Source organism: Amblyraja radiata, chromosome 19 (genome assembly GCF_010909765.2).
Source record: "Amblyraja radiata isolate CabotCenter1 chromosome 19, sAmbRad1.1.pri, whole genome shotgun sequence".
Lineage (NCBI taxonomy): Eukaryota > Metazoa > Chordata > Chondrichthyes > Rajiformes > Rajidae > Amblyraja > Amblyraja radiata.
The window spans coordinates 42,529,252-42,673,430 of record NC_045974.1 but is presented as its reverse complement, the minus strand read 5'-3'; the positions used below and the strand labels follow the sequence as shown (position 1 = coordinate 42,673,430).

At 43.0% G+C, this 144,179-nt stretch overlaps 1 protein-coding gene across 3 annotated transcripts; it reads right to left on the bottom strand.

The window, feature by feature from the left end:
• Positions 1–37,333: 37,333 nt before the first annotated feature.
• Positions 37,334–134,516, bottom strand: tfec (transcription factor EC). Of its 3 annotated transcripts, none has more exons than XM_033038328.1 (8): positions 134,460–134,516; positions 82,047–82,295; positions 79,020–79,118; positions 59,961–60,096; positions 54,934–54,990; positions 54,749–54,824; positions 53,323–53,503; positions 37,334–40,488 (listed from the first exon to the last, which is right to left on the bottom strand). In XM_033038328.1, the coding sequence occupies exons 1-8, from the start codon at positions 134,487–134,489 to the stop codon at positions 40,117–40,119; spliced, it is 1,200 nt and encodes a 399-aa protein (XP_032894219.1). In that variant the 5' UTR covers positions 134,490–134,516; the 3' UTR covers positions 37,334–40,116. The 3 variants fall into 3 exon arrangements, with proteins under 3 accessions (XP_032894219.1, XP_032894220.1, XP_032894221.1); XM_033038329.1 differs by having other exon boundaries at positions 53,323–53,470; XM_033038330.1 differs by lacking the exons at positions 79,020–79,118; positions 82,047–82,295; positions 134,460–134,516 and adding an exon at positions 65,127–65,252 and having other exon boundaries at positions 53,323–53,470.
• Positions 134,517–144,179: the final 9,663 nt, after the last annotated feature.

Below are 144,179 nucleotides of genomic sequence, written 5' to 3'. Positions count from 1 at the left end.
CATTAGCTGCAAAACCAGCAGGATGCTCCTCAGCTTCTTCCCGCAGGCTATAAGACTGATAAACGGACTTTGCCCCCTGCCAAAGTATCGCGCACCAACCACCAACCTGGACACACTGCAGCAGAGCCACTGTCGTGCCGCTGCCGATTGGAACGCCTGTTGATGTTTAGTAGAGAGTAGAGTGTTTAATTTGTTCATGATATATGTATTTTTATTTCTATTTATTATTTACTGCACACTGAATGGACACTGGTTGAGCAATGTTTTTTTGTTTCCTCTGGGTATGTGAGTACTCAGGAAAATGACAATAAAGATATACTATACTATACTATACTACCAGGTAAGCTAAATACAGTGGCAGACACCAGGTCACGCAAGTTCAATTATAACACCGAATGGATGTTAAATCCTAAAGTATTTGCTAAAATTACAAAGCAATATGGCACACCAGATATCGATCTCTTTGCATCCAAACTAAATCACCAGGTACCAATGTATGTCGCTTGGGAACCAGACCCTGAGGCAGCAGCGATAGATGCATTCGCGCTGGATTGGGGAGACTATTTATTTTATGCCTTCCCCCCCTTCTGCCTCATCAGTCGGGTACTACGCAAAATACAGATGGACTCTGCTTCAGGTATTTTGATAGTACCAGACTGGCCTACACAGCCATGGTTCCCAGTGGTCCTCGACATGGTCACTGAAACACCAATGACCATTCCCAGTAGCCCAGACCTATTGCTTCACCCGGTATCAGGCATAAGCCATCCATGCCATGACAGGATTAACCTACTGTGTTGCAGATTCTGAAAAGACCATTGCTGGGCCTGGGATTGTCTGACAGGACCATCAACACGATGACAGCGTCCCACCGTATGTCCACCAGAAAACAATACCTATCGAGCATCAGGAAGTGGGAAACATACTGCTCGAAAACAGGGACAACATATTCATCAACAACCGTAACTAATGTACTGGAGTTCCTGGCCGGCCTTCACCATAATGAAGGACTGAGCTACAGCGCCATCAATAGCACCAGAAGTGCTCTGTCAGCCTACTTAAAACAGGCACCAGGTCAACAGGCCATAGGGTCTCACCCGCTGGTGATCAAACTCATGATAGGGATATTCAATTCCAACCCCCCAAGACCCAGGTACACCAAAATCTGGGATGTCAGTGTTGTCCTGACATACCTAAGGGGATGGTCACCAGCCAGGTCTCTCACCCTGGAACAGCTAACCCTGAAAACGGTCATGCTGATGGCACTAGTCTCAGCACAAAGAGTCCAGTCCCTCCACTTACTTCGACTGGACAACATGGTTATAACACCAGACCGTATCACATTCACTATTCAGGAGCTGGTAAAGCAGAGCAGGCCAGGAACTTCAGGCCTAGTTATGGATTTACGGGCGTACCCACCTGACCCACGGTTATGTGTCATGACTCATTTACTTGTTTACATTAACACAGCAAGACATTCCCGAGGGAGAGAAAAAGCCCTATGGGTCAGCCACAAGAGACCTCATGGTCGGGTGTCGAGCCAAGCCATCTCCAGATGGCTCAAGCAGGTACTGGGAGCTGCTGGAGTGGATACTGATGTTTATACATCTCACTCCACCAGGGCAGCATTCACATCGGCGGCTAAAAGGATGGACGTGCCATTGGACCACATCCTGGCTACAGCAGGGTGGTCCATGGAGAAAACATTCCAAACGTTCTACGATAAGCCGTTAGCAGAACCTGTTTTATTTGCAGAAAGAGTTTTAGAATCTGCAAATATATAATTTAAGCCCAGGGGAGCATTATTTTCTTTTTGTTATTGTTAAATAAATACCATTATTGTTTTACAAACAGATTCATGGTTGATTACGATAACATACTTCCTCCCTTGAATGACTTCGGCAGCGAGTGAAGTATGAACTGTTACACGGTTCGAAATCACAGAGCTTTAAAATCTTCACGTAGTCACTCACGTGACTCCGAAGTAAAATAGTAAGATTAAACGAGAACTTACCAGTGTGAAGTTTGATCTGTATTTTATGAGGAGTTACGTTGAGGGATTACGTGCCCTCCGCTCCCACCCTCAATTATAGAGATCAATTGGTAACTTAGTTCTCCTTGTCTTTACTATGTTTATTTCAATTATTGTGTTGTTTTCTGTGATTCCACACCGCTGCTTTGAAGTATGTCGCGCATGCGTGCTGGACGGGTTCTTCACGTAAATCCCTCATCGTAACTCCTCATAAAATACAGATCAAACTTCAAACTGGTAAGTTCTCGTTTAATCTTACTATTATCTTATATTCCATTCATTCTCCTCAAGGTATCTTATTTCCGGGGTGGAAAGCCCAGATTTCCACTGGGACATGAGTGTCCTGCCCAATGTTTATCATGCAGACACCTCATGGCATAAAGATGTGGTCGTTTATTGTAACCTGTGAAAAACTACCATCCATAAACTAGCTGCCGAGAACATACTTTTGTCTCTGATATCATCGGGGCCTCATAAAAGCAAGAGGATATTTTTCACTCAATTGTGTGAGGGGCATGTTATTTATCAGCCCAGTATTAATTGTACATCCCTATTTGAATCTGTAATTGTGGATTAACGCAGCTACTATGGTTTTAGCCTATCTTTCTGCTGGGTATGACTGTGATTTGTGCCTACAAGGAATTGTACATGGTATAAGGTGATCAAAAATCTTGGATAACTTTATTTTCATCAATATTAATTTTCAAATGAGTCAAATTGGGTACAGCTACAATGTGTAGCATTAATAAATTAAGAAATAGATGAGACCTCGACAGTTTAAAACCTACTGATGAAAGGAGTTGGTCAACTGTGTGAAGTACACTTCAAACACTTCAAAATGTATAGTTTCTAAATTAGAAGTCCTTGATCACAAATAGTCCGCTTGTCAGTATTTAACTGAGACAAATTCATTGCCCAGGGTATGGAATTTAGGAAACATGTTTTAGAACTAGTGTTTGTGGTCCAACAATGAACCAATAGTGTGAAAAATATATTCAAATCGGATACTGATTCCACATAAACCTCATGATAAGGGCCAGTCTGGCTAACAGAATACCGAAGTATGTCATGACACAGATATGAGAGACGTCAGTGGAAATAATCGAATTGAACACAATTGTAGCCTGTAATTTTAGGCTCCGAGCATTTCCTGAGTTGACAACAGGGTAAAAATATAAACAAGCTCCCTAAATAGGTGCATGCAGTTCAGATATTTAATCTACTCTAAATTGCAAACATTTAGAAATTTCAGTTTTGATAATGGTTTTACCATAGTTTACTTTAATCTCTAATTTTTTTTAAAATTACATCTGAAAATGAATTTTGGTTGTCAGGTGGCTGCAGCCCAGTTGTTTGCCTCGCCTTTTTAACAAGTTTGTGTTCACAAAATGAATTTTAGTTGTTAGGTAGCTGCAGCCCAAATGTTTGCCTCGCCTTTTTAAAAAGTTTGTGTTCACAAAATGAATTTTGGTTGTGAGGTGGCTGCAGCCCAATTGTTTGCCTCGCCTTTTTAACAAGTTTGTGTTCACAAAATGAATTTTGGTTGTCAGGTGGCTGCAGCCCTATTGTTTGCCTTGGCTTGACTTTTAAAATCGTTGCAACAGTTGGATGCCAGCCCAAGAATCCATTCAGCCCACAATGTCTATACTAGACCTCTGGAAACCAGTACCTTCGGCCTGCAACACCCATACTTGCGCAACAGACAGCTCCCCACTGGCAAGCAATATTGGAATTGGTGGAGAGGTGTAATATTGTGTTGGCGACCAGACCTCCCATGTGATGTTGGGACCCAGCGGGTCCCACTTAGTCTAGTGTTTCTATAATTTTTGATCCTGCTCCTAGTCATAGTCTCTGAAGGTGGAGAACACTTTCTCCTCATGCATGTTATGTCGTACAACAGTGCCAGTCCCTTTTGTTTTGTTGCTTCTGCTGCCAGTGTGCAGAAGGTGAGAGAGGCGTGCGATTGTTACGGGTTTGGGTGATATGCTTGTCGTAGTTGAATGTGTATGCAGGCTAAATAATATGGATAACACCTACAACACTGCTAAACATTTAAAGGTGTCTTAAACATGATGGTTAGACAATGTGTATGAAGTTATTGATCTTCATGTTGATACTTTATTATTACTTGCACCTTGCAGTGAAATTCTTAGTTTTTGCTTATAGATAGCTGCATTATAGATATCTATGCAACATTGCATCCCACAGATTGACACAAAATACTAGAGTAACTCTGCAGATCAGGCAGCAACTCTGGAGAAAATGGATAGGTGACGTTTCAGGTCTACATTCTTATTCTTATTCTTATTCTGCTTGTGTCCTTAGTGACTGATTTCTAACATTAACTACCACTGTTAAATCTTCCCAGCATCCTTGTAGTGCTTCCTGGTCCACTAGAACAGGACATTTTCATCCCTCCAGAAAATGAAGAAGCAGTTGTTTTCCCATGTTGGACTAATCTTAAGGATGAAGAACAGAAAATCCTGGAAAATGCAGCACATCGGGCAGCATCTATGCAAGAATGAGCAAGCTATATTTTGTTCTGTGATCTTTTGTCAGAACTGTACTGGAGAACATTTTCAAACGTGCCATTCTTCAACGAATGGCGGTCAGGGTGGCGCAAGGGCGGTCACGGTGGCGCAGTGGTAGAGTTTCTGCATTACAGAGAATGCAGCACCGGAGCTCCAGGATCGATCCCAACTTCGGGTGCTGTTTGTACGGAGCTTGTACGTTCTCCCCGTGATCTGCGTGAGTTTTCTCCGAGATCTTCAGTTTCCACCCACACTCCAAAGACGTACAGGTTTATTGGTCAATTGGCTTGGTAAATGCAAAAATTGTGCCTAGTGGGTGTAGGATAGTGTTAATGTGCGGGGATCGCTGTTCGGCGCAGACCTGGTGGGCCAAAAGGCCTGTTTCCGCACTGTATCTCTAAATTAAACTAAACTAAACTAAAGAAGTGGAATTAGAAGGCCCAAAATGTTAACTGTTTCTCATTCCACTGAAGCTGCCTGACCTGCTGATTTTTCCTAAGATTTTCTATTTCAGATTTTTAGCATCTGCATTTTTTTTTCATATAATCATTCCATTTGAAGGAGTTCAGACCAGCTTTATGTTATACGCGATAGACACAAAAAGCTGGTCTGAAGAAGGATATTGACCCGAAACATCACCTATTTGAGGAAGGACATCCTTGTGATTGAGGCAATGCAGCATAGGTTCACGAGATTGATCCCTGGGATGGCCGGACTGTCATATGAGGAAAGATTGAAAAGACTAGGCTTGTATTCACTGGAGTTTAGAAGGATGAGGGGTAATCTTATAAAAACATGTAAAATTATAAAAGGACTGGACAAGCTAGATGCAGGAAAACTGTTCCCAATGTTGGGCGAGTCCAGAACCAGGGACCACAGTCTTAGAATAAAGGGGAGGCCATTTAAGACTGAGGTGAGAAAAAAACATTTTCACCCACAGAGTTGTGAATTTGTGGAATTCCCTGCCACAGAGGGCAGTGGAGGCCAAGTCACTGGATGGATTTAAGAGAAAGTTAGATAGAGCTCTAGGTGCTAGTGGAGTCAGGGGATATGGGGAGAAGGCAGGCACGGGTTATTGATTGGGGATGATCAGCCATGATCACAATGAATGGTGGTGCTGGCTCGAAGGGCCGAATGGCCTCCTCCTGCACCTATTTTCTATGATTCTATGTTTCTATTCCTTTTCTCCAGAGATGCTGCTTGACCAGCTGAATGATTCCAGCTTTTTGCGTCTATCTTTGGTTTAATCCAGCATCTGCAGTTCCTTCTTACACATTTATGTGATGTGGGTTGGTTTGGAGTAATATCACACGGTTTTATATAGGACAGAGCAGCTTTATGTGGTGTTAGATACCCATCTTAGTTGACAGACAGCGCCATTCATGTTGGCTACAATCAGCAATCATGTCAATAAAACGTTGCATTGTACATTTGACAATAATGAACCTGAACCTAAACTTAAACCCAGTTTGATGTGCAATCTGCTTGACAAACATGAGCAACGATTAACTGTGCATTGCAATTCTGTGTCCTTTCTTGGGAACTGACCAGTTTAGCCCCTTTAAGTGCACAAAAGCTAGGAACTATGATTAAACCAGATTAGGACACAGCAATAGCATTATGGACAATACCAAGAAGCATGTCAAAGTGTTTATGTGGTGTTGGGCAGAGGTGATGTAATGAAATGACAATAGAGATGAAAGATTTCCATCAGCTAGAATCTATTCTTAGTGCCAGATGGAATAGAAGAGTCATTGATCAAAGGGTATAGGATTGAGATAACTAGCATAGGAACAGACAATAATTTGACGGGAAAATAGACATTAGTAAGTAATGATCTAGGATGAGTTACCTGTAATGATGGTAGAATCAAATAAATTAGTAATTTTTAAAAGGAAGAGAGAAATGAATGAAGTTACAAGCTACAGCGAAATGAAATCGGATATGTCAAACCAATTAAATACCTGCGTAGGAAGGAACTGCAGATGTTGGTTTAAACCGAAGATAGACACAAAAAGCTGGAGAAACTTAGCGGAACAGGCAGCATCTGTGGAGAGAAGGAATGGGTGATGTTTCGGGTCTGGACCCTTCTTCAATAAGATACCTCTTTGAAAGAGTTGGCACAAGCATGATGGCAAAGATGGCCTCATTCTGCTCTGTAACAATCTATGATTTGAGTATGTGTCTGGACTACAATGCAAGAGTAAAGAAAGGCACCAAATTCATTTCTGCAGAGAGAGATCTTCCATATTGTCAAATCAGTCAAACTGCGTGGGAACATTATAAATGTTCATATGTTTTTGCACACCGCGCTCTCTCATCTTGACAGCCAGAAGGGGGGCTATGTGAGGATGCTGTTCATAGACTTCAGTTCAGCCTTCAACACGATAGTCCCCACCAGACTGGCCGAGAAGCTACTGGAATTAGGGCTCAACACCCCCCTGTGTACCTGGGCCCTGGGCTTTCTCACCTGCAGGCCCCAGGTAGTCAAGATGGGAGGGAATACATCAAAGTCCCTCACCCTGAGCACAGGATCGCCCCAGGGTTGCGTCCTCAGCCCCCTATTGTACTCTCTGTACACACATGACTGTGTGGCTAGGTTCAGCTCCAACTCAATAAGCAAGTTTGCTGATGACACTGTGGTGGTGGGCCTGATCTCAGACAACGATGAGAAGGCCTACCGGGAGGAGGTGGCTAATCTGGTACTCTGGCATCAGGCCAACAGCCTCCTCTTGAACATCAAAAAAACTAAGGAGCTGATCGTGGACTTTAGGAGGGCACATCATCCGAGGACGTACACACCATTGAGGATAAATGGGGTAACTGTGGATAGGGTGAGCGGCTTTAAATACCTGGGAGTCCACATCTCTGAGGATATGACATGGACATCACACGCCGCAGCACTCGTGAGTAAGGCAAGGCAGCGCCTTTACCACCTCAGGCAATTGAGGAAATTCAGATTGTCTCCGAGGATCCTCCAGTGCTTCTACTCAGCAGCTGTGGAAAGCATCTTGTCCGGAAATATTACAATCTGGTTTGGGAATTGCTCGGCCCAGGACAAGAAGGCTCTGCAGAGAGTAGTGCGTTCGGCCGAACGCACTATGGGAACTTCACTCGCCCCCCTGCAGGAACTATACATCAGGAGGTGCAACTCCAGAGCCAATAAAATCATGGGAGACCCCTTCCACCCCTGCAACGGAATGTTCCAGCTGCTACGGTCAGGCAAACGCCTCCGTTGCCAGGCTGTGAGAACGGAGAGGTTGAGAAGAAGCTTCTTCCCAGAGGCCATTAGGACTGTAAACTCCTATCTCACCAGGGACTAACTTTACTGAACCACTCTACTGCTTTTAAAAAAAAATTGCTGTTTTTTCCCCTTTTTCCTTCCGCCCACAATATTTAAGATGAAAAAGAATATGTGATTCTGTTCCATTCTGTTTGTAGTTTGTTTGGTTGTTTGTTTGTTTGTCTTTTTGCACAAAGTCCGCGAGCATTGCCACTTTTCATTTCACTGCACATCTCGTATGTGTATGTGACGATTAAACTTGACTTGACTTGATGCATAAATGTTTAAGACAGAGGCTGGAAATTATCATAAGGCCATGTGGCTTCCATAGGCAGAGGAAAACCAAATATATTTTTCAGGTCAATGACCTTTCATCAGAGCTGTTCCAACCATAGTTCATTTCCAGTATTGATCAGTTTTAATTTTGATTTCCAGGATTCTGCAGTGGCTTTTATACTTCACACAAGTTGTTGTGGTTGCACTATCTCCGACAGGAAGGGAAACTGAAAAGGGGAACAACTTCAGCCACGGAGGCCCTGATGCAATTGTTACCGGACAGAAGCTCAAATTCTTCATCAAATTCTAAAGGATCATTCTGTTACTTCACTTTATTGCTGGAATCCAATGTTGGGACCGACTCACTACCAGAGCTACACTGGAGAATCAGCCCTTGGATCTTGTCCAAAGTTAAAGTTGGATCAGGATCTGGAACACGTTTCATTTTGATGGAAAATGCAGTACAAAATTTTGGGGCAAATAGGAATAGAAACATAGAAAATAGGTGCAGGAGTAGGCCATTCAGCCCTTTGAGCCAGCACCGCCATTCAATATGATCATGGCTGCTCATCCAGAATCTGTACCCCGTTCCTGCTTTTTTAATTCCTTTACCCCTAAGAGCTAACTCTCTCTTGAAAGCATCCAGTGAATTGGCCTCCACTGCGTTCTGTGTCAGAGAATTCCACAGATTCACAACTCTCTGGGTGAAAAAGGTTTTCCTCATCTCAGTCCTAAATGGCCTACCTCTTATTCTTAAACTGTGACACCTGGTTCTTGACTCCCCCAACATCGGGAAAACATTTTCTGCATCCAGCCTGTCTAATCCTTTAAGAATTTTATTTGTAAGTTATATTAGATATAAGAATATAAGAATATAGGAATAGGAATATGTTACTTCTTGTCAACTCCCAAGCTGGGCCACCTACTGGTCCCTGGAACGGTTTCCAGCTCCAGAATGCACTGAAGATAAACACAAAATGCTGGAGTAACTCAGCATGACAGGCAGCATCTCTGGAGAGAAGGAATGGTGACATTTTGGGTTGAGACTCTTCTTCAGACTGGGAGTCAGGGAAGAGAGAAACTGGAGATATGGAAGGGTACAAAGAGAACGTAAGGTGTGAAAACCACAGATCAATGCAGACGATGATCAGGAAATGTAGAATGGTTCATTGTTAGCTGAGGGGAAGGTGACAACGAGGCATACAATCAGTAAAATTAATCAGGAGGGCAGTGAAACTAGTCGGAGAACTAGGGTGGTGAGGGACGGAGAGAGGGGGAAAGCAAGGGTTATTTGTAGATAAACACTTTGCCATTAACTACATATTTCTCCTTACATTCAACCTCCCAAGATGCAACATCTCACACTTGCTCGGATTAAACTCTATCTGCCATTTTTCCATCCATTTCCGTAGTTGCTCTATATCCTGCTCTATACTTCAACAGACTTCCTCACTGTCTGAAACGACACCAACTTTGATGTTGTCTGCAAATTTACTAATAAACACATCTACATCCAAGGTACATCCAAGGTACATCCAAGGTCTGAAGAAGGATTTCGGCCCGAAACGTTGCCTATTTCCTTCGCTCCATAGATGCTGCTGCACCCGCTGAGTTTCTCCAGCATTTTTGTGTACCTTCGATTTTCCAGCATCTGCAGTTCCTTCTTGAATACATTTACATCCGTCATTAATACTGTATGTATCACAAACAACAGAGGTTCCAGCACAGTTCCTGAGGAACTTCATTAGTCACAGCCCTCCAGCCAGAATAATACCCTTACACCACAACACTCTGTCTTCAATGAGCAAGCCAGCTCTGAATCCAAACAACCAAATCAGCATGGATCCCATGCATCTTAATCTTCTACCAGGACGAACTTTGTCAAATGCCTTACTGCATTCCATGCAGGCAGCATGCACTACCTCATTCTCATTGATCACTAGAATAGCTACTGTTTGTCTCCAGTCAAGTTACGACAATATATCAACCAAACTCTGCTCATCTGAGATTGAGGAAGGGATCGACCCAAAAAATCACCTATCCATGTTCTCCAGAGATGCTGCTTGACCCGCTGAGTTACTACAGGTCTTTGTGTCCTCTGGTGTAAACCAGTATCTACAGTTCCTTGTTTCTACGACTTAATTCTGGGGAAGACTGACAAGGCGTTTGTTGATCACAAAACCCAGATCAAATCCATTTATCTAATTATGGCTTAAACAGCCTCCTTTCAATGCTGAGAAATGCAATGGGAGGTCGCAACAACAGTACTTTCCGATGGCACTTGCACAGGTTTCACCAGGAACACATTGTTCTAAATCTCCACAGCTTTTGTTCATGTGGAGATCAAAGAGCTGAATTCCCAAAGCGAGATGAGATTAACTGCCCTAGACAGCCAAGGCAGCAGTTCATGCACTGGTTGTGCATCTAGGAGCACTGATAAAAATTGTAGTCAATGGGCATCATAGGAGAAACACGACATTGAATCGAGTCATACCTTGGACAAGGAATGATAAAGGAGAGGTTTGAGAAGGTCACTCATCCCAACCACCAAGTATTTCTGCAGTGGTTCTTTAGGACAGTGTCTTAGGCCTAAACGTATTCATCTACATCAATGATCATCCTTGTAGTAAAAGGTCAGAAGGTAGAATGTTTGCTGTTTTTGGCACAAAGTTCAATTCCATGTACAATCCCTCTTAAAACAAAGTCATTCTTCCTTGCTGACAGCAAGATCTAAATAACATTCAGGCTGATAAATCGTGGACATCTTGTACTAGTGCCAGGTATTGGCGATCTTCAAAAAAGAGATGTTAACCACCACCTTAGACATTCAGTTATATTACCATCAAAGACCAGGCACGCCGCTGAAAACAAAGAGGGACAATGAGGACTATATTAAATACTCTTGTAACTGTCGGCACCCTATACATGGCGACTTTTTGCATACTTTGTGCATGGCATGCAAAACAAAGAATTTTACCGTGACATGTCACATGTGATAATAAAGTATCAAACCATCAACAGTTAATGAAAATCAAGATTCTGCAAATCATGGGTATCTGACATTGTGGATGTCAGTAGATCAGGTAGCATGCTACCTATACTACTAAAAGTCTGCTCTTGACTACTTCCTGGTGTTCTGTATATTGATTTTAGAAAAAAACGCTACCACTTACGGCTGTGATTTTTGGTCATCTTACTCCCCTTCCCAATCCCAGTCCCCTTCCGCTGCGCAGGACAAGAGGATTTTTCCTATCAATGAAAAATCAAAGAGTTATTAGTGTTTAAAAAATGATTAGATTCTCTCTCCTGAAGGTCACGCCACTTTCTGAGGGACTATAAAACCCGGAAGTGTTGAGTGCCTCAGTCAGTATCTGCATGATGGGGGAGCGAGAGCATCACGTCTCTCAGTCTGAGCTGTGAATAACACTGAACACATGTCTACTAAACTGTGAGTGGTTTTACTGACCTGTCAGTGCCCTTAATGTGGTTTGAAAATATAGTTTTGAAATGCTAAAGTTGTGCTGCCTTTGGTTTGGAAATGCTAAAGCTGTGTTGCCTAATTAAAGTTGCGTTGCCTAATTAAAGTTGCGTTGCCTAATTAAAGTTGCCTTGCCTAATTAAAGTTGCCTTGCCTTCTATATAATTAAAAGTCTAATTTTGCCCACTTCCTGTATGCGGTTTATATTGATTTTAGAAAAAACGCTACCATGTGTGATGCTGGGACCCAACGAGTCCCACTTAGTCTAGTATTTAATATGTCTGTTCTGTTCACAGATGCTGCCTGGGCCCTGATGACTATTTCCATGTGTTTCTGCTTTTAGGAATGCTCCATCAACAAGCTAGGATCAGTATCGACTAAAATTCCAATTTATTCCAGCCAATTTTGAACTTCAGATACAATATTTGTTATCAAGGTCGATTGCTGATAAACAATTTTTTCTTCTCTCCTGAATTATCTTTGGTGTGGTGATGGCTTGACATCATGCATTGTTACATTGGACAAACAGGCAGGCAAACCGTACAAACTAAAGGGGTGGTTGGTCCATCAGATTGTCATAGAGCTGATTTATGTCCATAAGGAAAACGAAACACAGAGAGAGACAGAGACTTGCAAGGACCCTAGGCATAATAACCAGCATGATCATCATTTTTCTGAAATTATCTGGAGTAAAATTGAGAGTTACAGATCCTCCCCCAGATTATAAACACCCAAATTATAGAAACATCCTACATATCAAACATTGATGGGATGAATGACGGCTGTTGCGGTGCTAGAGGGAACTTCTGTCTGGTGGGAATGGGATATTTCTCCATGCCTCCTCTCCCCGCCCCTCTCCAGCTGGGCATTCGTGTAGAGCTAGGAGCTAGAGCTGGGCAGACATTATGAGCAGTTTTGGGCCTCATATCTGAGGAAGGATGTGCTGGCATTGGAGAGGGTTCAGAGGAGGTTTACAAGAATGACTCCAGGAATGATTGGGTTAACATATGATGAGTGTTTGAAGGCACTGGGCATGTACTCGCTGGAGATAAGAAAGATGGGGGGGGACCTCATTGAAACTTACCGAATAGTGGAAGGTCTGGATAGAGTGGATGTGTAGAGGATGTTTCCACTAGTGGGAGAATTTGGGACCAGAGGGAACAGCCTCAGAATAAAAGGACAAAGGGCACAAGGAGAATTTGTTTTAGTCAGAGGGTGGTGAATCTATGGAATTCATTGCCACAGACTGCTGTGGAGGCCAAGTCATTGGGTATATTTAAAGCGGAGATTGACAGATTCTTGATTAGTACAGATGTCAAAGGTTATGGGGAGAAGGAAGGAGAATGGGGTCGAGAGGAAAAGACAGATCAGACATGATTGAATGGCAGAGTAGACATGATGGAGCAAAGAGATCCTTCTACAGTTGTACAGGACCACACCTGGAGTATTGTGTGAAGTTTTGGTCTCCTAATTTGAGGAAGGACATTCTTGCTATTGAGGGAGTGCAGCATAGGTTCACCAGGTTAATTCCCGGGATGGCGAGACTGTCATGTGATGAAACAATGGCACGTATTCACTGGAACTTAGAAGGATGATAGGGTATCTTATAGAAACATATGAAATTATTAATGGATTGGACACGCTAGATGCAGGAAACATGTTCTCGATGTTGGGGGAGTCCAGAACCAGGGGTCACAGTTTAAGAATAAGGGGTCAGCCATTTAGAACTGAGATGAGGGAAAACTGTTTCACACCGAGAGTTGTGAATTTGTGGAATTCTCTGCCTCAGAAAGCAGTGGAGGTCAGTTCACTGGAATTTTGGAATTTAGTCCGGTTTAGTAAAGTTCTGTGAGTCTTAACTTGTTTCCCCACCTGGACAGAATCAAGCTGAATTCAGATAATATTTGTTGGTAAAACAGGGCACAGATCAGAACAAAGTTTAATTCTGTTTTCGTCCTCTAAAGATGAATCAGTGCAGGCCTGTATGGAGCATAATGTAGGCAGGGTTCAAGCACAGACTGATAGCTGGCAGTGAACCTTCATGCCACTCATGTGCCAGGCAATGGGCAATGACTATCTCCAGAGAGACTCTGACCTCGAGGACATATTCTCCACTTGTGGCTTGAGTGCAGCTTCAACATTAAGAAGCTTGATAACAAATGGGCAGGCAAACCGTACAAGCCAAATGGGTGGTCGAGTCCATTAAGTTATCATAGGAATGATTTAGGATAGCAAGTAAAAAGAAACAGAGAGAGAGAGAACCCTAGGTATAATATCCCAAATGATCATCATTAGGAGCTTTTTCTGATATTATCTGGAATAATATTGAGAGTTACACATGAATGGCACCCCGAACGATATCCAAATCCCCACCATCACAAAATACCCTGCTGTTATTCTCTTCAGCTGCATTAGCTTCATATCTCAAATCCATGAATAGGACAACAAGTAACTGTGAATACCACCACATGCATGTTCCTCTCCAAGTTGCACAACAATCTGGACTCATAAATCTATCTCTGGTTCCTCATCCCCGCTGTGTCTCCATCCTGGAAAGTCCTTACCAATAGCACTGAGGAAACTCCTTCACCAGAAAGATTGTAGCAGTTCTGGTCTGTGAATTACCACTGTATTCTCAAAGCGATTAAGAGAAGCCAATAACTGCTGACCTAGCTAATCAGGCACTTAGCCAGAAAAATTGATATAAAATAGTGAGAGAAAACATTCTGTGAGATTAAAATAAAATGGGTTTTATTTCTGCTCTGTGCCTGTCATTATCAGATTTCCCCACCTGCATGGCACCCACTCATCAATTAATAAAATATTATTGGGTAAAGATGGTGAAGATGGAAATAAATCCTACTCCAATCCTACACTATTGACCTGAACTAATTTGGATTCACTTTAAAGTGGATATTGAATTATTGGGAGCACTGTGGATATCCTTGTGTAACTTTAACAAAAGTGCTAATGGGTGGTGCAGCGGTAGAGTTGCTGCCTTACAGCGCCAGAGATGCTGCCTTACAGCGCCAGAGATGCAGGTTCGATCCTGATTACAGGTGCTGTCTGCATGGACTTTGTACGTTCCCCCCCTGACCTGCGTGGGTTTTCTCTGGGATCGCCAGTTTCCTCCCACAATCCATAGATGCACAGGTTTGTAGGTTAATTGGTTTGGTGTAATTGTCAATTGTTCCTGGTGTGTGTATGATAGTGGTAGTGGGTGGGGATCGCTGGTCGGTGGACTCGGTGGGCCGAAGGGCCTGTTTCCGTGCTGAATCTCTAAACTAAACTAAACACCACAGTGGCTTTTAGTGGCAGCAAGTATATTCTGCTATCTTAACAGATTGTTTTGCTTGTAGCAAAAAAATAGGAATTTGTTTGTGTGAATAGTGGGTGAGACTCAGACATACTCATAACATGAACAAAAGTAGTATATATCACACACTAGTTCTCTCTGTGTGTCTTTATGATTTAATATTTTTTTATGCAGATAGATGAATGGATTAATTGACCCAAATCTTGAGAACTGACCAAGGTTTATATCGCCATTAGCCGATCATCACAATCTTCTTCAAGTATCAGTAATTGAAAGAGAGCCATTACAATAACAAGGTAATGACAACGATTCCACCGCTTTCACCGTTGCTGAGTGTGTGACAGGCACCAGAAAGGAGGAAAAGTAAAACACCTGAGGATCTGTTTCATGCCATGTTTAACATGTTCTAAAGAACATCTCATTAAGCTAATAACAGTAGTTTTAAATTGCAAAAATAAAGAAACAAATTAAACTGCAGATTTCTAATTATGTTTTGCCTATAGACATTTTAAAAGATAATGAATGAGTAATTTTTTCAAGAAATTCATGTTCAGACAATTAATGAACTTTAATAATCATGTCCATTAATTATCCTTGATGAGTTCATCCGCAACCACTTTCACTTTGAAACTTCTGCATAGTAAGGGTTTTTTTAATGAAACGGTGTGAAATGACATTATGGGCTGTTTCTTACGATAGAAAGGTTTCCACATTCGATCATTGGACATTGCTGGTGCGTGTTTTACAGGTAATACTTGTCTATATTATGCCACATTTCCAATCATTTTTGTGTCAGTTCCTAACTGAAAAGATTCACAGTTTAGTTACTCACCAAATCCAGCGGAACAAGCCAATATTTCATTTGTCTCATCAATTCTAGACGTTGATGTCTGCAGTTTGGCTGCTCCTGCTCATTTCAACAAATGTAATGTTTGTGAAGCAACATGGCATATCTTGAAGATGTAAACCATAAACAATTTTTCCTTTTGAGCATTAATAACACTAGCTGGAAACTTTGATGTAATGCAAAATCATTTGTGGAACTGTAGGACACTAATTGGTTATTTAATTGCTGATAGATACAATTAACTTTCATAGAACATAGAACAGTACAGCACAAGAACAGGCCCTTCGGCCCACAATGTCTGTTTTAACATCTGCTATCACCACTATCCCCAGAAGCACATTGCATGGACTCACCATCCTCAATGTAAATAACTAGCCACGCATATCCCCTTTAAACTTTGTCCCTCTCACCTTAAACCTATGCCCCCTAGTATTTGATCTCAAATTGAGAGAGAAATTCTGACCATCTCTCCTATCTATGCCTCTCATAATTATATATACCTCGATCAGGTCTCCCTGCAACCCCCGACATTTGAGAGAAACAATCTTAGTCTGTGTAACTGCTCCCTGGAGATAATAACCCCTAATCCAGATATCATTCTGATAAATTTCCTCTGCACCCTATCAAAAGCCTCCACATCCTTCCTGTAATGGGATGACCAGAACTGCACACAATACTGCAAATGTGGCCCAACCAAAGTCCTATAAAGATGCATCTTGACTTCCTGATTCTAGTATTCAATGCTCTAATCGATGAAAGCAAACATACCGAATGCCTTCTTTATCACTCTATCGACTTGTGTTGCCGCTTTCAGGGAATTAGACCACAAGATCCCTCTACACTGTTAAGGATCTGCCATTAGAAACATAGAAACATAGAAAATAGGTGCAGGAGTAGGCCATTCAGCCCTTCGAGCCTGCACCGCCATTCAATGTGATCATGGCTATCCAGTCTTTCTTCATATGAAAGTCCTGACATCCCAGGAATCAGTCTGGTGAACCTTCTCTGCATTCCCTCAATGGCAATAATGTCCTTCCTCAGATTTGGAGACCAAAACTATACGCAATACTCCAGGTGTGGTCTCACCAAGACCCTGTACAACTGCAGTACAATCTCCCTGCTCCTATACTCAAATCCTTTTGCTATGAAAGCTAACATATCATTCGCTTTCTTCACTGCCTGCTGCACCTGCATGCCTACTTTCAATGACTGGTGTACCATGACACCCAGGTCTCGTTGCATCTCCCCTTTTCCTAATCAGCCACCATTTAGATAATAGCCACCATTTAGATAATTTCCCCTTACGTTAGACTTCCCAAATTGCAACGTCACACTTGCTCGGATTAAATTCCATCTGCCATTTCTTCATTCCTTTAGTTTAGTTTAGTTTAGTTTAGAGATACAGCGTGGAAGCAGGCTCTTTGGCCCACCGGGTCAGCGCCAACCAATGATCACACATTCACTAGTTCTATCCTACAAACTGGGGACAATTTGCAGAAGCCAACTAACTTCACTGATCCCTGCCTAAACCACAGAACCCTCTTCTCCACAGTGGGCAACCTCCTCAAGCCTCGAGCCAACACTCTCCCTACCTCTACTCCGGATCTCTGCAACTCATTCCTCCACTTTTTCGCTGATAAAATCAGCACCATCTATCAAACTTTATCCCCTGTACCCGACTCCCCAGCATCTACTCCACCACCTACCAAGGCCCCTCCTTTCAACATCTCCACTGACCTCCTTACCCCTCCTCCACACTGCTTCCTCTCCCAGTTTGACCTGGTCACCCCTATTGAAATCTCCAAACTCATCTGCTCTTCCAAACCCACTACCTGCTCCCTCGACCCTCTCCCCACTCCCCTGCTGAAGTCCTTCCTCCCCGTTCTCTGCCCCTACCTCACTAATCTCTTCAACTCCTCATTGTTCCAAGGAATTGTCTCCTCCGCTTTCAAAACTGCTGCTGTCACACCAATCTTAAAGAAACCTGGTCTTGATCCCTCCTCTCTCATTAACTACCGCCCAATCTCAAACCTCCCCTTTCTTTCAAAAACCCTGGAGCGTATCGTTGCGTCGCAACTTCATTCCCACCTCCTTGCGTATAACCTACTTGAACCCCTCCAATCTGGCTTTCGCCCCCTCCATAGCACAGAAACTGCTCTCCTCAAAGTCCTCAACGACCTCCTCACCTCTACTGACACTGGTTCCCTCAACATCCTCATCATCCTCGACCTGAGCGCAGCCTTCGATACAGTGAACCATAACATCCTGCTCACCAGACTCAAAGACCTCGGCATTGAAGGCTCTGCACTCAGCTGGCTACGTTCCTACCTTTCCAACAGATCCCACTTCATCTCTCTCCACAACCACACCTCTGCTACAGCCACAGTCACTCAAGGCGTTCCCCAAGGCTCCGTACTCAGCCCCCTCCTCTTCATCATCTACATCCTCCTCCTTGGTCAGATACTCCGCCACTTCAACCTGGACTTACACTGTTACGCCGGTGACACCCAGATCTACCTCGGCACCAAATCCCCCCACAACCCCCCCCCTCTCCCATATCAATTCCTGTTTGTCAGCTATAAAAACCTGGATGCAACATAACTTCCTCAAACTCAACAGCGATAAGACAGAATTCCTCCTCATAGGCTCCAATGCCACACTCAGCAAAATCAATAACCCCACTCTCACCATCGACGGCACCACTGTCTCCCCATCTCCCAAGGCCCGCAACCTTGGCGTGATCTTTGATTCCACCCTCTCCCTTGAGCCTCACATCCGCCATGTCATTAAAACCTCCTTCTTTCATCTCCGCAACATCGCCAAACTCAGACCCTCTCTCACACCTCCCGCTGCTGAAAGACTCATCCATGCCTTCATCTCCTCCTGACTGGACTATTGCAACTCACTTCTCCTTGGCATCAGCTCCACCTACATCAACCGATTCCAACTGGTCCAGAACGCAGCCGCCCGACTCATCACCCACACCAAATCCTGGCATCACATCACTCCAGTCCTCAAACAACTCCACTGGCTTCCCATCTCCCACCGGATCACCTACAAAATCCTGATCCTCACCTACAAAGCCCTCCACCATCTGGCCCCCCCCATATCTCACTGACCTCCTCTCCCCCTACCAACCCTCACGGTCCCTCAGATCCACATCAGCCGGTCTCCTCTCCATCCACAAGTCCAACCTCCGCAGTTTTGGGGACAGAGCCTTCTCCAGGGCAGCTCCCAGGCTCTGGAACACCCTCCCCCAACTGATCCGCAATTCCGTGTCCCTCACCATCTTCCAGTCCCGCCTCAAGACCCATCTCTTCACCTCTGCCTATCCTTAGCCCCACGTCCCCCTGCCTTTTCATCTGTGCATTAATTGCCTCATATTGTGTTTTGAATTGTATTCTGTCTTTACTTTGTGTACTAGTCATGTCTCTACTATTTATTTCATTCCCCTTACATGTTTGTAAGGTGTCCTTGAGACTCTTGAAAGGCGCCCATAAATAAAATTTATTATTATTATTATTACACAACTGCACATCTCTGGAGTGTGAGAGGAAACTGGAGCTCCCGGTGAAAACCCATGCGGTCACAGGAAAAACGTACAAATTCCGTATAGTCAGCACCCGTAGTCAAGATCGAACCCAGGTCCCTGCCACTGCAAGGCAGCAACTCTACACTGCGGCACTGTTTCTGGAGTTGATCCATATCCCGCTGAAGATAGCCCTTGCTTTCTCTCTCCAACCCCTTCCCCTTCCCAGTTTTCGCACTAGTCTTACTGTCTCTAACTACATTCTATCTTTGTCCTGCCCCCTCCCCTGACATCATTCTGAAGAAGGGTCTCAACCCGAAACATAGCCCATTCCTTCTCTCCAGAGATGCTGCCTCACCCGTTGAGTTACTCCAGCATTTCGTGTCTACCTCCGCTGTACAACTTGACAGCCTTCCTCACAGTCTGCCACCCCAGCAATCTTGGCACCACCTGCAAACCTACTAACCAACCCATCTACGTTTACGCCCAAGTTATTTATATATATGATAAACAGCAGTGGTCCCAGCACAGATCCCTGTGGAACTCCACTGGTTACAGACATCCAGCCCGAATCCTTCCACCACAAACCTCTGTTCTATCAGTAAGTCAGATCCGAATCCATTTGACCAAGTCAGTATTACTCCAGGTTTGTGTGTCTATCTTCGGTTTAAACCAGCATCTGCAGTTCCTTCCTACACATTAGTCCCATGCATCTTAATCTTCTGGATCAGGTGCGTGGTCAAGGAACTGCAGATTTTAGTTGGTGTTTGTAGTGCTAAATAGCCTGATGTTGCTGATAAGAAGCTGTTCCTGAACCTGGACATTACAATCATCCAGCTCCTATACCTCGACATCATTGGAGTTTGGGAGGAGACCGAAGATCTTGGGGGAAAAAACCCACGCCGGTCACGGGGAGAACGTACAAACTCCACACAGACAGGACCCAAGGTCAGGTACAAACACAGGTCTCTGGTGTTTTGTGGCACCAGCACTACCCGCTGCACCATTATGCCATTTAGAGTGAGAGGGCGGAAGTTTGAAGAGAATCTGAGGGGTAATTTTTTTACCAAAGGAGTAATTGATATCTCAAATGAGTTGACAGAGGAGGTCTTGTAAAAAGGATCATTAAACATTTATGAAGCATCTTGACAGCTACTTGAACAAACAAGGCAAATGGGGATGTGGACATGCACAGGGGCAAACATACTTTCAGGAAGTGGCGGCATCTCCCACCTGCACACATGCCCAATCCCTCCATACCTATTTAAAGGGATCATTGATAAATTAGTAGAAAATTATTTCCTGCGACAATTCTTCTATAAGTGTTGGGAGATTTCTAGTGCTGATCAAGGTTGCAGGAATCTGCAGTGGGTGGTGTGGCAGGTGGTGAAGGATTACTCATTTTGGGTCTCTGCCTTAAATAATGGCTAGATTAGTGGGTGTTTGTCTTGGTGTACTGCATGACTAGAATAAAGCAGAGATGAGCAAGCAGCAAGGAGAGGGTGAAGGGGATAAAGGAGAGCTGGGCTCGGAGCAGAAGGTCATGTCCAACAATCAACTCTCCAACCTGCACCCAAATATGCATGTTTTATTTTATGTGAGATTTGAGCTGAGGGAAATAGGTCAAGGTGCAATTCAAAGGTTCAAAGGTCAGTTTATTGTCACGTATACCAATTAAGGTACAGTGAAACTCGAAGATTAGTTTAACATTGAAAGCCGCTAATCCCAGGGTCCCTTGATCTGCAGTCCAGTGTTTTGAAACAAGGTTTTGGGACTAATGGATACTATGATTTTCACCTTCCAATGTTCTATAGATTCTGCAATATTCCTGGGAATGGAAGGGTGGCGAACATGATCTCATTATGTACGTAATGTCAGATGGAGAAAACAGAGAACTACTGGTCTATTAGCCCAGTGACTGTTGTAGTCGGGAAAATGCTGGATTAATAATAAACACATTATAGTATTAAACACGGATAGCAAAATGGCTCAGCAGTAGAGTTGCTGCATTGCAGCATCGAACACCCGGATTCCATCCTGACAATGGGTGCTGTCTATAAGGAGTTTGTACGTTCTCCCCGGGAGCAGGTGCGATTTCTCTGGCTCCCTCCCACATTCCAAAGATGTGCAGGTTTGCAGGTTAATTGGCTTCTGCAAATTGTCCCTAGTGTGTATTTTAGAACTAATGCACAGGTGATCATTTGTCAGCATGGACTCGGTGGACCGAATGGCCTGTTTCCAAACTAGAATTTTGAAAAGAATAATAGGATTGAGTGGAATCAACATGGATTAGTGAAAAGAAAATCCCATTTGACAAATCTGCTGGAGTTTTTGAGGATGTGACCTGTAGGTGAGAGATCAGTATGGGTCCATTGTCCCATATCTCAACGACACCATTCTACTGACCAAGATACATTTGAACAACCATGGCAACAAACCAAAGACTATCTGTTGATACCATAACTTATAACAAGTCATCGTATCGTATCGTAAGTGAAAGACACACTGCCATACAAACTGAGAGAATAAATCATTGCTGAGTTGAATGGATGCCTCTACTGCTTGGATTGACCTGTAGGAAATCAGCAGAATACTTGAAGATTGATGTGATCTGCCACATGCAAACTTGTTGTCAAGAGTGCTTCTCCCTTGACATCGACTGTATGGCAATCAGCTGAACCACAGGATCAGGACATCCAGATCTCCTCTACAGTGTGCACCTTGTGACTGCTTCACACTCAACATATAAACTAATCCTAATAACTTTGTCTGTCTTTGGGGCGAAGTTAGTCCCTCCCAACACTTTAACTGTTACGGCGCCCTCAATAGTGCGTTCTATGTAATGTTCAACGAATTCTAAGTCTTACTTCCCTAATTCTTTAAATTAACACGTTAAAAATTATTCTAAACGCAGGATAATAGTCAGGGTCTATTCCAGTACTTAGAAGTCAAGGCATTCTGAATGCAATGATTACATTGCTCACTGATTAGTAGAATCATGTGCACTTGATCATTCAATAATAACATGTAAATAAGTCATGGTGTGGCACAGCAGGAAAGTGGCTGCCTTATAGCACCAGAGACCCGGGTTTGATCCTGACTATAGGTGCTGTCTGTACAAGCATTATACGTTCTCGTTGTGACCGCCTGTGCTTTCTCAGGGTGCTCTGGTTTCCTCCCACACTCCAAAGACATACACGTTTGTAGGTTAATTGACTTCAGTAAAATTGTAAATTGACCCTATTGTGTAGGATAGTGTTAGTTTACGGGGTGAAGGCTGGTCAGTGTGGACCCGGTTGGCCGAAGGTCCTGTTTCTGCGCTGTATCTCTAAAGACTAAAGTCTCATGACTAAAAATTAGATGCCAGCACCTCTTTCCAGTGGTAGATTTTGGAACATATTCACTAAAGTGAAAAGATGCAGGCTGGATAGTAAGAAAATCTGTAGCTTTACGGTGAAATTGGTAAACTTCATAGCTTCAAGGTGAGAAGATCAATGTTTAAAGGAGATTAAACTTAAAGGGAGTTGAACGGGGGTTCACCTCCCATTGGAAGCCCTTATCCTTAAGTATCTTGTGTATATTGATCACCAGTGGTCTAGAAGATTTGGAAATACAAATATTCAATAAGCTCTGTTTAAGAAGGAACTGCAAATGCTGCAAAATCGAAGGTAGACAAAAATGCTGGAGAAACTCAGTGGGTGAGGCAGCATCTGTGGAGCGAAGGAAATAGGCAACGTTTCGGGCCAAAACGTTGCCTATTTCCTTCGCTCCATAGATGCTGCCTCACCCGCTGAGTTTGAATAATCTCTGGATTTTTTTAATTCATTTTCAATTAGTGGCATTGTTGATCACTACCCCCTATTTATCTTTAAAATCTGATGGAGAAGGTAGTCTTTGGGAGAAGGTAGTCGGGCAGTCAAACTCATACAATGCATACAATGGTGGGGAAGGGGGTGGGGGGGACTCTAGTTTTTCAATCTTGTGCCCAGGGGATAATCCTGTTTTTGCTTGTTTGTTTGTTCACTCCGGTTAAGTCGCCTGTCTTTTTCTTTTTTTCATTTTTCATTTAATTTTAGTTTCAGGTTTTCGAGTACCTTGTTGTGTGTTGGCAGACCGATTTCCCTCTGGGGATGAATAAAGTTCTATCATATCGTATCGTGTACTACCCACTGTTCAGTGGGACGTTTCAACAGACTCAGGCACAACAATTTATTTCTAAGGACTTTGAGTCGGAGGGGAACATGCTGATAGTGGTGTCCTTGGTGCATTTTGCAGGTTTCAGAGGTGGCAACAGAGTCAAGCAACAGCAAAATATTTTGAAGCTGTTACATACAACAGTTGAACATTTATCAATAAGTGTAATGGATCTGCACATTGTTTCGAATGTGAATTCCGCGAACATTTTACATGTAAGCTCATGGATTTTATACACTTTACATGTTGCCTTACCACTACAAAATGGCAGGAAGTAAGTCCCACTTAGGCAATTTTTCCGGCTACTGCCGGCGACTGTCACAGGTGAAGCAGGTCACCGAAAAAGCAGCAACTGGACCCCCTCTACAACAATGTCTACGACAACCTACCACCTATAGCCGACGTCAAACTACAGCAAGCTACCGACCAACGGCGACCCAATCGTCGCGACTTAGGATGTCCGCCTACGACCACACCTACGACAACCTACAACCACACAGGCACCAACCTACGACAATCGAAGTCAACCTACGTCCACCCGCGACAAGCTATGACAAGCAACGACCCTGTCGGCGACAACTGAAGACAATTCAGTGGCCGGTACCTGTCGCCGGTTGACATTGGTTGATGTAGATAGTTGCCAATGGAATTCAACGGTCAGCACCCAGCGACAACCTGCGTCATCCCGGTGACAACCTACGACAGCACCTACGGCAGAAGACAAGCTACGTCAAGCCCACAGTTGCCGAAAATTTTAAACATTTCAAAATCCAGCGACGACCAGAAAAATGTTACGACTCTTAGGTGACTTGAGGAGACTACTCACAACCATACAAGCGTCACCCCGTGTCAATGTGGCGGCAGCATAGTCGCCTGTAGTTGCCGAAAAAATTGCCTAAGTGAGACAGCCCCTTAAGTCATTTACAATTGTTGCTCAGGTCCAGGAGAGCTTTAACCACAGAAATGATCCCACAAGTGGAAATTAAAAAAGTCTTTGTCCTAAGTATGTGCTAATAATCGCAAGGAATTGCTACAGCTTGCATAGTTAGAGGTGCAGCTCTAGTGCAGTTGAAAGGCAAGGACACAAAATGTTATTTTTGTGGCTCACTGACTTAGTAAACAGTTGACAATATGAACTACTTGTGTTCTCCGTGAATCACTTATAAAAACACATGCTTCTTTCATACCAGATGGCTCAGTCTAAGATTTATCTTTCTTTCTTGTGAAGTAGATAGCAATATTTCAGGGCCAGATGTGCAAAGTGTAGTGTAAGGGTCAGCTGTGGCTGTGCTGGCAGCTCCCTCATCTTGCCCATTAAAGGGCCTGTCCCACGAGCATGCGACTCCATGCGGCAAGCGCGACCTAACATGGTCGCTTGAGCCGTACGGCCTCGCGGGGCCGGTCCCACTTCGATCGCCGGAGCCGTATGGAGTTGTGCTGAGCTGGTCCCGACATCGCGCGGGGCTCCGAAAAACTGACCGTGTTCAAAAATTCCGCGCGGCAACGGCCTGCCGGCCCGCAGCCACCTCGACACCGTACGCAGCGCCTCGACGGGCGTGTGCAGCGTCTCGACGCCGTACGCATGTCTTGACTCCATACGTCACGCGTAAACTTTCCGCGGACTTCGCTCGAACTTCACGTCACTCACACGACCTCCGCGTGGCCCCCGCTTCTGGTTTGGACGCGCTTGCCGCATGCAGGCGCATGCTGGTGGGACCGGCCCTATACGGGGATCACTCAACCTCCGCGCGGCCCCCGCTTCCGGTTTGGTCGCGCTTGCCGCATGCAGGTCGCATGCTTGTGGGACAGGCCCTTTTGCTGTTGCACAATCAACATAAGTAAAAATAGATTGCGTGACCAGTTACAGTTGTTGCCTATAACAGAGACGGCAATGAATAAGTTGCATCTTGCCACGGTGCCAACACTAGAGAAGGTACTTCAACAGCTGTAAGGCACTTTGGAAAATTCTCAAATGAATTTGTGAGGTGCTCAAGAAATGCAAGTCATTACTTTCAAGTCAAAGTGTTTGCTTCTTGTGACTTGTTTCTGCATCTGGATAATTTTCCATGACATTCTGGTTTTTTTAAAATCTAGATAAATTCTGTGGTATTCGTCAATTTTTTACGGTACTTGCTCCTGTTTATTAGTTTAGTTTAGTTTAGTTTAGAGATACAGTCCGGAAACAGGCCCTTCGGCCCACCGAGTCCACACCGACCAGCAATCCCCGCACATTAACACTACCCTGCACACATTAGGGACAATATATATTTATATACCAAGCCAATTAGCCCTCAAACCTGTATGTCTTTGGACTGTGGGAGGAAACCGAAGATCTCGGCGAAAACCCACACAGGTCGCGGGAAGAACATACAAACTCCGTGCAGTCGGGATCGTACCCCGGTCTTGAACTCAACTCTACCACTGTGCCGCCTTTGATATATGATTGCAATTGATATAGTTTGGAAGAAACATTATTAAATAGAATGACTTATTTCATTAAAAAGAGAACAGCTCAACCCCTGCCAGCTCTTTAATTCCACTCTCTAATTTCCATCTAATTTTACTTCTAACATGTTACACCACATTTTTGTGCAGATCAGTACTATCTGCAGTTTCACTGAGGTGTAGATTTAAGCAATTCCCATTTTTGCTTCCAGTGATAAGTGGCATATCGGAATTTGCAATATTTCAGGCTGGTTGATGTGATTAATACCATTTACAACTGCCTCAAGTGATATATTGCCCATCATTTGGGATTTCACTCATGTGAAACCAATGCGCAAACTGTATAAAAGTTGCTTTGTGTAATGGTTAGCTTCTCTTGGAAATAATAGACAAATTTCATATGATTTTTCCTTTTTAATAAACAGCCCAGGAAATTAAGAAAATGAACACAAAAAGCGATGGGTGTATGGCTGAAAATAATTACTGCATAAGCATCCAGTAATATTTTTCTTGCAGTTAAATTGTGCACGATATCATCATCAAACTTCCTTATTAAACCATTCATTTGAAAAATTACCTCAGGTAATGCAAGATTAGTCATTGCAATAATTTAATCTGCATTTTTGACGGTATCTGCAAATTTCACTGGGCACTTACGTAATACTTTTTAAAAAGTCTTTACAAAAGGAAAAGTCGAACTTTAGTCAGATGAAAATGGCAATGCAAGCGCTGGGGTCAAAGAGACAGTCTCAAGGAACAGTTTTGATTAAATCGATGAGTCTGTGGGACAAAATTCACTTGGTGGCGCGACTCACCCGTTGCAGCGTTTGGTGTTTTTTAATACTGGTTTTAAATGTGTATATGTGGGGGGCGGGGGGGGGGGCAGGGGGAAACTGTTTAAATCTCTTCCCTGTCTGGGAGACCCGACCTTTTCCCTGTCGGGTCTCCGTTGTCGTTGGGGCCTAGCACCGTGGAGCGGCCTCCAACCTGAACGACCCGGGGGCTCGGGAGGCTGCGGAGCTGCGGAGCTGCAGACTACTCACCATCGTGGGGCTGGCCGGCCTCAGAGCGTGGGGAGCGGTGGTGACTCACTGCTGCGACTCGACTCCTGGGGCTCGGAGGCTCCAGCAACGCAGCCGCAGGTCCAGTGGCCTGGGACATCGGGAGCTCACGGGTCCGGGGGGAGAGAGAGACCGCTTCCCGGAGAACCCGCAACGCGACTTCTCCAGCCCGTGTCGCGGGGTTGGAACGACCTGGAGCGTGGTCATACATCGCCCGGCGCGGCTTCATGGCCGTGGGACATTCCAGCGCCCACCGGGGGCTCCAACTTCGAGACTTCTAGAGCGGGAGCGGGGCCGTAAATCGCCCGGCACGGCCTAAAATGGCCGTGGGACTTATCATCGCCCGCCTGGGGCTTCGACATCGGGAGAGACATGGAGAACAGGGGAGAGAAAAGACGTTGCCTTCCATCACAGTGGACCCACTGTGATGGATGTTTGTGTGAACTTAATTGTGTGTATGTCTAGGAATTGTCTTTGTTTGTATGGCTGTGGAAACAGAATTTTGTTTGAGTCTCACTGAGGCTCAAATGACAATAAAATTGTATTGTATTGTATGATCGCGTGTGAAGTAGATTGTTGATATTTTACAAAGTCATCGGAAAAATTATTGTTTAATCACAGCAAATCATAATGAAAGAAAAATTTGGGAGGGGGCAGTGGAATCATGGAACAGCAAGCATGTAGCATAAACATGCAAGGGGGAATGGAAATGGAATGAGTAAATAACCTTCAATGTAGAAAAATGCTACTTAATAAATTTCCTGTATGATTGAACATATAACCATGCATTTATAGTTAGAGACTAGAGTAAGTGGGACCCGATGGGTCCCCTGTTCACACGGGAGGGCTGGTCCCCCGACACAATATTCCACCTCTCCACCAATTCCAATATTGGTGGCCAGTGGGGGGGGGGGAGGGAGGGCGCTTTCTGATGAGCTGGTATGGGTGTTGTTGGCTGCAGGGACTACTGGTCTCCAGAGGGCTAGTATGGACATTGTGGGCCAAATTGATTCTTGGGGTGGCAGCTCAGTCCCTCAAGCCTGATGTGCTGGCAGCTCACTCATGGCTGGTGGACTGGCAGTTGACTCACGGCTATTCCTTGAAATTCCATTTCAAGCAGAGTGCAAGGCCACCAAATTTAAATCCACTTTCCTACCATTTCAAGCCGTTCCATTCCAGAGTGCAAGGCCACCAAATTCAAGTGCAGTTTCTTACCTCTTCGAGCAGGGTGCAAGGCCACCAAATTCAGGTTCAGTTTCCTACCACTTCAAGCAGGGTGCAAGGCCACCGAATTCAAGTGCAGTTTCCAACTGCTTCAAGCAGGGTGCAAGGCCAGCAACTTCAAGTGCAGTTTCATACCACTTCAAGCAGTGTGCAAGGCCACCAAATTCAAGTGCGGTTTCATACCATTCAAGGAGGGTGCAAGGCCACCAAATTCAAATGCAGTTTCATACCATTTCATGCAGGGTGCAAGGCCACTACATTCAAATGCAGTTTCATACCATTTCAAGCAAAGGTGAAATCACCATAAAACCACCATAAAACCACACAAAACACCACACTCACAGTTCAGTAAACATTCAGTGTGTTCAGTTGATTCACAGCTCAGACAGAGTTGTGACCTCTCCCTCCCCCATCTTGCAGAGACTGAGCCACACCCACACTTCCGGGTTTTATAATCCCTCCCCCTTTCACCGGAAAAGGTGTGGCCTTCATGGCATGATTGACAGGAGAGAGATTCTCAACATTTTTTAAACACTAATAACACTTTTATTTGTCATTGATGGGAAGAATCCTCTGCACCTGATGAGCAGAGGGGGACTGAGTAAGATGGGCAAAAATCACAGCCGTAAGTGGTAGCGTTTTACCAAAAATCAATATAGTGCAAACAGGAAGTTGTCAAGTTTAGACAAACAACCCTTTGCAGTGCCTTTTCACTTCAACCCAAAACCCATCAAACAACCATTTGCAGTGCATTTTCACTTCAACCCAAACAACCATTTGCAGTGCATTTTCCTTCAACCTAAACCCCCCCGTCGTCGTCCCCAAACAACCCTTTGCAGTGCCTTTTCACTTCAACTCAAAAAAAACCAAACTACCCTTTGCAGTGCATTTTCACTTCAACCCAACCCCCCCCCCCAATAACCATTTGCAGTGCATTTTTACTTCAACCCAACCCCCCCCCCCCCCAAACAACCATCTGTAGTGCATTTTTACTTCAACCCAAACAACCATTTGCATTGCATTTTTTCTTCAACCCAAACAACCATTTGCAGTGCATTTTTACTTCAACCCAAACAACCATTTGCAGTGCAATTTTACTTCAACCCAAACAACCATTTGCAGTGCATTTTTACTTCAAACCACATTAAGGGCATTCACAGTTGAGTAGACATGTGTTCAGTGTTATTCAGAGCTCAGAGAGACATGACCCTCTGGCTTCCTCCATCTTACAGAGACTGAGTGAGGCACACCACTTCCTGGTTTTACAGCCCACCCCCCCCACCCCCCTCCCTCCAGCAGGGGCAGCAGAGAGAATGGCAATTTTTAAAAAACATTAATATCTCTCTGATTTCTCATCGATGGGAAAAATCCTCTGGTCCGGGAAGGCGGAGGGGGGCCCTGGGCGAGGTGGGCAAAAATGACAGCCATAGGTGGCGGCGTTCTCTTGGAAATTGCAGCACAGTGAGCCCAAAGCGGTCAAGAGTAGACTTTTAGTAATATACTAGACCAAGTACAGACCCGTTGGGTCTGTTTCCCCAACGCACATTTGCGGGGGTGGGGGGGCGAGCTGTGGCATCACACTCACACTAACCACCCCCCAAACAGTGGATGAATGGGGAAGGAGGGGGAGAGGGACAGGGGTAGAAGCGGGGGGAGAGATGGAGGGGGGTGGGGGAAGTAGGGGGAGAGAGGGTTGGGGGCGGGGTGGGGGAGAGGGACGTGGGGGAAGGGGAGAGAGGGAGGAGGGGGTGTAGGGACGGGAAGGAGGAGGGAGATGGGGAAGAGTGTGGAGGGAGGGGGAGAGTGGTAGGGGGGCGGGGGAAGAGTGGGATGGGAGGGGCAGAGGGGTGGGGGAGAGAGGGGAAAGAGTGGGGAGGGAGAGTGGGAGGGGGAGGGGGGCGGAGAGAAGTTGAAGGGTGGGGAGGGAGGGAGGGAGGGAGGGAGGGAGAGAGGGGTAGCAGGAGTGCTGGAAGAGGGACAGGGGGAGTGGTGGAAGAGGGACAGAGGGGTAGAGGAAGGGGTGGGGGAGAGAGGGAAGGGAGAGGGAGAGAGAGGTGCGGGGGATGGAGAGGGGTGGGTTAAGGGGGAGAGAAGTGGTAGAGTGGGGAGGGAGGGTAGGGGGAGTGGTGGAAGAGGGACAGGGGGGTAGGATGAAGGGGTAAAGGGGAGTTGTGCAAGAGAGAGGGGAAGGAGGTGGGGGGGAGATGGGGGTGGGTGGGGAGGAGGGAGAGGGGTGGGAGGGAAGGAGGGAGAGGGGTGAGGAGAGAGGGAGATGGAGAGGGGGCAGAGAGGGGGGAAGGGGAGGATGTGAGTGGGATGAGGGAGGGGGAGAGGGGGGTGGGGGGAGAGGGAGGAGGGAGGGGAAGGAGGAGTGAGAAGGGGAAGAGGAGAGAGGGGGAAGAGTGTGGAGGGAGGGGGAGAGTGGTAGGGGGTGGGGGAAGAGTGGGATGGGAGGGGGAGAGAGGGGAAATAGTGGTGGGGGAGAGGGGAGGGTAAGAGTGCGGAAGAGGGGCAGAGGGGTAGGGGGCGTGGTTGAAGAGGCAGAGATGGGTAGGGGGGAAAGGTGGGGGGAGAGAGGGGTGGGGGAGGGGGAGGGGAGGGAGGGGAGGATGGAAAGGGGGAAGAGTGTGGAGGGAGGGGGAAGGGAGGGGGGGATAGAGAGGGGTGGGGAGATGGGTGGGGGGTGGGGGGCGATAAGTGGATGCATGGGGAGGGAGGGGGAGAGGTGTAGGGGGAGTGGTGGAAGTGGGAGTGAGGGAGGGGGAGAGGGGTAGAGGGAGTGGTGGAAGAGGGACAGAGGGGTAGGGGAAGGGATGGGGGAGAGAGGGGAGCGAGGGGGAAGGAGGGGGGGAAGAGAGGGGTGGGGTAAGGAGGAGAGAAGGGGAAGAGTGGGGAGGGAGGCGGAGAGGGGTAGGGGTAGTGGAAGAGGGACAGGGGTAGACGCGGGGGGAGAGATGGAGGGGGGTGGGGGGAGAGAGGGATGGGGGTGGGGGAAGGAGGGGGAGAGAGGGGTGGGGGCGGGGTGGGGGAGGGGGAGAGAGGCGTGGGGAAGGGGAGAGAGGGAGGAGGAGGGAGGAGGGGGTGTAGGGACGGGAAGGAGGAGGGAGATGGGGAAGAGTGTGGAGGGAGGGGGATTGTGGTAGGGGGGCGGGGGAAGAGTGGGATGGGAGGGGGAGAGGGGTGGGGGAGAGAGGGGAAAGAGTGGGGAGGGAGAGTGGGAGGGGGAGGGGGGGGAGAGGGGTAGCAGGAGTGCTGAAAGAGGGGCAGGGGGAGTGGTGGAAGAGGGACAAAGGGGTAGGGGAAGGGGTGGGGGAGAGAGGTGAGTGAGGGGGAAGGGAGGGGGGGAGAGAGGGGTGGCGTAAGGTGGAGAGAAGGGGTAGAGTGGAGAGGGAGGGGTAGAGGGGTAGGGGGGTGGTGGATGAGGGACAGGGGTAGGGGGCGGGAGGAGAGATGGAGCGGGGTGGGGGGGAGAGCGTGAAGGGGCGTGGGGGAGAGAGGGATGGGGGTGGGTTGGGGGAGGGGGAGAGAGGGGTGGGGGAAGGGGAGAGAAGGAGAAGGAGGGAGGAGGGGGAGTAGGGACGGGAAGGAGGAGGGAGATGGGGAGGAGTGTGGAGGGAGGAGGAGAGTGGTAGGGGGGCGGGGGAAGAGTGGGATGGGAGGGGGAGGGGTGGGGGAGAGGCGGGGAATGAGCTGGGAGGGAGAGGAGTGGAGGGGGAGAGTGGTGAAGCGGGACAGGGGGGTATGGAAGAGCAGAAGAGGAGAGGGAAGGGGGTGGGGAGAGGATGAGAGGGATGGGGGTGGGAGGAGGAGGCGGAGGAGGAGGGGGCAGGAGAGGAGAGGGGTGAGGAGAGCGGAGATGGAGAGTGGGAAGAGAGAGGGCACCATGGGGGGATGGGGAGAGAGGGATGGGAGGGAAGAGAGGCTAGGTTGTGGGTGAGGGGAGGTGAGGGAGGAGGGAGAAGGGGTAGGGGAGGGCGGGGGAAGAGTCGTGGAGGGAGGGAGATGTTTTTTAGAGAGGGGTGGGGCGAGGAGAGTTGGGAAGGGGGCGAGAGGGAAGGGAGGGCGTGCGTGGTGCAAGAGAGATGGGGTTGGGAGGAGAGTGAGGGGGAGGAGAGGGAGAGGGGTGAGGAGAGGGAGATAGGAGAAGGGGGAGGAGAGTGATGGCGAGGGGGAGATACGTTGTAGGGGAGGGGGGGAGGAATGGGGTAGGGGAGGGAGGGGTAATAGTGTGGAGGGATGGGGAGAGGGGTGGGAGGAGAGGGGAAATAGTGGGGAGGGAGAGTGGAAGGGGGAGGGGTAGGGACAGTCCATCTGTTTCCCATTCCCTATCACCCCCAATCCTCTTTCTCTATTCCCGCACACGTGATGACGTGCTTCGACACAGGCTGCGGGGGGGGGGGGGGGGGGGGGCTGGGGCTGGTGCAAAGGCATATGTAAATGGATCCATTCCGATTGGACATCTGTGAGCATTGGGCATTGTGACATCACACGATGGAACGTTCACCAGGGGCTGGATTTAATCAGGAGCGGATACTTGGAATGAAAAGTGAAATCTCTACCGAAATGGAAAAAATCTCGGCGATTCTGCGTCTGGTGTCGGCGTAGCAACGAATTAAAGGGAGGGAGGGATGGATGGAGGGAGGGAGGGAGGGAGGGAGGGAGGGAGGGAGGGAGGGAGGGAGGGAGGGAGGGAGGGAGGGATGGATGGATGGATGGATGGATGGATGGATGGATGGATGGATGGATGGATGGATGGATGGATGGATAGATATCAGTTCTACCACAAAGTTTCCTTCCAAGTCACCCCGCATCTTGACTTCGACAAAATATTGCTATGCCTTTATTATGTTGGGGGGGGGGGGGTTGAGCATCTTCAAAACTCCTGGTGAGCAGCTTTAAGGAAATGTGTTTGCTATTCAAACTGCAGTATTGTTAGGTGGCTGTTGAACATCGCCTTCTCAAGTTGACCTGATGGACATGGACAATGAACACGAGCCTTGCTAGCAATGGCCAGATAATAAGAATTAATTTTGAAGTGATGCATCATATGATTTTTGTTCCATCTCCTGCTATCAGTCCAACAATGTAAGAAGCCTTCTAGTATAAACCAAGCCAAACTTACATTTTGAAACATTGTTCTAACAGTCTTATCCTATACCCTGTGCCAGATTTAGATGAAGAGAGGCCCTAGGCTATTCCACTTGTGAGGCCCCTCTCAATCGCCCACCCCCATTAAGCTCGCTCTCTGTCACCCCCTCTCTCTCCCTTTCTCTCTCTCCACCCTCTCTCTCTCTCTCTCAATCTCCCCACTCCTCTCTCTCTTCTCTCTCCTCTATCTCTCTCCCCCCCCACTCCCCCCCCCCCCCCCCCCCCCCCCCCCCCCCCCCCACTTCTCTCCACTCCCCCTCTCTCTCCCTCTCTACCACAGCAAAGGATGGAGTAACTCAACGGGTCAGGAAGCATCTCTAGAGAAAAGCAGTAGGTCGAGATCCTTCTTCAGACGAGCAAAGGATGCTTTGTTGGTGTTTTCACCTTACCCACCATAATAAACAGTAACAACAACATAATTTACAGTCCAACTCAAGATTTCGACATCAATATCAATTGGATCTGTTGGGGATTATTCAAGGTCTAAAAGATTACGTGGAATTGGCAGGCACTAATTCAAATCAAGAACCAGTCTTCAGTATATCTGCATTGTCTACATTGAAAGCTGTAATCAATTTTAAATGAAAATGACAGCTTTGTAAACAAACAGACTGTCCACTAAGACCCGCTGAGTTTCCCCAGCAATTTTGTGTACTGTCCACTAAGACAATTGGATTTGCGTAGGAAGGAACTGCAGATGCTGGTTTAATCCGAAGATAGACACAAAATGCTGGAGTCCAACTCAGCGGGTCAGACAGCATCTCTGGAGAAAAGGAATGGGTGACCTTTTGGGTCAAGACCATTCTTCAGACTTAGCTTGCCTCCACGCTATGCTGCTTCTTGGCATGGGCAAAATATCACCATTTGTTCATTATGTCAGGTTCGGCATTTTAGCAATTTGTGCAATCTCTTAGGTTATTTCATGCCATTATGATAGAAATGAAGGAGGATTACGGACCAGACTTGTTTGTCACTTGGTACATCAAGCATATTTGTCTCTTTATCAATAATTAGGGATTTGTGTACAGAAGAGTCACCCATCTCAATAATAATTTTGGATGTAGACACTCTGCAGATTGCTGATTTGCCAAAATAGACACAAAGTGCTGGAGTAAGTCAGAGGGTCAAGCAACATCTCTATAAAACGTTTATAAGGCGGCATTTTGGGTTGGGCCCCTTTTACAGACTGATTGTGATAGGGAGGGGAGAAAACTGGAAGAGAGGTGGGGTGGAAAAAATCCTGGCGAGTGATAGGTGGATACAGGGGAGGCAGGGTTTTTTTATTGACAGATGGTTGGACTAAGGCCAGAGACAAAACGACAAAGTGCAAGATAAGATAGACACAAAATACTGGAGTAACTCAGCGGGACAGGCAGCATCTCTGGAGAGAAGGAATGTGCAATGTTTCAGAAGGGTCTCGACCCGAAACTTCACCCATTCCATCTCTCCAAAGGCGCTGCCTCTCCCGCTGAGTAACCAGTATTTTGTGTCTACCTTCAATTTAAACCAGCATCTGCAGTTCCTTCTTACACAAGTGTGGGATAAGGATGGAAGAGGTGTGAAATATGAAACCAGAGGAAGGAATATATGTGGAGGAGGACTGGGACCAAGACAAAGGGAGAAATGGGTGTATATCCAGGTGAGGCACAGAGAAGACAGGGGGAAAAGAAGGGAGGGTTATATATAAAAAATTGGAGATTTCAATCTTCATACTGTTGGCTTGTAGGCTACCCAAGCAGAATAGGAGTTGTTGTTTCTCCAGTTTATGAGTAGCCTCACTCTGGCAAAGGAGTTGGCCCAGAACAGAAAGGTCAGAACAAGAATGGGAAGGGCAGTTAAAATAGTTATCAACCGGGAGATCCAGCAAGACGAGTACAAGTGTTTTGCAAAGCAAACGCCCAATCTACGCTTGGTCTCACCAATGTATAGGAGGCCACATTGGGAGTGCAGGATGCAACAGATGAGGTTAAAGAAGTGCTCGTGAACCTCCGTTTCGCCTGGAAGGAAAACTGGAATCCCTGGATGGATGTAAAGGGCGGAGGTATAGGGACATCGAGTTACATCTCCTGCAGTTGCAGGGAAAAGTACCTGCGGAAGGGGTGGGAAGGGATGAATGGACCATTGAGTTGCAGAGTGGGCAGTCTATGGAAAGCAAAGAGGATGTGACGATGTGAATGATGTTGGATCACATTGAAGGTGACACAAATGTTGAAGAATGATGTGTTAGATGTAGAGATTGGTGGGGCTAGGACCAGAATAAGTCTATCCTTGTACCATTTGGGGGAGGGGGGGGGTAAAAACTGATTTACAGGACACAGAAGGCACAGGTGGACAATCCACTTAAACAGTATGGGTGGGAAACCATGTGTATTAAAGAAAGAGGACATCTCTGAAGGAATGGGATGGAAAGCCTTATTTTGCGAGCAGATGCAGCAGAGACAGAGAAAGTGAGAGTAGGAGATGACATCTTTGCAAGAGACAGGATGGAAGTCAGTGAGTTTATAGTGGATGTCAATTCATAGTCTCATACCTGTGATGGAGACAAAGAAATCAAGAAAATTGAGAGAAATTTCAGAGAAATTTGGGCATGTGGGTTATCTGTTCTCAGAAGCTTTTAAACCATCAATTTGGATCACTTCACTTCCGAGAAAATTGGCTCAGATGACCAACTGTTCCCAAGTGAATCACCAAGTACTAAGCAATTTCAAGCAGCCCACTCAGACCTTTCAATTAGCTGAATTTCCAGAAATTTGTTGTTGGCACTAAATTAGAATTACATTTTGCCATCCATTGTCTCAAGAGCTAGATAATTATGAAATATTTTTCTCAATTTGTAGTTGTATTTGATCCCTGCGCACTTGAATAATAATCCTAAATGATACATAATTTACACAGTGGCATCTCAAGTATTTTCTTTGTGGCATCATTCACAGGTAGGTCCATTCATAGTTATTTCATTAATGGTGGCCTGATAAAAATTAATAGCCATCAACATATTCCCTGCAAACAAAATATTAATTTATTGTTCATGTCCATGAACCCCTACTCAAAAATCATATCTTTACTCCGTTTTGCTGACTTCCTTTTCCACTCCTTTGAGTACATTGGTTACCATTTCACTGGGCTTGTCAGGATGCATAGTTGCATTTGCCCCTTTCAAAATTATAATATTCCATCTTGTATTATTGTTCCACAGCAACAAACACTTTGAGATCTATAGCGTCTCCTCCAACTTAGAAGTGACTCAATTTGATTATTTTGTTTGAAAACATGCATGTGACTTACTTAAAATGAAATTGGGAAAATTAAGCTGTTATCTTGGGTTTAAATATAATCAAGTTTTGAATCATTTGGAAATTCAGAAGCCCATTGAGTTATCACCAATCCTAATAAATGCATGTGGCAGATGCTGTTTTTGGTTGTATATTGTTAATCCTTCCTGAATATCTTACTTGCTCTTTCTTGTATCCACATTTCAATAGTGGATGGAATAAATTCTCCCACATCATATGTACATTTTACTTGACTCCAAATAAAATAAAGACTTCAAAGTATTTCTTACTTGCGTCTCTACAAATGTCCTCGCAACTCAAAGAAACGGCCTTCTGTTTTATCTTCCGATGCCCACAAATAGAACAGGATCAAAAGAGTGTTGCAATACTATGATCAAGAAACTGCTCATTGATTAACTTGCAGGCATTACACAAGCCTTTGAGAAGCAAAGTTATTTAAAACAATCAATAAATAATCTCTTAAAAGGGAAATCAGTAAGTTATATTTAGGATCTTTCAGATAGTATTAGGAAGCTAAAAATGCCATAATTCTGCTTTCCTTTTTAAATAACATTGGTGTTTGTATTACTGTCTGCAGTAAGAACAAATCAAATGAGAACTAGTGCTATTTCTATTTTGGGAAAACATCATATGACAGTAGTCTGAATACTGCAAGCAAAAAAAAAGTGGATCACAAGTTTGATGCTATTTTTGAGGAATTTACTAGCTTCAGGAATAGTTCAGACAGTGGTCACATATAAACAAACTGTACATGATTTTTCACACAAAAATTCTGTTACAAATCTCTTCACAAAAGATTAATATGTACAAATCTTACAAAATGTTATTTCATACAAAATTCGAAATACAATAACAGTACATTTCTGAAAATAGTTTGTAGTCTTGGATATAGGCTTACAAGTCAAAAATATTCATGATTGTCAATGCTTAAGACCCAAAACCCTTCCACAACATTACACATTACACAGCCTTACACATTAAAAAACGGTCAAAATCTTCATCTCTTCCTTCATTTTCAAAACTGGTCAACTGATCTGTATATTGTAACAATTGTAACCCCATTTATACAGAAAGGAATGATGACAAATATTCTCTCCCATTGAAAATTAAATTTAATTGGAAAAATATGTAAAATAACATTGTTAATGACAGCAAAATGAATCATGAAATCAACTTTTTCCAAACCTTACTGTAAATGTTAATGATTCATACACAATCAATGCTCATTACTTTTAAAAATGTCTGGATATTTGAAGGATGTCCTTCCAAAACAAGGGATGTAAAGCATTGGCTCTGAAAAAGATATCAGCAATTTTGGACCAGAATAAAAAGTAGAAATGTTTTCATTCATATTGTTATGAATGGTTGGAATTTTCCACAGACTGTGAATGTTGAGTATATTCAAGACTGAGAATAATGGATTATACACCAAGAAAAATTAACGAATATCAGGGGGTGGGGAATGATACAAGAACATGGAATCAGCCGTCATAGACAACAAAGAGCAAGGTTCAAGGGATAAGATGCAAAGAGCCAAAAGACATACTGCTGCTTACAATTCCCATGTTATGATTTAATCTATAATGCAAGTGATCAAAAATGGTGTCACACAAGTTCCCCCACCCACCTCACCCCACCATTATATCCCATTAATTTGCGACAAGTTGCAGACTACAAAATATAGCATTCCAGCAGATCCAAAGCCTTATTCAGCAGCGGGAACAAGACCATCAGCAGCAATTAAGAGTTAATTCAAATTTAGTTAACCACATTCTAATCTGCATCAAGTCCTGCTTACCACCGCCTCTTCCATTTTTGCTAGCCAAATGTAGTTCTAAGTCATCAGTCCATTTAAAATCCCCTTTCCTGTCTAAGTCCCTTCAAAATCTCACTACGCCCCATGTTTATAATTTCATCCAGCCTCAAGACACATTTTGACGTTTAACATTTCTCCATATCTGGCTTTCTTCTGTTTTTACACATATTGTCAGCAGGGACTTCAGCTTTGAAATATCCCCTTTCCTTCGTTTCTCTGTTTGCTTCCTCTTAAAACTCTTCTTAGAACTCATCTCCATCTGACCACATCATTCTCAATATCTTGTAGCACAGTGCCTTATTTTTAGGATTCCCTTGCTCATAAAGAAAGATGGAGGCAAATGTTTGAAGGGCTTCTGTTTTACCTCTATATTTTTAATGCAACAATGTTATGACACTCGTATTCCATTAACAAATGGATCCATTATGGAGAGAACAGTTCTATCATCTGATTAATGTACATTTGTGTGAAGAAAATGCCTTGCATTGAGATGTTGAAATAGCATATAAAAATAATGGTCAACTCCAATATGTAGAAATTAAATTTGACAACCTATTTACCTTTTTAATACAAAAATGGGAAGTAACACACTGATACACTTCTACTTAATATAAACATAATTAAAGGTATTTTTCTTCAATTGATTTGTTCCACTATTTCTTTGTCCCACTTCCTATCCAACTTAAGAAAAACCTGACGTATATTTCTATTTTTTGCATTAGCTTAATGCATTACAATTCTCACAAACTAATGTACATACTAATTATACTCTAAACATTGGTGTTTGTGTGTGCACAATACAACTAATTCACCATAGCTGTGGATTAATTACCATAAGAATGTGGTTATTTTTGACTCAACTGGGTATTTCTCAAATTTAAAAAAAATCTCCCTTTTGCTCAATTTCCGTTTTTAAATAACAAAAAAATGGGAAGCAGTTCACTGTTCTGCTCCACATCCCATTAAGCAAGATTTGACAAACCTAAAAAAAAAATTCCTCAAAGCACATGCTTACAGTTTGACCAAGGAGAAAAACATTTCTGACTTAAAATTCTTAGCAGACACATTCAATAAAGTTTTTTTCTGAAATACATTTTTGTCAGATCCTTCAATAAACCACGTTGCATCTGCAATCATTCCATTGGGACAGGCCAACTACATATCTAGTTTTGTGTGTATTTGTCAGACTTAGTTTGACAGATTTTGGTGCTACCTCCAATTATTTCCAGCCACGGTAATCTTCACCCTTCCACAAAATTACATTTTTAAATTAACAGGCAAATAAAATTCTCCCACCTAGTGCTCAGTAAATGAATCAATTGGCCCTTTGAGAATAAAATAAGGAAGAGTTGGAAGATTTACATTCCATGTTAATTCTTCATACAAAATGTTATATCGCTTCTGAAAATACACAATTTTAACTTGGCTATTTGTGAACTCCAGCTTTTCTCATGAAGGATTAGCAGCACCAGAGTAAAATGAACATGGATGAGGAAGGAGTTCTGACCCTATACAGTGAAGATTTGGAATACCAATGTGCAAATGGCTCGCAGGAAATCAGTAGTTAAGCAAATCGACTGTGTTTTAATCATTTTTCTTGAGAAATAGAACAATCTCAGTCCTTTATTGGATCACTGCATCGATCATAATTCATCATCATCCGAGCTGAAGCTGCTTCTCCTACTACTACCTTTAGATGCACTGGGTGATGTCGCAGACATATGATTTGAGCCCACGGAGATGGTGTTGTCCATTAGTGTTTCATCAAGCCGATTCTCTTGTTTTAAAGATGCACTGAAGGACAAGTCTGTGAAATGAGATAAAGGATCCAAATAGTTATAGGACCCTTCATTGAGTTCACTCAACATCTGAGGCAATGTTGCTTGCTGCAGATAATCAGAACCATTTCCCCCTTGGTGGGATTCATGCTTGACGAGGTGGGCAGCCAGCTCCATAGGACTAAGACCTGAAGACATGGTGGGCAGACCATGAGCTCTAGCCTGCATTTCCAGCTCCTGAAATTTTAACAAGAAATTCTGTTGGATCAAGTTTACAAAAAAATACACCACAATCCATGTTTAAATAAACAAGGAATTTTATTTGTCCTAGTTAATATAAGAAGACATCATCTAATATTTGATCATCCTGATAACATGGGCAAGATTGCATTAGTACAAGCACCTTTTTAGTTAGTTTGTTGGGCTGAAGGTGTGGGACAGGAACAAATTTCAACCCCCTTTCTGAAATCTCCTAAAAAAGACAAATCCATGGACAGTTCTGGGCGTTTATATCAGCAGCGTAGTGGCACAGTGGTAGAGTTGCTGCATTAGAGTGCCAGAGACCCTGGTTTGATCCTGATTATGGGTGCTGTCTGTATAGAGTTTTTACGTTCCCACCGTGACCCGTGTGCGTTTTCTCTGGGATCTCCGGTTTCCTCCCACAATCCAAATACATACAGGTTTGTAGGCTAATTGACTTGGTATAAATGTAAATTGTCCGTAGAGTGTGTAGGGTGGTATTAATGTGCGAGGATTGTGATCAGCGCTAACTCAGAGGGCTGAAAGGCCTGTTTCCATGCTGAACTAAACTTCTCTTTTACATAAAACTAATTGCAATTTCAAAGGTGGCGAGGGAGAACCAAAATATAATTCCAGCTCCAGAAAACTGTTGATTTGAATCGGAGTCCAAAACACGCCTCATACTTCATGCCAACCATCAGCGCCCAATTACACTAATCCCATTTTATTTTCCCCACAATTCCACCAACTTCTCCCAGATTCTACCACTCACTGTGGTTTACAGCATCCAATTTATCTACCGACCCACAAGTCTGTGATGTGGGAGGAAACCACTGCAGGTGCTGAGAATGCTCAGAAGGTCAGTCAGCATCCATGGAGGGAGAACATCATCAATATCAGAAGTCTCTAAAGGTTTTCATCAATTCTAACAGGAGGGTCAATCTGAAATATCATCAACCTCACTACAATTGCCAGCTGTTCTGCTGATTATTGTCAGCTTTTACTTCATTTGTCCAACTTTAGATATATTAGAAATAATTTAACTATTGATTCAGCCAAACTATACTTTAATGCAATGATTGTGCCATACATGACCTACTGTATAACAACTTGGTCACTGGCATGTAAGTCCACACTAAAGCCTGTTGAAATTGCTTATAAACAAGCCCTAAAAACTCTTGACAAAAAGCCCAGAATGTACCATCACTGTAGCATCCTGAAGAAATTTGATCTGCTGAGCTGGGAAAACGTAATAAAATATTTGGACTCGATTTTGGTTTACAAAATCTTCCGTGGACTAGCCCCACCTCCGTTAAAGGACTTCATAAAGAAAAACACAAAAGTCCCGTTTAGGAAAAGTGTCTTTGGGCAGTCAGTATTTTCATATCGAGCGTCGCAGACCTGGAACGCGATACCATGCGTCATACGGGATCTGCCAACCCTTACCTCATTTACCAAACATCTAAAAACATGGTTACTGCAAAATCAAAATTGCAATCATAATCTACCTTAAAATTATCCTATGGCACTCTTTTATTGCTACTTTTTTACTTTATTGTTAGTTTTGTTTTTGTTTTTGTCTTTTGTTTTTTACCTTGTTTGGGATGTGTTTACCTTGTGTTGGGACTAAAGATGGAAATCAGCTACTGGCTACAATCTTGCATATTACATGCAAAGGTTTATTAATATGCACTGTCCCTAATAAAATCAATTCAATTCAATTCAATTCAATGTTTCAGATTTCCAGCATCAGCAGTTTTGTGCTTCAATGTGGAAGACAAGGCCAATTCTAAGAAATGTTTTCAGACATTAGGACTGAAGACTTACAGTTGGTTCAAAAGGAAGTGGGTTTTAATCACATCCTATAGGAGGCAAGAACAGTGGAGAAGGAACAGAGTTCAGGGAGGAGACAACTTGGAGGCTGGTGGTCAAACAATGGCTGCTCAATGGTGGAGCAACCAAATTCAGGAATGTACAAGACCTCAGAACCTGGAGTTCCAAATGATCACCTTCATGTTTAGGATTCCTCAGATGATCACAACACCATGACAGAATTCAAAACTTACAACACCATGTCTCACACTTCCAATGTTTTTTCTCTATTCCATCATTTCAGACATCTCCAAGCAGCCATCTTCATCACCCATTTTCTATCACCCACATATCATAAGGTCATAAGGTCATAAGTGACAGGAGCAGAATTAGGCCATTCGGCCCATTAAGTCTACTCTGCCGTTCGGTCATGGCTGATCCATCTTCACCTCTCAACCCCATTCTCCTGCCTTCTCCTCATAACCTCTGACATCTGTATTAATCAAGAATCTATCTATCTCTGCCTTAAAAATATCCATTGATGGCCTCCACAGCCTTCTATGGCGAAGGATTCCACAGATTCCCCACCCTCCGACTAAAGAAATTTCTCCTCAAATAACATCATTTAATTCTGAGGCTACGACCTCTAGCCCTTGACTCTCCCACTAGTGGAAACATCCTCTCCACATCCACACTATCCAAGCCTTTCACTAACATCATTCAGTTTCTGCTACCTAGCAAAGAACTTCTGTTCTCTCCAGCCCTCAGCCTTTCAATGAGACTTGGATTTATATCAGCATTTTCTGCAGCTATGATAAAAAAAGATCGCAGGTTAGAAATGTTATCTGATTTTCTCTCCACAAATGCTGCCTGATCGGAAGAGCATTACCAGCATAGAATCATGGAGTTAGATAGCACATAAACAGGCCCTTTGGCCCAAGTCATCCATGCCAATGTCAATGTCCCATCCAAGCCCATTTCCCCACACCTGACCCATACCCATGTATACCTTCCCTATCCATTTGTCCGTCCAATTTTTTTTAAATGCTATCATTATATCTGCCCATCTACGACAGTTCAGCAACGGCACCTTCTGTATGAAAAAGTTGCCCTCAGGTTCCCATCAAATCTTGCCCCATCTCATCTTGAATCTGTGCCTTCTAGTTCTCGATTCCCCTACTCTGTGGAGAAAAGCTCTGCATTCTACTCCCCTCATGATTTTATACACCTGAATAAGGTCACCCCTCAGAGTCATGGGAGATTTCAACATGCAGGTAGACTGGGAAAACCAGGTTGGTACTGGACCACAAGAAAGGGAGTTTGTCGAAAGCCTCCGCGATGGGTTCTTAGTGCAGCTTGTAGTGGAGCCTACCAGGGAAAAGGCAATTCTGGATTTAGTGTTATGTAATGAACCGGATTTGATAAGGGAACTCAAGGTCAAGGAGCCATTAGGTGGTAGCGACTACAACATGAAAGTTTTAATCTGCAAACTGAGAGGGAGAAGATGAAATTGGATGTGTCGGTATTACAGCTGAACAAAGGGGACTATAGAGGCATGAGGGAGGAGCTGGCCAAAATTGACTGGAAAGGGATCCTAGCAGGAGTGATAGTGGAACAGCAATGGCAGAAATATCTGGGAATAATCCGGATGATGCAGGATCTTTTCATTCCAAAGAGGAAGAAATATTCTTGGAGGAAAAAGAGGCGACTGTGGCTGACAAGGGAAGTCAAGGACAGTATAAAACTAAAAGAGAAGGCATATAACATAGCAAAGATTATTGGGAAGCCAGAGGATTGGGAAGCTTTTAAACAACAGAAGGTAACTAAAAAGGCAATAAGGGAGAAAAAGATGAAATACGCAGGTAAGCTAGCCAATAATATGAGAGAGGATGGCAAGAGTTTCTTCAGTTATATAAAGAGTAAGAAAGAGGCAAGAGTGGATGTTGGATCACTGGAAAATGATGCAGGAAAAGGGATAATGGAGAATAAAGAAATGGCAGAGGAATTGAATAACTTTTTTACATCAGTCTTCACAGTGGAAGACACCAGCAACGTGCCTGCAATTCAAGAGAGTCAGGGGGTGGAAGTTAGTGGAGTGGCTGTTACTAGGGAGAAGGTGCTTGGGAAGCTGAAAGGGCTGAAGGTGGATAAGTCACCTGGACTAGATGGACTGCACCCTAGGGTTCTGAAAGAGGAGGGTTTAGAGATTGTGGAGGCATTGATAGTGATGTTTCAAGAATCACTAGAGACAGGAGAGAACCCAGATGATTGGAAAATTGCCAATATTATCCCGCTGCACAACAAGGGAGCAAAGGAGAATCGTCTGACTTCGGTGGTTGGTAAGCTTTTAGAGCCCATTATAAAGGATGAGGTTACGGAGTACTTCGAAGTTCACGATAAAATAGGCTGTAGTTAGCAAGGCTTTATGAAGTGGAGCTCTTGCTTGACAAATTTGCTGGGATTCTTTGAAGAAGTAAATAGCAGGACAGACAAAGGAGAGTCAGTAAATATTGTTTACTTAGATTTTCAGAAAGCCTTTGATAATGTGCCGCATGTGAGGCTGCTATGGAAGATGAGAGCCCACAGTATCAAAGGGCAGATACTAGCATGGATAGCAGGTTGGCTGGATGGCAGAAGGCAAAGAGTGGCAATAAAGGGGGCTTTCTCTGGTTGGCTGCCAGTGACTAGTGGAGTTTTGCAGGGGTCAGTGCTCTTCACGTTGTATATTAATGATTTGGACGAGGGGATTGAAGACTTTGTGGCCAAGTTTGCGGATGATACGAAAATAGGTGGAGGGGCCGGTAGTCTAGAGAAAGCAGGGTCTCTGCAGAAGGGCTTGGACAGGTTGGGAGAGTGGGCAGAGAAGTGGCAGATGGAATATAGTATAGCAAATGGTGGAATCATGCATTTTGGTAGTAAGAATAAACATAGAAACATAGAAAATAGGTGCAGGAGTAGGCCATTCGGCCATTCGAGCCTGCACCGCCATTCAATATGATCATGGCTGATCATCCAACTCAGTATCCTGTACCTGCTTTCTTTCCATACCCACTGATTCCTTTAGCCACAAGGGCCACATCTAACTCCCTCTTAAATATAGCCAATGAACTGGCCTCAACTACATTCTGTGGCAGAGAATTCCAGAGATTCACCACTCTCTGTGTAAAAAATGTTTTTCTCATCTCAGTCCTAAAAGATTTCCCCTTTATCCTTAAACTGTGACCCCTTGTTCTGGACTTCCCCAACATCGGGAACAATCTTCCTGCATCTAGCCTGTCCAACCCCTTAAGAATTTTGTAAGTTTCTATAAGATCTCCCCTCAATCTTCTAAATTCTAGCGAGTACAAGCCGAGTCTATCCAGGCTTTCTTCATATGAAAGTCCTGCCATCCCAGGAATCAGTCTGGTGAACCTTCTCTGTATTCCCTCTATGGAGATGCAGACTAATTTCTAAATGGGGGAGAATCCAGAAATCGGAGGTGCAAAGGCACTTTTGAGTGCTGGGTACAGGATTTCCAAGAGGTTAATCTGCAAGTCGAATCGGTATTAGAGAAGGGAAACGCAATGCTAGCATTTATATCAAGAGGGCTTGTATACAAAAAGAGGGATGTAATGCTGAGGCTCTATTAGGCGCTGGTCAGACTGCATTTGGAATATTGTGAGCAATTTTGCGCACCATATCTGAGGAAGATTGTGCTGGCTCTGGAGAGGGTCCAGAGGAAGTTTACAAGAATGATCCTAGGAATGAGCAGGTTATCCTATGATGAGCATTTGTCAGCACTGGGCCTGTACTCGCAGGAGTTTAGAAGAATGAGGGGGGACCTCATTGAAACATACAGAATAGTGAAAGGCTCGGATAGAGTGGATGTGGAGAGGATGTTTCCATTAGTGGGAGAGTCTAGGACTAGAGGTCATAGCCTCAGAATTAAAGGACGTTGATTTAGGAAGGAAATGTGGAGACATTTATTTAGTCAGAGGGTGGCAAATCTGTGGAATTCTGCCACAGAGGGCTATAGAGGACGTCAGTGGATACTTTTAAGGCAGAGATAGAAACATAGAAAATAGGTGCAGGAGTAGGCCATTCGGCCCTTCGAGCCTGCACCGCCATTCAATATGATCATGGCTGATCATCCAACTCAGTATCCCGTACCTGCCTTCTCTCCATACCCTCTGATCCCCTTAGCCACAAGGGCCACATCTAACTCCCTCTTAAATATAGCCAATGAACTGGCCTCGACTACCCTCTGTGGCAGAGAGTTCCAGAGATTCACCACTCTCTGTGTGAAAAAAGTTCTTATCTCGGTTTTAAAGGATTTCCCCCTTATCCTTAAGCTGTGACCCCTTGTCCTGGACTTCCCCAACATCGGGAGCAATCTTCCTGCATCTAGCCTGTCCAACCCCTTAAGAATTTTATAAGTTTCTATAAGATCCCCTCTCAATCTCCTAAATTCTAGAGAGTATAAACCAAGTCTATCCAGTCTTTCTTCATAAGAGAGTCCTGACATCCCAGGAATCAGTCTGGTGAACCTTCTCTGCACTCCCTCTAGGGCAATAATGTCCTTCCTCAGATTTTGAGACCAAAACTGTAGGCAATACTCCAGGTGTGGTCTTACCAAGACCCTGTACAACTGCAGTAGAACCTCCCTGCTCCTGTACTCAAATCCTTTTGCTATGAAAGCTAACATACCATTCGCTTTCTTCACTGCCTGCTGCACCTGCATGCCTACTTTCAATGACTGGTGTACCATGACACCCAGGTCTCGCTGCATCTCCCCTTTTCCTAGTCGGCCACCATTTAGATAATAGTCTGCTTTCCTGTTTTTGCCACCAAAATGAATAACCTCACATTTATCCACATTATATAGATAGAATTTTGATTAGTACGGGTGTCAGAGGTTATGGGGAGAAGGCAGGTGAATGGGTTAGGAGGGAGAGATAGATCAGCCATGATTGAATGGCGGAGTAGGCTTGATAGGCCGAATGGCCTAATTATACTCCTATCACTTATGACCTTATAACTAGAGAATGATCCTCAGCTACTATCTACCTCATTGTAGACACTCGGACTATCTTTAATCAGACTTTACTGGACTTTATCTTGCACTGAACATTACTCCCTTCATCATATAGCTGTAAACTGTCAACGGTTTGATTGTAATCATGCATAGTCTTTACACTGTCTGGTTAGCACGCAACCTCGGTACCTCGGTACCTCGTGAGAATTAACTAAACTAAAAGTTGGCCAGTCATGTTGGCAAGTCATGTTGCAGCAAAATACGGCTGGGCTACTTTGGAGTGTTGTGTGTAATACTGGTTGCCACTTTACAGAAAGAATATGGGGTCTCTGAAGAGGGCACAAAAGAAGTTGCCTTGATTAGACAGTATTATCTGTGAGGAGGAGGGACAAACATGGATTGGTTTTCCTCTGGAGCAGTCAAGGTCGAGGGGTGACCTGATAGAACCACATGAAATTAAGGGAGGCAGAGAAAGGGCAGAATCATTTTCTCAGGGTGGTAAGATCAAACACTAGAGGGCATAGCTTTATGGTCAGTGGGGAGCATTCAAAGCAGATGTGCAATGCAAGTGTTTTTGTTTTTGTTTTTACAGAGTGGTAGGTGCCTGGAATACACTGCCAGGTGAAATATATATGATAGGGGCATTTAGACAGACGCATGAACAGACAGGGGATGGAAGGATATAGACCACATCAGGCAGATGGGATTAGTTTAAAATTAACCTCATGGTTGGCACATATATTGTAGGCCTGGATAGGCCTGAGTGTGTGTTGCTACGCTGTATTGTTCTATGTTCAAGACAAGATCAAGAGATGTCCAATTGGAAAAAAAATTATTGCTAGCGCCTCTTTCCCTTTCCACAGATGCTGAGCGATGCGCGGAATGTTTACAGTATTCATCGAGTCAACTCGCATTGGACTTTATAGTGCTGAGTAGGTCCCAGTCACCTTAAAATTGAATGGCATTGGGGTTAGGAGGGAGAGATAGCTCAGTCATGATTAGACTTGGAGTGGAGTAGACTTGATGGACCGAATGGCCTAATTCTACTCCTATCACTTATGACCTTATGATCATCACCACCAGCAATTAAAGTGGGGTCTGAAGAACTGTCCCAACCAAAAAGGTCCGCTACACAGGTGCGGCCTCACCCACCAAGTTATCCAGCATCTTGAGTTTAATAGGCCTACGCAATCTCCCTGTTGCTAAACACTTTAACACCCCCTCCTATTCCCATACTGAACTTTCTGTCCTGGGCCTCCTCCACTGTCAGACTGAGGCCAAAAACAAATTGGAGGAACAGCAACTCATATTTTGCTTGGGCAGCTCACAACCCAGCTGTATTAATATTGATTTTCCAACTTCCAGTAACCCTGGGTTTTTCTCCCTCTCTGTCCCTCCCCCACCCTAATTCTCTGACTAGTTTCACTATCCTACCAATTCATTTTAATGTTCGTATCCCTCGTTGTCACCTTCCCCTCAGCTAACATTCTACTTTTTTTCCTTGTTCATAGTCTGCTTTGACCTGTCATTTTCACACCTTACCCTTCCATATCTTTAGTTCCCCTCTCCCCTGACTCTCAGTCTGAAGAAGGTTCTCGACCTGAAACGTCACCCATTCCTTCTCTCCAGAGATGTTGCCTGTCCCGCTGACTTATTGCAACGTTTTGTGTTTATCTTTAGGGTTTCAGTGAGGTGTTGCCACCACCATCACCTAGAAAGATAAGTGGGCCACATAAATTCACAAGTAGAACAGTTTCAAAAGCTGAGTACTCACTACAGATGCTGGAAATACTCAAATCAGTATGAGTGGGATAACAGGCTTCTAATGTCAATAGAATTGAACAGTATCAAAACCTGCTATTTCGCCCAACTGATCAACACCAACTAATGGGCACATGTCTATAATAATTCCATCACCTAGTTCTTGGTCTATAACATTCTATTCCCAAGCAAGTGCTTGTCTGAACTCTTAGATTCTGTCAGAAACCCAGCCTCCACCTTTCTCTTGGCAGTGCACTGCAGGTAAAAGAGGTCCCACTCAAATCTCTTCCTCTTACCATCTTAGGCCCCCTTCGGTCATGGCTGACCATGGGTGTCTCCAGGGTGCTATTCCCTATATGGAGGATGCTTGTGCGTGACTTTATTTAACGTGGGGAGACTGGTGCACAGACAGCCGCCCCACAGTCCTTGACAGATCTGGGTCATGGAGTCCAAGAAGACCGGAGACCCTTTACTGCAGCAGCCTTCATCCGCCTTCCCAGCCATTGTGATGCTCCACTAAGGTCAGCCATCATCCTCCGCCTGTTCCACCGTTGAGGTCTTGGTTGGAATGCTCTTTGTCAGAGACCTCCCCCGTGACATGGGCGGCCCTACCAGGAGCACGGTCTTACCATTATTCTTACCATAAACCTACAGTATGTCCTCTACTTTTATCGATGGTTGATATGGGGAAATGTTTCTTGCAATCTATCTTAGCTGCTCCCCTCATAATTCTGCACAATTCAATCATGTCCCATCTGAACCTTCTCCACTTGCAAGAGATCAGACCTTGCTTTTCCAGCCTCTCCTCATAACTGAACTGCTCCACCCCCAACAACATCCTGGTGAATCTCCTTTCACCTTCACCAACACTCTCACATTCTTCCTCTACCAGTCACCAAAACTGTACGCAATACACTGACTGGTGTCTGATGAAAATTGTATAAAGCGGGAGCATAACCTGCCCACTTCCATATTCAGTGCCCAGGCCAATGAAGGCCAGCATTTTAAAAGCCTTCTTAACCACATTATCTCCCTGCATAGGATCCATGGATGTGCACATATCCTTCAATATTTGCTGAAACCCTACCATTCATGGTTTACGTCCTAGCCCCCTAATAATGTGTCACCACAACTTAGGGTGTCAGGGCAGCACGGTGGTGCAGCGGTATTGCCACCTTATAGCGACAAAGACCTGGGTTTAATCCTGACTACGGGTGCTGTCTGTGTGGAGTTTGTACGTTCTCCCCATGACATGCATGGGATTTCTCCAGTATCTCCAGTTTTCTCCCACACCCCATAGACGTACAGGTTTGTAGGATAATTAGCATGGTAAAATTATAAATTGTCCCTTGTGTGTGTGGAATAATGTTAGTTTGTGGGGATCACTAGATGGCATGAACTCGATGGGACTGTTTCCGTGCTAAATGACTAAACAAAACATTAGTCTGGATTAAACCCCATCTGCCAATTTCCAACTAATTTCACGAACCCATTGATGCCTCTGCAGCTTAAGCAGACCTTCCTTATTGCTAACAGTACCACCAATCTTTGTGTTACGCATGAATTAACTGATCTAAGAAGGCACAACAGAGGATGTACTTCCTGCGGCAGCTGAGGAAGCACAATCTACCACAGGCAATGATCATCCAATTCTATACGGCCATCGTGGAATCTGTCCTCACCTTCTCCATCATGGTCTGGTTTGGCTCAGCCACCAAGCATGACACCTGGAGGCTGCAGCAAAATGTCCGATCAGTTGAGAAGGTTATTGGCTGCAACCTTCCCTCCAAAGATGAACTGTGCACTGCAAGGGCCAGGAAGCGAGCGGGCAAGATCATCTCTGACACCTCTCACCCTGGCCACAAACTCTTTGAATCACTTCCCTCTGGAAGGCGACTTCGGACTGTCAAAGCTGCCACAGCCAGACATAAAATCAGCTTTTTTGCACGAGTAGTAGCTCTACTCAATAACCAAAAATCTGTAGCCTCCTTTTGCTCTGGTATTTCATTTAATACACATGCCTAATCAATAATGTTTTATTATTAATGTTTAATGTTTTATGTGTCATTCCTAACTGTCACTGTATGTCATGTGCAGCAGCATCTATGGAGCGAAGGAGATAGGTAACGTTTCGGGCCGAAACCCTTCTTCAGCCTGATAGGGGGTGGCGGGGAGTAGGAAGGAAAAAGGGAGGAGGAGGAGCCCAAGGGCTGGGGGATGGGAGGAGACAGCTTGAGGGCTAAGGAAGGGGATGAGATTCCGCAAAGACCGCTCCCTCCGCAACTCCCTTGTCAATTCTTCCCTTCCCTCCCGTACCACCCCCTCCCCGGGCACTTTCCGTTGCAACCGCAAGAAATGCAACACCTGTCCCTCTACCTCCCCCCTCGACTCCATTCAAGGACCCAAGCAGTCGTTCCAGGTGCGACAGAGGTTCACCTGTATCTCCTCCAACCTCATCTACTGCATCCGCTGCTCTAGATGTCAGCTGATTTACATCGGTGAGACTAAGCGGAGGTTGGGCGATCGTTTCGCCGAACACCTCTGCTCGGTCCGCAAGAACCTACCTGACCTCCCGGTGGCTCAGCACTTCAACTCCCCCTCCCATTCCCAATCCGACCTCTCTGTCCTGGGTCTCCTCCATTGCCAGAGTGAGCAACACCGGAAATTGGAGGAACAGCACCTCATATTCTGCTTGGGGAGCCTGCATCCGGCGGGCATGATCATTGAATTCTCCCAATTTTGTTAGCACTTGATGTCTCCTCCCCTTCCTTAGCCCTCGAGCTGTCTCCTCCCATCCCCCAGCCCTCGGGCTCCTCCTCCTTCCTTTTTCCTTCCTACTCCCCGCCACCCCCTATCAGTCTGAAGAAGGGTTTCGGCCCGAAACGTTACCTATCTCCTTCGCTCCATAGATGCTGCTGCACCCGCTGAGTTTCTCCAGCATTTTTGTGTACCTTCAATTTTCCAGCATCTGCAGTTCCTTCTTGAACACTGTATGTCATGTTGTCGCTTGCGGGCGGAGCATCAAGGCAAATTCCTTGTATGTGAATACTTTGCCAATAAACGTATTAAGTTATTCTACATACATATCCAAGTCATTCACACATATTATAAATAGCAAGAGTCCCAGCAATGATCCCTGTGGAACAAACTGGTCATAGGCATCAGCAATCCTCTACCAACTTGTGCATCTTATTGTGAAGTTAATTTAGGGTCCAGTTTACAAACTTGCTCTGGATCCCACGAGACCCAACTTTATTCTGTGGCAAATGACTCACTATAGCCTTTTACCTACCTACAAATACACGAAAGCACAAAACACAATTCTGACCAAATTGTCTCCATAAATTCGAATAAAACAAAGGCAGTCAATTTGATATGCAATTAATCCACATTTAAATTGTTTTACTGTGGGATTGGAAGGAAAGAGTAGGTGAATGGAACTGATTATATATAAAATAATGAAAAGTAGAGAAGGGGTAAATAGTCAGAACTTATTCCCCCCAGGATGGAAATATCAAATACTATAGTGCATAGCTTTAAGGTGAAAGTGGGCAAAGTTTAAAGGAGATGTGCGGGGCACGTTTTTACACAGAAGGTGATGTGCCTGGGACGCGTTGCAAGGGGCAGTGGTAAAGGGCCTGTCCCACTTTCACGACCTAATTCACGACCTTTTTTTAGTCGTGGACATTTTTCATCATGCTAGAAAAACGCCCGACCTACTTGATGCCACGAGTACCTAAGACAGCATCACGGCCTGCTACGACCTACCTACGACTTCCTACGACCTTGTGACGACCATGCTGCGAGTATGAGTCAAGGGCAAACTGGGCAGAGGTCGTGAATTAGGTCGTGAAAGTGGGACAGGCCCTTAACAACATTGTAGAGACTTTCAGATAGACACATGGATAAGGGGAGAATATGGATTATGTGCAGGAAGATAAGAAATGGTCTTGGCATTATATTTGGCACAGACATTGTGGGCCGAAAGCCTGTTCCAATATTGTCATAAGAAATAGTATAGTTAGGCTATTCGGCCCATCAAGTCTACTCCGCTATTCAATCATGGCTGATCTATGTTTCCCTCCTATCACCTGCCTTCTCCCCATAACCTCTGACACCCATACTAATCAAGAATGATTGTTTATTTTCTATGAAATACACTTTTAACTCAAATTTTCACAACTGACTGTCTATCCTCCTTTCCAATCTAAGTGTTTGGACATGTACTCCAGGTCTTTGCAAACCTGAATCCGCAGCAGCAGTCTCCGGTTAGCTTGCTCCAGTTTCTTTTGCCTGTTTTCTAATTCTCGAACACGGTGCTGCTCTTTCTGAAGCCACTTGATGTACTCCACACTTGCTTTCAAAATTGTACCTTTGTTCCAGCGCACATCACTGCAGAGTAAAAGGTCATCTTTAAATAAAAGTCTGCCTTGGCAGAATTTTATCAAAAAAAAAAAGAAAAATGCAATCAAATTAATATTAAAATTAAATTATTGAACAGTAGTATTAAAATGAAAACAAGATTAACGCAGTGATTCTTGCATTACAATATTTTGTTGGATCTGGAGACAGCCATCTAATGTAACAATTTCCTCTAATTTCCTCTTCTCTGTCTCAGGCCGGTTCTCAGGATACTTTCAAGAGAGAGCTAGATAGGGCTCTTTAAGATAATGGAGTCAGAGGATATGGGGAGAAGGCAGGAATGGGGCACTGATTGGGGATGATCAGCCATGATCACATTGAATTGCGGTGCTGGCTCAAGGGGCCATATCCTCTGACTATCAGGGATTACTATTGTCTATTGTCTGACATTTACAGAAGGTCAGGAAACTTTCTAAACCAATGGTTATAATCCTCAATGTATTGTTCACTCTTTGCAATTGAACCAATTTCAGGTAATTATTCTGCTACTCCCATTTACAGATTTTTGGGGGGTTTTCATTACTCTCAATGTAGTTTACTCTCTGAGTGATAGCAGGCCTTCCATTTAGTTTCCTATTCCAGTTCCTCTTTCTCTGCTTCTTAATCAGTTTCTCTCTAACTTTTATCATTCCCCGTGAAGGATAACACATTTATTTCTGCAATCTTCTTCTTGACTGAGAGCTATAGGCATCTGCAGCATTTTGTTTTCGGAATGACTTCAAGTGGATCCCAATTTATACAAAGTATAAAGAGCATAAAGGGCAGCATAATCAATGAGTCAGTGTGAATAATAGATCAGAAACGGACCAAGCGAGTGCATAATAGTGTCCCTTCAGTAATCATTGCACCAGTGGCACTCGGTTTTTCCCGCATCAGGAATTTATAAAGTTGGAATCAGCGACTTATTTATGAATTGAGATGGAATGGGAAGTGTTTAAATCAATTAGAAACCCACAATGTGAAGCAGTATGTTGAGAAATGAGAGCTAATCATTTAATAACGTTTTGCAATAGTTGTATAATTTTGTACTGCGTATAGAAATAGATGCAGTTGGTGGATACTCAGCCACTTGTGTCCAATCCTTCAGTCAATTTAATCATGGCTGATTTTCTATTTCAATACAATCTTCCCTCTCTCTCACCAGTTATCCCTGATAATGTTTGTCCCTAGAGGTTCAATTTATCTCCTTCCTAAGAAAAGTGGCCAAGTTTTAAGACAGGTTTTTTTGTAAATGGCATCAATACTTACGGGTCATTTGACTTTGGAATTAAGGTACCAAGCTCTTTAATTCGGTAATTGATGTTGTATCTTCGTCTTCGTTCAACTGTTGAGAATTAGTTGTACGGATGTAACCAATGGCATTTATTGATTTCAGACAAAATGATCCAAGCAAAACAGAATTTTTTAAGCAGACAGACAGCGACCACACTTACTCAAGTTGTGATTATCTTTCTTTTGCCTTTCTTTAACTAGTGCATGTGTTTCAGCATCTGCAGCAGTCAATGAGAAGTTGGTTAGTTTTGAGTGACTACGAGTTCTATTTTAAATGTAACACAGATCACGATTATTAGGCTAGCCACCCTCAGCCTACCTTAGCCATCTTAAAATATACATATTGCTGCAAGAAGAATGTATATGGTGCAATTATTTAATGCTACCATTACAGCCATCGCTAAAATTCATTAACTTTAACTCAATCAAACACCACGAGGTTATCAGATATTTGGATCCAAGGCTACAGCATCCAATCTTAATCTAGTTAACCAGCAAAACGTTTCCCTCAAGAGGGCAATTGTGAATTTTCATAATAAGGCAGTGTTCTGAATAAAACAAATCTGAAAGACTGCTGTATTGATTTAACTATTGAAGCCAGGCAATCACCCAGCTTCCTAAATTAATTAGACTTAATGGAGCATGATGCTAATTAAAATGTTACACAGAAGTTACCATTCTTGGTTACTAAAAGTAGCCATAAAAATAAACAAACTACCTTTTCATGAGGAATCAATGGAATGTAATAGAAATATTTTTGGTCTATAATTGATTAAACTTTTTTTCTGAAGTACTTTGAGGAGAAAAAGGAAAAATGGATGAAATTTCTATTGACTGTCTTTTCCAAGAATTCGCCAAACCTGAACTGTGCTCCAAAAGTGAAAATTACTCTGTGCTCCTATATATTTCAAAAATAAAAGTTATATTTTAGAGATACATAATGGAAACTGGCCCTTCGATCACCCGTTCACACTAGTTCTATGTTATCTCACTTGCTCATCCACTCACAATTTGCAGAGGCTAATTGACCTAAAATCTACGTCGTTAGGATATGGGAGGAAACCAGGGCGCCAAGAGCAAACCCACATGGTCGCAGGTCGACTGTGTATACTACATACAGACAGTACCCTGATCTCCAGCACTGTGAGGCAGCAAGTCAACAAACTGCGCTGCACAAGATAAAGAGGAGGCGAAGGTATCATGTACATGGCACCACAGAACAAATATACAGGAGATAAAACAAACCAGCCATAAGGAGAATGTAACCCGAATGGTCACAAGTGAAAAGTGCACAGGTAAAAATATCTTCACCTTGGACAGAACAAGTCAAAAGCTTTAATACAAGAAGATCATAATACAAGTGCAGCTTCACACTGACAGGTTGTGAAAAGACAAAAAGAGAATAGTTTGCAGGTGTCATTGCAGATTGAACCTGAAAGAAAAATATAAAATTCAATGCAGGTTTCTACAGAAAAAAGAAACAAGGATGGTTCAAGAGAAAAGGCGATCAGGACATTGTGGGTGAAGAGACAATCAGGATTGCTGAATGGAGTGCCAGGTTTCACTTGAAATATAAACACGGCATGAACATTCCCAGTTACAGGTCAATGTCTACCTCCGACATTAATTTTAATCCTGTATGTTGTGTTATTTCCACCAACACTGCAATTGTGCTCCTAACGCCAGTTCCAATCATTCCAGGTATGGAAAACCCTGAAGCCTACAGAGCAACATGACGCCAAGTGCATGTTCAGTAACGGTCCTAATCAAAGCTTTAACTGAAGCTTTAAAGATGGGAGGGCAAATGGAAGAGTAACAAAAAAAACAATTGTAGGCAAGAACATTTGAATTGTGTATTGTTGATGTCCCTACTACTTCTTTTTTGTTTCATTTTGTTTATATGTTCGTCATATGCTTGTTTTAATCTGTAAGGTGGCCTTGAGAGTCCTGAAAGGCGCCCATAAATAAAATGTATTGTTATTATTATTATTATTATTATTATTATTAAATGTTTTTAATTGCAAGAGGAACACAGGCCGCAAAGCATTACATTATAGCTGTTTATTTTTTCTCTGATAACATTGAAGTAGACAAAAAGTTTGATGTGGGCAAAGCCATAGACTTTGCTGAAATGGACTTAGGGAGGCATTTGATATGGATTTGCATGTTAGGCTGCTCTGGAAGGTTAGATGGTTATCAAAAAACACAGCAGGATCTTGATATTGGGGACATGGGAGAAGGATTGGTTAATGGAGCTTAATGCAGATAAGTCCTAGGTGTTTGGGAAGTCAAACCAAGGCAGAACCTTCACAGTGAATGGCAGGGCCCTGGGAAGTGTAAAGGACCTGTCCCACTTTCACGAGGTAATTCACAAATTCTCCTGAGTTTTCCCCTCGATTCAAACTCACAGAATGTTCGTAACTAGTCCGTAGGATGTCGTAGGAGTTCGTAGATACATTGTAGCGGCTCGTTATGACAGCCGTAGGTACTCATGGCATCAGGTAAGTCGGGACGTTTTTTCCAGCCCGATAAAAAATGTCCACGAGTAAAAAAATGGTCAGGATGAAAAAAATTGCAACTTTTTACTCGTAAGGAGGGCATCGAAATAATCGTGGGAATTCGTAGATATACTCGTAGGAGTTCATAGGAGTTCGTAGATTACCACGAGCTTGATCTTTTTTTAGGTCCTTTAAACTCGGCAGAGGTTTTGAATGAAGTCGTGAAAGTGGGACAGGCCTTTTATACTGCAGATGGATCTAAGAGTACAGGTACATAGTTCTTTGAAAGTGGTGTCACAGGTACAGGGTGGGCAAAGGGGTGTTCTGTGCATTAGCCTTTACCAGTCAGAGTATTGAGTATAAAAGGATATTTTATAACATTTGTACAAGACACTGGTGAGGCTGTATTTGAAGTATTGTGTTTGCTCATTCTGTTATAGACAATAGACAATAGGTGCAGGAGTAGGCCATTCGGCCCTCCGAGCCAGCACCACCATTCACTGTGATCATGGCTGATCATCCACAATCAGTAGCCCATTCCTGCCTTCTCCCCATATCCATTGACTCCGCTATCTTTGAGCTCTATCAACTGTAACTCTCTCTTGAAAACATCCAGAGAATTGACCTCCACTGCCTTCTGAGGCAGAGAATTCCACAGATTAGGTTCCACAGCTATAGGAAGGATGTCATTAAGCTGGAAAAAGTGTAGAGATGATTTACAAGGATGTTGCCAGGACTTGAGGGCCTGAGCTATAGGGAGAGATCGGGCAGGCTACGACTTTATTCATTGGAACACTGGGGGATGAGGGTTGATCTTATAGTGGTGTATAAAATCATGAAGGGAATAGCTAGGATGAATGTAACAGATTTCGACAGATACATGGATAGGAAAGGTTTAGAAGGATATGGGACAAATGTGGTCAGGTGGGGTTAGTGTTGATGGGGCATCTTGGTTGGCATGGGTAAGTTGGGCCGAAGGGCCTGTTTCCATGCTGTACTTGAAATGTAGCATAGGAAATTCATAAGGAAACAAAAGCTGCTCAAGATAGTAAAGTAAAGTAAAGTAAATGTATTTATATAGCACGTTTAAATCAACTCGCGTTGAGACCAAAGTGCTTTACATAGAAAAAAAATAATTAAGCTTCCGTACATCCATAGAAAAATGACACAAAATATTGTATAATTCAACACAAACGTCCCCCCACAACAGAATAAAAAATTTCCACTGTGGGGAAAGGCATCAGAAAGTTCAGTCCTCTCCCTCTGTGATCACCCGAGGTCGGGGCCTATTTGTGGCCTCCGCAGCCAGTCCGATGTTTTCAGGCCCTCTTGCCAGAAAGCTGGAATGCCGGCATCGGGTGAACACTCCTCGGCGGCTTGGAAATGTCTGGAGCGGCCGCTTCCTCCCCGGAGACCGCGGCACCCGAAGTCTTCAGACCGCGCTGGTTGGAGCTCCGACTCTGGTGATCTCGAATCCCAGGCTCCGCGGTGTTTAAATCCAGCGCCGCCTGCGACTGGACGCTCCGCAGCCACAGCTCCTCGGATGTTGGTCAGCGGTCACAGTACTCCGGAGCTTACCGCACGGTGACCCGGTAAGGCATCACCCACTCCGTGTTGGTGTCCCAGCACTGCACCGCCACCGAAGCTGTAGTCCCGGCCGATCCCGACAGGAAACGCTGCAACAGTCTGATGGTAGGCCGCGAGGAAGGGGCGAAGATGCAGCTCGGAGGGAAACTGCCTCTCCGACCAGGTAGGGACCAGGAAAAGTTCCCCCCTTCCCCTCCCCCCACCCACCACATAAAAGAAGACCTCCAACAAACATTTTGTAGTAACAGGACTAAAAAAAAATAAAAAAAAGGTGAAAGGACGGACTGCAGGCGGAGCAGCCATACACAACGGCGCCCCACTCCTGCAGTCCGCCCAAGTAGATAGTGTGTAGAGTCAGCGTTTACAGTAAAAAAGAAGCTTCAATTCAAGTTGACGGAAATACTAAGGTTAAGAATGTCAGTAAGGGAACAGTGAAGACAAAGGTGAAGACAGAATAACTGCTACATATTGTTGCTCAGGACAAGAACAATTCCTAGGGGAAATATTTACACTGTCCTCTTCAAAAACATATCTGAAAAGATCAATCTCTGCCAGTTGTCCAGTTATTTAAAGATAACTTCAAACATTGAAAATGGTTGGTGTTTTTTTGTAAAATGTTAGAAGACAAATTGTCAAGATGTACAATTGCCCCAGAGGCCAAGATTAAGAGTAGCTCTTTTAAGTTATCAAACCATGCTTAATAGCTTTTACATCAATATTGTAGCCCACAGAAGAGTATTAAATAGGGTTTATTTTACAGATATGATCTCATTGTGTCAAATGGATTCATACCATAGTGGAAATAAGGACCAATGTCAGTCAGCAGGAAGTATGCTTTCTCCCACAACAAAAATGAATTTGAACTGCATCGATTTTGTAGGCACGATACCGCTTCTGAAAATAGTGTGACTACATTAATTTCCTCAACTAGACCAACACAATTGCTTCCACTGACACCAATAGTTGATGCCTTTCTTCTCAGAACACAATCATAACACACGGGGTTTTAAAAATATAAATAAGCATATTTTGTTTCAGACATTTTCTACTGGAACCTCATCAGTCTCAAGAATTTGTAATATACTGATTTACTAAATACTTACTTCTAGAGTGAGTAACTGTGATTTCCCTTTTTAATGGAAGGTTCATAGAACAGGAACCGTGTGTGAGTCCAATATCAGTTGTATTCATACCCTCATCACCACCATAGACATCCAAGATACTGCTACACAACGGCAACTGATCAAACGGAAGAGAAAATAAAGAATGATGAAAAACCATTTACCAAAGCACCAGGAAGTTGCTGATTGAAATTGTAAGCACCCAGCATAACACATTTATATCCACGAATCAGAATTGGGGGTAAGGAACATTAGGATTTTCTTCAAATTAAGAAGCACTCAATCCTAACTACCAATGGATATAACCCAGCATAGTATGTTAAATTAGTAAAAAAATTATTACCCACTCAATAATTGCCAAAGGTAGAAAAAAATGCTGGAGAAACTCAGCGGGTGAGACAGCATCTATGGAGCGAAGGAATAGGCGACGTTTCTGGTCGAGACACTTCATCAATTGGAGAAGGGTCTCGACCCAAAACGTCGCCTATTCCTTCGCTCCATAGATGCTGACTTACCCGTTGAATTTCTCCACCATTTTTGTCTACCTCCGATTTTTCCAGCATCTGTAGTTCTTTCTTAAACAATAATAATTGCCACATTTTTCTAAACCAAGTGAAGCTCCATTTACTTTGATGGAAGCCAATCACATCTTTAAAAGACACAGTTGAAACAATTTAAAATGCATGTTTTTATTCCCCCCAACATTGTTCTCAGGTATCAATCAATCAATTAGTATGATGGGTCTATGATCATTAATCTATCCAATGAAGATGAGACATGTTGCAGACAAAGTGAATAGTGGAGCATTTTGCCGCATATGCACAATAAGTTGGGATGGCCTAATGTTCTATTATTACATTCAGCTTCACTCCCGCCATTCCCAATCACTTAATCAAGTTCAAATATATATACAGTATGCATCACTGCACTCAAATCTTTTTACATTGTGGTTGCCCACCTGTGGTTTGGCTAATATTCATTGCTAAGCTGCTGACTCCCAAACTCTGTACAGTTTAGTTTATTGTCACGCGTACCATAAAAACATAGAAGCATAGAAAATAGGTGCAGGAGGAGGCCATTCGCCCCTTCGAGCCAGCACCGCCATTCATAGTGATCAAGGCTGATCGTCCCCAATCAATAACCCGTGCCTGCCTTCTCCCCATATCCCTTGACTCCACTAGCCCCAAGAGCTCTATCTAACTCTCTCTTAAATCCATCCACTGACTTGGCCTCCACTGCCCTCTGTGGCAGGGAATTCCACAAATTCACAACTCACTGGGTGAAAAAGTTTTTCTCACCTCAGTCTTAAATGGCCTCCCCTTTATTCTAAGACTGTGGCCCCTCGTTCTGGACTCGCCTAACATTGGGAACATTTTTCCTGCATCTAGCTTGTCCAGTCCTTTTATAATTTTATATGTTTCTATAAGATTCCCCCACATCCTTCTAAACTACCGAGGTACAGTGAAAAGCTTTTGTTACGTGCTGTCCAGTCAGTGGAAAGACAATATATGATTACAATCGAGCCATTTACAGTCTATAGATGCATGATAAGGGAATAACATTTAGTGCATGGTAAAGCCAGCAAAGCAGCTGATCTTAATTCATCATTATGTGGAAATTATTTTAATGAGTCATTTACAGATGTACAGGGAGATTTTGACTGAGCTATTTATTACATGTGAGCGGGTTTATTTCATTCTGCTGTGATTGGCATGCAAAGTCAATATTGATTACATAGGGGAAATCTTTCATTATCTTCCAACGTCTTTCAGTCTCTTCCAATGTTTTATTAAGATCGCCATTGCCCTAACCTTGGAATACAATGTAGTCCCTACTGCAACCTCTGATTGAAAGGGTCAGCTCTGAGCTCACACAAAAAATTCAGTGCCCCCTAGTGCAATGTAGGGGAGATCACAATATAAGTGGCAGGCTGTAAATCTCAGAATGCCTTTGATCACCACCAAATTCCCTTCATACACCCCAGATCTGTCACCAACATCAAATGCATGTTAAAATTAACACAAGAAACTCTAATAATAAAATAAACATTAATTACAAATTTACTTAATCTCCTAGTAATTATATCTTCCATTTCAATAGGGCTGCAGCACTCGCACTAGGTATAACTACGACCAAGTATTAGGCCACAGTTCCCAGTCTCGGAGCTGAGACTAGTGCAAGCTCAATTAATACAAACAAACGCAGGATTCTTTATACTTAACCATACTCCTTGCAGTTGTTCCTCTCCATTCAAATGGAAATGAAAGGACTCACTCTTCCTGCCCCAGTTCTAATCTGCACAGGTTCATTGTAAGTACTGGGGAATTGCAGCAAATCCATGCTCCAACTCTTGCTTCCACATTGAGTCCAAGATCAGAGTGCAGCCAGCAAACTGGCAGCAGAGCTCAGCAAGTTTCGGACTTCCGCATTTATGCAGGATTCCTGAACTTCCTGCTCATGTTAGGGGTAGGGGGAAGTAACTGGGGTAAACACTGGCAATTAGTGACAAAGTTAGCCTTGCCCAGCCAGATCCAGCATAATCTGCATTAGTGATGCTGATTGAGTAATAATCATCAGCTAAGATTTGAGTGATCCTCCTTGCTTCTCTTCGGGTGTTGCCTTTAGGTCCTTTAAGGGCTCAGATCTTTGGATGGAGCTTAAAACCACAGCCTTTAACTCAGAAGTGATGAAGTCAGCACTAAAGAATAGCGAGAACAGATTGCACAAAAACAAGCTATGAAATTTAGTTCCTTTAAACGTGTTTCTTTGCTGTAACACTGTCCAAAGAAAGCCGTTGCATTTATGGAAGGACACTGCAGGATGTTGTGAAGTCTTGCAAAGTATTCATTGTTACTTATAGCAATTGACCAGGACTCGCACATCTCTACTCTTCTTCCAATTGTGCCATGTATGTGCATTTTTGTTTCTAGTTTAATTTTGACTCAAATGTTTTGATTTATAATCTTGTGTTTATATTTAACCCATGAAGCTCTTTTCTGCTATTTTGCAATACATGACCATTATTTCCACATTGATGAATTGCAAGAAATGATTCATCATTTCAAAGAATCTTCTTGAAAGAGAATTATTGCTGAGAAATAACTTTAAAATTAAACAAAGAACAGTTACAGAGACACAAGGAACTGCAGATGGTGGAATCTTGAGCAAAACACAAAGTGCTGGAGGAACTTAGTGGGTCAAGCAAGCAGCATCTGTGGAGTGAGTTTTCAGGGTGGGACCATCCTTCAGACTGATTGAAGTAGGGAGGGAGAAAGCTGGAAAACTGGCCCCACTTCTCTTTTTCTTCTTTCTTGCCCCAATTACAGTTTGTCTGAAAAAAAGGCCTGATACAAGACGTTGCCTGTCTATTCCCTCCACAGATGCTGCCTGAACTGCTGAGTTCCTCCAACACTTTGGGCTTTGTTATTGAACAGCTATATAGAACATAGAACAGTAGCAAAGGGACAGACCCTTTGGCCCAACAATGCCTGTGCCAAATGTGATGTTAAGATCATCACTTATCTACCTGCATGCACCCCATATCCCTCTAGTCCCTACATATCCATGTGCCTATCCAAAAGTCTCCTAAATGTCACCATCATATCTGCTCAATCACGACCCTCAGCAGCACGTTCCAGGCTTTCACCACCTTCTATGTAAACAAGAGTCTACCCTCCACATATCCTTTAAACATTGCTCCTCTCACATTAAAGCTACGCCCACAAGTATTTGATATCTCCATCTTGGGAAAAAGGTTCTGACCGTCTCGTCTATCTACCACCTCATAATTTTATATACATCAATCAGGACTCCCCTCAACTTCAAGTGTTCCAGGGGAAAAAATCCAAGTATGTTAAACATCCCCCTGTAGTCAAAACCCCTAATCCTAGTATCATTCTTGTAAACCTCCTCTGCACCCTTTCCAAAGCTTCTGCATTCTCCCTATAATGGGGCCACCAGAACTCCATGCAGCACTTCAAATGCGGCCTAACCAGTTATCCTCTGTAAACTAATACAGTCACTAAAAAGAATAATTAGAAAGGATATACACTATTCAATCTGTTGAAATGCAGTAAATTACCGTATAGGATTTTAAAAGATGATGCTGTCCTATGAATAATGCCATATTGTTGGTAGCTGATCCATGTAGAATAGAAAAGGTTAAGTTGCAAGAAGGAACTGCAGATGCTGGTTTAAACCGAAGATAGACACAAAATGCTGGAGTAACTCAGCGGGACCGGCATCATCTCTGGAGAGAAGGAATGGGTTTTAGATCGAGACCCTTCTTCAGTCAAAGGCAAAGTTGTTGGCCAAACAACCAACACAAATGCAGATAATGAAGGAAGGCCTTTAAATGTGTCTCTTCATTATCTGCCTAAAATGCAGGTTAGATCAATTAATATTCATTATTTTTAGTTTCTTTGAACATGCTTTTGTTTGAATTGTTGTGTAGAATGTTGTTAGATCTAATGAAGTTTAGATTTCATGACCACCAACTATTATTATTTATAGCCAGTGAACAAAATCCATAAATATAAACAGTATCCATAATTACAACATAAAAGATCTGTCATTGCCATCCTATTTGTTCTTTGGTTACTTTATAATCTAATGATAAACGTTGCAAGTTGAATGACCTCACAGGACACAGACAGAAAACTCTAAGTTACATTTATACGAATCACAACTTTTTTCCCTGTTCATTATATCTGTGGCTATTTTTACACATCGTCCACTTCATTAATGTCACTTCACAAGCTCTATTTATTACAATGCCTGGACAATTGAGAATTATCCTTCCTAGTCCATTCACATGTCCTTTGTAGCTTCTGTAAACATTATAACAAGATATTCCAGCATTTTTTTTTTAATCCTCTTGCACAAAATTTTAAAGGTGAAATAATAACATTTAACATTTCCAAGTATATCCAATTCTTGAAGTTAACTTAATGAGCAAAGCTACTGCATTTCTGCGACTATTTTACGACTATCTTGTGACTATTTTACATTTGGTGCACCATTTTAGACCTCTGTAATTAGTGCAGGGATGCTGACACTGTAGGAATGTCCCATGCCACCCTTGTCTCAAAAGAGAACTTTTAATTTTACAAATGTAATCTATTCATTAAAAACAAAGTAAGCTCTTACCAGTTTCATTTTCTGTGATTCAATAAACTCCGCGATAGTGATAGTTTTACTTTTCTCCTTCATTTCACTTCCCTCCTCTCTCAGAGCTGCGATGTGCTCAACTACTAGAGTACATGTGCCGAATATCAGTTCATAAAAACAAATGTTCTCTGACTTCTTGGACTTTAACACTAATCTGATGTGGAGTGTAATTGGCAAACTTTCTCCTGCAGCTCTTTGATGTTAGGTCACGCAACGCAATTGTTAATATTTACTGGCGTACAAGTAACTTTCAACAGCAGTTAAATAGTACGATGAAGAATCAATACATCTGTGCTTCACTGTCTGATAAACAGAAGAATGATCATTCTAGGGAATTTGCTTCTTAGAACTTGCCATGGCCAACAATATGATTGCCAAACTATTTCTATCATTGATTCCCGTTTTGCTAAAAAAATATTCCTTCCAAGCTGCACAAAAGGGTAATTTTGCCTGCAATAGTCTGTTCACAATACCCACAGATATATATCAAAAATAACCAACCCAATCTGATTCCAATGCAACAATAACTAAAGAGCATTGATCCATAAATAATCATGCGTCTATTTATTCTAGTAAATTCATCAATAAGACAGTTTAAGATGAATTTGTGTTTATGTTTTGTTGCAGTGATTATTTAATATTTACTTATAATAATCATTTGGATTTTCCTTGGAATAATACTAGTTTGTAAGTGGTAAGTTTATGATATAAGTTGAAACTATCATTCAATGTGAAAATAATATATTAGGAAATAGATAATTGTTGCTAGCTTTACAGGCATGAAAGGTACAAACCATAGCTGTTTAGCAGTGGATTGGTAAGTGTTAAATGTAGGTAAAGAGCGGTTCAATTTATAATCCTCTGATCCTTTGTTGAGGCATTTTAGGTGGATGCCTCCAACAGGATTTAGACCACATAAATATATCAATTCGGAGCATAATGTCTGGTGGAGCAACAATCTAAACGTGCAATTTCCTTGCGCTTTCACAATGTAAGTGGGAATTTCAGTGGGATCTAGATCAGCTGGGCAAGTGAGCCGAGGAATGGCTAATGGAGTTTAATAGTAAGATTAAACGAGAACTTACCAGTTTGAAGTTTGATCTGTATTTTATGAGGAGTTACGATGAGAGATTACGTGAAGAACCCGTCCAGCACGCATGCGCGACATACTTCAAAGCAGCGGTGTGGAATCACAGAAAGACGCAATAATTGAAATAAACATAGTAAAGAAAAGGAGAACTTAAATACCAGATGATCTCTATAGTTGAGGGTGGGAGCGGAGGGCACGTAATCCCTCATCATAACTCCTTATAAAATACAGATCAAACTTCAAACAGGTAAGTTCTCGTTTAATCTTACTATTTTACTTCGGAGTCATGTGAGTGACTACGTGAAAATTTTAAAGCTCTGTGATTTCAAACCGTGTAACAGTTCATACTTCACTCGCTGCCGAAGTCATTCGAGGGAGGAAGTATGTTATCGTAATCAACCATGAATCTGTTTGTAAAACAATAATGGTGTTATTAACAATAACAAGACCAAAATGCTCCCCCGGGCTTAAATTATATATTTGCAGATTCTAATACTTTTTTTGCAAACGATACAGGTTCTGCCAGCGGCTTGTTATAAAAAGTTTGGAACGTTTTTCTCCCTAGACCACCCCGCTGTAGGTCTGGTGTTATAACCATATTGTCCAATCGTAGTAGATGGAGGGACTGGACTCTTTGTGCTGAGATAAGTGCCATCAGCATGACCGTCTTCAGGGTTAGCTGTTCCAGGGTGAGGGACCTGGCTGGTGACCATCCCCTAAGGTATGTCAGGACCACACTGACATCCCAGATTTGGGTGTACCTAGGTCTGGGGGGATTAGAGTTGAATATGCCTCTCATGAGTTTGATCACCAGCGGGTGGGACCCTATGGCCTGTTGTCCTGGTGCCTGAATTAAGTAGGCTGACAGAGCACTTCTGGCTGTGTTAATGGCGCTGTAGCTGAGTCCTTCATTGTGGTGAAGGCCTGCCAGGAACTCCAGTACATTGGTTATTGCAGTAGTTGAATATGTAGTTCCTGTATTCGAACATATCTTTCCTACTTCTTGATGTTCGACAAGTATTGTTTCCTTGTGGACATGCGGTGGATGCTGTCATCGTGTTGATAGTGGTGTCTGACAATCCCAGGCCCAGCAGTGGTCTTTTCAAAATCTGCAACCCAGTAGTTTGATTTTATCGTGGCATGGGTGGCTTATGCCTGATACCGGGTGAGTTAATAAGTCTGGGCTACTGGGAAATGTCATTGGGGTTTCGATGACCATGTCGAGGACCACTGGGAACCATGGCTGTGTAGGCCAGTCGGGTACTATCAAAATACCTGAAGCAGAGTCCATCTGTATTTTGCGTAGTACCCGACTGATGAGGCCATAGTACCTGACTGATGAGGTAGAAAAGGGGAAAAACATAGAGATTAGATCCCCCCCAGTTCAGCGAGAATGTATCCATTGCCGCTGCCTCAAGGTCTGGTTCCCATGCGACATACATCGGTACGTGGTGATTCAATCGGAATACAAATAAATCGATATCTGGTGTTCCATATTGCTTTGTAATTTCAGCAAATACTTTGAATTAATATGTCTGCCACAGTATTTAGCTCACCTGGTAGGTAAGTTGCTGATAGTCAAATATGTTTGACGACATACCATTACCAAATTGTTAATCAAATTGTCACATGATATTGATTTTATTCCGCCCATGTGGTTTAGTATATGCCACCACTGTGATATTGTCAATTTATAAACGAACATGCCGAATGGTGCACTATTGAACAATATGCTTTTAACCCATAGCACACACCCAACATTTCCAACTAGGTTTTATGTCCAGTGTCTGTAGTGATGATGACTCCAGATTAGTCCATTTACCACCTGTTCTGGATATGGGTTATTTTGTTTAAACACTAGCACCTTAGCTCTAATGGAAAGGTCCAAGTTAAGTAGCTGGTAATGCTGCTACTAATTTCCCAATTACTCTTGCCACTTTGTCGAATAGTTGGTTGATTGTTAACCATTAATTTGTTACAGGTTGTGCCATACGCTGACTCTCCTTTTGGCAACGTTATAGACAAGTGGATTGAGTTAATTGAATACAAGATAGTCCATAGTTGTGGATGGTGTCAACGTAGATTTATCTGGATTGTATGACAGAGCCCAGGCTAAATAAGTTTATAGTAGCTAATGCTGCTGATTTAGCTATTTCCATGGTTTTGTCTGTCGTTAAATATCATCAACATGCCATAACAATATGTTTCCTTAATAGTGTCAGGGCTGGTTTGAATATCTTGGAAAACAGTTTTGGCTCATATTTAGCCCATTAGTCAATAATTTATACTGCCATGGTTACCCCATCCAGGTAAATTTCTGGTATCTCCGAAGATCTTTATGAACGGGTACTGAATAGTATGCATCTTTTAAGTTGATGCCTTCCATAAAGTATCCTTAGGAAATCCATGTTTGGCAGTTACAAAGTTTTCCATTAAAGTGTGTATACCTGGTGAAAATATTCAAGTGGTTAAGTCAATGATGGTGCGACATTCACCATCTTTTGGGTTTTTTGGTAAATTTAATACAGTTCCAAAGGTTCATTTTTAGACTTCTTTATGACCCCTTTGTATGTCTTCTCCAGTTCAGCTTGTCCCTCATGTTTCCTTTTTAGTGGGAGGAAAAAATCCCTTTGGGGTGCATTCTGAACTGGTGGCAAGTTTTCTTAATTCAATTTTTATCCTTGAATACTTTTGGTATATAACTACCAAGTGTGATAGTTCTTCATGCTTCCAAACCCAGGTGTGGTCCCCCCCCCCCCCCCCCCCTCTGTTAGCACAAACCCTTCACCTTTTATGTGATGGTAGGAACCATACTCACGTACCTCCACTGTTGTTTAGTGGTGTGTTCATTTCTTCGGTTTCTGGTTCCTTGTCTGTCGGGATGGTGTTGTTGGGGGGTGGCGCATTTTCCATGGGGCCCGCTCTGGGCCCTGTCCTGAAAGACTTGCGGAGAATGGCATGCGGGCCCCGAGCTTTCACCAGTACCATAAAGTAGATGCCTACTGGTGGATGCATGGAGGTACTGCTGCCTGGTTTTGTGTGGTTTGCTCATTCCAGGTCCTGCCCTCATGATGCCGAATATCCTGGATACTTCGTCCAGTTTTTGGGCTTGGTTTGGTAACTTTGCCAGATAGCAGGATCTGTGGTTGTGAGGTCGGCGTTCTCACAGTCCTGTGAATTATTTTAGGTTGAGGGCAGGTTTTATGACTTCCTTCAAGAGGTTGCGGATCGCATACTGTGTTGAACAGTAGGGTCAGGTGTTTTGCCATACTACCCTGCCCCCTGGAATGAGCATGCGAAATGATAGCCGACGTCAGGGGTATCAATATTGCAAATTAAGATTTTGGGCTTTTAAATGCCCTGCTCAATGTACCCCCAACAATGGTAGGCACTTCGAGTAAATGTAATTTTGGGGAGGCGTGATAAAGTCCAACGCCTCATGAGTAGCTGTCTTGGAGAGGTTTTTAGAAAAAACAGGTAGTAAGCTGGCCGCCAGATTAGGCTGTAACGGCCATCTCGCTCGTGGTGGCCACGTAGCGGTATCTCACACCCAGCAGCTCTTCCTGGTCCTGTATCTCAAGCATACTCCCGATGTTGATCAGCCAGTGACCCCTCTTCTTGACCAGCCCAGCCCTGGTCGCCAACGATCCCCTCTGATGAGGGAGATGCAATGGCCAGTGCTGTTAGTGCACTGGAGCGGGAGTGTTTGTGCTCCCTTGGCGAGCTTGCCCCAGCTCCCGAGGCAAGTCTCGCTGGAGTTTTTTACTCCATGACCTTTCTCTAAGGCTTGGAAACAGACACTTTCTCGCTCTCGGGCGGTAGTTTGAAGTGCCGGCTCTCGGAATGAGCCGGCCTTTCCATCTTCCGTGTGTCTGTCTCCAGCCCGATGATTGGTCGCCAACTTTGCTCAAGCGGCTGCCTCTGCCGTTCTCGGGCGGCGAGTCTCCTTGTCGGAGTTGCAGGGATTACCGGCCGGTTTGTATCTTGATTTCCCTCCAGTCTGCTGCTGTTGGTCAGGCAGCTCTAGCGGACTGGGCTCGGCTCGGTACCCGTGTCTGTGGACCGCAGCGTGTGCGGTCCAGGTGCCGCCTCTCGCCCCCTCCACTGATGGAACGCTCCTTCCCTGGAGTCAAACGGGGGCGGTTTTTCTCGGTGCTGCTTTGCTCTTTCCAGCTTTCATCTGGTGCACAAAGAAGAGCAAAGTTTGTCAATTCGAACCTGTGGGTAAGTACTTACCTGACGGTCCGTTCTTTCAAGCTTGTAGCGGGAGCGCCCGTACTCCCGTTCGTGAACGCTCATGTCGCGCATGCATTCTGTACGGGTGTTTCACGTAGTCACTCACGTGACTCCGAAGTAAAATTAGAAAAGGAAAGGTTTAGATGGATATAGTGGCCCATACAGGAGCAAGTGGAACTACTATATAAGGGACATCTTGGTTGGCATAGGCAAATTGGCCGAAGGGCCTGTTTCTTCTCTGCCTCTATGGCTCAAAGTGGGATGTTATGTTGCAGTTGTACAAGATGCCTGTGAGGTAACTTTTGGAGGATTGTTTCCGTTTTGTTCACCCTGCTATATGAAAGATCCCTTTGAGCTGGCAAGTGCACAGCCTATTTCCAAGGGACAGATTGCGCAAACAGATTGGTAATCTTAGAGAGTAGCATAATATCATGGTAGGTGGTAGATGAGAGAGTAGAAAGACCGTTCTCTCCGCAATTCAGTAGTTAACTCATCTTTTACCACCCAAGCCACCCTCTCCTAGGTACCTTTGACTGCAAACGCAGAAGATGCAAGGCCTGTCCCTATAACCCCTCTCTCGACTCCGTCCAAGGACACCGACAGTCCTTTCAGGTGAGGCAGAGGTTCACTTGCACCTCCTCCAACCTCATCTACTGTATCCGTTGTTCAAGGTGTGGACTTCTATATATCGGCGAGACCATGCGCAGATTGGGCAATCGTTTCGCTGAACTTATTCGCTCAGTCCACCTTGGCCTACGCGATCTCCTGGTTGCCAAACACTTTAACACCCCCTCCCCATTCCCACACTAACCTTTCTATCCTTGGCCTCCTCCATTGTCAGAGTGAGGCCAAATGCAAATTGGAGGAACAACATCTCATATTTAGTTTGTGCAGCTTACCACCCAGCAGTATGAATATTGATTTCTCCAACTTCAAATAACCCCTGCATCCCCTCTCTCCCCTTTCCTCCCTTGCTATAGTCATCATATTACATTCACTGTTGAGTTTCACTCTTTGTATCACTCATTATCACCTTCCCCACAGCCAACAATGAACCATTGTGGGCTCCACCTTCTCTTGATCATCATTTATTTTTGCACATCATTCATTCTTTGTTCTCTGTATCTTTTCATAACTCTGTGTCTCCCTTTCCCCTGACTCTCAGGTTGAAGAAGGGTCTCGACCCAAAACATCACCTCTTCCTTTTCTCCAGAGACGCTGCCTGACCCACTGAGTTACTCCAGCTTTTTGTGTCCATCTTCGATGTAAACCAATACAGGTGCACAACCTTTTATCCGAAAGCCTTGGGACCAGACACTTTTCGTAATTCAGAATTTGTCGGCCTTCGGAATGAAAATTTTTTAGCGTAGATTTTAATGGCTGGCTCAGTGGTAGAGTGCTCGGCTCATATCCGCAAGGTCGCGAGTTTGCGCCTTGATCCCGGCAGTTACTCGGTCGCGAGTTTGAGTCTTCAATGTAGTTTTTTCTTGCAGAATAAATGTTTGTATGAAATGCAGTGTAGGAGAGGTGTACTGACTGTGTGGGCAGAACTTTGGAAGTGATTGCCCACCAGTCTAAAAAGCCGCTGTGTCTCCGTCCCTGGGATAGCAGGGGGCGATCAAACAGCACAATACCCCCCTCCCCCTCCAACTCCAGAGGAATCCGCTCCCCGATGGGCCGCTACGGCGACAAGTGGCAGTTTGCCCACAGCCCGAGCTGCGCCCCCTCATCCGCCACCCCAAGAACAAGACGTACCTTGAACACCATCAGCTTCTGCCCCTACGTGTTCCTCTGGAGTTGGAGCGGGGCTGGGCTGGAGTTGCTGCTGGCTGTGGGTCTCTGGGATATCCGTGCTTGCAGTGGGCCTGGGGGTCGGTGTCCCATTGGTCCCGACGTCTCCGGCCACCCCCCTGGACTGGAGCTGAGACTGGGAACTGTACCACCCTTGCCCCCTCCCTCTGCAACTGCAAACAACCCCACTCTCCTGCAAGGGCGGTACAGTTCCTGGAGGATGGCAGGTGGCCGGAGACGTCAGGACCAACAGGAACCCGCTCCCCGGTGGGCCCCTACGTCGCCCCGAGCTGCGCCCCGTCATCCGCAACCCAGGTTCCCCTGTAGTTGGAGCGGGGCTGGGCTGGGCTGCTGTTGGCTGTGGGTCTCTGGGATCTCCGTGCTTGCAGTGGGCCTGGGGGTCGGTGTCCCGATGAGGGGGCGCAGCTCGGGCTGTGGGCGAACTGCCACTTGTCGCCGTAGCGGCCCATCAGGGAGCGGCTTCTGGTGGTCCTGACGTCTCCGGCCAGTTTGCAGTTTTCCTCTGGTTGGAATGGGGCTGGGCTGCTGCTGGGTCTCTGGGATCTCCGTGCTTGCAGTGGGCCTGGGGGTCGGTGTCCCGTTGGTCCTGACGTCTCCGGTGACTAGCACTGACCTGCTGGTATCGCCGACGTGAAGACAGTGCAAAGCCCCCGCGCCGGTGCAATGGGCGGGGAGCTGGAGAGGGGAGGGAAGGGGTCACACACATGGCCGGGAAGCAGAGGGGTGTAGGTGGGGTGAAACTGAAGGGAGCGACAATCTGCTGCTGCCTGCCCGCTGAGTTAAAAAGTTCCCACGCAAGACTCACGATACACTGTGTATCGTGAGTCTACCGTGGGAACTTTTTAACTCAGCGGGCAGGCAGCAGCATATTGTCAATTATTAACCCTCCCGCGCAATATACCCTCACCTTCTCTTTTATGAATGGGGATTTAGTTCCCCTTTCTTCGAGGACCGACCGGAGGTTCCGCTGTCACCTCTGCGGGCCGCCCTCGGTGAACGTTTTCAAGGACCTTTCTTCAAGGACCGAAAAAATGTCCGCTATTCGGAGGTTTTCGTTATTTGGATCTTCGGATAAAAGGTTGTGCACCTGTATCTGCAGTTCCTTCCTACACATTAACTCTTGAGATATATCTGAGGGTACTGCAGGATGCTAGAGAAGAAATTCAGGAGCCCTGGCTATGTTATAGGATTCATTGTTAGACAAGGGAAAGGTCGCCGACGGATGATTAGAGGGTGGCTAATGTTGTACCGCTATTTACTATAAGTAGGGCTGCAGGGAAAAGCCTGGGAACTATTGCTCAGTGAGCGAAACACCTGCTGAAAATCTCAGAATCTCCTTGAAATGTTGTAATGTCCTCACTGACTCCTGTAACTCCCTGGCCCACGACCACTCTAAGTAGAGGATTGTTCAGGATTCAATTGAGAACCTCAAGTCTCTGCTGCAGAAGAAGAAAGAAGCCGTGTGCAAATGGAGCCTCATTAAACTACCCGCTGGCCTAAACAGTCAGACAGTTTATCTGTGATTCCCAAATAGGCTTCAGCAGTCACCTGAAAGGTGGAGTCATAGAGTTATACAGCATGTAAACAGGCCATTCGGCCCAACTCATTAATGTCAGCCAAGATATCAAGCTAAACTGTCCCATTAACATGAGTTTGCTCCAAATTCCTCTAAATCTTTCCTATCCATAAACTTAACTAAATGCATTCTAAACATTGTAATTGTACCAACCTCCACAGCTTCCTTTGACACCTCATTCTACACACACCACTATCCTCTATGTGGTAAACGTTGCCTCTCAAGTCACTTTTATATCTTTCCCCTCTCACCTTTAGTCTGTGCCATCTCGAATTAGAATCCTCTACCTTGGGGAAAAAACTGAGTGCTCACCTACTGCTCAACTCCCATGAATTTAGTATAGTGTTACTCTCCTATGCCTCAAGGAAAAAAGTCCCAGCCTATCCAGCCCCTCCTTATAACTCGAGCGATCCAGTCCTGGCAGTACCCTTATGAATCCTCTCTGCAAACTTTCCAGCTTAATGACTTCCTTTCTATTTCTTAGCGAATAAAACTGCACACAATACTCCAAGTGTGGTCTCACCAATAACTTGTGCTGCTGTAACATGAGTCCCAACTCCTAAACTCAATAGGTTGACTTATGAAAACAAAAGTTGCCAAATGCCTTCTTCAACAACCTGTGGTGGCACCTTCAGGGAACTCTGTGCATGCACTCTTAAGTCTATGTTCTAAAACCCTCTCTGAGGGCCTAACATTTATTGTGTAAGTCCTGCCCTATTTTATTAATCACAAAGCAACACCTCACACTTGTCCAAATTAATTCCCATCTGCTATTCCTTGAAACTGTAGTAATCTTAGACAACCTTCTTCACCGTGCACTTCACCACCAATTTTGGAATAACTGTAAACTTGCTAATCGTGCTAACAGCATTGTCATCCAAATTGTTAATATAGATGGCAAACAGCAATGGTTCCAGCGCCGTTCCCTGTAGCGTGCCACTGGTCACACACCTCCAATCGGAATAACAACTTCCTATTGTCACATGTAGACTGCTTCCACTAAACTTATTATGCATCCAATTGGCTAGTATACCCTGGATCACATGTGACTTTACCTTCCAGACAACCGTATAATGGATCACATTGCCAAAAGTTTAGTTTAGTTTAGAGATACAGTGCGGGAACAGGCCCTTCAGCCCACTGACTGTGCCAACCTGTGATCCCCGCATCCAAGCATTTTCCACTACATGCTAGGGACAATTTACAATCTTACCAAGTCAATTAGCCTATGAACCTGTACATCTATGGAGTGTGGGAGGAAATCAGAGATCCCAGAGAAAACCCACAGAGAGAATGTACAAACTCCGTACAGACAGCACCCATAGTCAGGATTGAACCCAGGTCTCTGATCGAGTAAGGCAGCAACTCTACCGCTGCGCCACCGTGCCACTCTTTGCTATACTAACATCCATGTACACTACAACCACCGCCCTGCCCTCATCAATACTCTTTGCTACCTCTTCAAAAAACTCAATTAAAGTAATTAGATATCATGTTGCATGCACCAGCTCATGCATACAATCCAATATCAATCCTTGTCTTTACAAGTGTTGTCCCTCATAATTTCCTCCAGTAACTTTCCTGCCACCGATGTTAAGCTTAGTGGCTGATAGTTCCTAGTTTGCCTATGTAGCCTTTCTTAAATAAAGACAAAATATTTGACACCCTCCAACCTTTCGGTACCTCTCGAATGGCTAAGGGCGATGCAAATATCTCTACCAGACACCCAGCAATATTTTCCTTGAATCCCTTCATGACTTAGGATTCACTAGATCAGGCCCTGTGCATTTATCCATCTTAATATGCCAAAGACCTTCTCTTATGTAATCTGGATATGTTCTAATACATCAATATTCATTCCCCTTAATTATTTAGTCTCCATGGCCTTTTTCATGGTAAATAAAGATGAGAAATATTTATTTAACACCTCACCCATCTCGTGCGGCTGCACACAAAGATGATCACATTGATCCTTAAGAGATCCCATTTTCTCTCTAGTCATGCCCTTCCTCTTGATATCGTAGAATCTCTTAGGATTCTCCTTTACCTTGATGCCTAAGTTATCTCATGTCCTCCTTTTGCCCTCCTGATTTCCCTCTTAAGTGCACTCTTTACATATTAGGAATGCTGGCTCCGTCCTGGGTGTGGAGTTGGATTCTTGGGATACTCCTCAAACTACAGAGCATCTTGGACAATACAGCTCACCCCCTCCATGACACACTGGTCAACCTGAGGAGCACCTTCAGCAACAGACTGGTTCCACCAAGGTGCAGCACAGAATGTCACAGGAGTCGTGGGGTAGACCGAGACTGAGACTGACCTCTCCCCCCCTTCCCCACCCCTGCCTCCTCAATCTTTGGACTTGACCAAAGCCTTACCACTTGTCACTTTAATTTAATGTTTCATGTTTCATGTATTTTGTGTATTTATGACAGTTGGCAAATTAATTTACCTCCTGGGATAAATAACGTTCTATCATATCGTATCATACATAATCCTTATCACTCCATTCCCTCCAAATCAAAAGCCTCTTAAATGCCACTGTCATATCTGCTTCAACCTCCAACCCTGGCAACGCATTCTCAATGCCATTGAGGGTCATGCCATGAATTGTACATTTTCTCCTTACATTTGACCTCCCAAAGTGCATCAGGGCGGTTACGGTGGCGCAGCGGTAGAGTTACTGCCTTACAGCGAATGCAGCGCCGGAGACCCGGGTTCGATCCTGACTACGGGTGCTGTCTGTTCGGAGTTTGTACGTTCACCACGTGACCTGCGTGACCTGACGTAACCAAGTTACTCCACCACTTTGGGTCCCACAATCCTGGAGTCATCTGCATATTGTTGGGATTGCTCTGTGTATTTTGGTAGCACATCAGACCATTGTTTTATCCCCTTCATTGTCAAGTTTGATTACCTGAAGATGAGGGGAAGAGTGTTCAAAGGAGCTGTCAAGTTGCCATAGTGTCAAGGGTTTAGATGAGGTGGATTGGTCAAATGCATTCACAGAAGTTTCCTCAAGCATATGTAGAGGGACCTACAAGGGGGAAGACAAAGCTTGACCTACTCTTAGGCAATTGGACTGGACAAGGGACTGTGGTATGTGTAGGAAGGAACGAATGCTGGTTAAAACCTAAGATGGGCACAGAAAGCTGGAGTAACTCAGCGGCACAGGAGAGAAGGAATGAGTGACGTTTCCAGTCGAGACCCTTCTTCTGATCTGTGGACCGTGGTATCACAGAACGAGGGTTTTGGGACCAGCGACCACAATTCTAGGCTCTGAGGGGCAACTTGGCATAAATAGAGTAGACATTGGCATAGAGAGGGTAGACAGTTAGAATCTTTTCCCCAGGGTGGAAATGTCCAGCATCTGAGGGCGTAGCTATCAGGTGAGAGGGGGACAAGTTTCATGGAGATGTGCAGGGCAAGTTTTTACACAGATAGCAGGGGGGGTCTGGAACGCATTTCCAGGGTTGGTGGTGGAAATAGGTGCAGCATTGGCAAATTTAAGAGGCTTTTGGAAGTGCAGGGAATATAGGCGATATGGATCATGTACAGGCAGATGAGATCAGCTTGACTTAGCAGCATGTTCAGCTGTGGGCCAAAGTGCCCGTTCCAGCGCTGTACTGATTATGTTCTCACTTCTTCAGGCAGAAGGTGGTGGTATATGGAGTAAGCTGCATGAGGACGTGGTTGAGCCAGGTACAATAACAACATTGAATAGACATTTGGACAAGTACAGGATAGGAAAGATTTGGTGGGATATGGGCTGAACGGGTATGGTTTAGCTGGGTTCTCGTGGTGGTAATGGACTAGTTGGCCTGGTAGGGCATGCATCATGCTGTGACTCGATGACTATGACATTCTGAGCTGGGGTGTGCACCATAAACTGGGGGAGCATGTAAAGGTTTAATTCAGTGTCTTTGAAAAGCACAATATAAATGAGCACAGGTCAGATTCAGCAGGTTGCAATGCACTCTTAGCCTTAGCTCTTACTGTAGGTGCTTAGTTACATTATTGAAGTACATCGGTGGAAATTACATTCTAACAGCACCAGGGGAAACTTGTATGATACTGCTTTACCCATCAAAAGCTATAAAAATTATTATCAAAATTTATATAGTGTCAAGTTCCCTGTCCAGGCTCTTATTCAGCTAGTGGACAAACCAAACTTGTGGAAATGGGGGCGGCACGGTGGCATAGCAGTAGAACTGCTGCCTTACAGCACTAGAGACCTGGGTTTGTTCCTGGCTAACGGTGCTCGTTTGCACAGAGTTTGTACGTTCTCCCTGTGACTGTGTGGGTTTTCTCCGGCTGCTCCTTTTTCCTCCCACACTCCAAAGGCGTGCAGGTTTGTAGGTTAATTGGCTTGGTAAAATTGTAAATTGTCCCTAGTGTGTGTAGGATAGTGTTAGTGCGCGGGGATTGCTGGTCGGTGCGGACTCGGTGGGCCAAAGGGCATGTTTCCACGCTGTATCTCTAAACTAAACCAAATCTCTTGGCACATAACAGATTTAGCCGGTGTACCCTGACTTTCCCCTTACTCCTGGTCCTGATCATTCATGGCATATAATGGGATGAAACACATGAGTGGTGGGGAGAGGGAGATGGGGTGGAATTATGTGGAATGTGGAGAGGATGGTGGATGCGGAGAGGATGTTCCACTAGTGGGAGAGTCTAGAAGTCATAGCCTCAGAATTAAAGGACGTTCTTTTAGGAAGAAGATGAGGAGACATTTCTTTAGTTAGAGGGTGGTGCATGTGTGGAATTCTTTGCCACAGAAGGCTGTGGAGGCCAAGTCAATGGATATTTTTAAGACAGAGATACTGTAGATAGATTCATGATTAGTACAGGTAGCAAAGGTTACGGGGAGGAGGCAGGAGAATGGGGTTAGGAGGGAGAAATAGATCAGCCATGATTGAATGGCGGAGTAGACTTGATGGGCCGAATGGTCTAATTCTACTATCCTTGTGACCTTGTGACCTTATGAATGGATACTTCAGTAAACTATTTTAAGCATCTACTTTCAGAAACAGGCTCAGTATCATTGTATTTTATTTTGCCCCAGCACAATGCTGCAATGTTAATTGTTCCCCCTTATCACCCTGCATGCCGTTTGGTCACTAAAGTTGCCTCTTCATACTTTTTCAGTACTTACTGTGTTGTGCATTAGAGATGACGGCTCCATACAGCTGGGGGAATCTTCATTAAAGCAACTTGATTCCAAACTGATTATATCATCGATAACATCATCCATCTAAAAATCAATGTGATGTGCAGGTTAAAGTGACAATCACGATATGGTGCTCTCAACATCACTTTAAGTGACAATAAAAGGGAATGGACTGGAAGCTGCAATATGTCAGGGACCTTGAGTGAAATGTATTTATATGGATAACTAATGAAAGATAATCAAATTGATGGCTTTCACTTACAACTCAGCTATTTAGCTAAGGCAATAACCCACATCTCTGGTAAAGCTTTGCGTGGTAATACAAAACAACTATATTATGTACAAATTAACAAGATGGCTTGACTGTTGCATTTAAAGGGCCTGTCCCAAGAGCATGCGACCTGCTTGCGGCAAGCGCGACCAAACCGGAAGCGGGGGCCGCGTGGGGGCCGTGCGGAGGTCGAGTGATCCCCGTACAGGGCCGGTCCCACCAGCCTGCGCCTGCATGCGGCGAGCATGACCAAACCGGAAGCGGGGGTCGCGCGGAGGTCGAGTGAGTGACGTGAAGTTTGAGCGAAGTCCGCGGGAATTTTTGAACACGGTCGGTTTTTCGGAGGCCCCGCGCGATGTCGGAACCAGCTCTGCACAATTCCATACGGCTCCGGCGATCAAAGTGGGACCAGCCCCGCGAGGCCGTACGGATCAAGCGACCACGTTAGGTCGCGCTTGCCGCATGGAGTCGCATGCTCGTGGGACAGGCCCTTATGTCTTTGGTCCAAAAGTCAATGAGAATTGGTCACCAATGTTCCCCTATTAAATGATTTCTGAATTAGCTTCATTTCCATATTAACATATATTTGTTTTATATTTACAGATGATAAACGTGAGGCTTCATAATTCACCGCTATTTGTCACTTGCACAAGTACTGTACATACCCAGGTGTTTAACTAATGACTCTCAATATTTCTATTACTGATGGCTTGCATTTCTTATACATTTCCTCAGCTCAGTATGGTAAACATCATGTCAAACTTACAGGATTTGTGTTCTTGTCGCCCAGTGCAAGGACAGAGTGATTTGGGGATTCTGGGTTTTGAAGCCGTACTTTAACATAACACTAAATATAAGTTGTGCAGGAAGGAACTGCAGATTTTGGTTTAAACCGAAGATAGACACAAAAAGCTGGAGTAACTCAGCATCTCTGGCGAAAAGGAATGGGTGATATTTTGGGCCGAGAACCTTCTTCAGACTGAGAGTCAGGGCAAAGGGAAACAAGAGTGCTGGAAAACATCAGCGGGTGCAGCAGCATCTATGGAGCGAAGGAAATAGGCAACGTTTCGGCCTGATACGTTGCCTATTTCCTTCGCTCCATAGATGCTGCTGCACCCGCTGAGTTTCTCCTGCACCTTTGTCTACCTTCCAGCATCTGCAGTTCCTTCTTAAAAAAGAGATATAGACGGTGGTGTAGAGAGATCTAGGACAAATGAATGAAAGCTTTGCAAAAAAGTTACAATGATAAAGGAAACGCCTTTGTTCGCTGTGACCTAGGTCAGTGGTTCCCAACCTTTTTTTAGTTCATGGCCCCCTTGGGCTCTTTAATTTTTCTGTGCCCCCCCCCTCCCCCCCCTTCCCTGACATTATTAGCAGAAAAAAAGTGGCCCCCTTCATTGAACCTATGGCCCCCTAAATCCACAATTTTTTCTGTGGCCCCCCTGAAATTTACCATGGCCCCAGGTTGGGAATCACTGACCTAGGTGAGAATTAACATTTCATAGACGTAAAGCAAAATGGTATTAAAATATCATAGACATAAAGCAAAATGGTATTCACAAGTGTATCAAAAATCCCTAAATTAATCCTTCTTTCCCAAGCTCATATTTGTAAATGTTACTCATCTGCCAATTGCAACGTTTAAAGAATCCAATGAGATCAATAGGATATTTCATTAAATCATGATTAACATAGAAACATAGAAAACAGGTGCAGGAATAGAACCTTCGAACCAGCACCACCATTCAATATGATCATGGCTGATCATCCAAAATCAGTGCCCTGTTCCTGCTTTCTCGTCATATCCCTTGATTCCATTAGCCTTAAGAGCTTGATCTAACTCTCTCGTATACATTAAAAACTCCTTTCTGCCAAGACTTGAGGTTTTCATACTGTGATGCTTCAGTGAGCATCACTCAGACCACATTGTTTCAGTGGGAACAATGAGGTCTGAATAATGCACATGGAAATGACAGAATTATACGGTCAGGCAGATTTTACGTCACTTCAACATTAATGGCTAAATAAGTAAAGTTTGATCATTTTTCTATTACAATAACATTGAAATTTGTGACATTTCGGAATGTGAAAATAACAAATTAGAATCATGCTGAATTATTATTGTCTGTTCTGGAATAACTTTATAAGAATAAGAAGAGGGAAGAGTAATGAGATAGGTAGGATAGGTTTAGAGGGTATGGGAAAATAGTGGGAGAGTGGGGCCAGCTTAGATGGGGCATCTTGGTCGGCAATGGGCAGGATAGGATAGGTTTAGAGGGATATAGGCCAAACGTGGCTAAGTAGGACTAGCTTCGATGGTGGGCTGAAGGGCCTGTTGCTATGTGTGAAAAAGAACTGCAGATGCTGGTATAAATCGAAAGTAGACACAAAATGCTGGAGTTACTCAGCGGGACAGTCAGCATCTCTGGAAGAGAAGGAATGGGCGACGTTTCGGGTCGAGACCCTTCTTCAGACTGATGTCAGGGGAGTGGGCGGGACAAAGATAGAATGTAGTCGGAGACAGAATGAAGTCGGAGACTTATGTTGTATGACATTATGAGCTGTTGTGCGACCTGGAAAAGCCCCTAATTGTCTGCAATGAAGCCTTGCACGCAATTTGTAATTGGCAAACAATAACGTAAATTAAAATAAATACAATAAAGCCTCTAACAATTTTCCTTTCTACCACAGCAAAATTATTTGTAAAGAAAAGCATTGAAATATAGTAAAGGAAAGATTACCTCATTTTCTTGGTTGGTTCCCAGAGATAGCAGTGTGATTGGACTGTCGGGCATATTAGTTTCATTGCCAGAGGGGAGATGACCATTTCTCATAACAGGAGGTGCTCCAATAGACTCTCCCAGGTGTGCGTGAGAAATGGAAAGGCTCTGATTGGAAAACTTGGTGCCCAGTGCCAGGTACTGCTTCACCTGCTGCCTCTGAGCCTGGTGGATGTGGTACTTTGTTGAGTTTTCTAGGTGTGTCTGGACCTGTTGAAAATAACGTGACAAACTTTGAAAACCTTGTTTATAGAGCAGAGAACCGCATAGTGTCAACGTGAACAGCGGTCGCACATTACATAGAAACTTAATTTTGTCCTCAGATGCTCCACACAATAGAACCATTAAAACTTCACATTCTCCGAAGAGTTTTTTACTTTGGTGTTGGATTTAAAATAACAAAGATAAAGAAATATAAGAAAATCATAAACAAAATCATTCAGTCATAGTTATATTACCAAAATCAACTCTTCAGCTGTCGTTTTCATCTATTGGAATGTCCAAAATCAGTTTTGAGTAGAACAGAGCAATGATTACCAGAGTCATGAGTGAGTCCAAAAATACAACTCTCTGAATGATATCTGATTCTCTTTTAAGAGTTGCGTCTATATTTTAGAAGCTTTTTTTAATACAAATCTAAAGTTGCGTTAATTGTTGCATTGTAACATTCTTTATGAATAGATCTGAAATCTACAATTTTCACTATAAAATAAAATCTGTTAAATTATTGGTATACTTACATATTTAAACTTGGGAAACATAATAACCTCTATTTTCACAAGGAAACACTATCCTGAAACATTGAGCGATTTATCTCTAAGCCAAAGGGGCATTAATAGTAATAACCATGTGAATCCAGTTGAGGTCACGTGCTCGTCTGCAGCTCAGTTGTGAATTAGACACACTTGCTAGTCTACAACAGAGCTACAGACCAGAAGAGGCACTGAAATAAACAGAGTACCCTCTATGGCACCATTGAGCCATTAGAAATTAGTACATTGCTGAAGTGTAGAGATGATGATGATGATGATGATGATGATGATGATGATGATGATGATGATGATGATGATGATAGGGACGGGAGGGAGGATGAGGGTTGGGAGAAATTCATGAGTCGGCATGTTAAAGCATTACAATATTTGCACTTAGCAGATCATTGATATCATCAGCTGTAAACATTCATCAAAATGCATCTAATTCTCACCTTGTAATTTGCATATTCTGATGTACAGTATGTGGCATTTTCTGGATCAGTAGAACGTGGTTCACTTGAAGTTTGTGAGGACAACAACTCCTCAGCTCCCTCCAGAATTATTTTTCTACAGTCAGACTTCAGAACAGTGCTACCGATAGAGCCAAGCAGAAGACTTTATAAACTCACAAGGAATGCTTACGGATCTAATTGGCACAGACTGGTCCATTCTTCCATTATAAGTGTGACAACTACTTCAGAGAGCTACTTATTTAGAAAGACGTCACTTTGCTTCAGTTTGATGACAACAAGAATTCTGCATTGTGTATTTATCATGAGTGCCACGCCACCCCTCTGTCTTGTTATTGAGCAGCAAGCATTAACCCGACTGTCTTATGCCACATTTTCCTTTAGGGTCACCATGAATAATACACTGTTTGTTCTTCCACTTTCAAAACATGCTCCACTCATTTTTATTACTTATTTCTATAGCTCATTGTATTGCTTATATTTACATACAGAAGGCAAGACTTTGATCGGTATAGACTTCAAAACAGTACGAGTATACGAGTACTGTAAACAAAAATATAACACTGTGCATTTTCAATTTGCTCCTTAGATTAGCTGTTGCATTATAACCAGCCTCAAGGCATACTTTTTATTATACCTACCAGAATACTACACTCGAGTTGATGTGTGATTTTTATACCATGTAAATGCTGAAGATATTTTTCTGCAGGATTAATAACAGATTCTTCTGAATTTATGAGATTAATTGTTTAACAATTTGCATGTTTCTTTTTCAGAACTGGGCAAATCTTCTGCATCAAAGTGTAAAAATCGCACATCCCAAGGTAATTTTTATAAAGTCTTCTGAAGTGTACAATGCAGATGTATTTTCAGTGTTTCTTAAAAGTATTATGTCTAGTTACAATTTCCTGCTCCTTGTGTGTATATTTCAAAAATTGTAAAACCCATTCTGAAGTGCAGTATTCTTCTGAAATGCACAGTATTGGTGTTTTGAAGATCATCATTAAAAATTAGAAGAAAATAAAATTAAGAAGATTTTTTTTCCTTTAGTAACTATTAACTTTATTGTTCCAGATTAAACGCAGAGAATGTTAAATTTGTGTTTAGTTCTGGTGTTTATTTCAAAAGAGTGCAAGATCAATCGCAAAGATTCAACCAAAACTGAGAGGCCGCCATCACCAGAAGGAATGCTTTCCTCCAAATGTGGATTGAGAAGATGCTCCTTTAAAATTGCAATGAGATTCAGTAGATAAAGTACTTCCATTTGAGTGGTAGAGTAAAACCCAAATCATAGGATCTTAGCAGCATAGACGTAGGACATTCAGTACAGTGACACGGCGATAGCATTACTGCCTTACAGCGCTGGAGAGCCAGGTTCGATCCTGACTACGGGTGCTTGTCTGTACGGAGTTTGTACGTTCTCCCCGCGACCTGTGTGGGATTTTCTCCAGGATCTCCGGTTTCTGCCCACATTCCAAAGACATGCAGATTTATAGGTTACTTGGCTTAGTATAATTATCCCTAGTGTGTGTAGGTAATAGTGTTAGTGTGCGAGGATTGTTGGTCGGCGTGGACATGGTGGGCCGAAGAGCTTGTTTCCGCGCTGTATCTCTAAACTAAACTAAGCTCATTGAACAATTTAACTATTAATAGTCACAGCTCTTTCCTTACAACCCTGCCTATTTTCTCCCTTCTAATCTGCATCCAATTACTTTATGACAGCCTCCATTAAACTTGTTTGTACTCCGGTGACTGCATTCCAAATCATAACTACTTGCAGTGTGAACATGTCTCATTTGGTTTATTTTGTCAAATACCTTTAACCCTGACTCTTCCAGCAATAGGAATGGGATACCCAAGCAATTTGTATTTGGCCCACAGCATCTTGTGGCTAATTTTACTGATGCGACGGTACACAAGACCTCCCTCCTTGACCTTCTGTTTTTTTTGTTTTTTTTAATGTTTTGTTTATTTTATTAGAAGTTAATAGTTTACAGTGGAACCTAATTTTAGGTGCCAACTATGTCATACCGTAATCCATTCTATGTACAACCTCTACTTTTATGTTTTGAGAAGGGAAGTAAGACAAGAAAAAGAAAACAATAGAAAGGGGAAAAAGAGGAAAAATAGATGGTAGAGAATAGAAAAACGTGAAGTGTGTATATAAAAAAAAAAGAAAAAGTAGAAAGTAGAAATAGGAGAGAAGGCCCCTTAAAAGAGAAATTTTCAAATCTATATTCGGAGATGTAGATCTATCCACGGCATGAATTGAAATCAGTAATCTTTACGGTACAGCTGCATCACATGATTCCAAAAAGTCGATGAAAGGAGACCAACTCCTTAAGAATTGGTCATATTTATCTATTAGTCGGAGTCTCATTTCTTCAAGGCTATGTCCATCATATTCCTAATCCACATTTTAACAGTTGGTATGGTTGTATTTTTCCAAAATTTAAGTATCAATTTCTTTCCAATTATTAACCCATAATTAAAAAAAACATTTTGGTCTTTATTTAAATTGATATCTTCTACTATTATTCCAAATATAATCCATTCCGTTTTAGGTTCTATTGTGGACTTAAAAAGCTTTGTAAATATATCAAATATATCACTCCAAAATTTATTCAACTTTGTACATCCTACAAATGAATGTGTTATAATAGCGTTTTGAAACAAACATTTATCGCATCTGGGAGAGACGTTTGGATAAAATTTATTCAACCTCGTTTTTGAATAATATAGTCTATGTAATAATTTGAATTGAATTAAATTATGTCTTGCATTAATAGAACAATTATGTGTGTTCATCAGATATTTTTCCCATCTATCCTTCGAGATCTTTATCATTAGCTCATGTTCCCAATCTTCTCTTAGTGCTTCTGTTGAGGGTGATTCTCTATATAATATATTATTATAAAAGTATGATATTAGTTTTTGTGAATCAGCCTTAATATTCATTACTTCTTCTAAAGGGTCTAAAAATATAGTTTGAAATCTATGTATATATTTCTTCATAAAGTCACATATCTGTATATATTTAAAATATTGATTATCCTTCAGTTTAAATTTTAATTTTAAATGTTGAAATGATAACAGTTGCCCAATTCATACATATCCCCTACTTTCCTAATCCCCAGTCTATCCCATTGTTGATATGTGTTGTCGATGAGAGAAGGTTTGAATGCGGGATTGTTCACTAGTGGGGTTAGTACTGATAGATTATTTAATTTCAAGGGTACTTTTATTTGTTTCCAAATTCTTATTGTATTGTGAATAATTGGGTTCTTATATATTATACTATTCAATTTTATCGGTGAGAGCAAGATCGTTCCTATATCGTGCGGATAGCACTCCTCTTTCTCCATTCTTATCCACTCCAACTGCTGAGTGGAACTATCCAACCAGTACATTATGTTCTTAATATGCACTGCCCAGTAGTAATACATAAAGTTAGGTAATGATAAACCCCCAACTTCTTTAGGTTTACACAAATGCTTTCGTTGAGTTCTGTTTGCTCTGTAATCCCATATAAAATTAGTGATAGTAGAATCTAGTTTTTTGAAAAAGTATTTTGGAATATATATTGGGATCGCTTGAAACAAATATATTAATTGTGGTAAGAAAGCCATTTTTATAGCGTTAATTCTACCTATCAATGAGAGCGGGAACGTTTTCCAAAATGTAATCATATCATTCAGTTTATTTAATAGTGGCATAAAATTGGCACTAAATAATGATTTGTGTCTTCTCGTAATTTGAATACCCAGATACTTGAATTTTTCTGTTGCAATTTTGAAGGGGAATTTTAGTAAGTGTCTCGAATCCTGTGGTTTTAAAGACATAATTTCGCTTTTATTCCAATTTATTCTATATCCTGAAAAAGAGCCGAATTCCTCAATTAATGTTAATAATGTGGGTATACTCGTTTGTGTATTAGTAATATATAAAATGATATCATCAGCGTATAATGACATTTTATTCTTTGAGTCCTTAGTGTTATATCCGTGAATATTCGGGTGATTTCTAATCTTTTCGGCCAGCGGTTCTATCATAAGGGCAAATAGCAATGGTGATAAGGCACAACCTTGCCTATTACCCCTTGATAAGTAAAATTTTGGAGATAGCGTATTGTTAGTTAATATTCTTGCCGTAGGTCTATCGTAAAGTAATTTAACCCATCTAATAAAATTCTCTCCCGTATTAAATTTTTGGAGTACCTTGTATAAATACTGCCATTCTACCTGATCAAATGCCTTCTCTGCATCCAGCGTAACAACTGAAATATCTTCATTGTCCTCATTGTGAGAGTACATTATATTGAAAAGCCTTCTCAAATTATTAAATGATTGTCTTTTGGGTATAAATCCCGTTTGATCCGTATTTATTAAATTGTTAATATAATTATTTAGTCTTCTAGCTAGAATCTTTGTTAAAATTTTCTGATCCGTATTTAGAAGTGAAATAGCTCTATAAGAACCCGGTTCATCTAAATCTTTATCTTTTTTTGGTATAAGCGTTATTGTTGCTTCTGCTAGGGTTTCTGGTAGTTTATTTTCAGTATAAGCCTGCATGTATAAATTGAATAATCTTGGAACAATTGACTCCTGAAATCTTTTATAAAATTCATTACTAAAACCATCTGGTCCTGGGGTCTTCCCATTTTTCAGTGAGTTTATTATTTGTTTTATTTCTTCACTAGTAATCCGTGCTCCTAATTGCTCTTGTTCTAAACTATCCAATTTTGGGAGATTGCAATTATCTAAAAAATTTGTAATTTTACTAACATCTGTATTTATTTTAGATGTATATAAATTATGATAAAATTGGGCAAACCTCTTATTAATATCCTTTGGCAGTGTTAGAAACTCACCCTTATCCGATTTAATTTTAGTGATAGTTTTTTCCTTTTCTTGTTGCTTCAGTTGCCTCGCAAGTAATTTATGTGGCTTATCCCCAAATTCGAAGTGTGCTTGTTTTGTAATTTGGAATAATCTTATTACTCTTGCCGTAGTATTCTATTGATTTTATATTTCAATAAAGTTATCTTATTACGTTTATCTATGGTTGGGTCAGTTGCATTGTCCAGTTCTAGTAATTTTATTTCCTGTTCTATCGGCTGAAGTTCTCTTTTATTTTCCTTATTTTGAAAACTTTGGTAAGAGATTATGACGCCGCAAATATATGCCTTGAAGGTTTCCCATAATAGCGGTGCAGAAATACCCGGCGTGTCATTTATTTCGAAAAAAAAATTTGTTTGTTCTTTTATATACTCATAGCCCTGCGGGTTATTTAATATGTGTGCGTTGAATCTCCAAAAAGGTTTTATACCCGGCATTCCCTCAATTTTAAGTATAAAAGTCAATGGTGAATGATCAGAAATAATACTATTATGATATGATGGTTTATTTGTATACGGGATTAATTTTGTGTCCAATAAGAAATAGTCAATTCGTGAATAAGTTTTATGAACTGATGAGTAAAATGAATATTCCCTACCACTTGGATTTGCTATTCTCCAAACATCAGCTATGTTGTTATTTTTTATATAAATATTTAAAAATTCACAGGTCTTAGTTTTAACAAGACGCTTCCCTACCTTTATTGATTTATCTAAATATGGGTCTATAACACAATTAAAATCTCCCCCCATTATTATATTTTGATAATTATGCTCTGCGATTAAATCTATTATTTTCTTAAAAAGTTGTGGGTTATCAAAATTAGGCGCGTAAATATTTATCATAGTTAATGGTGTATTGTAAATTTCTCCCGTGACTATAACGTATCTTCCCTCTTTATCAAATATGGATTTCTTTAATTTAAAAGGTATACCCTTCCGAATTATAATAGCCATGCCTCTTGCTTTAGAGGTGAATGAGGAGTAATAGGTTTGACCTATCCAGTTTGCCCTTAATCTGATCTGAGTTTGTTGTTTCAAATGTGTCTCTTGTAGGAAAGCAATATCCATATTTAATTATTTTAATTGTGCCAGAATTTTACCCCTCTTAATTGGCTCGTTCGCACCTCTGATGTTCCAACTACAGAAAGTGAGACCTCCGATATTTGTTCGACTTTTATCTTGCATTGGCTATTATTACCAGACTGTATGATTCATGTGATGCAGCCAAGTACCTCGGGATCCCGATTCCAGAGTTGTCCTTCATAATTTCTGCAGTAGCTTTACATCTCCTGACACTATTAAACATAATTAAGGGAAAGAGAAAAACATAACATAAAGTGTACATAAACATTGTTAAATCATACAACACATAATTGTGAATAAACAACAAAAGTGAGTGTAAGTTATCAAAAAAGCGATATCTTACAAAAAAGCCACCTATGGTAGCTAGGATTGTTTTTAAATTGACCTCCGTCGATGAAACTATGCACTGGGCCTTACCCCCCTATTAAAGTGTGACCCAACGTTAGTCGGTTCCCTCTAGTTGTAACCAAAATTATCATATCAGGTCAATTAATAGCTGAACAGTTTAAAATAGAATAAAAGAGAAGCTAGAAGATTTGGACTAAAATAAAAGTAATTATGGGTTAAAGTACCTCGTCAATAATTACACTTTTCATTAACCTGTATGTTAGTTAATTCATAATTAGTATTTAAAATATATGTCTAACCTCCCCCATCCTTCCTGCTAAATAGTTAGTCGTGTTAGTATAGTACATTACGCCTTTAACGTTAGTTGAGTTTATTGCGCGTAAGTAGTTAATTAGTTAGTTAGTTATATGTTATATGTGTAAATAATAGGTCATATAAAGTTGGACAGATGCATCATATCATGGCCATGTCAAAAGGGGACAGTATCATAATTGTCAGGGCTGAAGGACTTGGCAACGAGCCTGCGACCTTGAGCTTCCATCTGTGCTTTCAGTTCAGAAATTTAATTCGGGTTGTGTTATTGAAAAACACATTCTTGCCAGATAAGCCTGTCTGGTAAGCGTCTGAGCAGTTCTGAGCAGTTCGAGTGTCTTAATTGAAACAGAGAAAATCAGTTCCACAGATAGAATGGCTATTATTCTGTTCCTCCTTGAATTTTGTTTAAAATCTCCTGGGCATATTTGCAAGCAGAGTCCGGGTCCGTGAATGAGCGTTGCTTGCCTTGAAATGAAATAGCATTTTCGCTGGATCACGCCATAACGAACTTCAGAATGTCCATATAAAATACTGCTTGCCCTTTTAAACTTGCGTCTTTTTGCCAGAATTTCCCGAGGATAATCCCTGTAGAATCTTACGATATTATCAGCGAATGTAAGATTTTCTCCATAGGGTATCTTCTTTAATAGATTTTCCAAAGTTGAAATGTCTAGGAACTTTACAATAATTTGCCTTGGCGAAGCACTAACATGATTTTGGAAGCGACCCACTCGATGTGCCACATCTATCTTTGGTTTTTCTGGCAGTTTGAAAACATCTTTAAGTAAATTAGTGATAAAATCACGCATTTGAAAGCCGTGTTCCGCACCCTCTTTAACTCCTATTATTCTCAGGTTTTGCCTTCTTGTTCTGGACTCTAAATCTTGACATTTCTCATTCAGTTTATTCGTTAGCTCCCAATTCATATCGTATTGTTTTTTCAAACCTGTTATTTCGTGGCTCATCTGTTCCATTTCACCCTCCTTCTCTTCCATCAATTTTTCCGTGTCTGTTAATTGCTTCAGCAGGGAGTCGTATTTATTGTTATAATCTCTTAAATCTGCATCCAATTACTTTATGACAGCCTCCATTAAACTTGTTTGTACTCCGATGACTGCATTCCAAATCATAACTACTTGCAGTGTGAACATGTCTCATTTGGTTTATTTTGTCAAATACCTTTAACCCTGACTCTTCCAGCAATAGGAATGGGATACCCAAGCAATTTGTATTTGGCCCACAGCATCTTGTGGCTAATTTTACTGCTGCGACGGTACACAAGACCTCCCTCCTTGACCTTCTGTTTGTCGACATTGTTGAGGATGTGATTTGGGGGTTGGAGCAGAGAGCGTGGAATAGTGTAGAGCTGGAGAGAAGACCTTCGGGGCAGGTAGATCAGAGAAAGGATTATGTGGGAATGTGATGCATTGGGGTTTCAAGTAGATGGAGATGTTGATATCAGATGTGACCAGGTAGATGGCGGTGGTTGATCGGGCAAAAATTGTTGATGATTAAGCTGGCTGCCGGATGAAGGTAGATGTTAAACAATCCTCGTGGAAATGGAGATTCTCGGATCGACGATGATTGAGGGGTGGGCGGGTATTTCAAATGGATTATTGGTGGGGGGTAGTCAGACAACAGGCGACAGGTTGATGACAGTGGGGATGAGGATAAGGGCAGATTATAATAGGACCAGATAATGTGTAACCCGTTAACTGACGAAGAAGCAGGCCTCAATCCTTTATTAAGTCTTGCTTTCATGTGTTAAAATGTTCTACTTGATGCCAATGAGTGTTGTATGTTTTTTGTCATCACTGCATATGTTCACCACCTTTGTATAATAATCCATCTCAGGCATTAATAAAACTGGGACCAACTTTGATCCACAAACTGCAAAGGTTTCTGCAAGCCAAATTTTGGGGCAATTCTAACCCAGACTCTTCGCACTTTTATCAATTCTCTTTTCTGTCTTCTTTAGTTAAAAGGTCAAAGGCAGTCACTAAAACATTCATCTGAAAATTCAGGGCAAAATCTCTGATTTGAGAATCCCAGGAAGCCTGAATGGTGAGGGAGTGTAGTTAGCAATTACATTGTATTCAAGTGTGTCCGTCGTAAAGACAGAGTGCGAGGATACGACAAGTATACAAAAGAGAAAAATAAAGGCTAGTAACTGCAGACAGTGCTGTGAACACTCAGCAGGTCAGGTAGCAATTGTGAAAAGAAAAAGTTTTAGATTGAAGACCTTTCACTGGAAATAATGTTGGGTGGAAGACACAAAAAGCTGGAGTAACTCAGCGGGACAGGCAGCATCTCTGGAGAGAGGAAATGGGTGACATTTCGGGTCGAGACTCTTCTTCAGACTGATAGACAATAGACAAATGACAATAGGTGCAGGAGTAGACCATTAGGCCCTTCAAACCAGCATCGCCATTCAATGTGATCATGGCTGATCATCCACAATCAGTACCCCGTTCCTGCCTTCTATCCATATCCCTTGACTCCGCTATCTTTAAGAGCTCTATCTAATCTTGAAAGCATCCAGAGAACCAGCCTCCACCACCTTCTGAGGCAGAGAATTCCACAAATACACAACTCTCTGTGTGAAATGTTGGTCAGATATGCACTTTTACAAGAAGTTTCATTATCTCAGAAGTCCCTGAAGAGCACTGGAGCCAATAAAGTTATTTTTGAACAGAAGTTGTTCAATAGGAATTGCAGCAATCAATTTTGGTCACAGCAAAGCTACCAAATAATCTGTTTTATTGTAGTTAAGGAATCAATATCCCAAACTTTTCTTCAGAATTATATGATGGCCTCATATACATTGGCCAGAAAGACGAGTTAGAATGTTGTTTAAAATCTCATTTAAAAAACTGTTCCCTGACAGTGTATCATTCCTTCATTCCGCATTGAAGTCACAGCTCAGGCATCCTTGCACAAGCCTCTAAAATGGGATTTGCATTCCTGACTCAGCAAAGATGCGAATCTCAGCCACAGCTGTCTTAAAGTGAGATGAATGGAGGGAGGGTACTATTTTTCAGGGTGGATGTGTTCATCAAATTTTACGATGTAAGCTCTCTCTTAAAAACCCAGCAAAAATATTCCTATATTAACAACTGAATTATTTTTGTGAGAGATAGACCCGAAATGCTGGAATAACTCAACAGGCCAGGCATCATCTCTGGAGAGAAGGAATGGGGAATGTTTCTGGTCGAAACCATACAAGACTAATTTTTTGGGAGAGTATTTCTACCAACCATAGAAGTGCAGACTCTGTAGAAGACTTATTCAATGTACTGGTGGCTTACCGCTCTTCATAATAAGTATCATGTGATTAACCTCCATGTACATAGTGAGGACACCCAATTATACCTCTGCACCAGTCTCATCATTTCATAGAAACATAGAAGAAGTATAGAAAAATAAGTGCAGGAGTAGGCTATTTGGCCCTCTGAGCCGGAATAGGCTATTTGGCCCTCTGAGCCAGCACCGCCATTCAATATGATCATGGCTGATCATCTAAAATCAGTAGCCCGTTCATGCTTTTTCCCCATATCCCTTGATTCCTCTAGCCCGAAGAGCTAAATCTAACTCTCTTTTGAAAACATCCAATGAAACATCCTATGGCAGAGAATTCCACAGATTCGCAACTCTCTGGGTGAAAATGTTTTTCCTCATCTCAGTCCTAAATGTCCTACCCCTTATTCTTAAACTGTGACCGCTGGTTCTGGAATAAGCCAACATCGTGCATCCAGCCTGTCCAATCCTTTGAGAATTTTATATGTTTCTATAAGATGCCCTCTCATCCTTCTAAATTCCAGCGAATACAAGCCCAGTCGACCCATTCTTTCATAATGTGTCAGGCCCGCCATCTAGGGAATTAACCTGGTGAACCCTCGCTGCACTCCCTTAATAGCAATAATGTTCTTACTCAAGTTAGGAGACCTAAACTTCACACAGTACTCCAGGTGGGGTCTCACCAGGGCCCTGAACAACTGTAGTAGGACCTCCTTGCTCCTAAACTCAGATCCTCTCGCAATGAATGCCAACAAGCCATTAGCTTTCTTTGCTGCCTGCTGTACCTGCAGGCTGACTTTCAGTGATTGATGTACAAGCACACCCAGGTCTCGGTGCATCTCCCCTTTTCCTAATCTGACACCATTCAGATCATAATCTGCCTTCCTGTTCGTGCCACTAAAGTGGATAACCTCACATTTATCCACATTATACTGCATCTGCCACACATCTGCCCACTTACCCAACCTATCCAAGTCACCTTGAGCCTCATAACATCCTCCCCGCAACTCACACTTCCACCCAGTTTAGTGTCATCCACAAACTTGGAGATGTCACATTTAATTCCCTCAACTAAATCGTTAATATATATTGCAAGTAACTGGGGTCCCAGCACCGAGCCCCACAAATCATTGCCTGCCATTCTGAAAAAGGCCCGTTAATTCCTAGTCTTTGCTTCCAACCGAGGAAGAACAAAAGGAAATACTTGAACTTTATTTTGCCTTCCATCACAGTGAGGAATGTGTGGGAGTCACTGTGGTGGATGTTCATGTTAAAATGTGTTTTTGAGTCTGTTGCTTTTAATTGTATGACTGACCTGGCCAGTGAAATTCCTCGTATGTTGCAAAACATACTTGGCGAATAAAATCTGATTCTGATTCTCTCTGCCATGTTCTCTATCCATGTTCTCTATCCATGTTCAATACCCTACCCCCAATACCATGTACTCACATTTTGTGCACTAATCTCTAGTGTGGGACCTTGTCAAACGCTTTTTGAAAGTGCAGATACACCACATCCACTGATTCTCCCTTATCCATTCTATTTGTTACATCCTCAAAAAAATGCAGAAGATTAGTCAAGCATGATTTCCCCTTCATAAATTTATGCTGACTTTGACCGATCCTGTCACTGCTTTCCAAATGTGCTGCTATGGCCTGTGATACACTATCAAACAACCCAAACAAAATATCATGCACACACTTAGTTGACTCAAGCAACTTTCCCACTACCGATGTAAGTCTAACTGGTCTATAATTCCATGTTTTCTCTCTCCCTCGTTTCTTAAAAAGTGGAGTTACATTGGCTACCCTCCAGTCCATAGGAACTGATCCAAAGTCGAGAGAACATTGGAAAATGATCACCAATGCATGCACAATTTATAGTGCCACCTCCTTGAGTACTCTGGGATGCAGGCCATCAGGCCCTGGGGATTTATCTGCTTTCAGTCCCAACAATCTACCAAACACCATTTCCTGACTAATGTGGATTCTGTTCAGTTTCTCCCTCCCATTAGACTAGATCCTCAATCCCCTAGTATTTCTGAAGATTTTTTTGCATCTTCATTAGTGAAGACAGAACCAAAGAGCTCATTTAACTGTTCTGTTCAAGTTACTCTCATCAACTAGACTAGGCTGCATGGTCTTAATGCACAAATTGTTCAAAATGCAATCTAATTTATTGTTCCCCAAAGTTAAACTTATTAGTACTTTCATGTTCCTGGCTTGATTCCATTAACCTCCCAAGTTGTAACCTCAGATTTGATTAGTACGGGTGTCAGGGGTTATGGGGTGAAGGCAGGAAAATGGGGTTGAGAGGGAGAGATAGATCAGCCATGATTGAATGGCGGCACAATGGTGCAGCTACTGCCTTGCAGAGGCAGAGACCTGGGTTCACTCCTGACCATGGGTAGTGTCTTTATGGAGTTTGTACGTTCTCCCCGTGACCTGCGTGGGTTTTCCCCGGGATATCCTGTTTCCTCGCACTCTCCAGAGATGTACAGGTTTGTAGGTTAATTGGCCTGGTATAATAATAAATTGTCCCTAATGTGTGTAGGATAGTGTGAATGTGCAGGGATCGCTGGTCGGCCCGAATCCCATGGGCTAAAGGGCCTGTTTCTGCGCTGTATCTCTAAATTAAACTAAACTAAAAGTGGACTTGATAGGCCGAATGACCTAATTATGTTCAGAAGGTCCCTATATCTTATGAACCTATAAATGGAGAGGTGTGTAAACATGATACATTGCCCCCCACCCCGACCCCATCCATTCTGTGGCCTTTTCTGCTCTCATCCTTATTCACAACATTATCTCTCTTCCCCTTCACATTTCTTCCTGGTCAAGGAAATAGAAGATTGCACAAACATGGATTAATGCAACAGCTAAAGTGCCACATCTATCAAAGAACTACCCACACAGAATATCATGCACACACTTAGTTGAGTTTATTGTCGTGCCTTCTGTACAAATCATACTATTGACAACTCTACCTCTTCCCTTTGTGAGCAGCAACATGTTAGAGTGTACAGACATTACAAATGGTCATTAATGGAGTTGCCAGAGTTGAAGGAATCCAAGGTACCTCAATGATGGCAGTGTTTGAGAATATTAAAGACTTCAGGGAAAGAACAAGGTTTCGGAGAGATTGGAGCAGAAGGATGTAAAGAGCTATCCAGAAATGCTGCCTTCCCCACTGAGTTACTGCAGCATTTTGTGTGTATCTAAGGTGCTGATGGGTTGGTTGCTGATGTAGGTGAGCATACACCGGGCTCATAGATACGGAGGAGTTGTACTGTTTAGGATGTGGTGGAGGAGCTTTGAGTAAGCTAAATCTTATAGAAGTTGGAAGGTGGACGGATGATGAAGTAAGCATTATAGATGTCATGTGCACAGTTAATAAAAACGTGGTTATGGCTTTTGACATCCAATAAGTTGAGATATTACACTACAGGGATAAAAAAAATAGGTGGTAATTATGATGGCAACAATATGGCTTTGGAAAGACGAGATTGTAATGTTTTGAATGGTTGAATAAATTGAAACTTTGGAATATTATGTCTAGTTTCTGTTTCCAGAAAAAAAAACATAATTTGTTTTACATGTCTTTTTAACTGCCTCAGCCGAGCTCTTCTAATGTTTATTTAACTAATTCAATGCTTAAATAATAAATGATAAGGGTACAAACTAACAACTAATATTAGGTACCAAAAATATGTACTTAAAGATGAACTGCTTCATGGAAATCTATGTTTTGAATTTAAACATTTCTACTCTACACAATGCAACTTATGGAGCGCATGTTTGATAGATTGCAGACTGTACAAGGAGCTCCAGTTCACTATTAAAGAAGATTTAGTTTAGTTTAGAGATACAGAGCGGAAACAGGCCTTTCGGCCCACCGGGTCCACGCCGACCAGCGATCCCCGCTCATTAACACCCACTAGGGACAATTTTTACATTTACAGCAAACCAATTAACCTACAAACCTGTACATCTTTGGAGTGTGGGAGGAAACCGAAGATCTCGGTGAAAATCCACTCAGGTCATGGGGAGAACGTACAAACTCCATACAGATAGCACCCATAGTCAGGATCGAACCTGGATCTCTGGCGCTGCATTAGCTGTAAGGCACTAACTGTACCGCTACGCCACTGTGACCGCCCATATAAGATGGAAGTTACAGGGACAGGTGTTGCATCTCCTACAGTTGCAGGGGAAAGTAGATATATCCGAGATGTCCTCAATCTTTAGAGAATGGGGGTTCCCCCCCTTCCAGCATAGATGAGGCCCTCACATGGGACTCCTCAGTACCCCGCAGTTCCGCTCTTGCTCCCCCTCCCCCTAGTCACAACAGGGACAGAGTTCCCTTAGTCCTCTCCTTTCACCCCATCATCCGTTGTATACAGCAAATAATACTCTGATATTTTCACCACCTCCAACGGGATCTCACCACTAGCTGCATCTTCCCATCTCCACCCCTTTCCGCAGAGACCGTCCCCTCCGCAACTCCCTGGTTAACTCACTCCTTTCCACCCAAACCAACCCCTCCCATGGTACCTTCCCCTGCAACCGCAAGAGATGCAACATTTGTCCCTATACCTCCCCCCTCGACTCCGTCCAAGGACCCCGACAGTCCTTTCAGGTGAGGCAGAGGTTCACTTGCACCTCCGCCAACGTCATCTACTGTATCCGCTGTTCCAGGTGTGGACTCCTATATATCGGCGATCGCAGGCTCGGCGATCATTTTGCTGAATGCCTCAGCTCAGTTGGGCTACGCTGACATGATTTCCCAGTTGCTAATTGGAGGAACAGCACCTCACATTTTGCTTAGGTATCTTACAAAACAGCAGTATGACTATTGATTTCTCTAACTTCAAGTAACCCTTGCTTCCCCTCTCCCTCCATCACCCCAGATTTCTGACTAGGTTCACTGTCCTCCTGATTAATATTACTGATTATATGCCTCTTCGTCACCTTTCCCTCAGCTCACAATGAGCCATTCTACATTTCCTTATCATCGTCTGTATTGATCTGTCGTTTTCACACCTTACCGTTCCATATCTCCCGAAACGACACCCATTCCTTCTCCCCAGAGGTGCTACCTGTCCCGTTGAGTTACTCCAGCATTTTGTGTCTATCACCAACTATTGTAATCTTGATCCAAATATTTCCTTATTCAAGTGGTTGTGTCTTAATTCGCACCACTCACCTTGAGTCAATCGAAATGTTGCTGGGTTATTCAACCCAAACACCGAACAACCTGACCACCGGTGTAACGACTTCTACCTTTTTAGAATGTTAAAATGAGGCCCCATCAGTTCTTGGGTAAAAAATGGTCCTATTTCAAAGAGGATTAGTGGAGTACTGGCCTATATTTTTCCTTGAAATACAGGTCTTATCATTCTTACATTGTCTTTTTTTGTAGGAGGTTTATCTGCAAAAATAGCTGCCCCGATTCCCAGTTTATGTTACACTTCAAAAGCTTCTCATTGGCTTTTGGTTTAGTTCAGAGATAAAGTTTGGAAACATGCCCATGGAGTGTGTGCCAACCAGCAATCAATCATACTTTAGTCCTATCCTACACACCAGAGCCAATTTACAGAAGCCAATTAACCTACAAACCTGCACTCATTTGGAATGTGGGTGGAAACCGGAGCATCTGGGGAAAACCAACGAGGTCACAGGTAGAACGTATAAACTCCGTACATAGTCAGGATCGAACCTGAATCTTGGGTGCTGTAAGGCAGCAACTCTATCGCTGCCCCACATGCAGCGTTATGAATTATGGACATTCTTGTGCGGTAAAAGCAACTATCTTCAAAACGTGAAAGGATGATGGTTAACATTTGAAATCATAGAATTTAGTTTGTTTTCTCAGCAACAACTATCTTCACAGAAGTTCCAGAACCCAAAGTGGCCATAGGCAGGTGAAGGTTTCCCCCTCAATCTTATCCCATTGGGATAGAACATAGAACTGTACTCGTGTAACAAAAACTTGACAGCAAAGTTCCTTTACATTTTGCCCCTCTTACCTTAAAGTTATGCTTTCTAGTCTTTGGCATTTCCACCCTGGGAAAAGGGTTCTGAAGACCTGGAGGAAGTATGGATAGGACAGATAAGGGAATATTTAGATTAGGAGGACCCGAGACATGAAGTTCTGCACGACCCTTGAAGGGCATACAAGGTGCCTGCTCACAACAGCTGAATGCACTCGGATCAGAGAAGAACTGAGATCTAATTGGGATTTAATTTGAATGTAAGGGGAAGAATATAGTAATAAATTCCCACAGTGATTGATCTACCTTGCTGTGACTTTGCTAGAAATGGCAGCAAAACAGTGTAACTGAAAGCAGTGCAGGCAGATAGTCTTTCCTGTGTGATTCGAATCTTTGTAAATAAAGTGAGACATAAGCATGCATTTTATTTTTTCACAATGAATACTGGGAAACCTATTTCTTTCAAACATAGCTTCCACTATATTCTTAACAATCTATTTCTCTTTCCCTATGTGCTGTACCCAGCGGCAGCTGTTTGTGAGGCAAGGATGGCTTAATCTCCATCATAACATAAGATGGACACAAAAATCAGGAGTAACTCAGTGGGTCAGACAGCATCTCTGAAGAAAAGGAATAGGTGATGTTTCGGGTCAAGGCCCTTCTTCAGACCCTTTTTGTGTCTATCTTTGGTTTAAACAAGCATCTGCAGTTCCTTCCGACATCATGTTGGGACATTGGGCAATCCTGGGCTCTGGCAGCTTATTTATGGCAGCGAGCTGCTGCTTGAAGCTATTTCCTGGTCATTCTAGTGTTGCCTCCATGAGTTTCTGCAGAGTGCCCCTGACCATATTATAAGAGAGTTCAACTCCATTTGTAGCACTGGCTTTTTGGATGAGTTGACCTAGTGGTAGCTGTGGTCTCCCATGAGCTGTTCACCTCAGATTAAATTATATGTATACCAAGTCAAGGATGTAAGATCTTGATATGAAGGAATCGGAAGGAATAGATCAATAAAGAAATTCCCAAGTAGAAACATGTCACTTCCAAGATGGCGCCCAAGCCAGATGACTCTTTGGGTGCTGGTCATAGATCTGCTCACACGCATTACAATTGTTCCACACTTTTAAATCTCTACTCCAACACTGTGGATGACTCGATTGTAATAATGCATTGTCTTTCCACTGACTGGTTATCATGCAACAACAGCTTTTCACTTACCTCGGTAACATGACAATAAACTCAACTAAAAAGGGTCAAGACCCTTCTTCAGGCTGAGAGTCAGGGGAGAGAGAAACTAGAGCTATGGTGTGAGGTGTGAAAATGACAGATCAAAGCCAACAATGAGAATGGTTCACTGTTGGCCGAGGGGAAAGTGATAACAAGGCATACAAACAGTAAAGTTAATCAGGACAGTGAACAAGGTTGGGGAGGGACAGAGAGAGGAAAAGCAAGGGTTACTTGAAGTTAAAGAAATCAATATCATCCCCTGGGTCATAAGCTGCCCAAACGAAATATGAGGTGTTATTTCTCCAATTTGCGTTTGGCCTCATTCTGACAGTGGAGGAGGCCCAGGACAGAAAGGTCAGTGTGGGAATGGGAGAGGGAGTTCAAGTGTTTAACAACCAGGAGATCATGTAGGTATACGTCTATTTTTGGTGTAAACCAGCATCTGCAGTTCATCTTCTCCACTGCAAAATCTCTTGAGGGTATGCCTACTTTGAAGAAGTTTGTGTCTCTTCTATTGCTCGGATCCATGATCAGGAACAGAGATAGATAAATAAGAATGGACTCAGAATGGAGTAGATTAAGGGGACATCGAGAATCTGGTTAATGCCAATCTTCACACGAAAACCACAAGAGATATATTGGTAGGACAGTTGGCTGGCCAATGTCATCATTGCCCAAGACGAGAGCACAATGTTTTCATTAGGCTTCTATGATCTCTTCCCATGGCCTGTGGCATTTTGACAATGGCCTGATTCTTATGGGAACTGCATATCAATTTTGCAAGGAGACTAACTATTGATAAGAAAAGCAGATGTGAATGTGCTTCATATGACAAAGAGGTGTATGCAATCAGTCAGTCTATATACTGGAAGAAGGATTTTAGGTGGTGCAGGTTCATGCTGTTAGGGGACATGGATAGCAATATTGAAGAATGCTGCAACATGGTCCCCCTATCCGGTTATCAAGGGCAGTGGATTATGAAGAGTTAGTAATGCAAGTGCACCTTGTGGTATGACAAGCATGTACTGCCACTGAGGAAGTTAAAGGACAAGAACGGAAAGTAACCCCAGTATTATTTTTTTCAGCCTGAAGAAGGGTCTCAACCCAAAACGTCACCCATCCCTTTTCTCCAGAGATGCTGCCTGTCCTGCTGAGTTACTTCAGCTTTTTGTGTCTATCTTCCCTGTGTTATTTAACTTGCCCTCGTAAGGCCACTAAATCTTTCTACAACGCCATGTCTAGAATTACATCTCTTCCTCACCCTTCACATGGCATGACTGACATTGCTGGCAAGTTACTTGTTCCGGACACCCAGAAATATATCTAGTTCTGTGTTCCGTTAAAGTTCTATGCCAATACAACTGTGTTGAAATGGTGCCATTTTGTTCCATGCCATTTCGCCATGCACTGCAGCCTAGCGTGACAGCATATGACAGCCTCTCTTGTAATTGTTATCCTTTAATAATCTCAAGAATAATTCCATGAGACAAGCATGAGACAGAGCAATGCGATTATACCCAGGCCTTAATTTTAGCGATCAGTCATGACTTTCACTCTTAAGGCTGGTATCTCATCTTCATAGATAGACAGAAAAAGCAGGAGTAACATAGTGGGTCAGACAGCATCTCTGGCGAAAAGCAATAGAAACATACAAAACATAGCAAAAATTTAAAATTTGTGCAGGAGTAGGCCATTCGTCCCTTCGTGCCAGCACCGCCATTCAATATGATCAATGCTGGCCATCCAAAATCAGTAAGAAGGAACTGCAGACACTGGTTTAAACCAAAGATAGACACAAAAGCTGGAGTAACTCAGAGGGACAGGCAGCATATCTAGGTGCTGCTTTTCCTGCTTTTTCCCCATATCCCTTGATTCTGTTACCCCTAAGAGCTAAATCTAGCACTCTCTTGAGAACATCCAGTGAATTGGTCTCCACTGCCTTCTGTGGCAGAGAATTCCACAGATTCACAACCCTTTGAGTGAAAAGGTTTTTCCTCATCTCAGTCCTAAATGGCCTGCCCCTTATTCTTAAACTATGACCCATGGTTCTGGACTCCCCAACACCGGGAACATTTTTCCTGTATCTAGCCTGTCCAATCCCTTAAGAATTGTATATGTTTCTATAAGATCCTTCTATGAGGTGACATTTCGGATTGAGAAGTCTGAAGAAGTGTCTCGACCCAAAACATCACCGATTCCTTTTCTCCAGAGATGCTGCCTGACCCGCTGAGTGACTTCAGCTTTTTTTTGTCTATCTTCAGTTTAAACCAGCATCTGCAGTTCCTTCCAACACCTCTCATATCCATGTTTTACAGAAAATTATACTTAACAGCTTTTAAATATAATTTGCACCATTCACTACACCAATGGAACTGTAAATGAAATGATCCAAAACCCTTGCGTAAATCTTTTATTAATGCATACGTAACGCAACTGTGCAAAATCACCCATAAACTTATCCACTTGCAGGTGTCAATTACAATGACAAAATCTCCCATTTTCAGTCTCCATGCTTTAAATAACCAAGTTCTTGTCAAATGTAAATATACTTGAAAGTTCCACAGTTGACATAGAAGAGAAGAATCTATTCATTGGAGATTGACCTAACATGATCTGAGATCGAACCTCTTGACATTTGCCTGTAATTACCATGCTAAAATACAGAGTCTAAAACTGGATCTGTTACAAAATAATAAAGAACACAAAATGTTTAATGTCATGGAACATTATAATAAACTGCATAACTTATGCCTTTTAGCAACTAAAAATAGCAGTCCTCATATATAAAAAAACGTTTGTAATGTGCTCGATGCTCCAACATGCCCCAAGCACAAAATGAAGCAGTTGCCAAAGAACACCAGATGTATAAAATGCGTGAACACGTCTGGACAAAAATAGCAGATACTAATAGTCGTTTCTCACAAAAAAATGCAATGTATTCAAAGTGTCCTTGCATAATCTTCATCTCTGGTAGTTCTCAGTAGTGAGGGCGATTTGCTTCCAATCTCGTTTTGTGGTTTTGGGGTGAGAGATGAAAATAATTTGTGAACCACAGGCTCTCACACGGATAAGGCACATGCCTCATGGGGCGGACAGGTGGATAGTTTGTGGTGTGGTGATGCACTCCTTCCACCAGCGCTGCAGGGACTTCAGTGTATCAAAGGCAACAGGGAGAATGCAGGAGAATGGGGTTGAGAAGGAAAAATAGAGCAGCCATGATTGAACGGCAGGGTAGACACAGTGGCATGAATGGCCCAATTATACTCCTATGTCTTATGGTCTTATGCAGCAAGAATGAACGAGGAAAATGTCAGGACAATGACACAGCCTTTATTGACTGAGATTGACTCTATTGTGGACATGTTGATTGTGATCATTGCTCACATGCTCTCATGAGCAAACATAAATGCTGTGGTATCAAACCTGAGAATGTTCTTCCATAATCAATCCATATTGAGGGAGTAAAATGCTTTAGCATGATTGAAGAAGTTCATGTGTAGGTGCTGCCTTCTGTTCTTCCCTTATAGAAACATAGAAAATAGGTGCAGGAGTAGGCCATTCAGCCCTTCGAGCCTGCACCGCCATTCAATATGATCATGGATGATCATCCAACTCAGTATCCCGTACCTGCCTTCTCTCCATACCCCTGATCCCTTTAGCCACAAGGGCCACATCTAACTCCCTCTTAAATATAGCCAATGAACTGGCCTCAACTACCTTCTGTGGCAGAGAATTCTAGAGATTCACCACTCTCTGTATGAAACATGTTTTTCTCATCTCGGTCCTAAAAGATTTCCCCCTTATCCTTAAACTGTGACCCCTTGTTCTGGACTTTCCCAACATCGGGAACAATCTTCCTGCATCTAGCCTGTCCAACCCCTTAAGAATTTTGTACGTTTCTATAAGATCCCCCCTCAATCTTCTAAATTCTAGCGAGTACAAGCCGAGTCTATCCAATCTTTCTTCATATGAAAGTCCTGACATCCCAGGAATCAGTCTGGTGAACCTTCTCTGTACTCCCTCTATGGCAAGAATGTCTTTCCTCAGATTAGGAGACCAAAACTGTATGCAATACTCCAGGTGTGGTCTCACCAAGACCCTGTACAACTGCAGTAGAACCTCCCTGCTCCTATACTCAAATCCTTTTGCTATGAATGCTAACATACCATTCGCTTTCTTCACTGCCTGCTGCACCTGCATGCCTACTTTCAATGACTGGTGTACCATGACACCCAGGTCTCGTTGCATCTCCCCTTTTCCTAATCGGCCACCATTCAGATAACAGTCTACTTTCCTGTTTTTGCCACCAAAGTGGATAACCTCACATTTATCCACATTATACTGCATCTGCCATGCATTTGCCCACTCACCCAGCCTATCCAAGTCACCTTGCAGCCTCCTAGCATCCTCCTCACAGCTAACACTGCCCCCCAGCTTCGTGTCATCTGCAAACTTGGAGATGTTGTATTCAATTCCCTCGTCCAAATCATTAATATATATTGTAAATAGCTGGGGTCCCAGCACTGAGCCTTGCGGTACCCCACTAATCACTGCCTGCCATTGTGAAAAGGACCCGTTTACTCCTATTCTTTGCTTCCTGTCTGCCAGCCAGTTCTCTATCCACATCAATACTGAACCCCCAATACCGTGTGCTTTAAGTTTGTATACTAATCTCTTATGTGGGACCTTGTCGAAAGCCTTCTGAAAGTCCAGATATACACACCCACTGGTTCTCCCTTATCCACTCTACTAGTTACATCCTCAAAAGATTCGTCAGACATGATTTACCTTTCATAAATCCATGCTGACTTTGTCCAATGATTTCACCACTTTCCAAATGTGCTGCTATCACATCTTTAATAACTGACTAGCAGTTTCCCCACTACCGATGTTAGACTAACTGGTCTGTAATTCCCCGTTTTCTCTCTCCCTCCCTTTTTAAAAGGAGGGGTTACATTAGCTACCCTCCAATCCTCAGGAACTACTCCAGAATCTAAAGAGTTTTGAAAAATTATCACTAATGCTTCCACTATTTCTGCGGCTACTTCCTTAAGTACTCTGGGATGCAACCTATCTGGCCCTGGGGATTTATCGGCCTTTAATCCATTCAATTATGCACGATTGCTGGAGTAACTCAACAAGTTAGTCAGCATTACAGGAGAACATGGGTAGGCAACGTTTCAGGTTGGAACCCTTCTTCAAGAGGGACGAAGAGGAGTTCCAACCCGAAATGTCATGTATCCATGTTCTCCAGAGATGCTGCCTGAGTTACTCCAGCATTTTGTTAAGTTCTAAGTTACTCCAGCATTTTGTGTTTCTTGCTCATGATTCCAGCATCTAGAACTCCTTGTGTCCACTTCTCTTAGACTTGTTGTGTCTACTTATAGAGAAATGGGAGGTGCTGCATTTTGGGAGCACTGACAGGGGCAGAATCTACACAGTGAATGGTAGGGCTCTGGGAAGTGGTGCAGAACAGAAGGATAGAAGGAAGAGAGAAGATGTATCCCCATCCCTGGATGTCTGTCCACTCCCTCCACATATGCTGACTGACCCATTAATATCTCCAGGCTTTTATTTCTTTACTCAAGATTTCAGCATCTACAACTTCTTAAACCAAATTCAGTCCAGGTTAAGTCTTTGAAATGCACATAATTCTAAGAGGCACAAGACTGCAGATGCTAGAATCTTGAGGGAAAAACAAAGTGCGAGGAGTGTGAGGAATTTAGCTTGCAGACGGCATCTGTGGAAGGACTTGGATATATATCATATAAAATATAATTCTTAGAGGACATGGCACCATTGATGCTGAGTTGATATTTTCTCTGGCTGGGGTTTCCAGAACCAGGGGAAGGAGTGTCAAAGTAACAGTACTGCCCTTCAGGATGGAGATGAAATGAAATGTCCTCACCATTTCTCTACTCGTGAGCAGTTTGGAGCCTCCATCACAGATATTCAAGATACAAACAAAATGCTAGAGTAACTCAGCGGGACAGGTAGCATCTCTGGAGAGAAGGAACGGGTGACGTTTCGGGTCGAGACCCTTCTTCTTTCAAGATAAAGACTGACTTAGATTGAAGTGAATCTGTGGTGAATCTGTGAAATTCTTTACCACACAAGGCTGTGGAGGCCGTCAGTAGATACTTTTAAGACAAGGATAGATAATTTCTTGATTTGTACAAATGTCAGAGGTTATGAGGAGAAGGCAGGAGAATGGGGTTTAGAGGGAGAGATAGATCAGCCATGATTGAATGACGGAGTAGACTTGGTGGGCTGAATGGTCCAATTCTATTCCTATCACTTATGACCTTATGAAAGGTATTATTGGCTCAAGGGATAAAATGTCAAAGAAGGACACAAAATGCTGGAGTAACTCAGCGGGTCAGGCATCATCTCTGCAGAGATGGAATGGGTGATGTTTTGGGTTGAGCCCCTTCTTCAGACATCAAAATGCCTAAGCAGGAATGTCATGCTGAGCAAGACGTTTCAGCAATGATCTCACTGAATGAAGGAGCAGGCATAGGAGCCAAAGTCTAGGCCTTTTGCTTTGTCTTCATTTATTCATGCATTACTTTGATTATAAAGTTGTGAGTAATTGCCTTTTTTTCTTAATTAGAGAGTTGATCGCCCAGCATTGTATTTGCAAGGATTATTTGTTGTTTAAGATGAATCTGAATTAAGCTTGGAGGCGTAATTAGAGCCATCGACACATATAAAATTAGATCACACACACAGTGCTGTGATGTCTTCTTTACAAAGGGCAGCTTCTAATAATGTCAGTCAAAGCAGAAGACTGCATGTTCAAACTGCAGTCTGATAACTAATTTTAGTCATTATTAGTGTAGCGGTGCTCCAAATGGCCACAATAAGCCAGGAATAAATTGTTCAGCATTTTCATCATTTTCTGTCCCATGACTGCCACTGAAAGATGACTGTGCTCGGCTGTGAAGCTCCATAGAGTCATTGTTCAAGCTTGAACTGCAGGTTCCACTTAACTGAGATGGCATTACATGATCTTATTGAATGGCAGATCAGACACAAGTGTGTTGAACACACCTGAACAAAGAGTCAAATATCCTTAGGACAGAGTCAGTGACAGAAAATGTGAAATGATCCACCTCCATTTATATTATAATGAACATTGATACTGGAACGATAGCTACTTAATGTGTAGGATTCTATTATCGTGAACAAATATGATAGCACAATAACTGATGAATTAAAGGTGAGTGACCTGAATCAAATATTAAGTGCAAAGTGTTTACCTCCTAATGGATGGGTGGAAAGAGACATTTGGAAAGAGACATTTCAAACAATTTGGAATGCACGGCAGTATTTGTTGTTATGAGAAGACTAATACATTGTGGGTTATCATTTAAATTCCATTTTGACTAAATATATGTATCACAAAGGAGGACCCGATGTGGGGGGGACCATCGTGAGGTGGGGGGGGGGGGGGAAGGGAGAGCAAAGAAGGAGTTGGTGTTTGGGGACCGTTGTGAGTGGGGGGAAGTGGGAGAAGGGGGGAAGGAAGAACAAAGGAGGGACCTGGTGTGTGATACGTTGTAACATTGTCAGCACCCTCTATGTGGTGACTATTTGCATACCTCAGGTATGCAAGCAAAGAATTTTACTGTGACTTCTCACATTTGTCATTAAAGCATTCAATTCAATTCAATTCAAAGTGTTCCAGTCACATTCGATCGTTTTTACATTGTTAGTTATGCATATTCTCAAATCAAAGCTTCAGTGTATTCAGTATTTGACATAAAATACTTGTAACTTGTCTATTTGTATATGATGGCTAAATTGCTTGATTCATTAAATCCTCAAAAAAATAATGTTAGCTATCTGATGATTCTTGGACGATATCATCTTTATCCAAAAATGTCTTTTTATACATGCAATTCCAAGATTAGATCATCTGCATGGATAGCTTTACACAATACAGTACTTTCAGGCTTCATTAATGTTGGAATCAATCTACCCAGAAAGCATTCATGGCCATTTTTATCCACATTCAATGCTTTAATTAAAATACCTATTGCTTTCCAGTGGTTTTGTTTGCAGTTAACAATTTTTAAATATTAAAGAATGCCACAACTACAAAAAATAATTGACCCCTCATTCTTTCCCTCTGCTATCAAAATAATACACAAAGTCTTAATCATGGAGTTCCATGTGGAATCCTACAGCACGGAAATAGGTCCATTGGTCCACCAAGACCATCCCAACCTTGTTGACCATCCACACTAATCTCTTTTAGGATCATATTCTCTATGTTCAAGGTGGAACTGCAGATGCTGGAAAATTGAAGGTAGACAAAAATGCTGGAGAAACTAGGCGGGTGCGGCTGCATCTATGGAGCGAAGGAAATAGGCAACGTGTCAGTGTTCCTCAGGGATTAGTGTTGGGCCTATTGCTGTTCATCATTTATATAAATGAATAAACAAGTCATGGTTAAATAGAAAATAGAAACATATAAAATAGGTGCAGGAGGAGGCCATTTGGCCCTTGGAGCCTGCAACGCCATTCATTGTGATCAGGGCTGATCATCCACAATCAGTAACCCGTGCCTACCTTCTCCCTATATCCCTTGATTCCGCTAGCCCCTAGAGCTCTATCTAACTCTCTTTTAAATTCATCCGGTGACTTGGACTCTGCCCTCTGTGGCAGAGAATTCCACAAATGTACATCTCTCTGGGTGAAAATGCTTTTTCTCATCTCAGTTTTAAATAGCCTCCCCGCTATTCTTAGACTGTGGCCCCTGGTTCTGAACTCCCCCATTATTTTTCCTGCATCTAGCTTGTCCAGTCCTTTTATAATTTTATGCGTTTCTATAAGATTCCCTCTTATCCTTCCAAATTCCACTGAATACAAGCCCAGTCTTTCCAATCTTTCCTCCTATGATAGTCCCGCCATCCCGGGGGTTTACCTCATGAAGCAACGCTGCACTGCCTCAATAGCAAGGATGTCCTACCTCAAATTAGGTTGGTAAGTTTGCAGATTACACTAAAATAGGTGGCACCATATATAGTGAAGAAAGTTATCAAGAAGTACAGCTAGATCAGTTTGGTAAGCGGGCCAAAGAATGACAAATGGAGTTTAACACAGATATGACCAGGTCAAACAAGAGTAGGATTTTCGCTATGAACAGTAGAGACACTGGTGTGTTTTAGAACAGAGGGACCTAGGAGTACAAGAACATTGTTCCATGATAGTTGTGTCACAGTCTGGCAAAAAAAAGGCTTTGGCATGCTAACCTTCATCATTAAGGGCATTGAGTATAGGAGTTGGGACATTAAATTGTAGCTTTTCAAGACAGTATTGAGTCAGTACTTGGCATATTGTGTCCAGAAAAGATGGCATTAATTGGGAAAAGATCCAGAAAAGGTTTACGAGGAAGTTGCCAGGAATCAAAGGACTGAGTTGTTGGGAGAGATTTGGCTGGCTGGCACTTTATTCATTGGAGTACAGGAGACTGTGGCGTAAGCTCCTTGAGGTATATATAATCATAGAATCATAGATTGGATAGAAACATAGAAACATGGACAATAGGTGCGGGAGTAGGCCATTCGGTCCTTCGAGCCATCATGGCTGATCATCCCGAATCAGTACCTTGTTCTTGCTTTTCCCCCCATATCCCTCGATTCCATTAGCCATAAGAGCTATATCAGACGATCTCCTGGAAACTTCCAGTGAATTGGCCTCCAATGCCTACTGTGGCGGAGATTTCCAAAGATTCACAACTCTCTGGGAGAAATAGTTTTTCCTCATCTCAGTCATAAATGGCCTATCCCTTATTCTTAACCTGTGACCCCTTGGTTCTGGACTCCCCCAACATCGGGAACATTTTTCCTGCATCTACCCTGTCCAATCCCGTCAGAATTTTATATGTTTCTATAGGATTCCCTCTCATCCTTCTAAATTCCAGTAAATACAAGCCTAGTTGATCCATTCTTTCATCATATGTCAGTCCTACCATCACGGCAATCAACCTGGTGAACATACGCTGCACTCCCCACCCTACGAATGCACTGAGTCATTTCCCTGGGATTGGAGAAACATGAACTAGAGGGCATAGGTTTAAGGTGAGAGGGGAAACATACAAAAGAAACGTGAGGGGCAATGTCTTCATTAGGATGAACTTTGGACAGGAGGACCTATAGCAAAGTTTGGAGAATATGGGTCAAACATGGACGAATGGGACTAGAATTGCAGGCTATCTTGGGCTGCATGGACCAGTTGGGCCGAAGGGCCCGATTCCATGCTATATAACTCTATGACTCTATGATGTTAGAGTTACTGAGGAAATAATTTATCTTGTTCTAGTTTATAAAAACTCCCTTTAATTTCTTGAAAACGTCAAACAGATTACTGTTTGACCTTTGTGAATTTCAAGGAATACATCCCTGGTTTTATTGAACACTGTTTCATGAACAGTATATCTATGTTGTGGAAAAGGCAAAGATCTAATAGCCATTTTTAATTGCTCCTAAACAGAGAAGATAGTTCAAAGTCAACTCTGATGGCGGAACTGGGGTGGCATGTGGATCAGAATGGCAAGGTCAGCAGATCTTCATTGAAGGATATTAGTGAAGCAAATCTATTTTACAATTAATCCAGTTGTTTTACAAGCCTTATTAGCACTATATTTTCAATATAAAATGTATTTAATTAATTGTTCTTAAATTCCCCAACTGCTATGATGACAATCGAACTTCCATCATAAGATCAGTGGTCCAATCATCTGAATACTAGACAAGGTGGTTAACCATTTAATTCAAGTGCTTCAGATGAATCAATTGCAATCAAATTCAGTTACTAAAGTGCTGAACCATGTCATGTTGTTGATTTAATTTCGGTATTTATCGTTGAGGCAAGTTTAAAAAAAAAAGATATGAAATCATAAGGAGAATAGATCGGGAATGTGCGGAAATCACTTTTAAAACATGGGGGGGGCACAAAGAGAGGGGAGAGAGAGAGGGCAGAGATGAACGATCACACGTTATAATGCGCCGTCGACCCATTCTGACCGTTGCCACGAATCGATTATTTCGAATGACACGCTCCATCCTGCGCTGAGCTTGCTCTGGGCCGGATGTGGCCCGCGGGCCACAGTTAGGAGACCCCTGATGTATGCACACGTAGCATGATACGGTAATTATAGTTAGCACTGGCTTAATTGGAACGAGTGTAGCGCTAGCTTCCTTCCGTGGTGGGTGGGAGCACTTAGGGGGTAAAGGGGCTGGAGAATAGGCCTAAGTTACTTTTGGACATAGGGTGGTGGGTGTATGGAACAAGCTGCCTGAGGATGTAGTTAAGGCAGGGACTATCCCAACGTTTAAGAAACAGTACATGGATAGGACAGGTTTGGAGGGATATAAGCCAAGGTGAGACTAGTGTAGCAGGGACATGTTGGCCTGTGTGGGCAAGTTGGGCTGAAGGGCCTGTTTCCACGCTGTATGACTATGTCCTTAGGATGTCATTTAGATCAAACAGTGCATCTTTTATTTGTGTTAAGAGTTATTTAATTTTTGGTTTCCTGCCTAAGTTGTAATTTAATTTTGAACATATTTTATAATGCATGAAATAAATATAACCATATAGCAATCACAGCACAGAAACAGGCCATCTCGGCCTTTCTAGTCCATGCCGAACACTTACTCTCACCTAGTCCCATCTACCTGCACTCAGACCATAACCCTCCATTCCTTTCCCGTCCATATACCTATCCAATTTATTTTTAATTATTCCAGAACAAGGGGTCACATTTTAAGGATAAGGGGGAAATCTTGTAGGACCGAGATGAGGAGAATATTTTTCACACAGAGAGTGGTGAATCTCTGGAATTCTCTGCCACAGAAGGTAGTTGAGGCCAGTTCATTGGCTATATTTAAGAGGGAGTTAGATGTGGCCCTTGTGGCTAAAGGGATCAGGGGGTATGGAGAGAAGGCAGGTACAGGATACCGAGTTGGATGATCAGCCATGATCATATTGAATGGCGGTGCATGGCTCGAAGGGCCGAATGGCCTACTCCTGCACCTATTCTCTATGTTTCTATGTTTCTAAATGATAAAATCGAACCTGCCTCCACCACTTCCACTGGAAGCTCATTCCACACAGCTACCACTCTCTGAGTAAAGAAGTTCCCCCTCATGTTACCCCTAAGCTTTTGTCCCTTAATTCTCAAATGTGGTTGAACAAAAAAATGTCTGTTTCCCGCACACCAAACTCATACTATTTATAGGACCGTCCAGAAGCTGAGTATTCTGATTGATAATCTCAAAAAGACTTAATAGCTTTTTTTATTCTCTCTTACTTTTATACTGACACCTCTAAGTAGACATGTGTAATTTGCAAGTAAATTGACCAATAATGGCTTCATGCGATATGATGAGTCAAGGCTTAAAATAATCATGAACCAGGACATGTGCATGTTCTGGGAGGCTACTTGAGAGTCATTTACAGTCAACTGGAATGTCTGTTGGCACATGGTCTATACAAAGGTGAGTTGGCAAAAGTTGGGATATTGCATTGCAACTTTACAAAACACTAGTTGGACCACACTCGGAGTGTTATGTGTAGTTCTGATTATCAGACTGAAGAGGATGTGGTTATGCTGGGGAGAATGCAGGGTTCACCAGGATGTTGCCTCCACTGAAGGTCTTTAGTTATGGGGAGGGATTAGGTAGATTGGGCTTGTTTTCCCATGAGTGACAGAGGCTGAGAAGTCACCTAAAAGAGTTATATAACATTATGAGAGGCAAAGGTCAGGGAGAATGTCAGAATCATTTCCCCATGGTAGAAGTATCAAAACAATATGGGCATAGGATTACAGTTAGATGAAGATGAATGAGCTGCTGCCTCATCACACCAGAGACCCTGGTTTGATTCTAATCTCAGTGCTGTCTGTGTGGAGTTTGTACGTTCTGCCTGTGACTGCGTGGGTTTTCTCCACGTGCTCCCACATTCCCAAAGGTTTGTAGGTTAATTGGCTTCTGTAAATTGTTCCTAATGTGTAGGGGGTGAAAGTGGAATAACATAGAACTAGTAATACATGTAATGGATGGGCAGTATAGACTCCGTGGGCCAAAAGACCTGCCTCCATACTGTATCTGTATGAACTCTGAACTAAACTAAAGAATGTTAGAGGGACAAGCTTTTTATGTAGAGTGTTTAATATAAGGAACTCACTGCCAGATGAGATGGTGAAATCTGATATATCTAAAATGTTTAAGAGACATTTAGATAGACACCTAAATAGTTAAAGCGTAGAATGCTGCAAACATGTGAGCAAATGGAATTAATATCGATGTACAAAAAGTGTCATGGACTTTTTAGACTGAATGGGCCGATTCTGTGCTGTATAATTCTGTGACTCAATGATGATTTAACAAATTATTGCTTTCCACATATTTGTTTGTGTTTTGCTCATTTTGTTGTCTGTTTTAGAGGATATTCATGGTTGCAATTGAGTGAAACAACCTTGATACCAGATTCATTGGTTTAATGTAATGTACATACTATTTGATGGATTTACTATCTGTTGATTTCTGGACAGGTAGATTGTGTGTTCGCTTCTATGCCAGTAAAGCATCAGATTATCAATTCGCAAACAATGTGAATGTATACCTCACACTGTATCTCTCACCAATGTACACCTCCCGCTGCCTCGGCAAGGCCAGCAGCATAATCAAGGACGAGTCACAACTTTACCACTCCCCCTTCTCCCCGCTCCCATCGGGCAAAAGGCATAAAAGTGTGAAAACACAGTCCTCTAGTTTCTGAGCCAGTTTCTTCCCAGCTGTTTTCAGGCAACTGAACCATCCTACCCAATTAGAGAGCAGTCCTGAACTACTATCCACTTCATTGGTGTCCCTCGGACTATCTTTGATCGGATTTTACCTTGCACTAAACGTTATTCCCTTATCATGAATCTATACACTGTAAATGGCTCGACTGCAATCATGTATTGTCTTCCCGCTGACTGGCTAGCATGCAACAAATGTTTTTCACTGTACCTCAATATACGTTACAATAAACTAAACTGAAACTGAATAATGTTTACCAATGATTTCCCTGGTGGTTCATGCATAACAAATTAATTAATCTCATGGTGGCATTTGACTCGTGTATCTAATAATCTTGAGAAGATAATTGATTCAGTTCCTTATTGCTCTAATGAAGGTGATTGAATAATGCCCCCTAATATGAAAAAGAGGTAATTAGATGATAATCTAGCAAAACCAATTAAAGGAATTCCTGCATTTTCTCAAGAAGCTGCACAATTGTTCTGATATTCTGGCTAATTTATGTGGCATTAATGTATGTGTTTTGGACAGACTCAGAATACTCAAATTTCAATGAGATTCAAATTCAACTTTAAATCCAAATGTAAATATTCACTATTGTTAATAATTTACTTGGAGCTCCCTACTGTTAGTTCAAAATATTTTCAGCATTTTAAATTGCAAGCTGTTATTTAAACTACTGTACTAAGATTAGTATAAATAGGTTTTAAATCTTTTAATTTCCAGTAATTATTTGGCCTGCCTCCAATCTTTATCTGTTGAATCAAAACAGAAGTATTTTGCTTGTACCATTTACTTAGAAACATATACTGCAAAGGTCTTAGCTAATTTTGGCTTGGTCCACAATGTTATTTAGAAACAAGGAACTGCAGATTCTGGTTTACTAAAAAGGTACAACGTGCTAAAGCAACTCAGTGGGTCAGGCAGCATCCCTGGGAAATATAAATAGGTGACCTTTCGGGTCAGGGCCATTCTTCAGTCCGATTGAGGGGTGAGGGGGCAGAGAGGAGGGTGGGACAATGTCTGGTAAGTAATAGGTGGATACCGCTGAGGGTGGGGGAGGTGAGAGACAGATGGTTGGACAAAGGCCAGAGATGAAAAGACAGACAAAAGGAATTAAATATTGAGAATTATGATGCTAGATCAAAGGCATGTTGGTCAAAGTGGGAGAGAAGAGGTGAAATAAGTTCAAGACCAGTTGGGGCACTGGGGAGAGGGGGGGGGGAAGAAAGATGGGGGGGGGGGAGGAGGAGGAAGAAGTGTGGAGGGGGGTAATTTTGATAATTACCTAAAATTGAATCATTCAATTTTCATACCGTTGGGTTGTAAGATACCCAAGTGGAATATGGGGTCCCTCCAGTTTGTGTGGGGCCTAACTCTGGTAATGGAGGAGGCCCAAGATAGAAAGGTCAGTATGGGAATAGGAGTTAAAATGGTCAGCAACTCGAGATCCAGTAGCCCTCAGTGGACCAAGCACAAGTGACATGTGTAAGCTTGGTCTTGTCGATGTAGAATTGGCTACGTCATCAACACCAGAAACATTGGGAGCATGGGAACACATAACTTCCTCTACACCTGCCGGAACTTGTCCTCACCCTCTACAGCCCTTTTGACCCCTCCCACTTTGTTAAGGTTAAAGACCTAACCTTGGGCACTCACATGGGCCCCAGCTATTCCAGCCTTTTTGTTGGTTACGTCAAAAAGCTCTTGTTCCAAACATACACTGGCACCATCCCCCAACTCTCCCTCCACCAACACCTCTCACCCCTTTCTTGATCTCTCTGCCTCCATTACAGAGGACAGACTATCGACAGACATCTACTACAAACCTACTGGCACCCATAGTTATCTAGACTGCATCTCCTTCCACCTTGCCTCGCACAAAGACAATATTCCCTACACTCAATTTTTCGGTCTCTGCCGCATCTGTTCCCAAGACGAGGCTGTCAATTCTGCGACATCCAAGATGTCCTCTTTCTATAATAAATGTGGTTTCCCCACTCCTGACACAGGTTATTCCCTCAGCTGCATTTCCTCTGAGTCCTCTGGTTCTGCTCTCACTCCCTCTCTCCCTCAGCTGAACAAGGATAGAGGTCCCCTGGTCCGAAACGTTCACCCCACCAACCTCCACATCGAGCACTTCATTCTCCAATGTGATCCCACCACCAGTCACATCTTCCCGCCTCTACAACCTCCTCCATCAGCATCTACTGCATCAGGTGTTCCCGACCTGGCCTCCTTTACATCGGCAAGAACACTTTGTTGCCTAACACTTGCGTTCAGTCTGCCAAACCATGCTGCATCTCCCAGTTGCTAAGCATTTTAACTTCCTTCCTTTTCTGTCCTGGTCCTCCTCCTTTGCCAGGGCGAGGCCACATTCAAACTAATGCAGCTTCTCATTTTCCACTTCGGTAACTTACAACCCGACAGTATGAGCATTGAATTCTCCACATTGAGGTGACTACCCCACCCCCTTCTCATTTAATTAATTACTTATCAGTATCAATATTCAAATATTATTCATCTACACTCCCTGGAGTGCAAATCATTAAAACACAATAACCTTTAGCTAAATTTGTGTGTATAAAACTAAAAATGACTCAGCAAAATTATGACCAAATTAAACCATCACTGTTTTTTTCTCAAAGATAGACACAACATGCTAGAGTAACTCAGCAGGACAGGCAGCATCTCTGGAGAGAAGGAATGTGCTGCCTGCACGGAACGTATATGTTCTCCCTGTGACCTGCGTGGGTTTTCTCCAGGTGCTCCGGTTTCCTCCAACACTCCAAAGATGTACAGGTTTGTAAGTTAATTGGCTTGGTAACAAGATTATAAATTGTCCCTAGTGTGTGTAGGATAGTGTTAGTGTGCTGGGATCGTTGGTCGGTGCAGCCTTGCTTGGCCAAAGGGTGCTTTTCCATGCTGTATCTCCAAACTAAACAGCTGCATGGCCCTATGTATAGACTGCATAATGACTTTTCTGCTCCCTTCTTTTATACTTTGTCATTGCCACTTCCTTTGAAAACAGGAGCTGAAAGTTTGTTCATGCACATATCCCCTTTTGCTTGCTCAATGCTTATCTTGGCTTACACCAGCTTCCAATAGCCTGTAGTATAGGCGTGTGATCACAGCTTTCAGTGTTCGTTCTCACTTTGATGTAGACAAAATGTCACCAAAAATAATTAAAATTATCATTAATTAACAATAGTTTTTAGTTTAGTTTCGAGATACAGCACAGAAACAGACCTTTCGGCCGCCCGAGTCCACACAGAACAGCGATTCCTGCACATTGACACTACCCTACACACACTAGGGATGTCAATTAACCTACAAACCTGCACGTCTTCGGAGCATGGGAGAAACGGAAGATCTCGGAGAAAACCCATGCTGTCACGGGAAGAACGCTCAATCTCTGTAAAGACAGCACCCGAAGGCAGGATTAAACCTGCGTCTCTGGTGCTGTAAAGAAGTAGCTTCACCGCTGCGCCACCGTGCCGCACATACTTCAGGATCTAAGACATGTAAACTAAGCAAGGAGATTTAACCAATAGACAATCCTACAAAGTTTACCACACAATTCCATCAATCTCATTCTTCCTGTTTATACATCAGACCATATGTACAGTAGGTGTCCCCGAGGTGCTCTTTTTTTCTCTTCTACAGCCTAACCACTTGCTCCGGAAGTGGCAGCGCTGCCCTGGCAGCAGCGGCTCGCCTGCAGTCCGTTTGTTTTTACTTTTTTGTGTTGTTTTTTTTCCTTTTGTCTAGTTAAGTTTTTGGTTTTTAGGTTGTGTTTATGGGGGGGGGGGGGGGTTGAAACAGGGCTTGCTGTCTCTCCCTTCGGGGGAATGCGACTTTTTTGTCGTATCCCCCTTCTCTGCCTCCGTCTGCGCTGAGGCCTAATGGCGGATCTGGCGACCTCGAGACTCCGGAGGCAGAGCCAGTCAGGGCTTGCCCTGGGCTCGCTCCCGTGAGGGCGGTCCGGCTCGGGGCTGGAACGGCGCTCCCGTGAGGGGCTGTGACGCTCCCGTGAGGGCGGCCTGGCGCGGGGCTGAGACTCTCCCGTGAGGGGCTGTGGCGCTCCCGTCGGGGCGGCCCAGCCCGAGGGTGGAACGGCGCTCCCGTCGGGGCGGCCCAGCTCGAGGGAGGAACGGCGCTCCCGTCGGAGCGGCGCAGCTCGAGGGAGGAACGGCGCTCCCGTCGGAGCGGCCCAGCTCGAGGGAGGAACGCCGCTCCCGTTGGAGGGGCCCAGCTCGAGGGAGGAACGGCGCTACCGTCGGAGCGGCCCAGCTCGAGGGAGGAACGGCGCTCCCGTCGGAGCGGCCCAGCTCGAGGGAGGAATGGCACTCACGTGAGGGCGATCCAGCTAGGGGCTGGAACGGTGCTCCGGGGGCTGGGACGGCGTTCTGGCGGCGGCGACCTGAGTCCGGGGTTCAGCCACGGGCCAGCGGCTGCGTCCGCTGGACTGGAGGGCGGCAGCTTCGACCACCTCGGGCCGCGGTGTTTGAGCCGGCCCGTTTGCGTGGTTCGGTGAGCCGCGGGACTGGTTGTACCATCGCCCGGTGGGGTATCACCTCAGCGCAGAGGGAGAAGAGGAGGGAAGAGATTGCAGCCCTAAGATTTTTGCCTCCACCACAGTGAGGAGGTGCTTGGAGGACTCACTGTGGTGGATGTTAATTTGTGTTTATTGTTGTTTATTATTGTATTATTGTATGTATGACTGCAGGCACGAAATTTTGTTCAGACCGTAAGGTCTGAATGACAATAAAGGTAATTCTAATTCTAATTCTAGTATTAGAAGATCAGCTATTGTACAGACCCCCATAACGTTGATTAATGGTGGGGAAAATGGGAGTGATGCCGGGTGGAACAGAAAGGTTTATGGGAATGTGGGAGAGATTAGGAAATGTGGGAGAATGGGATGGATCGGATTGCTTTGGACTGCGGGCAGGTGGGACTAGTGTAGCTGGAAGATGTCGGCCAGTGTGGGCAAGTTGGGCCGAACTGCGCTGTATCACTCTAGGACTCTATGAAGGCATATTATTATCTAAATAGTGTCAAGTTGGGAAAAGGGGAAGTACAACGGGATCAGGGGGTCCTTGTTCATCAGTCAATGAAAGTAAGCATGCCGTGAAGAAAGCGAATGGCACGTTGGCCTTCATAACAAGAGGAGTTGAGTATAGGAGAAAAGAGGTCCTTCTGCAGTTGTATACGGCCCTAGTGAGACCACACCTGGAGTATTGTGTGCAGTTTTTGTCCCCTAATTTGAGGAAGGACATTATTGCTATTGAGGGAGTGCAGTGTAGGTTTTCAAGGTTAATTCTCGGGATGTCGGGACTGTCATGTGCTGAGAGAATGGAGCGGCTGGGCTTGTATACTTTGGAGGTTAGAAGGATGATAGGGAATCTTATTGAAACATATAAGATTATTAAGGGTTTGGACACGCTATAGGCAGGAAATGTTCCCGATGTTGGGGGAGTCCAGAATCAAGGGTCACTGTTTAAGAATAAGGGATAAGCCATTTAGAATGGACAGCATCTCATCCACAGCCATTACCTCCCCTTAGGCTTTATCTTCTATCATCACCCTGTTGCTTGCTGCAACCCATCAGCTTCTCCTCCTTCTCTGTTTTCCTCATAGAAATCTTTGCCGTGGAGAGAGCAGACATTAATAGAGCAGACTCATTTTCCGTAAGGCCCCATAGCAGAAGCATCCGTCACGGGGCTGGAAACTGGAAGTATCCCGAGCTGATTCTGCTACCACCATCATCTATTGGGACAAATGACGGCTTCCACTGATTGTCGCCTGAAGCTTGCGTCCTTTTCAGGACGGACGATGACAGCGAGGCCAACATTTGTACAAGATGGACACGAAAAGAAGATTTTCCATAAGTCAGCATGTTATGACTGTCTTGTTGAAAGTGGGCTGCCTGCTCACACAGGTCAAGTGCCAAGTCCAGTCATTGTCAATATTTTGAGACACAAGGAACTACAGATGCTGGTTTACAAAAAAAAAGTGCTGGAGTCTTCTTCTTATCGAGTCCACACACAAGATTAGAAGTTGTTCAGCCAGAGCTGACACACTTCTCGGCATCTGCATACAATGATGTCTGCCTTGTCGCTTCTTGTGTTTCATTTGCGTGATGGTTGAAAGATTGGTGGAAACAGGGCCTCGACGTGAACTTTCTTTCTTTGACCCCAGTGCTGAACTAACTCAGTGGGTTAGGCAACATTTCTGGAGCACATCGATAGGTGACATTTCTGATCCAGACCCCAAGTTATTCCAGCACTTTGTGTTTGTTTTGTCAATATTTTGAGGCATGGCAGCTCCAGTTCTGTGATTATTTTATGTTGTCTTCTAATCTGGCATTAGTCAAAATGTGGTCAACATTTTATACGGCAACCATTGGTGAAATCCATGTTCTCGGCCTAACCAGTGAGACTGGAGCCCTAAATAAGCAAGCTATTCGCTCCAGTATGCAGTGGTCTTCATTGTTGCTAAGACTCTGCCAGTCCAGCATTGTGTAGAATAGTGCCTTAGATGCCCCGAGGTGGGCTTGAGTGATCAGACGATGAGGCTCCCATACCAGCCCTTTGATGTGCTTTGTAATCACTGTATTTACAAGGCTGCTTTAGCTTAGCTCCAGGTGGGTGATGCCCCACAACCAATTAATGATGGATACATTAAAGTTCAAGAGGCGTGTTATTTAATGAAATAAGTACTGAGGGATCCATCTATGACAGCAGGGGGACACCACGTTTATTAAAGAACGAGAACATCTATCGATTGACCTCTGCTGTAAACCTACAGACTCCCACATTTATCTGATCTACACTTCCTCCCACCCTGCCTCTTGCAAAGACTGCTCACTCCACAACCTTTGTATTTGCCATGAATTTAATCATTTCATTTAATCAGGAATTTCAGCTTTGTATTTCATATTTCCACAATTCAGCTGTTATTTCTCACTCCTCTTCCAAATTAACATTTCATTCATCATCTTCATTGACTGCTTCCTCCAGATATGCATTTTGTCATTTGCTAGTGCCTCTCATCTTCTATCAGCCACCCAGTGTCATTCAGTCACTCTTTGTCTTGACTCAATTGTTGATCTTTCTCCTTTATTCTCTCTGGCCATTTCCCGTTTCTCTGTAACTTTTAATTTGTTTAATGAAATTAGAACATGGAATGGTACAACACTGGAACAGGGCCTATGGCCTACAATGTGCCGAACTTGATGCCAAGACCACCTCCTAAGCTCGAGCTTTTCCCATTTCAGATGAAAGATCATGGACCTAAACATCAACTCTGATTGTCTATCCGTCTCTCTTCCCCCACACACGCTGCCTGACCTGCTGAGATCCTCCAGCACTTTGTGTTTGCTGAAGATTCTCACACCTGCAGCTCCTAGTGTCTCGGTCTGGCATTCGCAGCCTCTCTCAACTCGAGCCAATGTAGAACGATGATCAGAATATACAGTATAGCGTACCTGACCCAATGTAGTTCAGTCATCGTAGAGGCAGGTCAGCTGACATGTTTGCAGTGGTGGTGTCCTGGGTCCTCTTTACTAAAGTCAATATTACAGCATGGAGCAACTAACTCTGTCCGATTCATTCACTGAACATCAGCCAACAAAACATATGTATAATATGTATAATCTTGTCCCAGCAGCCCCCTCCCCAACTCGGCAATATCCCATTTAGCACCCTCTTGCCACAAGGATATGCTGGAGGGGCATCAAATGGTTTAATAACAACTTTATTAAAACAACTTGCCATTTGTCGGAATTTAATAGGCACCAGAAACTTGCCGAACTAGCACTCGTACCGTATCGTAACGTACTATGGGTCAGCTGATTTAGTACCTTCGTGCCTGAGACAAAATTCCTCCCCAACTTCTTTAACTTAGTCACATTTAAATTCTTTATACTGTCCATGGATTTGTCCAGAGTTCTATTTTAAAAACTGTAATTGTTCAATCTGCTGAGCTGATTTTACACGCTTGATGTGTTCTAAATACTGTCACTGTCCTTTGAATTTTTTTTACTCATTATACAGCTGGATTTGAAGCTCGGCGATAAGATTTAATAATATTCTATGAAAATTCTGTAGGTCTCATTTTGGTTTGAATTTAGACAATAGTCTATTGGCTTGAGATATCACTGCTACAGTTTAAGTTCAATACCACACTTTATTGCTGTTGCAACATCCTTCAGAGTTGACCTTCAGTGTAACCCTTTCAAAGATCTAATTTACTCAACATTCAAAGTAAAATTATGTTTCCCTTTGTGTAGGTTGTACTCGTTTTAATCCAATTTTCTAATTGGGAAATTGCTTGGAGATAATCTTGTCCTTGTATTTCTGAAACCTGCACAATCGCACAACAATTTTTTGTATATTTTGTTTGTATATTCCACCTGCCAAGAATGTTTTTTTCTGGCCATTTGCTAATTTTGCCATTCTATTGTTACTATTTGTCATGAAAAGTGGCACATGAGTCTTTAAGAAAGATGATGAACTTAACAATTAACTTTGTCATTCAACAGCCATCCTTAATAATTCTCTCCATCTGTAGCAGCTCCTGGTTAGTTTCTTTTTTTTAAATATTAGCAATCAGTCTGTAATCGAGCTGCATTTTGCCCCGTTGCAAATAATTTATCTTAGCTTGCAATGTGGAAGTTATGATTTGAAATACCTCACAGTAGTGTGGTTCACAAAGAAGTTTGATTCATCCACTGCACACATCTGCAAACAATATAGAGTTAACCATAATGAAAGATTTTTTGTTTAATTCTGATGGAATGATTAAACACAGTGACGTTGACTTACTACAAACTAAAGATTTTGTTTTTCAAATATTGCTGTGAGTCAATGTACTAAATTCAAGTGTACAGACAGACAGGACAAACATCTATTTATTTCTTGTATATTTGGAAATTCTTAAATCCAAGTATTATATTACATAGAAACATAGAAAATAGGTGCAGGAGGAGGCCATTCGGACCTTCGAGCCAGCACCGCCATTCATTGTGATCATGGCTGATCGTCCACAATCAGTAACCCGTGCCTGCCTTCTTCCCATATCCCTTGATTCCGCTAGCCCCTAGAGCTCTATCTAATTCTCTTTTAAATTCATCCAGTGAATTGGCCTCCACGGCCCTCTGTGGCAGAAAATACAACAAATTCACAACTGGGTGAAAAGGTTTTTTCTCATCTCAGTTTTAAATGGCCTCCCCTTTATTCTTAGACGTTATTCTTAGGCCCCTGGTTCTGGACTTCCCCATCAATGGAACATTTTTTCCTGCATCTAGCTTGTCCAGGCACTTTATAATTTTATACGTTTCTTTAAGATATCCTCTCATCCTTCCAAATTTCAGTGAATGCAATCCCACTCATATAACTGTCCCACCATCCCGGGGATTAAACTCGTGAACCTATGCTGCATAGCCCAAGCCCGTATGAAGGAATTTATTTGGTATCAGTACAAATGGGTGTCTGATGGTCAGTAGACAAACAATGGGGTATAGGCCTCTTTCTGTGCTGTGTTTTTCTGTAACTATATATTCCAGTTGTCTCAAGAACCAATATTCCGTTACTCTTTAATTTAATTATTTTTTATTTTTTTATTTAAATTTAATTTTACACATGTCGGTAGTGTCGTAGCTGGTAGAGCTGCTGCCTCATATCACGAGAGCTCAATCCTAATCTCGAGCACTGTCTGGGTAGAATTTGTGTGTTCTCCCTGTGACTCAAGGTATGCAAATAGTCACCACATAAAGGGTGCTGTCAAAGTTACAAAGAATCCCGTGCCAGATCTACCTTCGTCCCCCCCCCCCCCCCAGCCAGATCTTCCATCGTTCCTCCCCTCAGCAGCGGCCGGAGTCTTCCCAGATTGCAAAGTTGTGCGGATTTGTAGGTTAATTGGGCTCCAAGTTGTCCCTAGTGTATTGAGAGTGGATGAGAAAGTGGGATAACATGGAACTAGTGTGAGAAAGGGACTGTTTTCATGCTGTTTCTCGAAAAGAAATTCATGCCCATCCGCACACTGAACGCCAGTCTTTACCAGCAAGCCCAACCATATCTGGCTGCGGCCTTTTATTATTAGCTTTTCTGCCTGGCAACAGGAGTGTTACACTTCCTCCAACTGTTGGAGCCCTAAGTAATTTAGTCTGTCCACTTTGAGTTCCTGGTTAATGGTAACACCCACAACATAGATGGTGGGGAAATTAACAATGGAAATTCCATTCAGTGTTCAATTGAGGTAGTTAGATTCCCAGTTATTGCAGATGTTATGTGAGGCAAATGTTATTCAACAATTAAAGACTCAGAGTGATGGAGTAACTCAGAGGGTCAGGCAGCATCCGTGGAGAAGATGGATAAGTTGACATTTTGGGTTGGGCCCCTTTTTCAGAGTAATTTGACAATATAGTAAGTCTGTATATAAAGCAGGAATTGATGGCTATAGATGTAAATTGATTTCTCATGTGAGAAACTATGGCCATAAACATTGAGTAATTATCGGAAATACCCATTCTTAACAACATGGGGAGGTTTATTGATGAAGTATCTGAGCCGAGTATGTTTTAACCAGCAAAGACATTGATTTAAGATGAACACTTTCCAGTAATTTTTCACTTGAAAGTTAACATGCTGTGAAATATTGAAACATTTTCTTCATTTTCTGCATGTTAAACAATTAAAATCATCTCACCAATTGCTTAACATGCATACATTTAAATACAGGATGGAATAAAAAGCATAGACTAGTTTTTAAAATGGGGAGGATATTAAGAAAGCGGAGGTGCAAAGGGACTTGGGAGTGCTGGCGCGGGATTCCCAAAAGGTTAATTTGCAGTGTGTAAGAAGGAACTGCAGATGCCGGTTTAAACTGAAGATACACAAAATGCTGGAGTAACTCAGCGGGACAGGCAGCATCTTTGGAGTGAAGGAATGGATGATGTTTCGGGTCGAGAACCTTCTTCATTTGCAGGTTGTGTCAGTGGTAAGGGGACTAGAATATATAGGAAGGATATAATTCTGAGGCGTTGTCAGTTGCCGGTGAAGCCACATTTGGAATATTGTGAGCAATTTTGGATCCTACATCTGAGAAAGGAGGTGCTGGCTTTAAAGAGGATAAGAGGTGGTTTACGAGAATGATCCCAAGGATGATTGGGTAATGTATGAGGAATGTTTGAAAGCTCAGGACCTGTACTCACTGGTGTTTAGAAGGATGAGGGGGGGGTGGTCTCATTGAAACCTACCAGAGAAAGAAAGGCTCAGACAGAGTTGACATGGAAAATATGTTTCCAGCATTGTGGAAAGTCCAGAAACAGAGGGCACAACCTCCGAATACAAAGATGTACTTTTAAAATGGAGATGAGGAGGAATTTCTTTAGAGGGTGGTAAATCTGTGGAATTCATGTCACAGACAACTGTGGAGGCAAAAACATTGGGTATTAAGCCAGAGATGATTGATTCCTGATTAGGAAGGGCGCCAAAAGTTACGTGGAGAAGGCAGGTGATTATAGTTGAGAGGGAAAAAGATTTCCCCACTCTGACTGAATGGCAGAGTAGACTCGATGAGCTGAAGGGCCTAGTTCTGTTCCTATGTCTTATGGTCTAACATATTGAAAATCCAAATATCAGCTTAACTCTACCAAGGAATATTCTTTAAATGTACCGAGAAGATACTATCCAAGAAGTAGATGGAGCACATTGTCAATTAATTCCCACAAAAGCCAATTGCAAAGCCTGCTCAAGAAACCAACTGGCCCCACCAAACTGGAGATAGCAAACTTGTAACCCAAATATATCGATGCAAATATATGAAGATTAAAGGCAGTGAACCACAATTCTTTACTGCAAGACTCAAAACCAAAAATGCAAGCACACAAAGTGTTCCTGTTACGGTTGTATCTGCAAAATCCCCAGGTAAAATCACCATGAGAATGCAAATTCCAGACAGTCTGCTTCATACATATTTGAAAAGATGAGCATTTTATGCTGGCTGTTGATTGACACCTAATGTATCGAAAGCACTCCAATCATAAGATCTGTTATAAAAAAGACAGAGCTGGGATCAGATGTCATAATAGTTCATGTCTATTCTTTGCCGAAAAAACGTTTTTCTTTGTGGCATTGAAGCACAAAGAAAGGAATGTGAAAGCTTAAATTACAAGGTCAACAGATACTCCATACTCCACAGTAAGTGAAAACGTAAATTAAACTTTCTCTCTCAATGTCTTGAAAAGATACAGTAATATGTCTTCAAGCAAAAGTACTGAGGACGCAGAACAAGGCTAAAGTTTAATTGCTTGACTTAAAGAAAGGTAATGTGGATGGCTTAGTGATTAGAACAAAGTAGCACAAGCATTTGGATGAGTAGAGACTAACCCCTCACTGTACAGATGTAAATACCTTGGACCACAACCTAAACACCCCCAGATTTCCAACTTGTGAAAGCCCATGCAGACAACCTAATCATCGTTACTTTTTTGCACATATTTCTTTCATTTGTTCTCTCGCTCTCTCTCTCTCTATCTCTCTCTCTCCCCATCAACATCTATATCTCTCATTTCCTTTTCCCCCCGACTCTCAGTCTGAAGAAGGGTCCCGACCCAAAATGTCACCTATTCTTTTTCTGTGGAGATGCTGTCTGACCCGCTGAGTTACTCCAGCTTTTTGTGTCTATCTTGCGGCAAATAATTGATCTATTAAAAATCATGTCAGCAAAATTCGTCCTCAGCAAGAAACTGGACCGACTACCTATCTGCACAATAGACAAAGGGGGGTGCGATCTCGCAGGCTCTCCATTCTGTAGTTGTCCATGTGAACAATAATAACACATACTTCAGGCTGTTGTGCATCGACTACAACTTGGTGTTCGACACCACCATCCTCTGCAAACTGATTACTGAGCTTACGGAACAAGGTAAATATCTTTACAACTGTATCCCCCAACTTCATCAACAAAACACAAACGGTACGAATTGGCAACAACACTTCCTTCTCGATAAGCATCAGCACAGGAACACCTCAGTGCTGTGTGATCAGCCCCCTGCTCTACTCACTCTATACCCATGACTGTAGATGTCTACCCAGATACAGTTCCAACTCCACCTTTAAATTCGCTGTCGACACCACCATTGTTGGACAAATTACAGGAGAGAGGGGGAGGGGCAGATGGTATTGGGAGGGGGAGATGGGAGATGGAGTGCAGCATTGATTCACGAGGTTAATTCCCGGGATGGCGGGACTGTCATATGTTGATAGAATGGAGCGGCTGGGTTTGTGTGCTCTGGAATTTAGAAGGATGAGAGGGTATCTTCAAGTTCAAGTTCAAGTTTATTGTCATGTGTCCCTGATAGGACAATGAAATTCTTGCTTTGCTTCAGCACACAGAATATAATAGGCATTGACATTACAAAACACATGAATAAATAAACTGATAAAGTGCAAAATGACAGATAATGGGTTATTAATGTTCAGAGTTTTGTCCGAGCCAAGTTTAATAGCCTGATGGCTGTGGGGAAGTAGCTATTCCTGAACCTGGTCATTGCAGTCTTCAGGCTCCTGTACCTTCTACCTGAAGGTAGCAGGGAGAGGAGTGTGTGGCCAGGATGGTGTGGGTCTTTGATGATACTGCCAGCCTTTTTGAGGCAGTGACTTCGATGGTATGGAAACATATAAGATTATTAAACGATTGGGCACGCTAGAGGCTGGAAACATGTTCCCGATGTTGGAGGAGTTCAGAACCAGGGGCCACAGTTTAAGAACAAGGGGTAGGCCATTTAGAATGGAGATGAGGAAACACTTTTTCACTCAGAGAGTTGTGAATATGTGGAACTCTCTGCCTCAGAAGGCAGTGGAGGTCAATTTGCTGGATGCTTTCAAGAGAGAGTTAGATAGAGCTCTTAAAGGTAGCGGAGTCAGGGGATATGGTGAGAAGGCAGGAGCAGGGTACTGAATGTGGATGATCAGCCATGATCACAGTGAATGGCGGTGCTGGCTCGAAGTGCCGAATGCCCTACTCCTCCACCTATTGTCTATTTGTTGATTTTAGAAGAGGAAGGCTGAGGACCAAACACCTGAGTTCATCAACGGGTCATGGTGGAGGGAGTCAACAACTTCAGGTTCTTGGCTATGCATATCATTGAGGATGTGTCCTGGACTCAGCACATTGATGCAATCAGAAGGAAACGCCAACACTGCCTCTACTTCCGTAGAAGATTGAGGAGATTCGATATGTCAACGAATACTATCTAGGACTTCCACAAGTGTACGGTAGAGAGCTTGGTTCAGTGTACTGTCTGGTTTAGCAACTCAAATGCCCAAGAGTGAAGGAGGTTGCAAGAGATGGTGAACACTGCCTGGTCCATCAGGGTTATGGACTTCCCAGAATCATAAGGGTCTTTAAGAGGTGGTGTCACTAAAAAGCAGCCAGCATCGGGCCCACACTTTCATTTCATTCCTGCCATCAGGAAGAAGGTTCAGGAGTTTGAAAACTATAACTTCTAAGTTCAGGAACAGCTTCTTCCCAACAACCATCAGGCTATTGAACACCACTAACTCCAACTCAACTCTGATCTACAAGCTGCCTGGGTTGTACTTAGGACTTTGTTTGGTTTTGCATTAGACTTTTTGAACTTTTCTTTGCTTATATATTATGTATTGAGTACTGTGAGCACACGCCTGTTGTGCTGCTGGGGATAGTAAGAATTGCATTGTTCCATTCCAGTACATATGACAATAAAAATCTCTTGACTTGAATCGTGTCATTTTCCAATTACTTACTGTCATTTTTTTCAGATCACAAATAAAAGCAAACCTTGAACAGTGCAATTGAAACTCTAATACTTCAGTAACATTTAATTAACAATGTATCTAGATAAACTACTCATACAGTGGAGTTATTTATAATTACAGGAATAGGAATTTATTCATAAGATTAAAGTTTGAAAGGCTCATCTATCTAATTTCTGGTTAGCCTTACTAATTGAAGAATGCCTTTGTTCCTTAATTAAAATGACCAATTATGTGAGATAACTAAATTTCAAGTGGAATCCAGTAAATGCTGGCAAACATGATTGCAATATTAATTGCAAAATTAAATCAAGTGTGACCTGACAGAATTGTACACTAACCAACAATGCAATAAAAGTAGCGGCCTAACAATATGTTGGCTCTTTGGCCAAATAATGAGGATAGATCTAATGAGGATGTGTGCTATTTCATTGCAATCATTTCCTTTGCTTAGCTAACAATTTGCAAGCTAAAACAGAAACAGAAATTGATATAATCATACATAATGAGGGTAAAGAAGAGCAGAAACACACGAGTCAGAAATCACTTGGTCATGAACTTGAATGTGGAGAATACAGGTTATAGTTTCAATTTAACTTCAGACATCAATTTATTCCTCCTCTATTTATGAAAAATAAACTTTGTTGAATGTGTTTTGTGCCAAAGCTGGAAATCAAAAGATCTAATGAATAATAAGTGCAAATATTAGTCTGGCAACACTGCTTTGTTCCAGTTACTCCTACAGGGAGACCAGACCCAGAAATACGACCAGTGAGATTATATAAATAACTGGTGAACAATACTATTTTGTGCTGTATAGGAACCATCAGGCAAACTTAATGCTAGCCAGGGTTTAAACCCAACCCATTCTTGCCAAACACCAACATAAGTATATCTAACTTCTTCACTAACCCACCAGGGGACATATACAAAAAAAAAACCTTGAATACAACAGCAACCAAAAAGACAACAGAATTATTCACACTCCATTCATACCATTTCATAGCAAGATAGAAAACACTGTCCTGACTTAAGGCAAGAGTTCACTTCACTGAATATTCCTACCTGAAATCACAGGCCAACTGCAATGGTGCCAGACAAAGGCCTTTAGTTTTTAAACCCTTGAATGCCTTTGATTATTCTTATTATAATCATGGTCACTGAACCAATTAAAAAGTAAAGGAGGAAGATACATTCTCTCAAACTACTTATTTACAGAGTGCACTATCAGGAATCGTGAAGCTTTTTGCTTGTTAAAAGTGCTGAAATCGTTAGTCTGACCCTTATGCAATCAGCAGCGTTCTGTCATTCTGCTGATTGTTATGACTCGGGAGGGAAGTACCAAGAAATTAAAAAATAAACTGTGAACAAGTCAAGAGTCAAGGGTGTTTTATTGTCATATGTACCGAAACCCAACAAAGAAATCCTTACTTGCAGTGGCAAGGGACCTTTTGTTAAATATTGATATTCTCTATCACAAAAGAAGATTTAAATCCTTAACATGGTTATAATAACCTTATCATGTTACACTTCATGTTAAGCGCCAATGCTCACAAACAAATGGTTTATATTTTATTTATTGCTTAATGCACAGAAAATGATATTAAATATTAATATTTTTGGGGAGGCTTCTTCTCAACCATTCTTACTGTGCTGAGTAATTTATATAAAAAGTGTATGATTTCATTTAATATTATTCCTATCAACTGTAATTGCAATGAGAGCTCTTCCTCTCAATACCAAGATACATGACACAGAGGCCTTTGCTTCAAAGGCATGGAAGATTTCTTGTGCCCTGCGCCAGCGGAAGATCACACTGAGCACTCAGACACGTTAGATGCGAGAGTGATATTCTCCTAGTGCAAGGTACAAGAAGCTTTGAAGCACAGACCTTTGTATGTGCCCAATCAAGTAAATACTAACAACCCTACACTGATAAGTGTGGAGTGAAAGAATGTTTTGGCAATCAGCACTAACATCAACTAATTTAATGTGGCACCATTCTTTCATCACAGCAGGAAACTACTCAGACAGAAGATTTAATGCAGATTAAATCAATAATGGTCCAATACACCATCACTGGAGATGTGCTGACCTCTTGAAGGTCCATTTGCTAGAATGGTATTATAGAAAAAAAGTCAACTTTGTTGAAGTTGGTTGGTGATTAAGATAATTAAGTTGGCTTTTCAAATTCTGCACTTAATATAGGTTTAACCCTTTGTGATGGAATTCATGGAACAAAAATCAAGCTGTATTTTAGCAGGCCAAGTGGTATCTGCTGAGGGTAAGTAATGGACAAAGATTCGGTTTGAGTCCCAGGTTGTGGAGCAAAAGCAAAGAAGGAGGAAAACTAGTATAAACAGGAGAGGGCCTGGGGTAAGTCATGGGCTGGTTGATGATTAGTTGACATTCGTGGAGTAAGGGATATGTGGGTGGGGGAGGAGTGCGAGTGGGTTATAAACTACCCAGGCAGAATACCCAGGTCTGAAGAAGGGTCTCGACCCTTCTGGCAGTAGGAATTTGGGTCGAGACCCTTCTTCAGACTTGGGTATTCTGCCTGGGTAGTTTATAACCCAAATATGCTGTCTGTCCCACTGAGTTACTCCAGCATTTTGTGTCCACCTTCAGTGTAAACCAGCATCTGCAGTTCATTCCTACACAGAATATGAAGTGTTGTTCCCCAGGTTTGCATTTGGCCTTCAGCTCATAGTGGTGAAGGCCAAGGATGGACAAGTCAGTGTGGAGTTGAAATGAAATGCAACCAAGAGCTCAACCACAAACTTGAAGAAGTGTGGCCTCGTATTCCACAGTGGTTGTCTTCAGCCCAATGGGATGTATGAACATTACATTTTCTAACTTCAGGTAACCCATACCCCATGTGTTCATCTCTTTCTCTATTTAGAACCACCCACTCCTGTTTTTCATATTCGCCTCTAACTATTAACCACATATTCGCCTCTAACTATTTGCCTCCATCACCCATTTAATTCCTGTCACCCACACAGTTTACCTCCCCCATCAAATCTTGTTACACATCACTTTCCTTACTTAAGGAAGTCCAGTCCAGTAGGAGTCTAGTAATTGCTCCACAATATCATCCTTCAGCTTGTGTGTCTACGTTCACACCCACCTCCCCACATCTACCTTTGTATGCCCCTGTTTTTCCAATTATATCTGTTTCCACCTATCATCCTTGCCTCCATCTCCCAACTACACACCCCCCCCCCCCCCCCCCCCCCCACCCCTGCCATCTCCTCCACTGTAAGCTGCCCACAGCCACAGGTTAAGACCACAGAGCCTTATTCAGACAAAATCAGTTAAAGATTAGAAAATAAATATATATATATATTTATTTTTTTAATAATAGGTGCAGGAGTAGGCCATTCGGCCCTTCGAGCCTGCACCGCCATTCAATATGATCATGGCTGATCATCATATGAAAGTCCTGACATCCCAGGAATCAGTCTGGTGAACCTTCTCTGTACTAGATGTGGGTGTATTCTGCACCTTGGATCTTATGTTAGCTTGTCACGTGACAGATCTAGTGCCACTCTCTTTCCAGAGATAAGCTTTCTTTCATGACACAGAAAACCTCATTGGCCTCCAAGATAAAATGACTCCTTGCAAATTGGAGTCTATTGCAGATACTAAGCATGAAAGAAAAAGGCAGCTGCCATCTTGACAGCCACAAGCCTGGCGGAAACATTTCTAGATCTTTGCTTATTCATCAAATACACTTAGTTTAGAGATAGTGTTGAAACAGCCCCTCCAGCCCACCCAGTCCGCAGCGACAAACAATCCCAGCACACTAACAGCATCCTACACTAGGCACAATTTTTACATTTATACCAAACCAATTAACCTACAAACCTGTACATCTTTGGAGTGTGGGTAGAAACCGAAGATCTCGGAGAAAACCGAAGTAGGTCACGGGGAAAGCGTACAAACTCTGTTTAGACAGCACCCGTAGCCATGATCAATTCCGGGTCTCTGGCGCTGTAAGGCAGCAATTCTACCACTGCGCCACCAGGCTGCCCTTGTGGACACCCACTCCAATTCTGTTCTTTGTTATAATTTTATTTGCTATTTTTGCAGCATTGAGTGGAATGTAATAATAATGCTCAAAGAACCCCAGGCTTTGACAGAAAGTGCCCATCACGTTTCTGAGCCATCTTGCATTATAATACCAGTCTTAATCGCTGTCCAAACTAAACACATATTGAGAATCCTGCTGAAAGGTACAACTCTAATTAGGCATCTTAATAGAAAAACTAGGGCTCCAAAATTCACAACCAGCGTAAATACCAAAGCATTATATCCCAGTAAAATATGGGAACCAAACATGGTATTAGAAATTGTTCAAATGGAAAAAAGAATAACATTATAGAGCATACATACAATTCATAATTATGATTATTTAATAATTGCAAATCTCAGCTTTCTAAAGTAATGCTATGTTATTGGAAAACATAATTTATATAAATTTAATAATTATTTTTAATGTCCACTTTTGCAAGCATTAAACTTTTTAGATGCGTTATTATTTCTATCAAAGTTGTATCTTCTTTCTATTACATAGTTAATACATTTACAAATATACCACAGGAACTGTAATAGATCACAAATTTGTGAAATATGTAACATAAAAATACATTAGTTCTTCCAGGTGAATATATAAAAGTATAGGGAGCTGGGAATTCATGTTATGAGACTGTACAGTGACTAATATCCTGCATTTCCAGAGCTCATCCAAATGTGCAGAGTTCTTACCGAAAGACTTCCTTCTTTCATCCTTGACAATTAAAGGGTCCAAAACTAATTAATTTGTGACACCCAATGAAAATTTGCAATGAATTGTAGTTTTTTAAATTTTGCTATTACTTTTCAAGTTGGTACATATATCGTTAAAAGCCATTGTTAAAGTGAAACCACACGGGTTTGCATTGTGTACCTGTCCCTTGATAATGGCACCAACTTACGTTACTTTTCAGTATTAACATTTGTTCGAGAATTGCAACTTGTTCCAATTTTCTTATTCACATTCAACTGAGGGAATCGCTCAGTGCTGCATCTTACCACAATCCACAAGAGCCTTTGCAAAATGAGAAGCTGCTAAACTGTTCTCCATCACACTCGGCATTTTGTGCAAGAGCAGCAGAAAGACAAAATGATGAGACCCACACAAAATCTGAGCTCTGCTGCGATTCTGCATATACCTCTATTAAGTAATTAATTAGGATACAAACACTGCATTCACATGGAAATAGATAGCGTGCTAAATTAGTGCATAGCTATCATTGGAGACCGTTATAAATTAAGGATTGGTCCACAATGCTTTGTTACAATGCAAACGAGTTCTCTAAACAACAACCTACCTGCCCATACCAGCTGTACTCCAACATCATTAAATTTAGGAAATCTTGGCTAAGAAGAGATTTGAAACTTTTGCAGTCGAACTTGCAAAGAGGTTGAAGCCCGCTATTAAGCGACCAGCTTGCTTTTCAAGCATGTGCACTCAGGTCTACACCTACTACTTAGCCACAAGCACAACCAGAGCTTTGTTGGAGTGTTGGAATCTTAGTCCTTAAACCTGTTGATAATGAACATGAACCCATTATTTTGAGTCAATGAATTGAAAGAAATAGGGCAAAGAATGAAAGCCACAGGGCCAATTACAACATTCTTTGATGTATTACTTGCTAGGACTCACCAAATCAGTTTGTGTCTTTGTCCTGATCCCTTCTGTTATTCATTAATTATTCTGCAAGGGTTAGAGTTCGAACAGCTAATTGCATGGACACTCATACTTGGTAGGGATTCATCTAAGACTGACACTTTCCCCAACTGTGCCCAACCATCTAAAGCCATGCCAATTAATCTAATTCTTGGTGTTTTCTGTGCACCATCCCAGGTTATTTTTAATGTTTTCTTTAAAATCCCAGTGGCAGCATGGAGAGGAAGGAGTTTGGAGAACTGCCCGAGTCAGATTTATGTCAGCAGTAGAGTCCTTTGGCCTTGTCAGGCAAATGGTGGCCCTAGTCCACTCTAGCTCTGCATGAAATTCTCAGTCAAGGCTACTGCTGCACAGTTTTTGCTTACATGTATTGCCACATTCAATGCAAGCATTCTGAACTGATGCACTCAATTATCCTTATTACACAAAATTAACTCTTTTGCGCCCAAAAGAAAGATTTTGATTTCTGCTGTTCTATCCTAGAAATTCTGAAATATTAAAAAAATGATATCTATCTCTGGGATATGGACATTTCTGACATTGACTTCCTCTCTCCATCCCTCCCCTTTCCTAGTTCTCTGACCAGTCTGACCGTCCCGCTGATTAATTTTTTCTCTGTATGCTTTGTTGTCACCTTCTCCGAGCTAACAATGATCTAGTCTACCATTTCCTTGAACCCCATCGCCTTTGATGCCTCATTTTCACACGTTACCCTTCCTTATCTCTTTGTCTCCCTCTCCCGACTCTCAGTCTAAACAAGGGTCTCGACCTGAAACGTCACCCATTCCTTCTATCCAAGATGCTGCCTGTCCCACGGAGTTACCCCAGCATTTTGCATCTATCTTTAGTGTATACCAGCATCTGCAGTTCCTTCCTACACATTTCTGACATTGCCAATGGGACAATGTTCAGCCAATCCATAATTAATACTAAGGTGATGGTGAACCATTGGAGTCCCAGCATCAATGATACTTACACAGAGAGACAGTTTGAGGATCTAGACCCAGTAAAGTTTTATGAAATTCCATTTTAAGTTGTGTACATTTCCAATTTAAACTAATCAGAGATTGAAAGGAGATAATATTCAGAGCAGAATGGGTGCCCTTGTACACAAATCACTGAACGTTAAATTGAAGGTACAGCAAGCAATTAGGAAGGCAAGTCATATGGTGGTTTTCATCCTGAGGATTGAATTACACGAGTGGAGAAGGCTTGCAGCAAGTCTATTGTACTCTGACAAGACTGCATCTGGAATAGTGTGTATAGGTAACTATCCTTACCCATGAATGATATACTTGCAAAAGAGGGAGTGCAGCAAAGGTTCGCCAGAGTGATTCATGGGGCGGTGACTGCCAGATTAGCAGAGATAAACTAGAACATGCACAATATTTGGACTCATTGAAACATACAAATACCATAGTGGCTTGACAGGGTGTACATGGAATTGAAGGTAGACAAAAGTGCTGGAGAAACTCAGCGGGTGCAGCAGCATCTATGGAGCGAAGGAAATAGGCAATGTTTTGGGCCGAAACGTTACCTATTTCCTTTGCTCCATAGATGCTGCTGCACCCGCTGAGTTTCTCCAGCACTTTTGTCTACCTTCGATTTTCCAGCATCTGCAGTTCCTTCTTTAACAAGTACATGGAATTGATATCTCCCACTGGCTTGGGAATGAGAGTCGTAATCTCAAAATAAGCTGTTGAACATTTAGGACAGAGATAAAAAGAAACCTGTTCATCCAGAACCTTCTGAGTTTTGTAGTCAGCAGGGCAGTACTCTGCATATCGCCAACTTGGCCAATTTTACATTCTTTATCAAGCCAATTAACCAAACCAATTAACCTACAAACCTGTACGTCTTTGTAGTGTGGGAGGAAACCGAAGATCTCGGAGAAAACCCACGCAGGTCACGGGGAGAACGTACAAACTTCAGACAGCACCCGTAGTCGGGACCAAACCCAGAAGATGTTGAAACTACGTATATCTCTAGGATAGAGGTATATGGCGATTCGATCATAGACTACATCAAGATAGAGACATAATTATTTGGGCACACAGGGAATAGGTCTTATGAGGTTAGTGCAGGAAAGTGATGAAAGATCAGCTTTTATCTGTTCAATATGTGGAGTAGGGAAAGGATAAAGCAAACAAACGGTGTACTCCTATTTTGACTTCTTATGTCCTAATGTTCATGTATAAAACTGGGAGGAAACATCCAGATAGAGGTGTTTGAAGGAGCCCTTCTTTTCTGAGTGAAAAAAGCTATTGTCTTGGGAGCATACTAATTCTGTGTAAAACTTGGGTATAGTTTGAGTTTTAATTGTTAACCCATGTCATCCTTATACAATTGTCCCTGAGATACTCATCAACATTAATCTTTACCAAACAGAAATACTTCAACAAAAGTGAATAAAATTGGACAGATTAAACACCTACATGAAGGCAATGTTGCAGAAACGTAACTTGCATTTCTTTGGCTTTGAAAACTTCAGGGAAAGCTTGTTCAATTGGACAGATAGTGCTGGAACAAGCCCTCCGTGATTACAGATTTCTCACATGCCAACAGTTACCTGTTACAGGTGTATAGTGCAGAGAGGCCTGAATGGAGATTAGACATTGGATGATGTGGTTTAGAGACACCACTCCAGAAAAAGTTTGTGACAGACTTTGACAGAAAGCAAAATTAGAGCAGAGCAGAGCTTTGCTTTCTAACAAAGCAGCCAGCAAGTTTACCAGCCTTCATTTGAACAGGAAGAGTTCTGGGTTCAAGTTCAGGTTACACTTATTGTCACATGCACCAATTGGTACAGTGAGATTTGAGTTACCATACAAATAAAGAGAACACACATGATAGAATTTTACATGAACATCCCCCAAAGCGGAATCAACGTTTCCCACTGTGAGGGAAGGCAATAAAGTTCAGTCATCTTCCTCTTTGTTCACCCGTGGTCGTGGCCTTTGAACCCTCCGCAGTCGCCGCTACAGACGGCCCGATGTACAGGCCCTCTCGCCGGGATGATCGGAACTCTGATGTCGGAATGTATCGGAACACACTCGCGGCTTGGAGCTTCCTACCGGAGACCGCGGCTTCCGAGTCCACAGGCCAAGCTGGGCGGAGCTCCAACACTGGTGATCCCCGGCAAATGATCCCAGGCCTCCGTGATGTTAAAGTCAATGTTGCGCCCACGGCTAGAAGCTCCGCAGACCACAACTCCACTGTGTTAAAGTCAGCAGGCCCAACACTCCAGAGCTCCAACACAGGCGATTCCCAGCAAGGCACCACCCACTCCGCGATGGTAAATCAGCGCTGCGCCCGCTGCTGAAGCTCTGGTTGGTCTCCGGTAGGAAAGGCCACACCAATCCAGTTGGTAGGCCGCGAGGGGAGGGGCGAAGATGCGACTCAGAGAAAAGACGCATCTCCATCCAGGTAAGTGACTGGGAAACAGTTTCCCCCTATTCCACCACCCCCCCCCACATAAACAAGTCTAAGAAACCTTTAGAACATACTTTTAGACACACTAAAAATAACAAAAAGGGTGAAAGGACTAACAGCTGCTGGCGAGGCTGCCCCTATGATGGAGCCCCTCGATGGAGTGGTTCCATCAGGAGGTGCCATCTTAATGGTTTGTAAATTATACATGTTGAGGTAGTGCTCCATGCATGGAGATACTCATGCCAGTTTGTTTCAAAGCCACAGCTCTGATGTGCGCAATGCTTTCATTGTCCTATCTGGGACATGACAATAAAACACTGACTCATTACTGGTCCTGGACTTTACACACATCCTGGTTCAAATCACATGGTAAGCCTTTGTTTTCCACAATATGGCATAGGGGTTAAAGGTCAGGAATGGCAAGCAGAGAATTAGTTGGAGAGGGAATTGGTTTATCTTAAAATAGACAAGTAGAAGCGGGGAAATGTCACAAGGAAAAAATGCATTGGTGTTGTAAAACATTGAAGGAGAAGGAAAGCGTGAAGAAGACCAGTGATGCAGCAGTTGACCTATTGCCTCAGTGCCAGAGACCTCGGTTTGTTCCTAACTATGAGTGCCGTCTGTGTGGAGTTTGTACGTTCTCCCTGTGACTGTGTGGGGTTTCTCGGGGGTGCTCTGGAGTCAGAGTCATTCAGTGTGGAAACACTGGACCCTTCTGACCAACTTGCCCACACCGATCAACATAGCCCATCTACACTAGTCCCACTTGCAGGTGTTTGGCTCATTTCCCTCTAAACCTGTCCTATCCATGTGCCTGTCTAATTGCTTTTTAAACGTTGCGATAGTCCCAGCCTCAACTACCTTCTCCAGCTCGTTACATACACCCACCACCCTTAGTGTGAAAAAGTTACCCCTCAGTTTCCTTTAAATTCTTTCCCCTTAAACTTATGCCCTCAGGTTTTCGATTCCTCCAACATTTCAAAGACGTGCAGGTTTGTAGGTTAATTGTCTTTGTAAAGTGTCCCTGATGTGTGGAGGTTGCAAAAGTGGTATAATATGGAACTAATCAGTCATGATCACATTGAATGGCTCAAAGGGCAGAATGGCCTACCCCTGCACCTATTGTCGATTGTCTATAATGAATGAGTGATCAACGGCTGGCGCCAACTTGGTGAGCCCGGTTCCATGCGGTATCTTAAACATAAGCAGAAAATTGGTGAAGGTAGGGGAGGGGGAATAGTCAGGAAGAGAAAATCAGAGGAGATCATGGGTGAGGATTAGATGATTTTGGAGGTACTGATGGAAGGGAGGGTAGGAGATGACTTTGACAGGGAGAAGTTTGGAACGTGCTAGGAAGATTGACGCAATACCATAGTCCAAGCTTGTACAATTTAAGTACTACAAATGATCACAAAAATATTGTCAATTGGGCATTATTCACCAACTGATGTCATGACATGTACCCACCAACCACTGTGTCTCAATCGCTCCGTGCTGCACTGGAGCAAGTGTCTAGATTTCGATCCTGGAGTGAGGTTTAAACCCACAATCTTCTGACTCAGAGACTCAGAATGGTTACCTCCTAACCCACTCAACGCCCACAAACAGTTAAACCGTTGTAGTTTCACTATTACTCATCCCTTTAATTTCATCGAACACCAGCTTTCAATTCACACCGAAATCTCAGTTTATAAGATTAGGACCTTTGCCCCATTTTGAACAAACTATCCAAAAAGAAACCTTTTCAAGCTTTCTTTAAAAAAAAAGTGTTGTCCCTTACCCACTGGGATCCTTGCTGGGTTATGGTCTTATATAAGTGAGAGTGCTGAATTAGTACCAGTCGTAGTGTTGTGCAACCCTGCAGGATGTTCGTGGGTTATGTTCCCTCACTTACACAGAATGACTGACACTGATTGAAAGAGGAACCATCTAACTTTTGCTGTTATTGCACACTTTGCAGTTCAGCCTTAAAAATAAAAATGTGCCAGATTAACCACAAAATGCAATTCTGAAGAAAATACAATGACCCTGACACATGCTGCTGAGTGGGCTCATTTGTCCTGCATGTCTCCCGCAAATTGACTCCTGCTAAATCTCACAGCACACCTTAATATGAATTGTCTGGTTTAGTTTAGTTTAGAGACAAAGCACGGAAACAGGCCCATCGGCCCACCGAGTCCATGCCGACCATCAATCACCCGTTCACACCTGTTATCCCACTTTCTACACTTTTTTTTAAAAACAAATATAAAGTTAATCAATTATTGCAATAATATATACAATACCAAACAAATTCACCACCATGATATAAATTCACCCAATTATCTAAACAGATATTCCTAAATTTTACAATCTTAAACAACTATATTACAATCCTTTCAAGGATGCATTCCACCCCTTGCAGAGCCCAGCGGTCCCAGAAATTCCCCCAGGGCGCCTGTGGACAGCAGCTAGTCCCTTTCTAACACCGCCCGGGTGCGGACGTAACTGGAGAACAGGGGCAGGCAGCTAACTTGGGCAGAGTAATTTTCTACATATTAGGGGCAATTTACAGAGGGCCAATTAACATACAAACCTCACGTCTTTGGGATGTGGGAAGAAATCAGAGCACCCAGAGGGAACCCACGCAGTCACAGGGAGAATGTACAAACTGTACACAGGCAACACCCAAGGTGAGGATTGGACCCGGTTCTCTGACACTGTGAGGTGGCAGCTCTGTCAGCTATGCCACTGTGCTGCCCTTTTGCAGTCAATGAATTAGAGGAATTATTACAGTGCAAAAACAGGCCATTCAGCTCAACAGGTCCTGGTTGGTATTTATACTCCCAGGAACCTGTGCCTGCCTTTCTTCAGCCAACCCCATTAACATATCCTTCTATTACCTTCTCCATCATTTGTTTATCCAGCTTCCCTCTGAATATGTTGTTCAAGGAGAATGTAGAATAGGTCATTGTCAGCTAGGAGAAGGTAACGACAAAGCAAAGAGATAAAATGTATTCGAGGACAGTCAGACTGGTCGTAGAACTGGGAAGAATCAAACTCGGGTCTCTGGCGCTGTAATATTAATCATAATTATAATGTATTAGCCAAGTATGTTTTGCAACAAACGAGGAATTAGTTTTGCCATACAGTCATACCAAAAAAAGCAACAAGACACACAACTACATAAAAAGTTGAAATAAACATCCACCACAGCAGCTCTTCCACATTCCCCACTGTGATGGAAGGCAGCAAAGTCTTATCTTTTTCCTCCCGCGGTCGGGGGAGTCGAACCATTCGCAGCCGGCGATCGAACTCCCACGTCGGGTTGTCTCAGCTCCCGCATCGGGGCAGTCGAACTCCTGCGGCTTGGAGCCCTCGAAGTTGGTCCCTAACCAGGGACTGCGAGCTCAACGATGTTAAAGTCCGCAGCTCCTGTTGATTGGTGCACCAGAGGCCGACCCCTGGCAAAGGGATCGCCCGCTCCAAGATGTTAAAGTCCGCTGGCTCCACGGTTTTGGAGCTCTAGAAGTCGCAATCAAGAGGCCGCCAACTCCATTATGTTAAGCCGCAGTGCGGACGGAGATATGACACAGAAAAAGTCGCAGGAAAGAGATAAGAACAGTTTGTCTCCCCCCCCCACCCCCAATACAAAACTAAAGATAAACTAAAACATACCTTTTACAACAACCTAAAAACACAAAGAAGGAAAGAGACAAAGACAGACCGTTGGCGAGGCAGCCATCGTGCGGCGCCCCCTGGACCTCTTCCACATCGCCACCCTTCTGGACCTCTTCCTTCTGCAGAATGAGCAGAGCTATTAGGGGATTTATTAATCTATCACCACGTTTAGGTTCGACATGTCCTTCTCTACCCCACCCTAACTTCCTCCTTAAGCTGCTTGCACATGGTTTCATCAGGCAAGTGGAGATAGAGCTGAAAGGTATAACAGTCGGAATTAAAATTGCAAGCCCTAATAAATCAACACATCTTGCGGTGCATCTGTGAATGAACTGGAATACAAAAAACGCCGCATGCCTGGTGGGTCAGACATTTGTCCCCCCAATTACCATCACACATTGCAGCCAATATAATGGTCACATAAAGTGCTGACAAGAAAGAGAAAAAAAAAATCTGAGATAAAACTGGTAATAATGGCTCCAAATGTTGTTGCAGATATTTGAAGACAAAAGAGATGCAGATCAAACATGTTGAAAAATTCACGACGACCATAATGAAGCCGCGACTCGTTTTCAGAATGTGGGAACTCCTCACGACCATGAAGGCGACTCCACGGCAACCACCCGCGAACATGTGGCGACCACGTGGCGACCATGTGGCAAATGCATAGTCTCCTGCAGTCGCCTAAAAAGTCGCCTAAGTGGGACAGGCCCATTAAGGGATATGGAGAGAAGGCAGGAACGGCGTACTGATTGTGGATGATTAGCCATGATCACATTGAATGGTGGTGCTGGCTCAAAGGGCCAAATGGCCTACTCCTGCACCTATTGTCTATTGACTTCTTGAAACAAATTTCCAAGTGATGAAGTTGGCAGATATTTGGAGCACATTGTGGGTTCATGGACAAGATAAATGTAGCTACTGTGAAATCGTGTGATGTGTAAAACCTAGTACGCATAAATTATATTACCAGCAGACTTAGGCGACTTTTTAGGTGAGTGCAGGAGACTCTGCGCTCACCACATGGTTGCCACATGTTCGCTGGTGGTCTCTGGTGAGTCTCCTTCATGGTCGCGAGGAGTTCCCGCTTTCTGGGAACTAGTTGCCGCCTCAGTATGATTGCTGCAAATTTTTCAACATGTTCAAACATTTCCGGCGACCAAAACTTAGTCGCCATGGAAAAATTGATAATCCTGTAGTCGTAGGTACAGTGGTAGTGGGGTCGCCATGTAGTTGTAGGCAGTCAAGGTAGTCGTTTAGTTAATCGCCTTTGCTGACCGGGCATTTTCCTTGGGGGGAAAAAACGTAAACACGTGTTTTCAGAACCAAGGAAAACGACCGCTAATGTTAAATGCCCGCTAAACTTCACAGCTGTGTATCTCTGGCTTATTAAAAGTTGCCTGGCTTCTTAAAAGTGTCTCCACTCCTTCTCCCCTCCCCCCCCCCTTTTAAAGAACTTACCGTACACTGTGCGAGCCGTCTTAACCTTCCCGTTCATCGCGGTGTGTGTCTATATCACCTTGGCTTTGCACCGTGTGAATTTCAGACAGCACTCCCCCGCTTTCCCTGGCCCCCGCCTTGTGTCCGTGTCACTCTGACAATCGCCATTCCAGTTCTCGGTTTTTCAGGCGAGTGCCGCAAACTTGACAGTCGCCGGCAGTCCGCTGAAAAAACAGGCCCTTGAAATGTCCATTAACTTACACAAATATAAAATCCCATGGTTAGAATTCAGTACATTCTTGACAAAAATAGCTTTACAGGCCAAAATACCTTTTTGACGTTGGCTTTATGTCAACATTTTTACCTTCCTAAGTTTTCATTCTCAGTTTCAAAGACATTATGTTCTGCATATTTACAGAGTAGTGATAAATTGAAAAGTCCAAGGCTTTCAAAGCATCACTGCAAATAATTTCAGAATTTTGAAAAAAATGGGCATTCTGCAAGTTGGGCAATTGGCACAGGAGGAAGTCTTTGTGTTAGCACCTGTAGTTCTGCATTAATTCCATTGATTTGTCACGTGTTACACATGCTATTAACAGTTGCTGCCAATGTACACGTCCAGACTCTTCAATGTGTAGGAGGGAACTGCAGATGCTGGTTTACACTGAAGATAATCACAAAATGCAGGAGTAACTCAGTGGGTCAGGCAGTATCTCTGGAGAGAAGGAATGGGTGATGTTTCGGTCGAAACCCTTCTTCAGAGAAACAGGGGAAAGGGGGTCTAGAGATATGGAAGGGTAAGGTGTGAAAACAGATCAAAGCACGCAAT

What these genes read in the sequence shown, in the direction of transcription:
- tfec (XM_033038328.1), bottom strand. Translation starts at nt 134,489, where the DNA reads ATGATGTTGGAGTACAGCTGGTATGGGCAG. An exon ending in CATCTCTAATGCACAACACA is followed by an intron (nt 60,097 to 79,019) that starts GTAAGTACTGAA and finishes CCGTTTGATCAG; the next exon opens with TTGCCGTTGTGTAGCAGTAT. An exon ending in CACAGTTACTCACTCTAGAA is followed by an intron (nt 54,991 to 59,960) that starts GTAAGTATTTAG and finishes TGACTGCTGCAG; the next exon opens with ATGCTGAAACACATGCACTA.